At 44.6% G+C, this 144,179-nt stretch overlaps 1 protein-coding gene across 10 annotated transcripts; it reads right to left on the bottom strand.

Moving 5' to 3' along the window:
* Positions 1-43,046: 43,046 nt before the first annotated feature.
* Positions 43,047-143,497, bottom strand: BCL11A (BCL11 transcription factor A). 10 transcript variants are annotated; one of them, XM_086701041.1, is made up of 5 exons: positions 142,742-143,321; positions 135,471-135,800; positions 58,724-58,825; positions 51,522-53,416; positions 43,047-43,556 (listed from the first exon to the last, which is right to left on the bottom strand). In XM_086701041.1, the coding sequence occupies exons 1-5, from the start codon at positions 142,794-142,796 to the stop codon at positions 43,455-43,457; spliced, it is 2,484 nt and encodes an 827-aa protein (XP_086557167.1). In that variant the 5' UTR covers positions 142,797-143,321; the 3' UTR covers positions 43,047-43,454. The 10 variants fall into 10 exon arrangements, with proteins under 10 accessions (XP_086557167.1, XP_086557173.1, XP_086557168.1 ...); XM_086701047.1 differs by having other exon boundaries at positions 53,274-53,416; positions 142,742-143,303; XM_086701042.1 differs by having other exon boundaries at positions 51,674-53,416; positions 142,742-142,811.
* Positions 143,498-144,179: the final 682 nt, after the last annotated feature.

Below are 144,179 nucleotides of genomic sequence, written 5' to 3'. Positions count from 1 at the left end.
TCTGGCTTCCTCCTCCCACCCAATCATTCAGCCCACACACCAGCCACATCTAGTTCCTTCTGCTACCCAAGCCCACCATGCTCTATAATGCCTATGCACCTTGCACACTGTTCCCTCTGCATACAATGCCCTTTCCTCCCTGCTGTGCCTGACAAACCTTCTTGGACCATTCAAGGTACAGCACAAACATCTCCTATTCCTTCCTTTCTCATTCCATAATCCTTTGAATATGCATCCATTAAAACACTTAACACATTGTTCTGTGTCAGGAGTGTCTGTCTCTGATTAGACCAGCAGTTCTCAACCGGAAGTGATTTTGCCCCCCAGGGACAACAGGCAATATCTGGAGACATTTTTGATTGTCACAACTGAGGGTAAGGCAGAGCAGGGAGGGAGTGCCATTGGCATCTAGTGGGTGGAGGCCAGGGATCCTGTTAAACATCTTACAAGGCACAAGACAGCCCCAACAACAAAGAATTACCTGGCCCAAAATGTCAAATAGTGCAGAGGTTGAGAAATCCTGAATTAGACAGCGAGTTCCTCAGGATACGAACATTCCATATTTTCAGAATCACCTTCATAATGTCACAACACTAACAACGCACACAGTAGGCTCACTATAAATGTTAGATAAAAGGAGAGATACATGGATCAACAGCTGAGCAGACCACAAAGACTGAAGAGCAGTGAGGCTGAGCTGATCTCCTGAGACATTGCTGGCACGTAAAGACGTGGAATCTCCAAACCTGGAGCCTTCATGGCCAGACAACAACTGGCTAAACTGCAGGAGCTGCCAAAGAGAAACTCCAGAAGGACAAGCACTCTTCTTAGAGCTTACCTCTAAGTTAGGCATTTAGCTAAATACATTCAACATCATTTCAGCACACAGTTCAAACTTTGGTTTCCCTTTCTTTCTTTCTGCAACTTATATTCCGCTAATTGATTTGTATAAAATCAACTTGCATTCTGAATTTGTCAGTTCTGCTTTGTGCATCTTCACACACTTTAGTCCCTGGAAACTACAAGGGGCAAAGTGTTACATAAACTGGTTAAAAAGCATATTTTCAGTAATGACATATTATTTTTTTTAAGTTTATTTATTTATTTTTGAGAGAGAGACAGAAAGAGAGAGAGAGTGTGTGAGCAGGGTTGGAGGTGAGGAGGGGCAGAGAAAGAGAGAAGAAGAGAGAGAATCCCAAGCAGGCTCCACACTGCCAGCACAGAGCCCGATGCAGGCCTTGAACCCACGAACCATGAGATCATGACCTGAGCCAAAATCAAGAGTTGGACGCTTAACCTGCTGAGTCACCCAAGAGACCCTCAGCAATAACATATTTTTTAAACCAGACTTACTTAACTGAGGTTTGCCTGCGGCTACTCCAGAGCAGACAAGAACTAAGTGACTACTAGACCTAAACTGCTGCACTCCCATGGCGTCCCCTACCCCAAGCCCTGCAGAACTTCCAGTTAGAAAAGAAGTGGCAGTACAGGGGTCATCCCCTCCTTGTCCCATAGACCCCAGGTGTCCCTCTTCTGTTAGTAAATGGGCTGACAACCCCAGCCAAGCCGCGATGTCAGAGGGCAACCCCTACCCACTGGCTACTCCATGACTGTGGCCCAGAAACTCTATAGGTGGCAAGCTCAGAGATCTGCAAAGCTCTCTCCATAGATGCCCCACATACCACCATGCCCAGTGAAATCTTCAGGCTTTTGACAAGCATGTTCAGCTGAGTTCAGCTTGGGCCAATTCCAGGTTTTTACTGAACAAAAGCTCTGTGCCAGGCACGGAGCTCGAAGCTGAAGATTTAAAGAGAAATAAAGAAGAGAACCATTGGAGGGGACAGGGGATGCAGACACGCTGACAACTAATGGCAGGGCTGTGTATAAGTACAGTGATAGCAAGAGGTATGAAGCACCATGTGGACAGACAGGCCCAGTCCTTACCATGCCCCCTCATATCAGAGAATGGCAGCTAGCTCTGAGGGAGAAAGGAAGAGGTGGACAGATGCTGACCTACAGCCTTAACTAAGTCCACAGGCTTAGGTTCCTGACAACTTTGATGACAACCCTCTGCCCAGGCATCCCCTTGGACTTCAGAGGGAACCAAGCTTTCCTTGTACAAACCCCCACAATTCCATTTCATAGGAGAGGCTGGGGGTAGATGACTAAGTCAGGCCTATCAGGAGTTGAGCCCACTGGGACCTGGGGGTCTCATGCAGACTAAACATTTAAAACCCTGAACTCCCACAGATGTCAGCTTGGCTGGACGGCATAGTCAGACACCTCTGAACGGCCATCCACTCCCTGTCTGAGAATAAACAGGACCATGAACTGTTGGGATTTTTTTTTTTTTTGGTGTGTGTCTGTGTGTGTGTGTGTGTGTGTGTGTGTGTGTGTGTGTGTGTGTGTGTGTGGTTTTCTTCTTTAAGGAAAGAAGGAAAACGGCATTGCCGTAACCCAGAGGTCAGAGGCTCAGCCCTTCCCACCTCAGCCCACACACACACCAATTCCCTCAGCCCCACGAGTGACTGCAGGAGACAGACTTTCCCATGACTCTGTCCCTCCTCACCCGGACCCGTCCAGATGCCATCAACGCCTCTGATCCCTCTCTTCCACGAAGACTAACTCTCACAACTCTGGCTGCAGGGCCTCCTCCCTCCAGGAGTTATCATCTCAATGTTTCAGATTTGTTCAAAACCACATAACCTGAGGTATGAACCACAGTATCCTTTGCCGATTGTGCCTAGAGCCGTGGCCTGTCTCCCTGACCTTACACTGGGTGCGTAAGCAGATGGCTCAAAGTTCCCACCTGAGGCTGAAGGAGTGGCCGCTTCAGTCCCTGCTGTGACCCCCACCCCCTGCCTATGGTGGAGCTGTTGTTCCAGAGGAGTCAACTCTGCTTTTACATGGATGTTCCATGTGACCACCCCAGTCCCAAATGAATCACACAGTTTCATTGCATTAGCAATCCTTTATATTCCACATTTCTCTCAGGTAAAGGGTAGAGATCTGATAAATATGGACCCAGAGGACCCAGGATCCAGTAGCTCCAACTTTCTCCCACAAACGTCTGTCTGCCTAGTCTACAGCCTCTCCTTCTTACTGCCAAGGCAGCCACAGCCACCTTAGCCCCTACCCAGGGCCCTCTCTTTCTCCACCTCTCTTTGCCCCAAAGGAGATGCTCAACTGTGACAGCTTGAGAAGTCTATAGGGAAGCTCCTGTGACATCTTCTTCCACTCACTACCACAGAACATCCTTAGTGAGGGTCTTAATCATGATGGAGGGGGAGTCCATTTTCAAACTTCCAGGAATTCAGAGAAGCCAGTGCACACATCTTTAATTTAATTACTATTTCTTATTTATCACCCGTCATAAGCTTGGGAGCTTTGAGCCTTTACAGAATTAGACATGTGTTCTACTAAGGTCTGCAACCCAGAGTACAATAGATTCATCATTGGTCTTCTCCCCCCTTTTTTTTTTAATTTTTAAGAAATGTCTTTACCATTCCTCCTTCCCCTAAAATGCAGTTACCTTGAATTAACCTTATAGAAAAAAATCCCTCCCCCAGGGAGCAAGAAGAGGGCAGGTATATTAACAGTCAACTCAGAGCCAACCTTTAACCCCGAGCCCTTTCATCAGAAGACTGACCATATATTAAGCAAAAGGGCCAGACCAAGGGCAGCTGCAGCTGCCTTTGGCCCTTCGTCCTTATCACAGATCAGATGCCTCTTCTCCCGGGTTGGCTTCCATCCAGAAGCTCAGTTCAGCCAGTGCAGAGAGTTTCCCGTGTCCAGACTCATTCCAGAATCCAGGACTCTTCCACTGCCTTCAAAAACAGAGTCATTGCCAAGACCCTAGATGGCAAAGCCAGCAGGGATAGACAGAGAGGCTGTGGGGGTGGACTGACAGATGTTTATGGGATGAGACTAGAGCTTCTGGATGTTGGGTCCTCCTGGTCTGTACTTATCAGATCTCTACCCCTCACCTGAGAGAAGTGCAGGTATATAAAGGCTTGCCAATGCAGTGAAACTGTGTGATTCATTTGAGACTGGGGTAGTTCCATGGACAATCCTGAACTGCAACAGTTCTGAATTGCTCTTCACACAGGAGACAAGGCAGTTACCCCACAAGGTGATTTTAGGATTCAGGGAAAGTTGTCACATTTTCCTAATCCCCTCCCCCCAAAAACATCTTTTTCATCTTTCAATCTGATGCCTAAAATCCCTCCTGTAAGTTAGAAAAGCCTTGAACTCCACAAATGGAACTGAGGCTATGGAATGCCTCAAGAGGTAACTCATCAGCTTTAGCTCATGCCTACAAGGCATAGATGGTGTCTAGAACTGGCCTCTGAGGAAATTTCACAGGGAGGGCCAGACAGCAAGGAGGAAGCAACCTTTGATGGGAAGAGTCTAATATTTGGAATTAGGCAGGCCTGGATTGAAATTTGGCTTCACTCCATACTAGCTGTGTGATCTTGGCTGAGTTAGTTAACATCTCTGAAGATCAGTTTCTCCATAGGTAAAATATTTAACTGACTGAGTTATGATAAAAAGTAAAGGTGATGGTAAGTAAAGTGGCTGGCACATAGATGGTCAATTTTCTTCCATCTCTACAGGGAGGACACTCCAAAAAAAAAAAAAGGAGAATAAAAGAAAATGATACTGTCCTTGTTTCACTATTGAGCCCAGAAACAGTATTAACCCCTCCTGAGATATAATAGGAATTCATTAGTAAAATAAGCTGAATAACTGGGTAAGCCACACATTTATAGGGGACCTGAGTGACAGCCTACTTTGATCTATATTCTATATTAGGGGTCAGCAGATTTTCCCTGTGAAGGGCCAGGTAGTAAATATTGCTAGCTTTGAGGGCTAGTCTGTCACAACTACTTAAGTCTGCCATTGAAAGCAGTCAGAGAATTAGACAAACATAGATCCATAAAAGAATAAGCATGGCTGTGTTCCAATAAAACGACATTTACAAAAGCAGGTAATACTCTGGATTTGGCCCCTAGGCTATAGTTTGCTGACCCTTGTTTAATATCAACAAGTCCTTCATTTTGTGGCTTCTTCTGAGCCTCAGAGGGCTACTCTGAAGATTCCGCCATACTCCATACTAGAGTCTGGAGGACTATAGTTTCCATACTAGAATTAAGGAGGACAGAACTCTTGGGCACATACACCAGTTTGTCAAGCCCTCCAGACTGCCACTGGGTTGAGTATGTCAACCTTTTTTAGGGTTTTTGGTGACTATTGCTAATACTTGGGGAAAATGTGCTGAGTCCCAACCCCAGGCTAGCTGGTCATGTGAATTGAAGCTGGGTTGACCTTTTCACGAAAGAATCATAGGTAAGGGTGGCAAACAATATGCAGAGCACTTTGTTCCCTTCCCATCTTTTATCTCAGTGCATGTCAAAACAAAGCCATGAGATAACCATCACTCTATTTTACAGATCTAAAAACTGAGGTGGCAGGAACGAGGAGATTTACCTGCCTAAGATCTGATGGCTAGTGGTGGCTAATTAGTGACAGAGCCAGAAATGAAATCCACTTCTTGGCCCCTCTACCACATCACAATATTTCTCCCTGCCCAGTTTTTCTTGCTCTTCCCTTGATTTTAGGACTTTCAAAATTGGCAGCGAGAAGTTATCTCCCATACTGAAAGGGACCAAAGTTTTTAAAGAACAAGTAACAAATTAAGAAGTTCAAGTACATAGGAATTATTGGTTTGCTGTGTGATTTGTGATGTCTCAGCAATACTGTGAAGATTATATCTCTTTTTTTTTTAACGTTTATTTATTTTTGAGAGAGAGAGAGAGGGAGAGACAGAGCAAGAGTGGGGGAGGGGCAGAGAGAGAGAGGGAGACACAGAATTCGTGGCAGGCTCCAGGCTCTGAAGTGTCAACACAGAGCCTGACGCAGGGCTTGAACTCACAGACCAAGAGATCATGACCTGACCCAAATTGGACCCTGAATCGACTGAGCCACCCAAGCACCTCTATATCTCATTTTAAACAGCAATCTTGGTAGCCTAAAAGTGGGGCTTGGGAGATAGGGGAAGGACAAGGCAGTGGCTTTTTTGTACAGTGCTTAGTCTCCCCAAATTGTTCCTGGCATCTTGTTTCTATACCTAAGCAGATCATTATTAAGCAGGTAAACCTGACCTTGATCCATTTAAGAACAACTGTCAAAATGGCGGCAGGTATAAAGTGAGCACTGGGCCTTCAGGCCTGCCCTGCAGGTACTGCCTTGGTTTCTGCAGAGATTCTTCCCACCAGAGTGCACCAAGCAGAGGAGAACACCTCTGAGCTCCCAAAAAAAAAGGGAAATCATGATTTGGTCAGGAGTGTTGGTTGATCAAGGAATTCAAGCCTCATTCCTGAGCATGTTTGTTTTCCCCCTTCCAAATGCCCATTTTAAAACTTTGCCTTTGCCCCATGGATTTATGTATAAATCCAAGCATGTATGCATGCTTCTAACTCTTTGAAATAATGGCTAAATATAAATCTTAAGAAATGATGACTAACATATATTGAGAACCAAATCTATGTCAGGCACTTTGCATGCAATAACTCATACGATATTCACAACAACCTCACAGTCGAGTTATTATTATCCCAATTTTCCAGATGAGAAAGGAAGGATCTCAGAGAAGTCACCATTTCAAGTGACACCTCTGGATTGGAACCAAGGTCTATGTGCCTCCGAAGTCCTCCTCCCTTTGCTGGTTTGTGCTCATTAATAGAGCTCTCTTTCATTAAGCTCAGATAAAGTTTCACTGGGAAACTATTTCTGGTGGCTCATTCTCCCTCTCCCTGGTCTTTAAAACTTGGTGCCAAAAGGTGAAGGAGGAAAGTGACTACAATATCCACCAGTTTTGCCCTCTTTTATAAAGCGTTTTTGGGGAGACCCAAAGACTCTAGACGCAGAAAGGTATGTCACTGCACCATCCCACTCCGGATGCTTGTCCAGAGTAGCAATGCTTACGTGGGGACTGTGGTGATAAGGATAGACGTTCACCAGTGTGTAGGTAAAGATCAAAGCCACAGTGAACTCTGGTCCACAAGGTGAAAGGTAGGCCATTAGCCCATACTACTCTGTTTTTCCCCCACAGAAAGGCCCCAGATGGCCCCAGAACCCAAGAGTCTTCATTGCCACTTTCAAGTCTCAAATGCATCTGATTGCCTGGGGTTTCATTCATCACCTTTGAGGTTTCAGGGGATGACCTGACCCTGGGCTGCAGACCAGAGGCTCACCTTCAAGGCCATGAGTAAGAAATACAATACCACCGCCCCCACCGCAGCCTCCTGTCAATCCCTGAGGCCTCAGACAGCCCACAGGAGCCCAGGAAGGAGAAGCAGACAGCCTGACCAGGGAGGGAAGAGAGCACATAACCCTCCAGGGCTTCTCATGCCACCACATAAAAAAAAAAGTGATAGATCAAATTTCATTCATTTCTTCTAATTTATGGAAAGCAAGTCTGAGAGTTTGGGTGGAAGGCAACACAGAGAAAGGTCCCTTAGGTACAGAAACCCAGACGCTTGTGTGTACAGGGGGGAGGGTGGGTGACACACTGTTTGACAAAGGTGTCATGTGATATTAAACATGGTCTCAGACCTGTGAACACTGACCTTTGCCCCCTTTCAGCCCCACCCCTTTTTCCCCCAGCTTCCCCCCATTTCAAATCTGAAATGTAGATTTGGCTTGAATACAAAATACCTTTCATCCACCAGAACTGAACATTTGCACACCCGACTGCATTGAAATGATACAATGCCGGGGTCAGAGTAACACAAAATACTAGGACCGCTAGACATAACACAGACTCTTTATTTCTAAACACCATCCTAGCACCTCACAGTCCCCAACCCCCTAACCCAAGGCTCAAATGTAAGAGAATTTCACTTTATCTCCTCAGGCTTGTTTTGCCTTCACTTTCATTATTCATTCAGTGCCTTGGTGCTTTCTTTTGGCTTTTATAAAAATATATATATATATATATATGTGTACACACACACACACACACACACACACACACACACACACTTTATTTAGAGAGCTTTGTCCAACATCTTGAAAATAGCCCCAGTGTAGGGGAAGGCACCTTCAGAAAGGGTGTGGAAATCTGCTTGCAACTTTCTGGAGTGTAATTCTAAACCACAAGGAAGAATATCCTTCCGCCCTGTGCAGCTGAAAAATTTAACACAACTGCCTTTTCCACTCAGAGGCAAGACATCCCCTCCAGCTGAAAAACTGGATTTTAAAAAGAAGGACCTATAGTAAGATTAATCACAAAGAGGGTATCTTCTCCTCCAAAACTTTCACCTTTAAGTTCTAAGTGTGTGTGTGTGTTGTGTTTAAGGGTATAGACATGTGTATGCATACATACATATTTGTGCAAATATATATAAATGAATAAGTATTCACAAGTGTGTATACATGACTGCAGGAATTGTGTGTGCAGGTGTCTGTACATACATGTGAGCGTGTGTTGTATGAATGTCTTCATACATACAAGAGCACATATAAGTATATACATATGTGTGTTGGTGTGTGTTCACGCATGTGAGTTATAAGTGACTATGTGAACATGTGAGTGCATGTTCATGCAAATGAGTGTATATATGTATGTGTGAATGTGCTAGTGTGCGTCAATGTGAGTGTATTTGTGTGCATGCATGTGTGCACATGGTAGCATGTGTGTACATGCACGCGTGTGTGTGTGTGTGCCTGAGTTTTTAATGGAGTAACCCAGCATCTAATTAATCAGCTGGACTAGGCTTGTTGGCTCCACCTTGCTCCTTCAGTCAGGGCTACAATGGGGTTGAAGTACCTGAAGGTGTGTGATAAGCCAAGAGCCACAGAAACACAAAGCAGCCAACACTCTAGGGAGCCACTTCTGTTGTTGAAGACATTCTGAAGTTTGTGAACTTGACCTTAAGTCCCTGCAAAAGCCTGCCACGGGACGGAAAGCCTATGGCAAGATGAGGCCACGTCCTAGAACAAAGCAGGGGAGAGAGCAGGATTCAGCATCACTGCTTGCTTGCCCAGCTCCCTACTTGGTCAATCTGCCCCAAGTTTAGTGGATCTCCACAGGAAAAAACCACCCTAAATCAAAGGAAAGATGCCCAGGCACGCAGCCTTCTACATTTCTACATTTGTGGGGTAAGAGACTGACACATCCTGATACATCCAAACTGGCCCAACCCTCCTAAAACCTTCCTCATCCCACCTCTTCCCAAGCATCTCCTCCATCTCGCTTATCCCCAGCATTCGACCCACCAAGTGACAAAAGACTCAGAATTAAATTTTCCTTATTTCCCCCTAAATGTATGCTCTTCACTACCCCCTTATATTTCTAATCTCCTAAACTCATTTAATTATGTCCAGAGTAATTAAACTTGCTATCAGGGGGCATCTGGAAGGAAAGTTAATACATTTTAATTTGACTTATACAATGAATATTCGATCCCACATACAGTGTTGGGGGGAGGTGCTTGTACACACACATTCTTGTATAATACGCTCCTGGGGATCATGGGTTGCAGGAGGTTCTCAGGGTGGGAGCTGGGAGGATTCACCCAGACAAGCTAGGAGACCATGAACACCATGTGGACAAGGCCTCGGGGTGAAAAGGGATTAGTGGGGAGTATTGAAAACCGGGCAGGGTGGGGCTTCCAGAATCTCAAACACCCTTTTGACAAAACAAAGTTCCTAAGATTTAAACCAGACAAAGATCTTCCTCACTGAGAACTGAGGATTTTTATTTCCTTTAAAAGCAGAAGGGGGTAGGGCTTAAAAAAAAAAAGTGTGGCTTGTACTGAGCCTGCCTCTCAAAATGAATTTTCAATGAGGTTTTTTTCCTGAACTAGAACTAGCCTGGCAGGGAAAGGTGAGCACATGCAGAGGTCCTACATTCCCCTCCTGAAAAGGAGTAAGAGGTAAGAGACAGAGTACCTGCCTGCCATAGGTACAACACTGTGTTCCCATCTACACACATGCCAGGCCATGCTCGCATGCTTCATAAACCAAGAGGAATAGGTCTGCATGACTTAGAAAGGACCTTGAGGCCCAAGGCACCAGGTCCTACTCAACACTTAACAGGCTGTGTGACATTGAGCAAGTCCCTTTCCTACTGGGTCCCTGTGACCAGCTAGCCTCAATTTTGTCATCTGTGAAGTGCAGGGTTGAACAGGAAGCTTGCCAAAGTCCCTCTAGCCAGGATTCAGATTCTATCCCTTTTTGCTTCAGACCTCCCCAAGGAGATGTGCCTCCTGGTGAGAAGGGGTTGTAGGCCAAGATCTGCTGGCAGTAGAGTTCCCCAGCAAGGGCCATCAATCCACATGGGGACAGTTAGCATAACTGAAATTTAATCAAATAAATGGCTAAACCGTAATTGTTAAGTGGGAGCCTGCCTATGCTGTCTGGCAGATGGCATACTCCCTAATCCTACAGCTTACTGCACTGCTGGATGCCATCTGAGGGGTAGGGTGGGACCAAAGAGGTTCTTGCTCACCTCCCAGTTGGCCCCCGACCACTCATGCTCACACAACAGTGAGGCCACTTGTCACCAGAAGGCCCCATTATGCTAACGAGCAACCAAGATAAAACGTGTAACTATTTGAAGGGGCAAAAGATCCCTGGTGGGAAAGACTCATGGTAAGAGAACACGCCTTCCTGGAAACAGATGTCCTGATCCTATAACACAAATTGCAGTATCACATCCCCAAAATACAAGCCCTCCCATAAATCATTCAGGGGAGCCTGTTTCGTTTTCCTGTTCTGATGAAAGTGACCCGCGTGTGGGGCTCAAGGCCAAAAGTGCTGCCACACTCGAGCGACCCCACACTTCCCCACAGCTTACTGTAAAGGTGCTGACCAAAACCACCACAGCCGGAACCGCTTCCCCTGCTGCCCTTTAGAGGCTGGCATTCCCCGGGGTTTTGTCCACTGCTAAACCCCTGCCCTTTCCCTCCTCCTGTGCCAACTGGATCAAGCCCTAAGTAAGGCTCATCCACACAAGGCTCCTTTCTCCCCACCTTCCCAGGATCATCCCACATACAGTTGGGAGCTAGGTCTCATCTTTACATGTCCACACTGTGCCTTCTGCCCCTCGTGTTTGGGCATTGTCTCTTACTCTCACCTGGCACTGTTTGTTTCATGCCAACATATTTTCTCTCCCCGTTATATTTTCTATAATCAATTTTACTGAGGTGTGATTTATGTAAATAGAGCTCACCAATTTTCAGTGTGTTTTCACAATTCAGTGAGTTCTGACAAATGTATACAGTCATGGAAACACCACCACAATCATGCATAGAACATCTACATTCTCTCTCATCCCCTGGCAGTCAACCCCTTATCCCGGTGTCCTGACTCTTGGCATCCTGTGATGTTTTCTATCACAATTGTTTTTTTTTATTTTCTAGAATTTCCCTTAAATGGAATCATTCAGCATGTACTCTTGTGTCTGGCTTTTTTGCTCAGCATAATGTCTTTGAGATTCAGCCATATGGTCACAGGCTTCCACACTTTTTATTACTGAGTAGTATTCCACTGCATGGCTAGATCACAATTTGTTTGCCCATTCATTAGCTGATGGATATTCCAGTTGTTTCCAGTTTTTCACCATTACAAATAATGCTGCCATGAACACTTAAGTACAAGTCTTTGTGTGGACATATGTTGTCATTCTCTCGTGAACAGAGAAATCGCTGGGTCCTGTGGTCAGTCTGTCTTTAAAAGAGACTGCCCAGGGGCACCTGCCTGGCTCAGTAGATAGAGCATGCAACTCTTAATCTCAGAGTTGTGGATTTGAGCCCCACGCTGGATGTAGAGATTACTTAAAAATAAAATCTTTAAAAATTAAAAAAAAGGAAAAGACAAGAAAAGAAAAGAAAAGAAAAGAAAAGAAAAGAAAAGAAAAGAAAAGAAAAGAAAACTGCCCAGCTCTCTTCCAGAGTGATTGTACCATCTTGCATTCCTATGAGTGAGTTTCAGTTGCTCCACCAGTGCTTGTTATTTCCTGTCTTTTAAATGTTAATCATTTGATTGTATATATAGTGCTATCTCCTTATGGTTTGAACTTACATTTCCCTAAAGACTAATGATGTTAAGTATCTTTCCATGTGTTTATTTGCCATTTTTAGGTCTCCTTTGGTGAAATGACTGTTGTACAAATCTGTTGCCCATTTTTATTGGTTTGTTGGTTTCCCTTATTATTAAGTTGTGGGAGTTATTTAATCTGGATACAAGTTCTTAATCAGATATATTTTTTGCAAATATTTTTTTCTCAGTCTTTATCTTGTCTTTTCATTTTGTTAAGTGTCTTTTGAAAAGCAATTTTTAATGTTGATAATGCTCAATTTATCAATATTTTATTTTATAGTTTGGTTACGTGTGTGTGTGTCCTATTTAAAAAGTATTTGTCTAACCCAAGATCACAAAATTTTTTCCTATGTTTTCTTTTAGAGTTTTAGCTCCTACATTTAGGTCAATCCAGTTCAAGTTAATTTCTGTGTATGGCATGAAATAAAGGTTGATTTTTTTTTTTTTTTTTTGTATATGGTTTCTAATTGCTCCAGATCATTTGATGAAAAAGTTATCTTTTCCCCATTGTATTGCCTTTGTGTCTTTGTAAAAAATCAGCCAATCATATGTGGGGATCTATTTCTGGACTCTATTCTGATCTACTGATCCATATGTCTATCTGTACACCAACACTACAACATTCTGATCATTCTAATTTTACATTAAGTCTTGAAATAAGGTAGTATAAATCCTCCAACTTTGTTTTTCTCCTTCAAAATTGTTTTGGCTATTTTAGGTATTTACATTTCTATATAGATTTTAGAATCAGTTTGTCAATTTCAACAAAAAAAAACCCTGCCAAGATTTTGATTGAAAATGAATTAAATTTATTGATCAGTTTGTCTTCCAATTATGTTTTAAGGTCCTGAAGGACAGGAAACTATCTTGCATTTCCACGTGGTTCCTGAGTGATGGTCAGATATCCACCTTTCTGTGGAAATGTGGCTATGGTTGGGGCAGGGAAGCCTGAGGGCAGACTGGGAGAAAGCACTACTGAAGGAACACAAGTCAAGAATGGTGTGTAGTCAAATGCAGACATCAGGACAACGAATGGGAACTGTTGCATGGTGCCATTTATCCTGGGACTGGCAGAGGAAGCTGGTGACTAGAAAGAAGCCAGTTTCTCTCATAGCCTGTGTTTACAATCAAGGAAAGTGCCAGGATGTCCAGAACTTAGAAATTCTAAAGGGAGAAACTGGGGTTCCCGGAGGCTGGGATCTAGTAATCAATCAGTAAGAAATGGAATGGAAGTTGATTACATCTCTGTCTGACTCCAGCTTCTCCCTAGTAAGAGTTAGAAAGGGCTTAGATACAACTAGTCCATGTTTTACAACTGAACAAAATAAGAACTAGAGAGATTAAGTTCACACAATTAAATGATGAATTAGTAGCACAAATAGGACTAGAAAACAATACAGGTCTTCGATCTCTGAGGTCAGAGACCTTTCCATCATATCTCAGCCTCTTTTTCTGGCGATGTGTATCCTTTCCTATCTGTTAATTAACAGAGCTATTTACTTCCAGAGCTAAAGCTCTAAGAACTTAATCAGGTGGTTGTTCCAAAAAGTCAGAGGCTGGTCTACAGGTCTCCCCAGATGCTACCTCCCTTTCTGTCTGCCCATTAGCAGAAGACAGTTTCAAGAAAACTTAGTGGTTTCTCTTCAAATTCTCCAATACAACTGAGCTCCCTTTCTCTGCCCTTTGTTTCAAGGCAGGCTTGGCTTTCCCAGGTAATTTGGTGAAATGCGAAGGGCTCCTAGCCAGAAGTTCAAAGGCCTGGTCTCTGGACCACCTATCCCCAGCTCACTGGACAAATCACTGAACTTCTCCAAGCCATAGTTTTTCTCCTCTGAAAATAAGAATGATAATACTCACCCTACTAGTCTAAAGACATAGTGAAGATACAGTGAAAACAGAGCAGAAGTGTCCTCCAATACTTACAAGCTAGCATACAGTAGAAAGTACAGAGATGAAGACCACACACACCAAAAACATGCTTTTTCTGAAGCCTCACTGCCAGAAGCAGTAACTACAAAGGATGTTAGGGGTATGTCCTGCATACACACTCTCTCCCCACATGGAACTTCTCTCTGCTTGTAGGGAAACCTGATTCAGTCCTTTAATTCCCAGTGTCTATAGAAGTTTTGTGTTTATGGATGAGTGGGCACCCCAACTCTCTGCTAACCTCCCCCATCTCCCTCTCTCCATCTGGAAATAAGATCCTCACAGAGATGTTTGAGTGTGTCTTTGCTCTGGTCTTGGAAGGCCCTTCCACTCCCAGATAATTGTGCTGCTCAAGCCCTCAATTTGCAACACCCCTAGTCCACCTCCAAAGTCAGGCCAGTGTCCTGGCCCATCTCTTGAGAGGCCTCTTGTCATGCCCTTGCTTTGCCCCCCCTCAACAGCTGTCTCCAACAACCCAGGGCTATATTCCCCTGTAAGCCTGCTATGCCTAAACTAAGGTTGTCCATTCACTGAATAGAGTTCTCAGCCCACCCAAGTACTATTAAGAGGGAAAGAGCCAATAAGAGTCATCAGTGATCACCTCCTGGATACCAAACACTGTACATAGTAAAAACTCCCAGATAAAATACCATCTCATTCCCAGAGACATGCTCCTTTTGCTTGCCTTTCTCTCCCCACAAAGGACATTCCTCTGTTTCTGTGGAGACTAAATACTGCTCACATGGAATAGCCTTCTTCCTGGTAATGCAGGATTCAACTCCCATTCCTGGAAGGCCCAAAATTCAGTGCAACTGCAACTGACTCTAGGCTTTGCTTATCTCTCCTGCTTGGAGCAATTTAATTACTAAATTAAGGTAATATCATTGTTTTTCTAACCACAAATGGTGTTAAAATGATCAATGTCACTAATGGGTAGCTTGATCTCCTTCATCTCCCCCACCTACCTCCTAAGCCCCCTCCCCCAAGGAGAGCTAGTCTCCTCTCCTAGTGAGAGTGCCACATTTCCATGCAAATTGAGTGTCCAGAGTGAATGGGGTGGGGGCGGTGCCCAGACTTTCTCCATGGCTGAGCTGCTGGAGTATTTGCATAATAAAATGTGTTAACAGCTTGGAATTAATCATCTCTGCTACCCTGGATGGCCTAAAGAACTCTTTTCCAGGCCCTTATCTATGAAAACTCTGGATGGCATTTGTAGGTAATGGAGTCTCTGTATATTTTTTCTAATTATCATTACATTTTTCTATTATCTCCAAAATGTGCCCCCATCCTAGAACATCATAAAATGTTGTAGGTTTCTTAGGATATTTTTATTACATAAAATTCCTTAAGCACTCAATAAATTACACCATGCATGCCTTTATGCACAAGGATTACACTGGAATAGGATGAGTAGAGATTTACATGATAGAGTAGACAGAGTATAGGCTTTGGAACCTAAATGACCCTGGTTTGAGTCTTCCTTCATAGATTTAGGGAAAGTCACACATCCTTACTGAGACTTGGTTTCCTCTGCTGTAAAAAGGGGATGTGGTAGGCTGCCTTCTAAAATGGCCCCCAATTGCAAATTGGTGCAGCCACTCTGGAAAACAGTGTGGAGGTTCCTCAAAAAATTAAAAATAGACCTATCCTATGACCCAGCAATAGCACTGCTAGGAATTTACCCAAGGGATACAGGAGTACTGATGCATAGGGGCACTTGTACCCCAATGTTTATAGCAGCACTCTCAACAATAGCCAAATGATGGAAAGAGCCTAAATGTCCATCAACTGATGAATGGATAAAGAAATTGTGGTTTATATACACAATGGAGTACTACGTGGCAATGAGAAAGAATGAAATATGGCCCTTTGTAGCAACATGGATGGAACTGGAGAGTGTTATGCTAAGTGAAATAAGCCATACAGAGAAAGACAGATACCATATGTTTTCACTCTTATGTAGATCCTGAGAAACTTAACAGAAACCCATGGGGGAGGGGAAGGAAAAAAAAAAAAAGAGGTTAGAGTGGGAGAGAGCCAAAGCATAAGAGACTCTTAAAAACTGAGAACAAACTGAGGGTTGATGGGGGGTGGGAGGGAGGGGAGAGTGGGTGATGGGTATTGAGGAGGGCACCTTTTGGGATGAGCACTGGGTGTTGAATGGAAACCAATTTGACAATAAACTTCATATATTGAAAAAAAAAATGGCCCCCAATGCCCCGCCTTCTGGCATCCGCACCCCTGTATGATCTCCTCTCCTTGAGTGTTGGCTAGATCTAGTGGCTTGCTTCTAATTAAAAAAAATATGGCAAAAGTGATGGGATGTCAATTCCAAAATTAGGTTACAAAAGATTGTGACTCTTCTCTCTCTCAACTCACTATGCTGAAGCTGGCGGCCATGTTGTGAGCTACCTTATAGAAGCCTGCATAGCAAGGAACCCAAGATGGCCTCCAGCCAACAGCCAGTGAGGAACTGAGGTCCTCAGTCCAACAACCCAGAAGGAACTGAATCCTGCCAACAACCACTGAGTGAGCTTGCTCAGTTGAACCTTGAGAAGATTGCAAGTCTGACCTATACTTGATTGCATCCTCATAACAGACCCTCAACCCAGCTAAGCTATACCTAGATTCCTGACCCATAGATACTGTGACATAATAAATGTGTGTTGGTATAAATTTTAAGTTTGGGGGTAATCTGTTATATAGCAATAGATAACTTGTATAGGGTACCTAAGCTTATAAGCTACTTCACTGAAATGTGTTGTCCTGTGAGATAATAGGGTTTAAAATAGTGCAGCACCATACAGATGTACATTATCATTTGTTTTCAACCCAATAAATAACTCATTTTCCTAAATGCTTAATTTGCTTTTTTTGAACAGCCAAAGGAAGTTCTGCTTCCTCCAAATGTCCCCTCCATATAGTTTCCAGAAATTCTCCTCCCTGTATCAATTTTCACTTCAGGGCTCGGGGTTTGTTTTGTCTGGATTATGGGCAGGACCACTTCAGAGAAGATAGTGGGTAGACAACAATGGGAAGTTAGTTGACAGTAACAGGAAGACTGTTCCCACAAAATCATTCTTTCATGAGCTTTGTCATGGACCAACTCTTACCACTAATAAATAATTGTGGTAAGGATCAGAATGATAACAGTTACTACCATTAACTGAGCAACCATTATGTGCAGGAAACTGCAAACATTCTTTCAGATCCTCACCACAACCCTGAAAAAAAATTCAGAGTTTAAGTCATTTGTTCAATGCTAAGCAGTTAGCACGCATCAGAACCGAGGTTAGAACAAAACTCTTCTTATTTATATTTATTCCTTGTGTTTTATGTATGTGTGCCGAAATAAATTGTTTTAAACAAAGTGAGAATTTGTTTTCTATCCTTTTTTTCCTACTTAACACTTTATCTTGAGCATTTCCCCATGTTATCTACTTTTTTAAACACTATTTTTAAAGGCAGCATAATATTCCATTACTGAGCAGATCTCCCCTACCCTTATTATTTGGTATTTAGGCTGTTTCCAGATATTTTGCTTTCATAAATTTTTCTGTGATAAGTGTCTGTGATCATATCTCTGATGATTTTCATAGAATAAAGCCCTAGGAGTGGGACTGCCAGGTCAAGTTTGTAAGCGTTTTTAAGGCTCCTGATGCATGTTGCCAAATTGCTTTCCTGAAAGGTTGTACCAATTCATTTTCCCAGGGAGATAAACACTTAACTTTGAAAGCAAAGGGAATTTAAAAATGTGAGATAATCTGGCACCTTGTTTAAAGGAACAACTCCTTAAGTTCCCTGCAAAGGCCCTCTGAGAACCCCTGTGAACCACTGGCCGAGGAAACATTGTTCCGCCTTCCTGACTGGCTGGTTAAATTCCCAACGTCCCAGATGTCATTTTATTCATGGTTATAGGAGGGGATTGGGTGGGGTAAGAGGGGAAATAGAAGCATTTGCATGATAATAAACCTGAAACTTAATAATCATGCTTTTACAAAACATGTATATGGTCCTTTCTTGAGGCTGCTTTTCCAGAATAGGATGACCTTCTCCAAGGGGATAAGAATATTTTTCTCTGCCAGATCTTAGGCTAGGGCATTGAAATCATTTCTATACACATACACAAAGAGAAGGAAGGAGCTAAGGTACAAATATTTAGTCACCCAAAGAGGAGAAAAGATACCACGATGGCGTTAATTATCTAGATGGTATTTAAGGCCAAAGGAAAATTCAGAAAGAATTTTTTTTAACTGTTAAAATTCTCCATCCCATTTTTTTATGTGGTGACATAGCCAAAGAACCATTGGCCTATTTTAACCTATGAACATTTCCATTTTACTTCTACAGATTGGGAGAAGGGAAAAGAATATTCACAAAGATGGGGAGGTAAGGATGGTTATGGGAGGGAGACAGAGCAGATGAAAAAAGGTTATTCAGGTCTCTGCAGTTACTTGGGTTTTCAAACCACAGGCTGGGTCTTAAGAAATGAAAGTCAACTTTATATACACACGAGGTAAGGCAGGGCCTAGATGGTACGGTTTTAAAAGATCAAAAAGATGTTGGTATTCTGCCATTATTTGCAATGCCCTGCATTGATCAGGGTTGGCCAACTGCTGTAGCAAACAACCCCAATTTTAGTGGCCTAATACAATAAAAGACTACTTCTTGCTTATATCACAGTCTGGTGCAGGTTATGGCAGGGGGAGGGGTGAAGGAGGGCCTATTCCACACAGTCATTCAGGAACAAAGGGAAATGTGAAGTAAACCAAGGACATACCCTTCTTATCCATCAGACTGACAAAATTTGAATTTTTGCAACAAAAATATATTTGTACATAAATTGTGTAATTTGAATAGATTTTAGAAATTATAAAATGGCTGCTTAGTGTTCTATGCCCCCAGAGAAGACAGAGAAGGTAAATAAAGCTAAGAGTAAAAGAAGGGTTAGATGAAAGCAGAGGGACTTGGAGGAACCACCTGCATTGCTTCCTAACTCAAAAGCGGCTTAGAAGAAAGGGGAAAAGGAATCTAAGTCCTGGAAATAAGTTGCTCTATCTTACAAAGAATAGTTATTGGCAACAGGATACAGGCTATGCCCAAACAGACTCTTTTAGACTTTTACGGCCACTCTCAGAACCCTCCCTCCCAGAATAAATCACCCAAATCAGGATATCTTAGATACTGGGCACAAAATATCTAATCTTTTATGGCTCCTGCTCTCTTGTGGCCACACATTTCTAGCCTAGCAGCCCAGTCAGAGCATTAGTTTGGGGAGAGAGGTTATTTATTCCTAGGCCCACAGTGAGAAGTGGGAGGGTATGTGGGAATTGGGGCAAGGCTTGGCCATGGTGCCATCAGATGCATCTGGAGCATCTCTCCTGCCCTGAACAGGTGAGTGAAAAGGTAGTTTCAGAGACATTTGGTGCAAGACCCTAGGATAGGCTGCTGGGATAGGAAGTATCGTGGTTACACAGCCCTCGGACCAAGGGAAGAGAGCACTTCATTTAGATTTTAATACCTGGAGAAAATTTTAGGAAATACAATAATTACCAATAGAAATTGGATATTTTTAGAATTTTTTTTACATTTCTCAGTGATACTTCCACTGGCTCTGGTTGAACAGCACCTTAATGCTAAATTGGTGGGCACTTTCCCTCTTAGGGTGACCAACTTGTCCCAGTTTGTCCAGGATTTTACCAGTTTTAAAAATGAGGGAGTGACACCGGGGTGGCTCAGTAGGTTAAGCATCTAACTTTGGCTCAGGTCATGATCTCATGGTTTGTAAGTTCGAGCCCCACATCAAGCTCTGTGCTGACAGCTCAGAGTCTGGAGCCTGCTTCGGATTCTGTGTCTCCCTCTTTCTCTGCCCTTCCCCGGCTTGAGTGTTCATGCTCTCTCTTTCTCGCTCGCTCTCTCTCAAAAATAAATAAACATTAGCAAAAAAAATTTTTTTAAATGAGGGAAACTCAGGGGCACCTAAGCTCTGAGCTCTGCATATCAGGCTCTGTACTGAACGTGGAATCTGCCTAAGATTCTCTCTCCTTCTGCCCCTCTTCCCCCTCTTCACTAATATAAAAAAATTAAACTTTTTTTTAAAAATTTAAAAATAAGAGAAACTAAAAAAAAAATTTTTTTTAAAGAAGGGAAAGTCCTCCCTAGCAGGCAAAGCAGCATGATTGGTCACCCCAGGCCTTCTACACAATTTTGCTAACAGCGTCAACTGGGAATTGTTTTACCCAAAATAACAAGGGATTTGGGCTGAACCACCAACATTCTCCTCTCTAGAGGAGTCAAGATGAGGGCAAGTCAGGGCTGTTGCCTATGACCCTGGCACAAGGCAGCATTACCTATCCCATGAGGAGACTGAATTTACAACTTGGCTTCAAGTCACAGGTTTAGGAGGGAGCTTGGAGATTACGTAGTGCAACCATAAGGATTATCTAGTGCAACCATAAGGAAATCAAGATGAAGAAATTTTAAGAAACACGCTTCAGGCCACATAGTAGAAACTGTCCAGGGCAAAACCTCTTCTCCAGTCTGGTGTTCTCTCCACTGCACCACACAACTCTGTCACTAGAATGCCCAAGCAACTGAGTTAATGGGCCCTAAGAGATTACCCTGGACATCCCTCCTAAATCCTACGAGAAACGCTCCCAACAGTCACCACCAGTGGCAAAGGAGAGGATGATGGTGACAGTCTTCCCTTGGGGAGATTCAGGGTGGTACCTGAGAGGCCACACCACAGCACCATGAGCTGCCATGTCTTTCTGAGGCTCCACTCCCAGCCTCCAACTTCTCCTGACCAATATCTGGGCCCCAAACCTTCCTGTACTCCCTTTCTATCCCACCATCTCAGGCTTATATGGGGCTGGGAAAGAAGACAAAAGAGGGGCAAGGAGGTGCATGGGATGCAATAAGTCAGAGTCACTACAACAGCCTCATCCAGAATCTCTTTAAAGTTTATTGGCAACTTTTGAGAAGCTGAATGAAATACACCGCTCAACTGATTCTACAAACATGTCACTGCTGTTCTCAAAAACCAAACCAGCAGATACCTGAGTGGGGCTCCTGGGTGGCTCAGTTGGTTAAGTGTCTGGCTCTTGGTTTTGGCTCAGATCATGATCTCATGGTTCCTGGGTTTGAGCCCCACACTGGGCTCTATGCTGACAGTGCAGAGCCTGCCTGGGATTCTTCTCTCTCTCCCTCTCTCTCTGCCCTTCCCCTCCTCTCTCTCTCAAAAATAAACAAACTTTAAAAAAATTTTTTTAATTAAAAAAAAAAAACCCAGCAACCAAACAACTACTTTTTCAATCGGTGAAGCACCTACTTACAAATGTCTTATTTTTAAAGGGAACAAAAAAGGTTTTGATCACACTGAGAAAAGTCTGTGCAGCTGGTAACATATGCCCCTTGGGAACACAGGGCTTTTAAAATCATTACTCTTATGGCTTCTCCCATTATTATTTCAGATTTATTAAGGCTCATCTGTTGTAGATGTACCCATAGAAAAGGTAATTCAGGTTGGATATAGGTTTAGGAAGCATGTGGAAACTGCCATCAAAGAATAATTATTTTATATTCTCACCCCTCCCAGTTCTCTTTTCTGGACTTAGAGATAGTTGCTATTCAGGTAGATGAAAATAATACAGTGCAGGTTACTTTTAGTCTCTCCAACACTTCAGAGATTGGAAGTCAACTTCAGGTAGATACATTTGAACCCAAAATGCTGTGACATTGCAAACGTAAACAATCTGTTCTGGTTTACCTCTGCACCTCAATGTCCCCCAAGACACATCTCATTCTACTGCTCTGTTCTCTATCCCTACAAATATTTTCCATGCTCTGGGACCCAGCTTAAGATCTTCCCAAGACATCTCACCAAGCCTCTACAACCCATATCATTCTCCCTTCTCTGAGTTCATGTAGCTCAAAAAGTAGCACTTAATAACAAACCATTTTCTATTGCACTTTTGTTTCATGATTCAGGTATAAAGAATGACCTATGTAAAGGCAGTATGCTAATGAGAAATGCTCAATTAACATTTGTGAGATGAATAAGCAAATAAGAACTTGGATTTTGGAGTCAGAAAGATCTGACTTTACTTCTTACTAACTAGATGACCTTTAGCAAGTCACTTAACCAGTTCAAACCTCAGTTTCTTTCTCTGAAAAGTGGCAATAATACAACATGGTTCAGGGAGGAATCAATAAAATACACATAACAGGTGATCAAGGACAGAAAGTGCCCTTTACCAAGTGACCAGTGAATCAGCATTCATTTCTTGATTGTCTAAACCAGTCTGTATTCTTCCAGAGTCTTTTTTTTTTTTTTTAAACAGTGTTCATGTTGAGACATGTCTACCATATTTGATTAGGACAAAGTTTGGCCTATCAATTGTGAAACAGTTTTCAGAAACCAAGACCAAGTACTATAGCAAAAGGATACATGAAGGTTGTGGTATAGGTGTGGGTTGATATGCCTTCTTATTTGAAAAGAAAAATTCCCAAAACTTTTTTTTTAATTAAGCTCTATGTCCAACATGGGGCTTGAACCCATGCCCCCAAGATCAAGAGTCTCGTGCTTTACCAACTGAGCCAACCAAGTGCCCCCCAAAACTTATTACAACAAAAAAATGTTTAAGTCTTCTGCCATGCCCTTAGTATCCTTCACTGTTGTTTCCTTCAAAATACCTCAAAATGTGTCCTGCATGTAGCAGGCACTCTATTTGTGTTTATAAACTGGATTATAGCCATGATTCCAAAGTGTTGGGAATTTAACTAGTTGGAGTGGTAGGGAAATATTTTCAAAAGCCATTTAATTCTCTGTGTCCTAAACTATATTTCAAAAAAACAGAATTCCAAAAGATTGTCCAAAGCTGCAGCCAAAACAGCCCTGGGCCAAGGATTGTTGAATGGTATCCTTTAAACCCTGCCCCATAAATATTCTCAGCCTAATGAACCCATGCCCCCAAATAGCCCCTGAACTGGTCTAGTAACCCCAATACATGTTAAATTTATGATTTCTAAACAAGATAAAAGACCTGTTGGATTTATTTCCTTAAAGAAAAAAAAAGAAAGAAAGAAAGCATTCCATTCCTGACAAAGTTGAGACCCTGAGCTGGTTTATTTGCTACCAGCACCTACTTGCCCGTCACTTAGGCAAAACCTCCTTATATAGCTTCCCGGGGGTGTGTTTAAGAGTGGCCTTCCTTCCCTGAGCCTATTCCTCTCGCCACAGATTGCTCATGGTACTGACTCCTCAGTCATTCACTGATTCCTTCTATGGCTGTTCCAGGTGACTTCCTACCTAGCCATCAACGAGCAGCATTCTCCCAGGTTACCCTCCCACATCCTCCCTTCCAAGGAGAGTCACATAGAATCTTAAAATCACAAGTGTTCTTGGAATTCATCTACTCATTTTACAAATGAGAAAACTAAGACCCAGAGAAGAAAATGAATGGAAAGAGCAGAGACTAGAACCCAAGTGTCTTGATTCTGAATATAGTGCTGTGCCACTAGGCTCATGACCTGAAGACATCCTCAGCATCCCCTCCCCCAGCACACATTCCAGGAAGGTCACATATGAAGTCCAGGGAGTTTGCCTTCAGTGCCTCAGCTTGGCCTCCAAAATATCTGCCTGGATAGGCTCCCTGTGGCTGCTATCCTTCCACCCATCACCCCGTAGACTCCAATCTTGTCTTAGGTGACTTTTCTATACCTCATCTTCTCAAGGTCAGACTCTTTGTTTCTGGAATAGTGAGATGTGTAAAATCTGACAAACCAGTCCACCTGAGGAAAGGAGATTAATGACTCCTCCCAGATAATCTGAGAATATTAAAACAAGGGCCTTCTGAAGGTTTTCCTATCCAGACTAACACAGTATCTTTAGAAGAAGTCATTTGAACTCAGAGGGTGATGGAGTAAGCTGTCCTTTTAGGGGTAAGGTGTAGAAGCTGGCCAGGCTCAGAAGTGTTCCAGAGAATACAGGTCATATATGGATCCACCTGTTTTCTTGGCCTGAATGGAATTGCTGAGAACCACCCACTGGTATCGTGAACCCAGCACTCACATTCCTCCCTTCCAGAAAAGTCTGTCCTCAATCCCCATTACCTCACCATGGCAGGGTTAGGCCCAGCTCCAGCCTGAGCTGAGCATGTTAGCATGTTCAAGAGCCACCCCCTATACCCACACTTATCCCACTATCCCCAATACCCTGTCACCTAGACCTAGCATAAGTCCAAACCCAGGAGAGAGCATGTCCAGAAAAGACAAGATTAAAAACCCCATGGAAAGTCTGCAGAATGGGTCACCATGCACGGGTCCTAAGCCCTGCCTACTCTCTTAACCAGTTCTGTGGCCCCCAGTGAACCACTAGACTGCTCTGTGCCTGAGTTTGCTCACTGGAGAAATGAGATTTAATAGCAATACCTTGATAGAATAGGGACAAAATGAGAAAATAAAAACTGCTCGACAAAGGTAGAAATATTTTTCAAAGGGATGATTATCTCATTATGTTATTAGTAATAATACAATCACTTCCTTGTCCTCCTCCAAGACACTTACTCACATTTCTTTAGAATTCTTTCAGAGAACTCCCAGATTTACCAGATAGCTTGTAAGATTTAGCCTCTCCTGTTTAAATTCTCTTGCAGTTAAGCCATCTATACCAACTGCTTTAAAAAAAAAAAAAAAAAAAAAGATAAAAAAGGGAAGGTTTGACGAGGGCTCAGGACTCAGAATTCTAACAAAATCATTTGGTAAAAAATGAATTCTAGTCATTTGCCTCCATCAGCAGCAAATACATGCTGAATGCTTCCTGAAAGCAAGTCACAGAGTTGAAAACTTGGAGTCCTTTGCCCTGATCTCAGAATATAACTTCAAGTCTCTCAAGTTTTGCTTTTGAGGCCAGTTCTTGACCTTTGAGTTCTTAAAGTCCAATAGCAACCAGACAAAACTCTTGCCCACATTCTGTTTTATCTCAGTATTCACATCTTGCCTTCTAGCCTCTTTCTATCCACAGACTTGAACCTCCAGAGTTTGACAAGCAGGGAGTTCTACAGTCAAGGGCTATGATTATATCACTTGTGGCTTGAGGAGAAAAAAGAGGGGGAGGGAATCCTAAACAAAGACTGACCATACAAATTAACAGGCAAGGTGAGATTAGAATCTGTCTTCCCTGATCTAGCTCAAATACATGTTTGAAAGTCAGATCTTCCAACTTTTTTTTGACGGGTAGAATGGACAACAGGAAACTTTTAGAATGATAAAAGCAGATTTCACAAACTAATAGTAGAGTCCACCTGGGGTAGGAAACATCTTACCTGTCTTTGGAATGTTCCAGCAACTTGACGGGGTCCCCCTTCTTGCACTTTCAAAGTGCTCAGAAATTATTCAAAAGTGAGATTATAATTAGAGGGAGCAGCAAGCATGGAATCTGATGACTTTTCCCAGTCCTCCCCAACAGAGACCTTCCATAAAGTAAATGGCTTTGAGGGCACAGTTCACCTGGAATGCACTCATATCAACCACCAGCCTTAAAGTGGACATAAATATCAGATCAGCTTCCCAGCCGTTTATCCTACTCTTGGGATAAAACACATAAATAAACTGGAAATGGACACTTCTCCCACCCCAGGGAGGTGATCCTGCCCCTAGGCTCAAGGCACACTGTCATGTAATAAAAGAAAATCAGCCTTACTCTGGCTGAAACTGGCTGGACAGTTTGCAGGAGCCCCAGGCTCCAGAGAGTGCCTCTGTCCCCCCACAAGATTGCTTTCTTTCTCCCTCTTCATTTCCATGCCAGTCTCTCCCATACCAGCCCCCATCCTTTATCCTTTGCTTTCTCTTACTTGCCTCACCTCCTCTTTTGTTTTTGCTTACTTTGTTGTTGTTTGTTCTTGTCATTTTCTATTTGGGTTTTGTGTATTTGCTTTCATTTTTAACAGGGTTTTTTTTAGTTAGGGTAAAATCTATGTAACATAGCATTTATCATTTTAACCATTTGTAATTATACAATTCATTGGCATCAAGTACGTTCCCAATTCTGTATACCCATCACCACCATGCATTTCCTGAACTTGTACATCATCCCCAACACAAACTCTGGGCCCATTAAACAACAGCTCCCACTTTCCCTCTAGCCCCCAGCCCCTGCTTTCTGTCTCAATGATGTCACCTGTCTGGGTACCTCATATAAGTGGAATCATACAACAGTTGTCCTTCTGTGACTGGCTTATTTCACTAAGCATAATGTTTTCAAGGTCCATCTATGTTGTAGCATGTGTCAAAATCTCATTTCTTCCAATGGCTAAATAGTATTATATTGTGTGTGTATACTACATTTTGTTTACCAGTTCATCTATTGATGGACACTTGGGTTGTTTCCACTTTTTGGCCTCAGTGAGTAATGCTGTTCTGAACACAGATGTACAGATATCTGTTCAAGTTCCTGCTTTCAATGCTTTTGAATATATACCTAGGAGTATATACTTGGAATTCCTGGATCATACAGTAGCTACCTAGCACCAATGAGATCCTTCCAAAGTTTGCCAAGAGAAGCACTGAACCAACTTATTGTCTTGGAAGGAGGGCAATGCAAAGCAGAGGACTTGAACTTGTCAGAGAAACAGTGGTCTACAGATCTCATTTTATGCCATCTTCACACAGTGCTGACACATCTACCCTGGAACCTGAGTTGACTTCTAACTAGCTGTGTGACCTCAGGAGAGCCCACACACTGCTCTGAGCCTTAGCTTCCCCGTCAGTGAAATGGAGGCAGTCGCACCTGTCCTGCTTATATCATTACTACAGTGTTGCTACAAGCATCTAATGAGAGAATGCTTGTGAACTTGTGTATAGGCCAGTAGTTGCACAAATGCAGGGAATAGCAGTCAAGAAAATGGCTGGGAATCTAAACAGAATTAAATCCCTCCATGAACTTCTCATGTCTCCTCCAAAAATCAGGGGCTGATTCCCTAGCAAACCAGAGCTGTCACTTGGACATTTTTCTCTCAGGTGCCCAGGAATTGTTCCTTCTGATCCCACATGGAAGTCAAACACCTAGGACTCTCCCTTTCAAAGAAGCACCTGGAGAGATGGCTTCTCAAAGGTCAAACAAGAAACTGAGGCTAGAGATGGCTTCTCAAAGGTCAAACAAGAAACTAAGCCTAGATCTGAACCACTGGAAAAACACAAGCATTTTAACCCACACATTTGAAAGCATTAATTAACAATACCATCCTCTTCCCACCTCAATCCCCTGCCCATCTGAGAGCATTTAGATCAATCTGATGGTGTCACCTGAACTTTGAGAACCTCATGAAAAATATCCTCTTTGCTTTTAAAAAAATGGAAGAAAAAAAATAAGCAAGTTACTCACTCCAGAGACCTCGCTGTGTGTGGACTGTCCTGGTGAAAACACAGGAGTAAAAGCCATCCTGGGAGGGGAAATTACCACACAAAGTTCTTGTTGGCCCTTAGAAAGGGCCACATGTAGGCATCTGTACAGAGAATTATGTGTGGGTACTGTCCTTGCTCCAAGGAAAGCCACAAAGTGTAGGCCAGGGGCAGATGGAGAGATAAGATATTTAAATATAATGCTCCACGGGCGCCTGGGTGGCTCAGTTGGTTAAGCACCCAACTTTGGCTCAGGTCATGACCTCACGGTTTGTGAGTTCAAGCTCCACATTGTGAGTTCAAGCTGTCAGCTCAGAGCCTGGAGCTTGTTCATATTCTGTGTTTTCCATTCTCTCTCTCTGCCCCTCCCCCACTAGCACTCTATGTCTTAAAAATAAATAAAGTCTGTGTTATTAAAAATAAACATTAAAAATAATAATAACAAATAAATAAATATAATGCCCCAATAATAAAACCTTAGGAGACAAGCTCCTCTACACGAAATAACCTGGGTTTAAAAACAAAAAACAAAAACATTCATTGCATTGAATAATGCAAAGTTGAACTGTAGCCTTTGCAGCCGAGTGACTAAAATACTTCCTTAGATGCTTCCACCTCTCTTGCTCAGTCTGGGCCCTACTCATGGCTGAAAGAATGGAGTCTCCAAACTTCATGTTCTGCACTCAGCCCCCTTCTTGGTTTTAGCTGAGCTGGCCACGTCAGCCTAGCAAAACCAGGACAGGCACATCTCTTTTCCTGTTAAGACTTATGAATTGATTGGCTGGTTATCCTTTAACTCATTCACACTTAGGTATTCCTTCAACCCGGCCTTCACAGTATAAGCATTTTCCTAATTGTGTTCGCTGGCAGACTAGTGGGAGCAGGGTTAGTCCAAGAAACCCCTGAAATCACTGAAGGCTAATCCAACCTGCCTGGAGGCAGCAAGTTTAATCATCTAAGGTTGCCTGGGGTGGGATGGGGTGGGGGGAGGTCCCCGCCCCATCCCCCCCCCCCCCCCCCCCCCGCTCCACCTCCCCCATTCCTTTCCTCCTTGTCCTCCTAACTCCATTCTCAAGGACGTTGTTGGCAACCTATTTTTGGAAAGGGTTAGGCAGTGGCAGACCACCCTTATGTCCATAGCTTCTTCTAGGGCTTTAGTGAACACTATCATAGCAAATGTATCCCTTCAGCAGACCCTCCATGCCCCCATGAGTTACACACCCCTTCCCTCCCCAACCAACATCAAGGTGACCTTGATGTTATCTAAGGTAGCATCTCACAGTGTGTCAAGCTTCTGCCCTGACAACTTCCATTGCATCCCTATGCTTACTATGATACTTTTCCCTCTAATCACAAAGATTTGACTCCCCCTCCCCCAAAAATAGATGTTTGGAGAACCCTCTCTTAATTATATAAACACTGCCAGCCCTAAATGGTAAATGACAAATGAGGGGTTCATGCAATAGTTCAGAGGGTGGGGTTGGCCACACTTGTCAAAGTTAATTCACATTGTTAAAATGCAGATCATGGGGGCACCTGGGTGGCTCAGTCGGTTGAGCATCTGACTCTTGATTTCAGCTCACAATTTGTGAGTTTGAGCTCTGAGTCAGGCTGTGTGCCGACAGCTGGAGCCTGCTTGGGATTCTGTATCCCTCTCTCTCCCCCATTTGCTCTCTATCTCGCTTTCAAAATAAATAAAATAAACTTTTAAAAAATGCAGATCATGACTCAGTCACTCTGGGGAGGGGCTGCGGGCTGTGCTTTTTACTGGGTTCCCAGATGATGCCCATGCTCTGTGGTCCACTGATGGCACTATGGGTCTTGAGGGGAGAGGTCCCTTTCCCAGAGGCCCCATGTGAGGAAGGCTTCTGAAAGGAGGTGACAGCTGGGGAACAGTTCTCTTGTATGCGAAGCCCCACAGGAATGGCCACCTGGGGAGATACAGGGTACAACCTCACCACGTCACCCCATCACCCAGAGAGGGAAGCATAATTCACCTACTCAGGGGTGGAACTGGTGGCAGGAAGTCCAAGCACACCCAGCAGGCTGTTTGTGCCACCAGAGGAAAGAGGAACTGACCTTTTTCTCATGGGGAAGTGTATCTTCTCTTCTCCAAACCACAGGCTCCCAAACATACTAGCTCGAGTGAAGTTCCTGCGATGACCACTGGGCGTTGGCCAGCCTCATGTGGCCCCCACCCCACAGGCTACGTCCCCACGGGCCCCAGGCCAGCCAAGCGGGGCTGCCATTCTGCGGCTCTATGGCAGGACCCCAGCCTCCCCATCCAGGAATGCGGCTGCACTTGCCTTCCCACACCAATGCCACGTCTCTAAGCCCAAGCCAGGGAAGAAAGCTGTGTACACTGACACTTAAATTAGATCCTTGCAATTATCTCTCAATCCTGGCTTGCCCTGTGCTTCTTTATCACTTTTTTTAATAGCTTAAGTTACTCGCCCTCGTTTTAAGTACATTGTGCAAAAGGCATAGGCCAACTTCTGATATATTCCCACAAGCAAAATTAAATACCAGTAACATGTGTTTTAGTGAATTGGGTCCCTCAATTTGCATCTTATAATAAGGATGTTATCATACTGGTTTATAGCTTAGCTCTTTAGTTTTTATCTCTCTGGGGCTAGATTCCCCCTCATGAGTTCAATGTAAGTCTATGAACTAATGCAATTTTTAAAACACTTTTCTTCTGTGTTAACATTAACACCCTTATGAGTGAAGAGATTTTACTCCCCAAAGTGTACAGAATGTTTGCATTCACTGGAGGATGGGGCGGGATATTAGCCCTTAGTGATATCCGTGGCTGCTCTTAAGTGAAAGGAGTTGAGTCAGTAATCCGGTCTGCCACTGCAAAAAAGCCTTTTTCACCTCTTTGCACTGAGACATAATCTCTGGTGTGTTCATTCCCTTACATTTAGATTAATTATAAAACATTGTCACCAGAATATTAAAGTAATGTTTAATACACAGAAGGGAATAAGGTATTCTGGAAAATGCATAATTTCCCTATGATGATTTTGCCAGTTGCATGCAATATGATCTTTTGATTGCCAGCTATAGAAATATTGTGACTAAGCTTTCACTAGCTTTTTATTTTTGCAACCATCCTGTCATAGCACTTTGAAAACTGTAAGCTTGGCCCATCAAAAAAAAAAAAAAAAAGAAAGAAAGAAAAGAAAAAAAAAAAAAAAAAAAACTAAGGGTGCCCATGCTAGAGTTCTCTCAGCTTGGTTCCAAAAGAGGGTGGTGGAAGGAGAGGGTGTGCAGTATACAACAGCACCTTCCGTTCACCAGTCCTACGCGAGTGGGGTGGTGGAGAAAAGGACTGACCCTATCCTTTATACAAGTCCAATATGTGTGTGCACATGCACACACACACACACTCACACATTCCATGTCCCTTGACTAGAGGAAGGTGTCAACATTCCTAAATGGAAATCCCAAGTCCTCTCGCTTGCTTCAGATTTTCCGAGCTCTACTATAGCCACACACCCAGAAGGGATGGTCTAAATCAACACGGAACAGCAGCAAGTAGAATGTTCCTTGTTGGCAGTGGCTGAAATGGGACCAATACTCCTCAGAGGACCACTCCAGGGGATTGGTTACCTCAGCCATCTCCCTCTAGGTCACTGGGCTCAGTCCTTGGCTGTGTTGGTTAACAACCAAGTGTCGTTACCAACAGAGGGCTCCTGTCCTTCGAGGTCTTACTTCAGGTCTCTGCAGGTGGAACTTTTCCCCTTCAATAATGTATACATTTTAATGATGATGATGATGATGATGATGATAGCAGAAGGGGCACTCCAGCCCCCTCTCCTTCCCAAGAGCGCTCTCTCCATTCCCCTGTCACACTACCGAGAATGCTGGTAGAATTCTTTGAGCTTTTTAAAACTGGAATTAATTTTTAAATATGTGTTCTATTTTTCCATGCCACCTAACAGCAATACGTCCAACACCTGTCATCTTGTTTCCATTCTCTTCAAGGCTTCCTATGCCTCTCTGACCCCAACCCTCTGCTCTTCAAAAATATACTAGATGTATATATGAAAAACTAAGCCCTCTCACCCCAAAAGGCTCAGAGTCTGGATGCTTAATTACCTCTCCATTTGCAACACAGAGGCCCCTTGGGTTAAAATTAAATGTGATTTCCAGTAGGAGAGGGGATAGGTTTACTCCAGTCCTGCCCATCCCACATCTGTTCTGTAGACACAATGACTCCTTAGGCCAGGAGAGGATAAATGAACCTTCTCTAGCCCAGCTTTGTAGCCTTTACTTTTAATGCCTGGAGAAGAGTGGGGGCGAGTGAATACAGTTTCTAAAGACAAGACTCTAGAAACTAGGGGGTGGTGAATATCAAATATCAAAGCCCAGTAATGTCCTTGAGATCATCACAATCATTACAGATGAGGCATATTTTCCTATCTGGTTGTGTACATACTGGCAGCATACACAAGACATGAATATGCATATGTTATAAATAGGCGTATACATAAGAAATTAGAAGTGTAACTGTGCATACATACACCCTTCCTGCACATACACCGTAACTCTGTCTCACGGAGAAAATGTAAAGGTTGATCACGTGAAACACCTCCTTATCCACTGGGGATACATTCCAAGACCCCTAGTGGATGCCTGAAACCACAGATAGCACCAAACCCTACATATACCATGTTTTCTCCTACACATATATGCCTATGATAATGTTTAATTTATGAATTAGACACGGTAAGATGTTAACGACAAAAACTAACAATAAAATAAAACAATTATTAAAGGGGCGCCTGGGTGGCGCAGTCGGTTAAGCGGCCGACTTCAGCCAGGTCACGATCTCGCGGTCCGTGAGTTCGAGCCCCGCGTCGGGCTCCGGGCTGATGGCTGGGAGCCTGGAGCCTGTTTCCGATTCTGTGTCTCCCTCTCTCTCTGCCCCTCCCCCGTTCATGCTCTGTCTCTCTCTGTCCCAAAAATAAATAAACGTTGAAAAAAAAATTAAAAAAAAAAAAAACAATTATTAAAATGTACAGGCATACCTCGTTTTATTGTGCTTCGCTCTATTATACTTCACTATGTTTCATCTGTGGTAACCCTGAGCTGAGCACCTCTACCAGTGCCATTTTTCCAACAGCATATGCTCACTTCATGTCGGGGTCACATTTTGGTAATCTTGCAATATTTCAAATTTTTTCATTATTGTTATATTTGTCATGGTGCTCTCTGACCAGTGATTAGGACTCGTGGAAAGCTCCGGTGACGGTTAGCATTATTTAGCGATAAAGCGTTTTTTAATTAAGGCATGTCCTTTTTTAAAAGAATAATGCTACTACACACTAGACTACAGTGTGGTGTAAACATAACTTTTACCTGCCCTGGGAAACCAAAAAATTCATTTGGCGCGCTGTATGGCGGTATTCGCCTTACCACGGCGCTCTGGAACGAAACAATACCTCCGAGGTATGCCTGCACTGTATTAAAGTTATGTGAATGCCATCTCTCTACCTGAAAACCTCCTATGTACTTCTCTGCTTGTGAGGCTGTGAGGTGGTAAAATGTCGGCACCGGGAGATGACGTATGAAGGGCGCAGGCGTTGTGACGTGGCGCTGGGCTGCTATGGACCTTCTGACCCTGAATCAGGAGCACCTGCTTCCTGACCCTGGTTGCGGATGGGCAACTAAAACTGCGGGAAGCGAAACTGCAGATAAGGAGGGGCTCCTACGTGCGACTTTCAGTGATTATCATTTTGCTCGAGTGTGAATCGAGCCCGGTGCTGCCATAGGAGAGGGGGAGCTGAGCTGGAAAAGGGAGCTTTGTCTTGTGCTCCACAGACTTCCTCTCACAGAGGTCTTACTTTCTTCCCTGTCCCCCATCAAGGTCTGTAGGGAATACTTAACTTTTTCAGTTATACTCTATTTCAGTGGGAGGGAAATATGACCCATACCTGTAATGTCAAAGTGTTTTCACACCTCAGGGGAATGTTTCCACATGTGCTGAACCCCTTGGGCAGCTCCCAGCCACTCGCTCATGACTGATATTTAGCTTGTATTTACATCTTTGACAATCCTCCTGAGAAGTGGAGCCAGCACTGGGGCTTGTAGCTATGGACAGGTCACAGGAGCCAGGAGGAGGCTCTGGGAGAAACTCAAGGGTTTCTGAAATGGACAGTTTGCAACCAGTTTGCATTCATTTCAAAAATGAATTCTCTGGATGCCTTAAATGTCCTGATTTATGACACTGGACAGTCATAGACCAATCCTGCTTCCAGGAAGAACAGAATGGTAGCCAGGGGAGAAGGGAGGTGTGGTGGGATACCAGATGATATGACTGCCATACAAAAATACAAAGGTCTCTTTTTTTGAAATTTAAACTCCAAGAGAGTGAAGCCCTAGACTGCTCAGCCTTACTTGGTACAGAGAACATTTCTGATTCCATGTAAACATGCTTGCTTACTTTCACTTCATGCCTTCATTATGAAATTCATCTAATGCTGTGGCCAATGACAATAAAATCATATTACAGTATCTGGCATGTACCAATAAGCATATTGCAAAGGAAAAGACAACATAATTCAACTTTTACAAATAGTGAAAAAAAATTATTTAAAAATCTTAAATCTTTCCCCCTCAAAAAAGGAAATCCTTTGGGGCGCCTGGGTGGCTCAGTCAGTTAAGCGTCTGACTTCAGTTCAGGTCACGATCTCACAGCTTGTGAGTGTGAGCCCTGCTTCGGGCTCTGTGCTGACAGTTCAGAACCTGGAGCCTGCTTCGGATTGTGTCTCTTTCTCCCTCTGCCCTTCCTCCGCTCGCACTCTGTCTCTATCTCTCAAAAATAAATAAACATTAAAAAAAAAAAAAGGAAATCCTTGGAGCCCACTGAACTCCAAAACTCCTGTATTCTTCTGTTTTTTCCAGTTGAGTTTATCATTGTGCTTGAGACTTGTTGCTAAATTGTTAAATGCCTGTTGAGATATGGTATTTTCCCTTTATACTCTAAAAACAGTTCCTCTCTAGGAACTGTTCAGGCTCAAGGTCTTTATCTTTAGGCTCTTCATTGTGTGGACTTCTAACAACAATCAACACATAAGGAAGATCTTTTGTTGGCTTCCATAGTCAGTCTGGGGTGGATCTAGATCAAGGCAAATGGGGAATTTAGATATACCATTGAATAAAGGCGTCATTGTGTGCTTGAATACTGTGAAGATGACTACATAGCTTGACCCAAATGCTATACTCATGGCAGAGCCCTCCCTCCAGGAAATTGCTAACACCCTCAAGGATCAGCCTCCTATTGGCCTCTTGGTCAGCTCTGAGTTCCCCTTCAATCCATTCCATACTCTACTATACTCTTCCTAAAACTTCTCTCTGGACACAATTTTTATTGTGCCCTTTGCCTATCATTAAAGAGCCTCCATAATTGGCTCCAAATTAGTTTCTAACCTTAGCTCCCATTATTTTCATAAACAAACTTTTTTCTGCCACACTGATCTAGCCACTGCCCTCCACATACCACAGCACTGCCTTGAACTGGTTCGCCCTCATCCTTTCTCGTTATGGTTTAAGTCCCAGCGTGCCTTTGATGACCAACAAAAAGCCCAATATCTCTGTGGACCCCAGAGAAATCTTCTTCCTTCGTATTCCTATAGTTTGTATCTCTCACTTCTGAATTACTCATATGTCACCCTTTCATTGTTAATTACCTGCTTTTATGCTTATAATTTTATCCTCCTAATAGGACTAACTATAATCCCTTTGAGAGCAGAGGTTGGGTCTTATACTTCTTTTTTTTTATAGTTTTTTTTTTACATTTATTTATTTTTGAGAGAGAGAGACAGAGAGAGAGTGTGGGGGAGGAGCAGAGAGAGAGGGAGACACAGAATCCAAAGCAGGCTCCAGGCTCTGAGCTCAAACCCACAAACTGTGAGATCATGACCTGAGCCAAAGTTGGACACTCAACCAACTGAGCCACCCAGGTGCCCCTATACTTCTTTATAGTTGCCCACAGTGCCTAGAACACCACCTTGCACACTGTAGGTGGGGAAAACAAACTTGGCTTATACTGACATTCCAAAAGAGATCATCAGACAGCACATAGCAGAAGTAAAGATTTCTTCATCGTGTTTCATTTAGAATGAATTAGCAGCAGGTAATCAGTCACAGGTCAGCTCAGAGGGTGGATATGCATGGACTTATCCCTTATACAGGATATACCCACAGGATATGTAGGATATAGGTATCACTTATCTTTTTTTTTTAATTTTTTTTTCAACGTTTATTTATTTTTGGGACAGAGAGAGACAGAGCATGAACGGGCGAGGGGCAGAGAGAGAGGGAGACACAGAATCGGAAACAGGCTCCAGGCTCTGAGCCATCAGCCCAGAGCCCGACGCGGGGCTCTAACTCACGGACCGTGAGATCGTGACCTGGTTGAAGTCGGATGCTTAACCGACTGCGCCACCCAGGCGCCCCTAACTTATCTTTGATTTACAGGACAAGAAACTGTGTTTCCGTTGCTACTCTCATTCTAAATTTTCTGCTGTTATTATTTACAAGAAGGACTAGACCAAATACATGAGGAAACATCAATGTATAATCATCCCCAGTATTTGAAAAACAACTTTTAAGGGACACATGGGTGGCTCAGTCGCTTAAGTGTCTGACTCTCAATTTCAGCTCAGGTCATGATCTCACAGTTTATGGGTTCAAGCCCCGTGACTGGCTCCATGCTGACAGTGCAGAGTCTGTGCTCTCTCTCTCTCTCTCTCTCTCTCTCTGGGGTTCTCTCTCTCTCTGCCTCTTCCCTACTCTGTCTCTCTCTCAAAATAAATAAATAAACTTTAAAAAAAAAAAGAAAAGGAAAACAACTTTTAAGTATGTCCTACTGATAAGGTATAAAGAATAACATTCCCATTCATTTGGGAGTGCTGAAGCCCCTGGCCTGCTGTCTACCTTGGCAAAGTGAATTATATATTAGCATTTAAAAAGGCCCACTGTTCTCACCACGTCAGCTTAACTAGTTATTCAGTAGGATTCTAATTAATTTAATTTTCCACTGGTGGCAATTTCTGATGGGCAGTAACTGTGTCCTTTACCTCTTTGCCTCCTTTCCTCAGCACTAAGCTCAGTAGGTTGCATATAGCAGGGACCTAATAAATATTTGTTGACTGAACAAATGAACGAATCTTACTGCAGATGGAGAAGATGCATAAGTAAATTTCTCAGATATGCCTCACAAAATCAAACCGGTTCTCCCAATGCCAAAGACAGACAAAAATGCACGCCTCAACCTTGCTCAAGAGTTAACAAGACCAAAACCCTAAAGGCATGGCCCCTTTGAGTATGCTTTCTAATCCGTTTAATTAGCGCTGCACTGTTGTCATTGTTTTTTCATAGGGGACCCTCCACGTTGGCATTATATATGATGACAAAATTCTAGAATGAGACAGAACCTGGAAGTCAATATGTAGAGGTTAAGAGTGAGGATTCTACAGTCATATCATGGCAGTGCCAGTAGTTCAACCGTGGACATGTCATTTAGTCTCTCTAGGCTTTGGTAAAATGGGAATAATGATAGCAGCTACTCCACAAGATGGTTATGAAGAAGAAATAAGAATGGGCATAGAAAGCTCTTATCACTATGCCTGGAACATAGTAAATTCTGAATAAGCATTAGCTAATATTATTATGATGATTTATTTTAAAGTTTATTTATTTTGAGAGAGAGAAAGAGAGAGAGCACATGAGCCAGTGCAGGGGAGGAGCAGGGAGAGAGGGAAAGAGAGAATCCAAAGCTGGCTCCATGCTGTCAGCGAGAAGCCTGACTCAGGGCTCAATCTCACAAACCGTGAGATCATGACATGAGCTGAAAACAAGAGTCAGACAACCAACTGAGCCATCCGGGCACCCCTTATTGTTTTCATTTTAACCTCTATTTTGCTTTCTCCAGCTCCCGGCAGTCTGCCAGCTGAGATGGGTTTGGTGTTCAATAGAGATCATATTTCAGATGTCCTGGCTCTCTATCTTCAGGCAACAGATGTGTGGTGCCTTGCAACCTTCAGTGGGTACACAAGGCCCTCCGTTGCTATCCATTAGCAGGGCAAGGGGTAAAGACCTCCAACCTTCAGGGGTACCCAAGTGATAAAACACACCCTGAGCACTGCAAATGTAACCATTTCAAAAATGCTCACATTTTTGAAAGATGATGACAGCTTTAGATTCCAAACAAAAATTGCTTCAGCTTTTTTTTTTTTAATCTGTGCCATAAAGTTATAAAGAAAATGGCCTTACTAACCAAAAGCAAAGAAAAGCCTGCCTTTAAGATGGACCACAACCCCACTTGCCCATAGTCTTCAAGACCGGATGTCAATACCCCCATTCTTACATGGAGTCTAGAGCATTTGGGTAGTTCATAAAACTGACCGGTGCGTGCTGCTGGGTAGTAGGAGGTAGGAGGCAGGGTGTGCCCTTCCTTTTTCAGAGGGAGGAATAGGCTTTGTATAACATCAAGTGCAGAGAGAGGGGACACCAGGTGGGTGAACACGGCAAAGATAAAGCCGAGATCCCAGCCCAGAGATGCCGACTCAGAGACTGGCACCATTTGCTGGCCTATAACCCCCAGGAGTCCATCCTCAGTACATCATCCCATCAGAGGGAGAAGAAAATGTACTCTCAAAGAAGCTGAAAAATAAAAAGAACTCCACAAATAAGGCGTAGTGGCTACAGGCAAATCCACACAAAGGGGATCGCTGTAAAGGGAAATCGCTCATGTTCAGAGTTCTGAGCTTTGAGTGAATTTCTGAGAAGGAGTATTTGCATTTTGGTTTTTCCCCTTCATGCGGTGAGGTAAGCAACAGGTGAAAAATCGGGCACTCTGAAATAGGGCAGGGCAACTCTGCAAATCTTAGAGCCCAGTGGAAGCTAATCGCCTCGGTCGTCTCAGCAGGCTTTCTATGTGTCTGAGGAAAGAGGACAAGTCAGCCAAGACACAGGCGCAGAAAGGGACGGTGAAGGCAGCAGAAGTTGCCTGTTGGCAGCGCCATTTCAGGAAATCCAGGGAACTATCGCCAGGGGGACACAAAACCAGGCAAATTACTTCATCTCAGACCATCCTCAACAGGGATATTTGATTTGCTGTTGCTCTGTGAAACCTCCCGCCATCCTGCTCCTGTTTCAGAGGTGACTTTGTCCGTGCGGGCTCTAAACAGCTGCTGCACACGACTGCAGCCCGATCAGGCCCAGAGACATTCAAAGTCAACCCATGTCCATTCAAAGGAGTGAACGTGAATCAAAGGGTGGCTGGCAAGAAAAGAAATGGCGGCAGAAGAGCTGAACACGGCAGATCTAATAAAAGGGTGAGGCAGGACTTGTACATCTCTAACAGAGTCAGGAGCCCCTGATCAAAGCGGGGAGTAAGATTTCATCTTTACGGAAAAAGAACGTACGGCCTCAATAGCATAGGAAGGTGATCAGTCCTCACAACCCAGAGCTGTAAACCATCTCGGTCAACCCTCCCTGTAGGTCATTGCTATTTCACCACCTTTGAACTCAAAATTAAATATCCCCAGTAACAAGATTCAGGTCATGCTATTGGCTAGTTGGATTCTCTAACAGGATGTGATGCGGACTTGAAATTCAAATTAAGTGGGTGTTTCTCTTAAATCCTGTCTAGAGAATGGAACAGATTGTGAAATCTATTTAAGTCATTTGAGATGAATTTGGTTTGATGAGTAGCTCTTTTTTATGCCCTTTTAACTTTAAAAGCTGTCTTGCAGCAATTCTTGGTCCCTAAGTTTATTTCTACCATCGGAGGGGTGAAATGAAGAAGGAAGGCTTCCAGGTAGTGACCTAGATGTTCTCTGCCATCGGGATGCTGCTTAGAAACCCTTGAAATATGGGACATGCTCACATGCTCCCCACTAGGACTGGCACCAAAACAAGCTTTCGATTTTATTCTTAAAACCTTCTGTAATGCACACTTTTCTGCCACTCTTGCTTCTGAATTTAGTAGGTCACAAGGGAGAGACTGGCCGCTTGAATTCCTTTTCAAAAGTGCTGGAGACTTGAGTTCCAATTCTGACTCAGCTACTGTGTGGTTTGGAGCTTGGCTCTCAGTTTTGTTTTTTTTTTATTTATTATTATTTATTATTATTTTTCCCCAAGCTGTGTGATCTTAGAGCCATCATTTAATCTTTGGGACTCTCTTGCTCTGATCTGTAAAATGAATGATTGCAGTGGTTCCTTTCAGCTTTAGTCTGTTGGCTTACCTTTCTAGAATCTCTAGGAAAATTGATTCTACCATGTGTATAAAAGTGTTCTATAAACCTTAGGTATTTTCTGGGAGCATTTTTTTAAAATAAAAATCAGGGGAAAGGTAATGTGATTTGACAAGGAAGTATCTTAATTACAGCAAGACAGGAAGGAAAACAATTACGTTTCTGGATTTTTCTGGAATGTGTGAAGTTCGTCATCTTAATGTAAGTGCGAACTGAAGAGTACGGTCTCTGCTAGAGGCTCTGAGAAAAGAAATAGCATTATTGTTTCCCTGTTGGTTAGGAACTCAGACAGGATGGATCCCTGGAGAAGGAAGGTGGGCTTGTAACTTCCAGTTGAACCTCATATTAACTTTACAGCCAGTACGCAAATTCCTCAAATCTGTTTCCTCACGCTATATCCCGAAAGGAGCCATAGCTGTATGGCATGGGAAAAGAGAAACAACAGCCTACAAAATACTTCAATTCTGATCCTCTCTACCACTACTTCCTAGGACATTGATTTGTAAAATAAGAATTCTTGATAGAATAAACATTAACACAGAGGAAAAGTATGTTAATGTTAATAATCATCTTCTTCAATACTAATCTCAACCAGGCCTCAAAAAAAGGAAAATCACGTCAGTGCACACAAAACTTGAAAGACATCCCTCACCTTTTGCAAGACTTGACTCTGATACAAATATTATTGAAAACTCTAAGCAAAAGTGCCCAGGAAACATTCTGCCCAAGTTTGGGGCACTCAGTGAGACCTCAGTAGAAACCACGTTTGCTCTCCTTGCCTAAATTAAACTACCTTTAGTTTAATTTCTTTGAACTACCAACTGTTTTTGATACGATCATTTGTTTCTCCAACACTGCCAGTATTCAAAAGCCTGGGTGCTGTCGTGGGAGCTAAGTCTTGCCATCACGGACTCAGAAGTTGAACCAGACCTTTTTGTTTAGTGTGACAGTCTGGACAGACCACAGAATTAATGTTTATAGACCAGGCTTGGGAGGGTAAGCACAATGTCCCGTATTTGGTCCCCACCCTCCCGAGCACCCGAGACTGTGTCCTCTAATCCGTGCTCAGTACATGCTGGGCAACCAATTAATCTCTCTGCAGTTTGAAGTTTCACTCTCAGGAGAGGGCACAGTGAGGACCCCGATCAGATTTGTCAGTCCTTTCTTCGGCTTCCACCATTCACGGATAACCACGACCTTGACATATCACACAGGGAGATGTCTTCCCAAATCATCAATCCTGTGTGGGTTTTCAAAAGTTCTAGCACTAGCACAACACGGTCATTTCATAATGAATCTCATAAATGAACTCTTATTCTCTTTCAGCTAAAAAAGATAGGGGAGAAAGAGACGGTCTTTTCTTTTTTTAGTGAAGCATCTTGCTTTTCCAAAAGGGGGAGGAAGGAATGATACCCTGTACCCACTCCCTCACTCCTCCCCCACCCCCTCAAAAAAACAAAAATCCCACTCCCAGAAATATCCATTTATTTACAATGGGTCCAGTTATTTCCAATTATCCACAAACTTGCAATTGCCCAGTGGCTCTCTGACTCTGAGAAGAAATAAGAGGCAGAGGTAAAAACATAGACCAGAAATGAGAGTGTAGTGAACACCAACTGCAGTTCCCAAGGCCTAGTTGTCCAAAAAAACACCTGATAGTTCTGTGTCAGTCGGGTGTCCCTTTTGAAGGTGTCACTTTTTCAAGGTATCAGCAAGGAGCTTAGCACATTCAGGGAGGATGCTGTCACAGAACCCCTATTGGTCTCAGGTTTCAGCAACACAAAGGCAGAGCATAGGGCAGGGAGAGTGTTGCGCCATGAAATGACGCTTGTCTGGAAGTCCCATCTCACCTAGGTGGGAGGAACTCTCAAAAACTCATCAAGGCCACCTAGTCAATCAGGGTTATTTATCTGTCATGGAAAAGACACCAGGGAGAGATGGCAAGGAGGGACCCTTGTTCCCAGCCCCTCCTGCAGTGCACACAGCTGTTGGTAGAAAGAGACAACTTTGTGTGCCCTTACCTATGGACATCCTTGATGTGTGTGTGTGTGTGTGTGTGTGTGTGTGTAAGCCATACTTGGGTATGTTCATGAACATCTATGGCTTGTGTGCTAACACAGGGAGAGACACGCTCTTTGATAAGTTATAGAGTTCAGTGAAATCAGTTCTGGACTAGACACCAGAACACCTGGCTTCCCTCCTCTCCTCCCTGATTGTCCTGGCCTCGATCTTCTCACCCACAGAGTGCAAGTTGTGAGGTCTGTCCCAATGAGGATCAGATGAAATAAGGTACATGAAAACACTATATAAAGTATAAGGCAATAGAGTACTGTAAGAAGTCATTATTTATGATGAATAAGCAGGAAAGAATCCAGATGCCAATTATCTTGCTAACTTCTCATGAGGCTAGGCAATCTAGCCAGAGGGTGGTGAGTGGGTAAGATTTTCCTCACTTACATTCACAGCCAATATGTAAATCTATAATACACAGGTGTCTGAGTTCTATTATTTATAAACCTATTTTAATATGCTATATTGTTTCTAGCTCTCTTCTGGTTCTCCAGGCAATAGGAAACACCAAATTGAGAAAAGTTCTTTGCAAATTAACTGGACCAGAAGGGATTTTTATCACCTGTTTGTAGACCTAACTTATTCGTGTCACTAATTTCCAAGCAATGGACGTCACGATTATAATCGTGTGTTCTGATGTGAACCTCTTTCCTCCTACAATTTTCCCCCTTATAAAATTTGCCCCAAATTTCCTGGTGTTAGTTAATGTAAGTAATAAAGAAGTTTTACGTGTGTTTGTTTGTCTGTATTAAGATATATTTGCCAAAGGTTTGGGAACCTAAAATTGGAATATTTAATAAGCCGCTACTGACATTTATCACCTTCTTTGGGATTTACCACTAACCCAGTGACGTTATCTTTCTTGAGCTAAATTAAAAGACAAATTCAAATCCTGCATGGTAGCCACCAAAAGCATATATTTGAAAAACAGAATTCAGCGTGCCATATTATGCATTATTTAATGGTATGCAAATTATAAGTCAGACAGTTAGGAAAACCACACTTCAGCATTAATAAACAGCAGCACTACTACTACATTAATTATGATATTGCTATGATTTATTCCCAAGTTTTGCATGTTGATTCTCCTTGAAAATTTATGCCATCTGATAAGCAGTAACCTCCTTCCCCTCCTACACCTCCTACCCATTCCTCAAATCTGTTCCTCCTACCCACCCCATGGATGTCTGCAGGAAACGGGTACAGAAATACAAAGTCATAAGCAGCTGCATTGTCTTATAAGCATCAATAATTAAAGAACAAGCAAACACCACCTAAAGCTCCAACATTTATTGTGTCAATGTTAAGCACACTTTTTAAAAGACAACATAGAATGTATAGAAACAAGGGGTCGGGGGACTCATGCTCGATTCCACAATACAGGTAATTAGGTTGGCTGGTTTCAAAAGGGCCAGGACGTCACTCAGGACAGCGATGGTCCATGGGCCCTCTATATGGGACTGATTCACTGTTCCAATGTGGGTCTGTTTTTTTGCTTTTACTTTTTTTTAAAAAATATAAATAAAATGGCACTGCAGGCCTGGGCAGGAAGGACTCTGCAGGACTCTGTCTTCGCACAACGGCTTCTTGGAGGCTACTGTCGGAAAACATCACAAACTAGCAGGATGACAGGCCACGCAGATGTCGGCTGGGCAGCACGCGTCCACCCCGCCCCTGGGGACTTCAAATTTTCTCAGAACTTAAGGGCTCTCGAGCTTCCATCCGAAAACTGCCACACATCTTGAGCTCTCTGGGTACTACGCCGAATGGGGGTGTGTGAAGAACCTAGAAGGAGGTTGGAGACAGAGGAAGGGGAAAAAAAAAAAGTACAGGTGTGACTTGGCCCAGTGATTTTCTGTTCTCTAACTAGCTCTTTAAAATTATAACTTAAATCAACCACAGGTTGAGCCACTGGCATCTTTAAACATGATTTCAAACTCTGTCCCCTCCCCCCAAATCTCTGCCCCCTGAGTACCTTTCCCATGCCTCCCTCCCTGCCTTCCCCACAGAGGACCCAGACCCGCTACCCGATCCCAATCGTATGGTAGTCCTAATAAACTTGGGACACACCTGGAAGGAAACACTTTCCCTTATGACTGAGAAAACTGAGTAGGAAACAGTCCTTTGGTTGAGGAGAACAGGGGAGGGAGGAGGGAAGGGGGACATTTCCTTAAAATAATAATAAAATTATAAAGAAACAAAAACTCAAAATTGATGTAAAAGCAGCACAACGAAAACATGAAATGTCATCAAGTTCAACGTCAAAGCAGCCAACGATTTACAAGAGGCGAACACATCCCTGAAGAGGAAACCAGAACCCAAAATAGTTGCTCCCAAATTGCACCAAAAACTGCCTGTAGTTTCTTTCAAACATGCAGTTTTCTTTTCTTTTCTTTTTTTTTTTTTTTCTTTTTGGTAAAGGGGGAAGGCAATGGTGAAGGGAAGAAGGGAGTGGTTATTCTCCTCCGGGGTTCCTCCCTTTGCTGTGTTACATTGACTTGAAGCAGCAGAACTGGGAGTCCGGATGTGCCGAGGAAGAGGGCTACCACTGTGGCATTCCAGGGCTCGTTGCCATGGCGACCCGAAGCAGGGGCCTGGGGCCTCCTCTCCCCCGACTTGGCGCCGCAGGAGGCCCAGGGTCTGGAGCTCAGCTGCTCTCTCGAATGCCCCCTGCGCAGTGGAGACCAGGGCTGAGGGGCCTCCTGTGTCCAGGTGGGCTCTGGGGAACCCCGTTCCCAGTCCAGCCCTGCCACTCTCGTGGAGGCCCCTCTGGCTGATACCCCCATCGAACCCCTTTGTCAGACCTGCTACCAGTATTGAAAGCTCTAACAGACAAAAATACGGCCTGGGCATGTACCACGCTCTACGTTATTGAAAAGCACAGCCCCCTATGGGTTTGGGCGGGGGGGGGGGGGGGGGGGGGGGGATCGGGGGGGGGGGTGTCCTGCATTAGAGGAGAGACATTGGGGAAATCGCTTAATTTGCCCTTTCTGCTGAATCACAAGGACCTAATATATATGCTCCCTTTAAGTAGTCTTTGCCACTTTACAGAAAGGAAAAACAGTATTTGGATCAACCGTTGGAGTTGTTCAGGCAAGTTTAGGATCTTGAGTACAAATGACCCAGGTGAACTGTACTGATCTCCTTTCCCCTTTTGGAAGGGAGGAATTAATCGCTTCCCATGACCACAGATGACACTGGGAAATAGAGAGAGAGAGAGAAACAGACCCATCCCCCCTAAAGGCTGATTCACTGGCCATGTGTTTTACTCAATGAAACAGAGGGCTAATGGGATAACAAGATGACAGCAAGGAAAAGTGCACACCCAACAACCCATGTCTACAATTTGTAGCTAGAGCAGCCCTGGAATAAACGTCCAGAATCCCAATTCTGGCTGTGTGTTCTGATGTCCGTTGCTCTAAACATGGGTTCATTTAGTTTTAATTGGGAAAGCGGCAGGGCCTTAGGAGACACTTAGGAAAATTTGCTAAGTGCCTCGTGCCTGTTAAAAAGTTAACGGTCTTTTAAAAAATAGTTTTCCAAGCAGGTTTAAAGAACACTGCCAATCCCATCCTCACACTGGCAAAATTCCCACATTTCTTTCGTTTCTTTCTCTCTTTTTTTTTTTTTTTTTTTTTTTGTTTCAAATGGGAAGTTGTCTGAAAAAGAAAAGAGAATGGGATGGGTACATTCTTGAACACACCAGGCCCAGGGACGATGGAGTAACAGAATCTTAATGAAGAGAACACGACTACAACACAGTCCTAAGAACTCATGTTAGTGTGTGCACGCGCAGAGCAGGGGAAAGAGGAAGAAAGAAAGAAAGAAAGAAAAAGAAAGAAAACACCGTATTTCCTCCCTCTCACTCTGAAGTGTTCGAAGCAGGACAGGATGGGGCCTGAGGCTCCTCAACTCCTTTTCAGGAAAGCCTGAAATATCCCAGCACCTTTGAACAAACTTTTAGTGTCTGTGAATAAACCTCCTCATTTCCTTATTTCTCCAAATGAAACGGTATCTAACTCCCACTGCCACTGCCTTTCAAATCCTCACTTCCAGCATCATGAACGTATACAGTATGGACTTATTACACACACAAAAATGGTATTTAAATAAACAGTTCTAGCACAGAATGCCCTGGGAAAAACTCAACTACTCCACACTTCCTGCCACGGCTGGTACAAATGAAGAAACAAGTGTTCACCCCACTTCTTAGCCACCTTTGCAATGATTTGGCTTCGGTCCTTTTGTAGGGTCCTAAACAAAGAGAAGATAGGAAATGGTCTCAGGATGGGGAGAGCCCACGCACTGGGAGGGTTTCTAAGTTAAAATCTGTGAGAAATAGTATTTGCTGTACTCCTGTTTATTATGAAGCTGTTCTCAAAATGAAGATAAAAAGGAACATTGACGCGTTAAGAGTTCAGGTGGGTAAAGAACATTGCATCAACACATCTGGGGTGTCGCATAAACTTGAGAATTCTGAAAACTGTTAATATCCTCAGCATTTCCTCATTTTAAAAAAATCTCGAATTCATCCTCTGTTGGAAATGTTTTTTGTTATTTTGCATTAAGATTTTTAATTCGGGGGTTCCAGATACAGATGTCAGTTATAAGTTATATTTTTATTGCCTAGATTTTCATGCTCGTATTGTTCACTCAGCTTCAGAAATCATATTTTATAAGAGGGCTTCAATAAGCCAGGAGACTGAGTACCCTGAAGAACGTGTCTCCCGATAAATTTATTTAACTTTGGGACCATGTAAATCAAACATAATCTGTGATTTATCACCACATGTTTGCACCCCTCCCCATTCCCCATTTGATTTAAGAAATTTGAACATACAAGTAAGTATACAGTATCTACCATTAATTCTGTCTGTCAGGATGCAAAACCTAATTATGCTAAGAGCATCATATACTGAAAAATTAAAATGAACACTGTATATAAAACTTGCACAGCTGCACTCATAGCTCCTAATAAAAGAGTAATAGGGACACACAGTGGTTTTATGGACATTTAATACGGTGGAGCAGAAGTCACCACATCGCAAACTGGCATGGCACTGGAGAATATTTCTATCTTGAATAGCATTCTGGATTCAGTTGTGAAGTAACCTAATTCAAAACACAAATATCTCCTCTCAGGTCACTGCCAATTGTCAAGTTCTGCAAGATACATCCATCTGATCCCAGCCCCTGTACCCAACCCCAAATCTTCTCTCACGGGATTCCTCTCTGCCTCCACTCTCTGCTTCCCACCCAAACTGGCTTTAAAAAAAATACACCTACTTTCTGTGTATTTTAGAAGGATAAAACTATTCCTGTCTCAGATAACAGGCATTACATGAAAAGGCCACCTCACAGGCACCAGGGCATAAGAACTGAGCAACGAAAATGCTACCACAAGAAGACAACAGAACGGCTTTTGTTTTGGTTTTTACAAAAAGAAGAACAACGTTGTATCCATTCATCTACACTGGGAACAGGGAGACAGTATCACAGAAGTATGTGTTTTAATAAAGCAAATAGATGCTGCAGCATGCAGTATTTGTAAAACTGACAACACAGATTTCTAAGGAGGGGTTTTTATAATGGACCTAACTTGCTTTTCAAAGGCTATGTTTCATTCATAAATCTGTTGGTTGGGCAAAAGATCACTGAAGCATATTCCCCCCTCTCATTTGCTACCAGTCAGGAAGACACTATAAAAAGTTCTAAAAGATCTGTCCCATCTCTGGTCCCTAAGATCACAGGATCACAAGGCAAACCACCATATATCTCAGGAAATCAGTGGCTGATTCCACAGATTTGCCACATCTGGCTGAACTACTGGTTACTCCTCTCTCTCTCTCTTTCTCTCGTTAACATGATGCCTTTGTTTCTGGATATTTATGGCGGGGGGAGGGTGATGTTATTTTTGGTATGAAGAAAGACTCATATGGAAATGAAAGAGCTAACTTTTTAAAAAATCTTTTTTTACATTATGTTCTAAGATAGGGCAGGGGAGGGAGAATAGAAAAGAACTTTCAGACAACAAGAACAGCAAAAAATCCAAAGGAAATAAAAGTTTAAGATGCTATTACCAGTCAATTTTTCATTTATATCTGGATGGATTATTGTTAAGACATGAAGGGAAAGTTTTTAACATCAGACTGAAAACACTTTCCATTTCTTGAAAATTATTCTAGAACTATAAAATCTAAAAACTATTTCCATGTTTTGAGATATGTCTATTTTAATATAGTAAGCACTTTATGTTCCTTTAGGGTATAATGCACGCATCAAAATGCCCATAGAAATAATCCTGAAAAAGACTGACTGGCCTTCTCTTAAAACCTGTTATTTTCTTGAAAGTAATTTACAGAGTGTGTCAAATGAGGACACAAGAAGCTTACATTGTGTACTTTAATTTTTTTTATTTTTTTCAATAAAGGGACAAAATGGGTGTATGAACAGGTTAATGCAGACAACTGCCAAAAAAACACAGACAGTGGTTTTTCCAATAGAACTTAACAAAGACCAGAAACAAATACAATAAAAAGCCAGGTTGTAATGACCTTTGGTCATCCAAATAAAAAAAAAATAAAAACAAAGAAAAATAAAAGATCAAATTAAGTGCCTCTGTTTTGAACAGGGCACATAAGCAATAATAAATAGTGACTCCCATAGTAAAAGATAAAATTTCAAGTTACGACAAACAGCTTTCATTACAGGAATAGAAAAGGCCAATAACAAAATATTCTGCATTGCCATTTACAAAAAAGTATTGACTAAAGCGGGCTTTCTCTTTAATATGCTTTGCATATGAAATTCTTTCCAATCTAAATATAAAGCACCATTTAGTTTTTGGCAATGAAAAAAACTGCAAAACATTGTTTTTGTTTTTTTTTTTCCTTTTTTTTTCTTTCTTTCTTTTACTGCATATGAAGGTAAGATGCTGGAATGTAGGGTGATAGAAGGAAAGGGACAAAAAGCACACTACATAACAAACCAACGTTATTAGCTTGCAGTACTGCATACAGTATGGCAGCAGGAAAAAGGAACGAAAAAGGATATGTACAACCCCTATGACAGCCATCCGTGTGACATTCTAGCAGGCTCCCCCAAACCGCCATTATATGGCTTCTCATCTGTACAATGTCACACTTTTTTGTTTGTCTCTCTTTTTTTTTTTTTTGAAGCATACAAATAATTTGCACTATATTATCCTGCCAAATTAAAAAAATATACTGTGGCAGCCTGTCTTTTTTTTTTTTCCACTACCAAAAAAGGTACATTGATACCTTTTAAGAGAACAAGCAACAATTAAAAATACAAGCTTCAATATAAATACTATAGTGCCTAACACTAGATGAACATTTAATTCAAATACCATTCTAGAAATACAGAAAAAAGACCATAAATGTGTTTTAGCATAGGAATCAACATGAGTGTGCATTTTCCTATATTTAAGTACTATATAATCTTAAACCTTTCCCCAATGTATGTTTTTTTTTTTTTACAACCTGAAGAGCGGTGTGTATCCAAGGCATAGAATTTCCACTACCATTTTTAAATGGATAACAAGTCTTGTAACACCACCAAGACAATGGAACCCTAAAATGCAGTTCCCCCCTAAACATAATGAAGTGTTTTTTAAAAAAATTTTTTTTCTTAACATTTATATTTAAAAAAGTTTTGTACAAAAAAATCCTTGCACTGTAGAAGCGAAAGCAATCATTCATTTCTATGTTAAGTGTATTCTGTTTTCCATTCACAGCGCTTGCAATGTTGAGTCCGAGTAAGTAAGCTCATTAGTCAAGTAAATGGCTGGCAAAGTTTTTTTTTTTTTTTAGTTTTTTTTTTTTAAAAATGCTCATCAATGAGATTGTGTTCAATTTTTTTTTTTCGGCATTCTTGCAACTTTTCCCTTAAGTATAGACCTGTAAACTGGGAAAATTGTACAGTGCACTTAATTGTCCTATCTGAGCAGGTTTATTTTATACTCAACCTCTGTATCTCTGATTAGAGAAAAGATACAGATATTACAGGCAGAGTCAAGTGCTATTTGAACACCAACTGGGGCAGATGCTAGCTTAATAAAAAAGAAAAAATTAAAAAAATAAAATAAAAACAATGAATCCTCTTCCATGTTAACACAAATAGCACACAGTGTATGGAAAAGAAATGAAGTACAACTTTTAGGGAGCACAGACATATATACTGCTACTCTTAAAATTCTTTCTCTTCTTTTTTAAGAATGTCACATTTAAACACAAGTCTTAAGAATTCATAGTTAATCATCATTGTATCAATATTAGCTTATACACCTGTTCTAGTTTAAAATGGCAAATAGTACCACGTTGTGCTAAAAGATCACGTATTTTCTTCCTCTGTTACCCTCCTGTCAAACCTTATTGTCAGTCTCTTCTTTTTAATATGGTCTACGAGGTCTTAAAGTTTATCATTTGATTGTCCCTTTGACAACCAAGTAGATCTGGATCTATTTCTTTTGGTGCCAGAATTTTTTGAACAGACATTATTTAAGTTATCTTCATAAAATGAACTCCTTACTAATGTATTTAATTGTATTCCGGGGCTTTTGCACGTTGCACATTCAATTTAATCATCATTTAAAAAAAAAATAAAACTTTGGGCAAAACAGCCCATTTCTTTTAAGCTCTCACCAGGAGCAAAATAGCGTTTATACTGGTATAATCAGTTTTGCTTATAAGATTAAACTAAAGGGAAAATGATGATTAACTAGGACATAGTGGGTCATATTTTTAGGTAGCCATTGTTGTGAGAAATACAATATAGAATTATATGCTAGGTCCTAAGATTTCTTACCTCACCCAATGCTGAATTAAGCTACAAGTTTATAACAAGTAGAAAGAACCATCAACGTGGTTTTAATAGATCCAAGGCACTCATATTTTAAAACCAAATGATAGAATAAACTTGTTTTGTTTTTCTGTTAAAATTTGTCAATTCAAGGCCTTTTTTTTTTCCTCTCCAATTGATACATTTAACCCTCTAGAGACAGACATTTAGCTCATAGAGATTTTCTTTCAGTGCTGTCTATTCTGTCTTTAGAGGGTTAACCCAAAGACTGTTTTTCCTCCTCACGTTATAAAATAAAACTGTACATGATATGTATTACAGAATGTATGCAGCATGGTCTTTTTCTCTCTCTCTCTCTTTTTCTCTCAGAACGGAACTGGAAACAGCAACATGTTTGCTCAGCAACGAATCGGGGACAATTTAAAATAGCCATAACATACCATACATGCTGTCTAAGTTTAAAAAAAAAAAACATACACAACATGTAAATTATTGCACAAGAGAAAGGCTCAAAGTTTGCGTAAAATGCAATAGTATTGCCCCATACAGATCATGCATTCAAACGGTGAGAACATAAAGGAAAAAAAGAAAAAGAAAAAAAGAAAAAGAAAAAAAAAAAACAGGTGTGCTGGTGACAAGCACTCTCATATTCTTAGCTTCCGTTACTTCTGTTTGTTTGTTTGTTTAATCACATGGGACTAGAAAAAAATCCTACAGGGAGTGGGGCTGGAGGGCGATGGGGAAGGGGGGGTGGTGAAAAAAGGAGGTGTCAGGTGGGAGTGAGGGAGGGGTATTAATATACCTCTATTCAGTTTTTATATCATTATTCAACACTCGATCACTGTGCCATTTTTTCATGTGTTTCTCCAGGGTACTGTACACGCTAAAAGGCATCTTACAAATTTCACATTTGTAAACGTCCTTCCCCACCTGGCCATGCGTTTTCATGTGCCTGGTGAGCTTGCTACTCTGGGCACAGGCATAGTTGCACAGCTCGCATTTATAAGGCCTTTCGCCCGTGTGGCTTCTCCTGTGGACAGTGAGATTGCTACAGTTCTTGAAGACTTTCCCACAGTACTCACAAGTGTCGCTGCGTCTGCCCTCTTTTGAGCTGGGCCTGCCCGGGCCCGGACCACTAATATGGGGCGTGCTCCCTCCACTTCCCGTGCCGCTGCGCCCCGAGATCCCTCCGTCCAGCTCCCCGGGCGGCGTGGAGAAGCGCAAGCTCCCGTTCTCCGAGGAGTGCTCCGACGAGGAGGCGAAAGGCGATTGTCTGGAGTCTCCGAAGCTAAGGAAGGGATCTTTGAGCTGCCTGGAGGCCGCGTAGCCAGCGAGCCACTGCGAGTACACGTTCTCCGTGTTGGGCATCGCGGCCGGGGGCAAGTCGAACTCCTTCTCGAGCTTGATGCGCTTGGAGAAGGGGCTCAGCGAGCTGGGGCTGCCCAGCAGCAGCTTTTTGGACAGGCCCCCCGAGGCCGACTCGCCCGGGGAGCAGCCGCGGCCGTTAACAGTGCCATCGTCTATGCGGTCCGACTCGCCGGCCACCGAGTCTTCGTCGCAAGTGTCCCTGTGGCCCTCGGCCTCGGCCAGGTGGCCGCGCTTGTGTTTCTCGCCCAGGACCTGGTGGAAGGCCTCGCTGAAGTGCTGCATGGAGCTGAGCACCATGCCCTGCATGACATCAGGCAGGGCGCGGCCCTCGTCGCCCACGCCCACCACCGCGCCCCGCGAGCTGTTCTCGTGGTGGCGCGCCGCCTCCAGGCTCAGCCCGAAGCCGTAGTCCACCCTCTCGCTCTCCGTCAGCTCCTCCTCCTCCTCTTCCTCCTCTTCTTCCTCTTCCTCGTCGTCCTCCTCTTCCTCCTCGTCCCCATTCTCCGGGATCAGGTTGGGGTCGTTCTCGCTCTTGAACTTGGCCACCACAGACTTGAGCGCGCTGCTGGCGCTGCCCACCAGGTCGCTGGTGCCGGGTTCCGGGGAGCTGGCGGTGGAGAGGCCGTCGTCGGACTTGACCGTCATGGGGGATGACTTGTGCATGTGCGTCTTCATGTGGCGCTTCAGCTTGCTGGCCTGCGTGCACGCGTGGTCGCACAGGTTGCACTTGTAGGGCTTCTCGCCCGTGTGGCTGCGCCGGTGCACCACGAGGTTGCTCTGAAATTTGAACGTCTTGCCGCAGAACTCGCATGACTTGGACTTGACCGGGGGCTGGGAGGGAGGAGGGGCGGATTGCAGAGGAGGGAGGGGGGGCGTCGCCAGGAAGGGTGGCTTGCTACCTGGCTGGAATGGTTGCAGTAACCTTTGCATAGGGCTGGGCCGGCCTGGGGACAGCGGTGGGCTAGACGTGTTCCCTGCCAGCTCTCTAAGTCTCCTAGAGAAATCCATGGCGGGAGGCTCCATAGCCATTGGATTCAACCGCAGCACCCTGTCAAAGGCACTCGGGTGATGGGTGGCCAGGGCCATCTCTTCCGCCCCCAGGCGCTCTATGCGGTGGGGGTCCAAGTGATGTCTCGGTGGTGGACTAAACAGGGGGGGAGTGGGTGGAAAGCGCCCTTCTGCCAGGCCGGAAGCCTCTCTCGATACTGATCCTGGTATTCTTAGCAGGTTAAAGGGGTTATTGTCTGCAATATGAATCCCATGGAGAGGTGGCTGGGAAGGACATTCTGCACCTAGTCCTGAAGGGATACCAACCCGCGGGGTCAGGGGACTTCCGTGTTCGCTTTCTAAGTAGATTCTTAATCCATGAGTGTTCTGTGCGTGTTGCAAGAGAAACCATGCACTGGTGAATGGCTGTTTGCAAGTTGTACATGTGTAGCTGCTGGGCTCATCTTTACCTGCAAAATAATACAACACCAACATCAATGTTTAATCGCGGAGGAGGACGTTAGCAATTGCTTATTTATGGTTCACCTCCAGCCTTCCCTGCCCCCAGCCCTCCACCCCACAGGCCTAAGCCCTCACTGATCTATAATATTCCCTGTGCCTAGAATTGGTGCCTGGTTCATCTGGTGGCTGGTGCCCAATAAATATTTGTCGAATTGGTCTTTCTGCCATTTCATTCGGTTTTAAGAATTTTAAATCCGATCTCCAAAGCAGAGAAATCTGCACCAATTCAAGCTTGAGAATGAGGATCCCTACATTCTAAGGAACCTCAGCAAACCTCTTCTGAACTCTCCAATCTGTCACCAGCTGTGGTTTGGGGCAAGCTATTTCATCTCTGTGCCTCTGTTTCCTCATTTGTTAAGTGAGGGCCTTGGACAAGGTGACCTAAGGGAAACTTTTCTGCTTCCTAAATCCCATCGTTCTATTCTCCCCTGGGTGGCAGGTGAACTTTCTAAACAGGCAATCATTTCATAGGGATATCAAAAAAGAGAAGGTCAACTCATTACAGTTCTCTATGGCCCTGGAGATGCTTTTAATCTTAGCCTGAAACACACTAATTGTTGATATTGTTAAAAATGGGAAGGTACTCCTAAAATAATTCCAAGGAAGAGAGACTAGCAACATTCTCACATCCCAGCCTTGTGTGAGGATCAGTGAGTCCCAGTCCTGGTTCCACAACACCCTATGGGGACTCCCATTTTTATCTCAAGGGATGTTGCAAAAAATCTCAAAAGAGAAATTTAATTTGGATTTAACCAACAGGCCGTATCAAATCTTCAGGAGTTGTTCCCCCAGTCAAACAAATGCAAGTCTGGAGAAGTTAGGAGGAGCGGCTGGTGCCAACTTAAGCAGACACAGCATCCTAGTTTAAGAACAGTTAAAGCAGCCAGCACCATGACGGGCAGCAGGCTGAGAAATGCTACACTATCCTCCTCCTCATTATTTTGAGAGGCTAACAACGAGAACCAAATTATACAACATCCTGCGCCCTCGGCTGAGCCTCAGCTCCAGTTGAGAAAGAAACAGAAAGATACAGTTCAGCTAGTCAACTCTTTGGCCAGTAGCCAAGCCGTCTGGAGAGGGGCCCTGCTTAAGTCACATTATTTCTCTCTCGCTGAAAAGAACCCGAGAGTGGTAAATGCCACTTTGGCAAAGAGGGGGCCAGCTTGACTTCACGATCATTCATTTTTGGAGATAGCTAAATTTAAAAAAATATATATATATATACACCAAGGGACTAACTAACAGTTTACCAGTCAACTACAGCATTAAAAAGGGCCCAAATATTGGTGGCCAAAGGACAAGGTTGAGAAAAAATAGATGAACTTCCCAGGGATTCTCAAAAAGCCAGTGCATAAAGTACAAATGATAAATAAACTTTAGCCAGTCTTTTAAAAGGGGGGACTAGAGGAGTCGCTTAAGGCCCCAGCTAGTATTTGTCAGTAACTTTTTTAAAAGCAAAAAAAAAAAATCCACCATGGAGCTAAAGAGTGGGAATTAATCAATTACGACGATTCCTCCATTTAGCAAGTCAGAAAGAAAAGCTGGCAGGGTCTTCTCAGGAGCCCCAACACTTGCATTCCCAAACAAGCCAGCCTTGCTCAGAGCACTTGTCTGAATAATGGACTCCCTGCCCTGACCTTGTGATTTACTTTACAATGCATTTATAATCTCACTCAATATATCCCACTCCTGGGTAAATCTCTTTAACAAGATTAGATGATAAGATACCAAAATTAGGTTTCCAACATTTGCCTAATGTGGAGGGAGGAAAAAAAAAAAAAGGCAGAAAGATTTTGAAAGAAAACGCTGACATTAGTATCACATTATCTGCCTATTTTTGTTTGCCTCCTTTCTTCAAAGGGAAATAAAAAGCATCATTGAGAGTATTTTCATAAATTTTTTGTTGTTGTTGAACAATGACTTGGGTTCTAAATAGGCAGGGAAAAAACCTATCTGGTTCCAACTAACATGACCCTCTGTGGCTTTCTCCTTTGCCTCTCTAGGACTCTGTGTTATTATCATACATTTAGCCTGACAATCCGGATTGGATAAGTAAAGAGGAGATTTGTCAGCTGAAACAAGTCCTTAACACTTTCATCACTCCAAATGCCTTAAAATCATATTTTCGCTTATGATATCCTACTGAATCCCAGGACTGGACCCATAATTAGCAATCTGGTTTTGCATGCACGTTGACCACGGCTACGGATCAGTGCCAAAATGTGCACAGCCCTGCATCAAGGGTCTCACCTGTATCCTTTCCAAAAGGCTTAAACAAGCAAAGTCCATTTTATTTTGCTGCTCTGAACTTCCTAAAATTTTGTTTTCAGAGCCAGTGATGTGATAGTGTTACACTATGTTCACACTGTGCTGTTACCCTCCCCTCTCAGACATCAGGTCAGAGAAGATAGCATTTTATCTTATAATGAGCATACAACATACAGTTTTCACTATCGCATTTTAGTATTCCTATCAACTAGATATTCTAGATCATGAGGGCAGCTAGTGTAATCATAATGTCAATGAGAAGGGCTGTTACGATTGAGACTAAAGATTACATCAAAAGAGCGGCTTTGAAACTGGTAATTATTACCAGTCCACTAATAGCAAATGATGCATTACAGTTTCACCATATAATCTGTATTTCACTCAGCTCATGCCAGTGCACCATATTATATTACAGTGCGCACAGATTCTCAATTCCTAAACTGCAGTCATCAATAAATGTGTTACTTGCCATAATTTGTGAAATTACTTTGTTCATAACATCTTTGATGGGTTAGAAAGACCAGAATTGATTTCCTGCGTGGCAAAATTAGGGCTACATTGATTTATTGACGTGTAAAATATAATAATATTCTTCATTTACTCTGACGAAAATCAACTTCTCAATTTGAGAGCCTCATTGGGCATTCACGGGAATTGTTTTGATTTAGAGCAATAAACTGAGTCCTGGCCCCAAGCATAGGAACTCCAGGCATCAAATAGTTAAAATCAGCCATTAGTTCACCTACCAGCTTTTATTTTATTTCATTTTGTTGTATGGGAAGGAATAACCCCATTTTTAGTTTGTCACCAATGCTAAAGAGTCATGTGATCTAAGCCTCAGGATTGAGAAAAACAAGGAAGTCTGACACCAGAGGCCTGGCTCTACTATTTGCCAGCTTACGGGCTCTGAGACACTTAATTTCTTTGAGCCTTAGGTTTCCTATCTGTAAAATGAGCACAAAAACAGTACCTTACAGAATTGTGAGGTTCAAATGACAGACGTGTATAAAAGCCATTTGTAAACTACCAGGTCCAAGGTGAATGTGAGTTTTCATTACTCCCAGGCTTGATTAGTTACCTAGCATGATGACTGACCAGGTTGTACACCCAGAAAGGCTTCCAGAAGAAGGCTGGAATCCAGAATCTAGAATCCAGGCCTCAGGCCAAAGGGAGGGAGGTCCTGGCTAGAGGGTGGCAGGAGGGGCCATTTTAAGGCCCATGACTGTGGTCCACCAGCAGGGATGCCACAGGGAAGTGCTAAGTGCTCAGTGCTCTGAAAGCCAAGGGCAGCTGGTTAAGGCAGCTGAGTGGCCTGGGGGTCAGCTCTGCTGAATGCTTTCTGGAACTCCACAACCCATTTCCACATACCTTGTCTGGTCACTCCTAAACTGGTCCTGCCAGCATGGGCACCAGCAAACTAGGTACCCTCCCTTTGCAGGAAGAGGGGGAGAAGACATGGATTCTGCAGCAGGCTCCTAGTTTCCCACCCCTGCCCTCAGGAGGGTCAGCGGAAGAGGCAGAGACCTTGAACTGATTCCCAGGCCAGCAGCCCTTGGCCACTCAGCTCCACCCTCCTCTCTGCTGCCCTACTCCCTTCTCATCCCTTCCCTCCAAGGGGGTGGCTCTGTTCCCACAGCCCAGTGCGGGGGCCCCAGGCACCCCCAGCAAAAGGAGGAGAGCTCTCCCCACCCAGCCAGCATGTAGGGACTCGAAACTGTGAGTCCAACCCCCTAAACTCTGCAATCGGTGACCTAACCCAGTCTTAGGCCCAGCTTCGTGTCGGGGAGGGGATGGCAGAAGAGGTGCTTTTAACCCCTGCACCGCCCAGCCCTCAGGACTTGAGGACTTGTGAAATTCACACAATAACTCTTTGTTACCTAGGATTACCTAGGAGTTAACAAAATAAACAACTGGCTTCAAATTTGGTCTCAGGGCGCATGCCCTGCCCTGCAGGCAGACACCATTCACAAGATGGCTGGGTGTACTTTATCTCTCCCATCTAAAACCAGGTCCCCTGTATGGCTGAACTCCCCACCATTATGCTCTTCTTTATGTTCTTTCTTTTCTTCTTTCCACAACAGGTAACCTTTCACTGACTTTCGAAATAAAAATTAATTCCTTAAATAAAAATGAGGTAGGTGTCACACTTCTTTTTTTTTTTTTTTTTTTTTTTTTTCCTTGAACCTGCTTTTTTGTGTTTGGGGCAGAATCGACCCCTACCCCCACCCAACTTTTTAGCCATGCATGACTCATATCATTTATTACTACACAGAAAAGCAAACTGTATTACCTTCTAGAACAACATCTTTCAAAAACATTTTCATAAACATATAAATCTGAATTTCATAAAAAGATAAAAGTCGGTTTGCACACATAAGCGGATGGTGTTAATGGTGGTGATGGTGGTGGTAGTGGTATCTTTGAATTTAAGCAACAATGCTGTGCATTTTTCTCTAAAACTAGGAGAAAAACACGTAGAAATCGTCTGTGTGTGCACATATATAACGCGCCATGTATATATACAAATATACCATGTTTAAATACACATGTAAATGCATCTATAACATGCATGAGAATAACTGTAGAGTAACTCTAAACTGACCTCTTTTGATTCTGGCCTCTGCTAACAGGTATGCCATGGAATAAACTCAAAGTCCTAAATGAGGCCATGGAAGTGAATGTCCAGCAATAAAATGGGCCCTGGACACACAGAGATCTATGGTCACCAGCTGTGGAGCCAGGTAAGACCCTGGGGAGGAGACCTACAGGGATGAGCTACTGTCAGCTCCATGGGAATGACACAAAAAAGAGGAGGGGGTTGAGTGGAGCAGGGAAAGGGTGCCAAGTGAGTAATGGAATAATACATATGTGGATGCCAATCTATTTTGGAAGTAACTCCTTTCAGTACTTAAAAAGTAAGGGTAATTTCCAGAAACTCTCATCTCTATACACATGGACATTTGTAGAAGAAATAATGCTCAACTTACAAATACCCTGCGGGGTATATTCTGCACTCATCCCGGGCGTGGGGATTAGAGCTCCATGTGCAGAACGAGGGGAGGAGAGGCCCCTCCAGTGCAGAAGTTTATCTGTGAAAGAAACCCAAAATCAAGCACCAAAGCTATAAACAATGTGCATCGTAAACCACAGGATATCACATTTCAATTCCATTAAAATAGATTAACATCATTACAACAGCCTTGCAGATAGTTAACAGGCCCAAGGCCTATATCAAAAAAATAAATAAATAAACAAAACAAAACCCAAAAAAACTGTGATGAAGTTATTTCCACAATTTTGTTTTGTTTTTGATTTTAGTCTTTTTCAACAAAACAGAAGGGGTTTGTTTTTGGCGGGGGTGGGGGAGTCTTTGGTTCATTTGCTTGATTGTTATTGTTTGTTTATTGTCTTATAATAAGAGATATGTAAATAGCAAGGGGGAAATTGGCAATATTATGGGGTAGACTGTAAAATGGAGGGATTTATCTGCAAGGCTGGTTTACATGCATACATTTACTTTACTTGACACGCCCAAGCAAAAAACAATATGTACTTCAAATAGCACCTCCAAAGACAGGGAAATCTTAGACATTCAGGACTTGGTTGGGCCACACTCTAGAATCCCATCAGCGAAATACCCCATATAGACATGGCTTCTTACAACACAAAGTAGTGGAGAATAAATACTAGACTTCTGGGGTTACGATAACTTTGGCCAAGTCCCCGTCTTCAGGGTGAGGAATCCCACTATTAAATAACAAGGATAGACCAGCGTTCTGATAATAGCAGCACCCAGAAAAAGTGGCCCACCTTCTCCCTTCTACTGCATTTTGTTGCACTCTGGTGAGGAGAAATGACTTCTCACACTAATAAACATAATACTAGCAATAAATCAAGCATTTCTAGCTCTGAGACTTTGGTGAAAAAGGAAATGTTTGGTTTGTGCAACCTGGGGATTATATGGTTTGTGTGGTAAATTCCTAGTTTTTCCAAGTCCACCTTGAGCTAACCAAGCATGTAGAGGTCAACCTTGAGACAGAGGGTAGGATAGATGGAGCAGGAGATACCCAGCGTGTTCTAGAGGCCTGGAGTTTGTGATGATTGGGGGAGGAGGGAGAGAAGAAAAACAGACTTTGATGGTGAGTAAACAGAGTATGTTTTCCATTAGCTTAATATTAAGAGCACTTAAAAGTGTTGTTGTTATACTCTAGGATAGCAGGTCCCAAGTGTAAAATACATCCTGTTCTCCTTATATAGATTCACATTGCCAAGAACAGCCAGGGCAGTCAGCACAAGGTTTCCTTTCATGAGAAGCATGGTGGGTAACAATGGCATATTGCTCATGGAAGCTCTTATGCTCTGTTGTTAAGCTATGTTGTTACCAGGCCTGCAAAGGGAGGCTGCTGTGGAGGCCCTGCCTAGCCTGAGTCCATCTACACAGGCATGTCCTTCTCTCCAGCCCCAAACAGAATTAATGACACAAAATGAACCAGCAAAAGTGCAAAGACTGGACTTAAAAAACAAGCATGTCTTCAGTTGACTGTGTATATTATAAACAGGGTATTGAGAGTATAGGGCAAAATTAACTACAGATTTAGTCATTGTGTTTTTCAACAAGAAATCTGAGAATCCATTTTTGCACTTGTTCTCGTCTTAGCCATTTCAGAAGTTGGTTTGTCACCAAGACTGAGATCCTTTTCTTAGAGACCCACACAACTGAGGTAACTCCGTAACCCTAGCAGAAATGCAACAACGTACTTGGACACCTGCACAGGGACAGTCTGATTTTAAATTCCCTGCCATTTAGTCTGAGAGGAGAAGCTGAGGTGCCTTGATAGGCCTCCAGCAAGAAATGAGAGGAATGTTAACCTAACCCAGGCCTGACCACTTGCATTTATGTCTGGTTGGTAACCATGTCTACACATGGCTGAGTTTCCAGGGGCCCTGAACAAGCTGAGTTTCCAGGGGCCCTGTGGGGAAGTGGGCCAGGCCACATGGCAAAGCAAGGGCTCTTCAAGGAGACTATCTGGGTATCTGGTACCATGACCTGTTTTTGGTTTTTGAATTGTGAAAAACTTTCAAGATCATCAGGTCTATGCCTTCATTTTACACATGGAGAAACTGAGGGCTTGTGAAATTAAGTGACTAGCCCACAAGCTATGTTGATAGTTAACCACAAAGTGAAGATCAGAATTACTCTCCTGCTTCCCACCAGTGCTCTTTCCTGGGAGATCCATCTATCTCCTCCCCCTGGTTCCTGCCCAAGGAGTGCCAGTTAAGAGGCACTCATTGACCCATTAGGAGAAACAACTTCTCTCATTGCAACCTCTCAGGAGGGAGTCCAACCCAGGGGTGTTGAGAGGGCCTTTCAAAGGGTCCAAATGAACTGACTTGGTTTCAAAATTGGAAAACAACAACACCTGACCTGCTTCCTGAGCCTCTTGGCTCTCCCCCCCCCCCCCCCCACGGTTTTCACCCTCTACCTCTGCTTCCCCTGCAGAATTTGGCCGGCTGAAGAGGGACACACCCCTTCCTATCAGCTTAACAAGCTATTGACATTGTCTTTCTGAGAGACTCATACTTGAATTTCTCTTCCTCCAGGAAGACTGTCAAAGCACAGGCAATGGGGAACCCCAGCTGATTCTGCAGCCTCTGCACACATTCTCCTTGGTAAGTTGTCGACATTCCCACAGGAACTGGAAATGCTAAGTTGTTAATAGCCTCCTTAGGGTTTAACTTCTTGCGATGATGCTTTCAGTGATTTCATCATGTTTTAGGCAAAGTCTCACAATTAATGCTTTGAAGCATCACACTTAAGGAGCATCTCTACCTGCCTGCCTCCCCCCACCCCTTTGAGGGCCTTTTCTCTCCATTTCCCCCAGGGAGTGGTTGGCTCAGGTAGCTGGCTGGAAAGTGGGAAATCTAGTTCTGCTCTCTTTTGTTTCCTTGGTGGTTCTCTTAGGGCAGCCTCAGGCCCAGCATCAGCACAGCACATCAGCGTGGCTCGGAGCTTGTTGGAAACACAGATTCTCAGACTTACTGAATAAAAACCTGGAGGTGGGAGACATGCAGCAATCTATGTTTAACAAGTCCCCCAGGTGGTTTGAGGACACAGCCCAGTTTAAGACAATGCTGTCTTGGGGTAAGAGGAGGCACGGAAGCTGGAAGCATGTTCCGCTGGCAGAGAGCCAGATTGGCTATGAGACTTTTGTCCCTTCTGAGATTCACCTCTTTCAGGACGAGAACTGTCCAAAACAGAGCAAGCCCAGGACATCCCTAAGAATCTCTTCATGTGGAATTCCAACATCCCTCACTGACAGGGCAGGGAACAGACCCAGGCTTTCTATCAAGTACGGGGCGCTCTTTGCGCTAGACAACATCCAAACCAGTTTATGTCAGACAGATGGTGTCCTCACCACTTTCATAAAAGCTGAAATGTTTGAGGAAGCAGCTGTGGCACACTGCATGGGTGGGGTCAACCTGGACTCTGTTTCCCTGTCTGGGCTCACAAATGTGATGTGTTGCCCTCTTCTGGATCAGTCTTTTCAAATGCCTGTGCTCTTCTGGTGAAAGGTGTTTTAACCTGTTCTGTTTCATAAAGGTCTCTCTAGACCCAGCATCTCCACTTGGGCATCTCCTCAGAAATGCCTTATGCATTATTAGGTTGCAATGTTTCCTGACGCCTGAATGAAAAAGAATGAATCTTATTTTTTCAGGTCTCATTAAAAACCTGCAGTAAATCAGGAATGGTTTTGATTTAAGGTTATACATTGGTCACTTTACATTTCTATATACAGTGGGGTACCGACTTTTGATGCAGAGCTCTCTAAGCCGGGTGGGATGTCCCTGGAATTTAAGGTCCTTGAGTCAAGTTTTAGGCTTCCTCAAGAACATCTCAAAGACTCCTTTATTATTGACATGCTGTTTGTTTCTGAAATTAATCACTGGGTATGTAATGCAGCCACATTAGAGTCTTTCTCATCGACAAGTAATACTGCTGATCTACACATGTGCCGAAACAGCTAAGCACAAAGCATCATTTCCAACACACTTAGAGACTGTTCTGGGTGCCCAACTTTTTTCAGGTATTAAATCCCCAGGCCTCTCTAGAGGAGAACACAGACATATAGGTGTTTGATGTTTCCTGAAATGTATATAGGTGTATATATATTTCCTTTCTTAAACATATGTTTTTAGAAAACTTCCCTGTTTTTCCAATTAGATAGGGCACAAAAGGAGTACAACTGTCCCCAAGTGGAACGGGTCACCCTGGAAAGCCATAACCTCCCATTCACTCTGGGTCTTCAAGAAAAGAATGAGTGATAACCCACCGTAATGGGGAAGGATCTCTATATTGGTGATATAGGCCAAAATAAAGGACCCTGACACTCTTTTCCAGCTCCAAGATCCTCAAATCCCCTCTTCCCCAGGCAGTAGCCAACTTACAGACTACACTTAAAACACATCCTGAAAGTTTGTACAGTTTCCTGAATGAACCAATTCCAATTTTATCACTATTATTGGATCCAAATCACAAAAATAACGAGTGCAGCTAGTCTGGGATACAGGCTTCTTTAACCGGAAAGCAAGTCCACCAAATGCCCTTCTAGCTCTTAACCCTCCCTTTACAATAGATACCAGCGCCTCTCTCTCTGATTCTGTGTCTTAACAAAGTATTATAGAGCAAACATTAGCTATGCCTATGTCTTGAGTCATGTCAATCTAAACTGAAAATGTGCCAGCTTTATCATTGCTAACAGACTTCTTAATTAACCTTCTGATATTGTCAAAATTGCATTCCCTTTTGTTCTAGAAATGAGCATTTAAATAAGCATTTTTTTCCATTTTTTTTTTTTTTTTTTTTTTTTTAGATATGGTTTTACCAAATTGTGATGCTCTTTAAAAAGTGTATTTTGGGGCACCTGGGTGGCTCAGTCGGTTAAGCGTCCGACTTCAGCTCAGGTCATGATCTCACGGTCCGTGAGTTCGAGCCCTGTGTTGGACTCTGTGCTGACAGCTCAGAGCCTGGAGCCTGTTTCGGATTCTGTGTCTCCCTCTCTCTCTGACCCTCCCCCGTTCATGCTCTGTCTCTGTCTCAAAAATAAAATAAACGTTAAAAAAAAATTTAAAAAGTGTATCTTGTACAGATGAAAGCAAGCAAGAATTCTGGAGATATCACACTTAACAAAACTTCTTTGCTGAAATTTGCTCATGATCTCTATATTCCTTAATCCTTCGTCGGTGACTCTAATTTCATCAATCACTCACTTAAAAATTCTTTTTCTTTTTTGACCAATTCTATTCTCTCATAACCTTGATTATCTAAAAACTAATTTCACCTTTTGAGTTCTTCTCCTAGAAATTCACTCTGTAAAGGGAGGAGAGATGACACCTTTCATGCCCCTTTTAGCTATAAAAATGCAAAAAATGCAAGCCACCAATCTGTCAGGCCTAAACAAAATTTTCTGCAATCTGTGTCTTTAACTTAAGCAAAGCATGTAATTCAAAAAGGGAGAGAGAGAGAGAGAGAGCTTAGTTTTCTGAAGAATAACTAAACCAAAGACATTGTGTTCCATCTTTGTGTTGAAATGCAGATTTCCCACTAAAAGGCAAATCCTTCATTTCAAAAAGGTTGAATAGGATGGTACTTTAAAAAAAAGAATTCCAGCTGGTTAAATTTAGGGTGTTGAAAAAAGTGCGCTCCAATAATATTCTTTGGCTCTGGGCCCAAAGTATTTTCACTTGATTGTGAATTAGATAAATTTTTATTACACTTTAAGCTTTTGCCTTAGAATGGTGGAACTAATCAAGGAGACTGGAAGGGCAACTCTATAAAGACAAATTGTCTTAGGACAGATTTTTTTTTTTCTTTGTTTAACTGTGTACCTCACTATGCAAAATGTGTTATTTAGGTTAATGCCATTCATTCACTCTTTCATGTGTTGATTCAACAACTATTTACTGAGGGCCTGTAATGCCCAGAGCAATGGGCCAGCATCTGGGGGTAACACAAAGAAAACCCAGACAGACTTGCCAGTAAAGCCCTCAACGAGGCAGAGAAGAGAAGGCCTGGACAGAAATCGCTCTCCTCCAATGCAGAAAGTGTGTCATGAGAGAGGCACAGATAAGCCGCTATGAAAATTCAAAGGAAGAGAAATTACTTCCACTTGAAAGGCAGGAGAGCAGCTTTCAGGAAGAGGTAACTTATGAACTGCACCTGGAAAGCCAAGAGGAAGGACTTTCCAGACAAAAGCAAAAGCAGGTACAGATGCTCAGAGGAGCAAAGGCCAAGGTGTGCACATAGCAAATGGGGCCCAACAGGTAGTTACATTTAAATCAAAATATTGTACACCGATTCCTTTAGTTGACAACAGAGGATGTGTTCGTCTAAATAAACCCTCTGAGGACGTCTGTGAACTCCTCAGCTTTCATAAGTTCCTATTTTCAAATATCACATTTTCTTAAAATAAGGGACATAGCCATGCGGATGCTTGAGAAACTCTTTATGCAAGTTCATCCGTCCTGTTTTGCTTCTCCCCCACCTCCATTTTTGTGCCCTGATGAATGGTGGGTGGTCTGCTGAAGCAGGATTCAGTGTGTTTTATTCCTCTGAGTCAGACAAACAAGTGTTGATAGCCACATTCTTCTTTGCAATATTGCCTCCCTGGCTTAAATAATCTATTTCAGATGTATCATTGCCAGTTTCAGATGGGCTTGTACTTGCTGACACATTCTCAACAAATGACTGTGCAAGAAATGTGGAGATTTTCCTACACTGCTTTGTCTCTTCAGTCATCAACTTGACCTTCCCTCCAAATTTCCCCCCTTTCTTCTCTTCAAAGCCATGGGTAAGGCGGGGCTACCCTCACCCCTCCTCTGAGTCCTAATGTGAGGATATTGTTTGTGTGTGGTGGGGTGTGCGTGACTGTGAGAGTATATGCGTGAGTATACGAGTGTGTGTGTGTGTGTGTGTGTGTGTGTGTGTGCGTGCGTGCAGGTGCACGTGTGCACCTGCACGCACACACATGCATGTTTGCCTCTACCTGGGGTCTTTTTCAGGTAGAATTTGGGAGAATTTGGGAACAATGCCCATGCCCAATGCATTCCCCTATGAACACCACTGACCCTCACTCTCCAGACTCTTTTCCTTTAGGATGTCAGGGACTCGCGCCTTCGGAGAAGCTGCTGGCACAAAGTCAGGAATCCAGATTCTTCAGTCCCAACTCTGCCACGCACCAGCTGTGCATGACCTTGAGTAAATCCCTTCTCCTTTCTGACCCTAAGTTTTCTCATCCTTAAAAAGAGAAGACTGGATCAGATGCATGATGACTTCTCCCTCCTGTTTCCCATGCCAGTCAAAGTCTCCTTGAGACCAGATATGGAACAGGAGTTTGGGATGCTGTTAAGAGACCTGGTAGGGGCCATCTTAAAAGCCGGCCAGGATGGGCCTGTGCCCCCGTGACCTTGCAGGGACTAAGATGAACCTCCAAGCCAGTGTGGGCTGGGTCCAGCTGCCAGGCTAATTCTTAGACTCAGAAAGTAGGCCCTGGTGGTGGATTTCAACTTCCTGGGGCACAATCTTGCAAATCTCACCTGTCTGAGCTTCAAGGAGGAAACCCAGGCGGGTCCAGAGCCAAAGAGACTGAAGGTCACAGAGGACCAGGAAGAAAGTTTCCACAAACTCAGGCTAAATGTCAAGGGAAAAGGTCTCTGCTGTCTGTGCCAGAAGGCCAGTGGCAAAGCTCCGCCTCATGCCAGAGCCTGGCACCCACGGGGCTCTAAGGAAAGCCGGAGTCCTCTCCAGGCCACCTCAAACCAGGGTGGCAAGGCCCCAGTGTCCTGTGATCCCTGCCCTCAACCAACTTGAAAGGTTCCTGGAAAGCCATGTGTAAAGTGAGTTTCTGTAAACTGAATCACATTTGCTAACCAACATCATTTCAGAGATGTTTCATCACCCTTCCAGGCCTATCGAAAATTGGCAGGGCTTCTAACATTTTACCTTTTAAGTGCTTCTTCCTCCACCCCCTCCCCAACCTCTCTGTCAAGTAGTTAATGATCTGTAAACAAACACTTTAAATTCAGTGGGGGAGCTCACTATTTAAAGGAACCCTGTGGCGAAACCTTTTGAAAAGTTAACAATCTTTCTGTAATGTGAAAAATCACCCTCTAATTTATCAGTTGCCATTGATGAGATTTCGTGCGTTTTGGGGCTTTCTTAAGGTGGGGCTCAACTGCAATACCTTTGTGGTTAGAAGGGGGCAGATAAAAAGAAGCTGTTCTGAGTTTGTTTCCACCACCCCAACTGTCCAGCCTCACGCAAATATATTCACATATACCACTCACGCCCCCCTACCCACAGGAGAAATGAAGAAAAGGGTGGAAAATCACAGTCCCAGACACCCGGAAAGCCTTGAAAACCATGCACTTGAGTTTCTCCTGGCTTAAGTATTAGATGCCTGAGGGGAGGAAAAGGCATCTGGGGTATAAAGATGGATCCAATGAGACTGACCATTTGCTTAGCAAACATTTAATTCTGACGACACCAGCCAGAGCAGAGGACTGGTCTATCAAAGCCAACAGAACACGCAACTCCCAAATTACTCTGAAGAGGCCATCCCGAACCTTTTCATCGGTGTCAGCTCATGACAAATGTGATTTATGCCTCTATACCACCATTTTGTGAGTCTCAAGCAAATACCAGAATAAATTTAAGCAAACCCAAGCTTGGCACTTATAAGGAGATCCCTGACATTTTCAGGTGTTCTTGGGTGTTGCAGGGTGGGGCAGAGGTGCTGCTGGAGAGACAAGGGAGGGGAGAGGCATGGTTGACCACCCAGGGAGCTAGAGAGTCTTCTGGTCTTATCTTCCAGAACTGATCTGTGCAACCATTCAAGGGAAAAGGGCCCCAAAGAACAGGCAGCCCCGGGAAGGCCGTGTTAGGCCTCCAAACCCGGCCCCTTCTTAAGGAAGTATGTCCTGGCCTCTCTGGAGATGTTCCTCTTCTTCCCAGAGCATCCTCCTCACATTCTGGCCCCACAGTGGTCCTGCAGATGAGGGAAGGTGTTATCCTCACCTCCCCAGCGAGGACACAGTAGATGTCAAAAGCATCCCGTTGCAGGTCGTGAAGGCAGGGCTGGGAGTCAGAGTCCAGTCTACCTTCCTGGGCACTAAGTATGGCCCTCATCACCACTCACTTCAGGAACCCTCAAGGTGAGCCAAGGCAGAGTGTGGTGTCTAGACACAAGTCTTTTTTTTTTTTTTTTTTTTAGCATTTATTCATGTTTTGAGAGGCAGAGAGAGACAGTATGAGCCAGGAAAGGACAGAGGGAGAGGGAGACACAGAATCTGAAGCAGGCTCCAGGCTCCCAGCTGTCAGCACAGAGCCCGATGCGGGGCTCGAACTCATGAACAGTGAGATCATGACCTGAGCCGAAGTCGGACACTCAACCAACTGAGCCACCCAGGCGCCCCTAGACACAAATCTTTATGCCATTCACAGGCAATCACTTGCCTTCCTGGGACTATAAAGTGGTGTGTGTGTGCATCTGAGGCAGTGGGGAAGGCAGACTCTGCAGGCCAAACGCTCTGCGACAATCTTGGCCAAGGGATCCTTAGAACCAGAATTGGCCATTCTCCAGAATGAAAACCTGTTATGTCCTATGGTTAATACAGAAGTGCTCAGAAATTGTGAGAACTAATTTAAGACTTCAAAGCTCTACAAACGAAAAAGAAAAAAAAAATGGTCTAGCAGGTCAGGCTCTGACATTTCTTCGGGAACAAAACTAGGCTGCCCTCTCGCCTGAGGTGAGATTGAATCAAGGGTTCTGGTCCTGTGAGGCCAGGCCTCATCCCAAGGCAGCCAGTCCTTTCAGAAACAGGCCTCTGCCCGCCCACAAGCTCTTCCGACTTCTGCTACTGTCTCCCCAGTCCCTCAGCACCTTCCCTCCTTCTGGGCACAGAGCGGCCCAGCTGTAGCCTCAGCCCTAACCTCTCTGACAGAGTTCCACAGAACGAAGGCGAGGCAGACACAGCCTATTTATCTGAGGCCTATTTTCTTGGCTTTATAGTTACTTTCCTGGCTTTTTACCCAATTTCTAATCTTTCATTTATACCACTGACCAACCTGGAAAGAATTTCCTGAATAAAAAAGAGATGCCCACATGTATCATCTGCACTCATTCAAGAGTTCCCAATCCAGCCACAGAGTGGGTGTTGCTGGCTGTTCTTGGGTTTACTAATTCTGTTGATTCAGCAGAGGTAACACCCAAAGTTATCAGACACCTCTGAGCCCTTCAAACCAAGAATGCACCATCTCCTTTCTACCCAGTGGGCAGGTTCACTTGGGAGCTCAGCTTGTGGACGCCTGGCCTCCCTGGGCCAAGGGGCCACAATCCCTGTATCCTTATTCCATAGGGATCAAGAGGGGGATAAAGGGACCCTCCACTTCAGAATCATTTTGCCTTTGGAATCTCTCTAAGACTGCCTAGGAAATATAGGTCTGAGAGGGTTAGCCTTCCCGGCCATGCTCTATTTCCATGCAGTCCCAACCATGAGAATGACCTGGAACCACCAATGTCAAGATCTCTCATGTCTACTAAGAACGGACACACTCCCCTCTCCCTAACAAGCCCCTCAGGCTGAAATCCTTTTACGTCCAGAGCCTCAACTTTCCACTGCTGGGCAGAAAGCCCCCTCTGTCACAGGCCCACAGATCTCCGCCGCCATGGTGCTCAAACGCTGTCAGGAGGTGGGGAGTGTGGACAGCAGGGCTGACACGGTTTCAAAGAGGCCGACCAGGCAAGAACCGTCCTGTACTCCTGCCCCAGCTCTAACGCAATAAAATGTCTTTTATCAGTGTAATTCAAGGCAAAGAGTCAAGGGTCTGTCACCATTTTAAAGAGGCTTATTACATGGCCACAAAAATTTGCCTCAGGCTCAAACCTGGCATGTAAGGTATCAGCGTGGGACAGGTTCTTTTGATTTGATTTTATTTTCTTACAAAATCTGAAAATGAAACGCTTCTGTCCCTCCCTTCCACCAACCGTTTTTTGATTTATGGGGAGGAGGAAAGAAATCTGAAGTTGACAGGTTGGGACAACTCCACTCAGCTTTCTCACTCAAAAGCGGCTTTTGTTCAACCATACTTTGCATTTATGGCCTGAGGCTCTTGGCTGACACAGGCTGGCTCCTCAGTGTGAGAGGGCTGTGGACTTCCCCCGGGAGGAGGCCCCACTGGGATTACTGCCCCCCTTCCCCTAGGGCTGGGGGCACTGAGGCTCACGGAGCTGGGGCACAAAGGCCCCTGGTTAGACAATGGAAGGGAATGCAAAGGATACGCCATTCTTGTGTCTTCAGCTCTACACTACACTTCTCTTGGGTCCAGGGCTCCATGAGATCATCGCGTACCCACCGGCACTGGTTCCTCAACTAAACCCCAGGGTTCTGAGAACCAAGATGGTATTGTCCACCTCTCATGATCCGACACCATTCTGGGCAAAGAAAAGTCCCTCAATAAGCACTCAGAAATTGAGTGCTGTTCAGTGGACTTCCCCATGTTCGAGAGCTCTTTATTCCCAACGACCTGGCTGGAAGGAGCTGCCATGGAGCCAGCAGTGACCAAGGGAACCTTCTCTTCCTGAGGCTGTTGAGGTCTCTCCAGTAAATGATTCATTAACCAAGGAACGTCCAGGTCAGCCTTGACCCACGAGATGATTACAGCCCCTTGAAAGTGGCTGCTGGCCCATCGGTTCACTGTACAATTTTGGCAATCTGTAATTGTATATTTACTCAATGGTTGTTATGGACAATCGGGTTAATAATTCACCTTCCAAATGCTGTGTAATTACACAGTTAGAAGAGTTACAATCGATGTCAACTTTTCTGAAGTCTTCTGGTGAATTGGCCCCAATTACCTAATCTGGGTCCCTTTCCTTTCCCTCTCTAAATTTTTTTTTTTAGTAATCTCCCACACTTCCCTCTATTCTCATCCCCCACCTACACCCCTATCTTTCTGCCCCAAGAGAAAGAACGGTGTGAAGTTCTTCAGTTCAAATAATTCTATTTAGAACCCTTGGTTTTGCTCCACTAAAAGGGATTAAACAAGGCTAGGAAGCTAGCCATGGAAGATGCATTGAAGGCTGGCTGGTCTCGGATGCCTCCCTGCCTCAGATGCAGGAAAACACCTGCAGCCACCCAGACCCTATCACCCAAGTTGCACCATCTCCCGGCACAGCCCAGCGGAGGCCCAGGAAACAAAGAAGGCAAAGCCCTGCCTGTGTTCTATGGGGCCCAGGCTTCCTAGCCAAGGGACTGGCAAGGGCCGTGGAGTGTAAAACCATGGCCATGGGCTTAGGAGACAACCCCGCAGAAATTCCCTTCCTACCCAGATCCCCATGCCCAAGCCCAGGCCCCCACCTCTGCTTGGGACATGCTGGACGGCATGAAGAGAAAAACATACCCCCTAAAAACAAACATAGAACAGGAATCCCAAGAACGGTAAAAACATTTAGAACCTAGGCCCTCTCTCCATCATTCAAGAGCTAAACCAGGCCCTTCACACCTTTGTTGTGTGGTTTTAATACACTACACCTCACCCACCACAAGCAGATAACCCACTTTCAAGGGTCAAAGCAGTATCTGCTCCCCCACCCCCACCCCCACCACAAAAGGGCAGTGTGGTCAGCTGACCTCTGTCACCTCGGGCTGGAACTGAGGCCACCCAGGCCACAAGCTACAGGGCCTGGCAGGGAAACCCAGGTAAAGAGCATAGCCAGTGAAGGAGGAGAAGGGACAAAGATGACAGGACTGTCCACTGCCAGCTCCTGGCTATGAGTGATCACAGCAGGGGCAGTGCTTTTTCTCCATTTCAATGGGTTGTGACTTTTTTAAAGTCATTTTTTTTCCTGATGTTCCACCCCCTACATCTTGTTCTCTCCCACAAGCGCACACAACCCAAGGCTCCAATGTCTTAAAAGGTGCTTTTTCTGTTTTTGCAGACGAGATTAATTTCTTAACAAACCCCCCAGGGCATTTTATATTCAGGTGGGAGAGTCTTTTGACCACCAACGTGTCATGGAATCATAAGAGCTCAGCCTGCACAGTAGGAAGTGAATTGGGAAAAGCCCTGCCAGCCAGCCCACCATGTTCTCTAGCTCACGAAACCCACCTAGACACAGAGAACACCTCTGCAACCTAGAGTCAGGTCTAAGAATGGGGATGAACTAATGTTTCCCAGCTGAAGGCTTGGCTGTCGCTTTCAGACAGAAAATCCTACTCGTCAGGGCACCCCTGGTGCCCCAAAACAGGGTCAGACTATTAAGGAGGAATTTCTATACATTTGGGACATTTGGGACCATTCTGTCTAGAGTTTAGTTTGGTTGGAGCTTTTGTTGTTGTTGCTGTTTGTTCAGGTTGTGTTCTCTCTTCCTCCATCAAAAAAAATAAAATAAAAAATAAATTTGAAGCTGCATTTGTTTCCTGTTGGTGGAGCGGACAGAAGGAGGGTGTGCAGTGGAGGAGGTGTGTGGGGAGAAGGCTGATAGATGGAGCAGGGCCGAGAATATCCGGAATTGGAGAAAAGTGAGAAATGGAGCTTTTTCTTGGCTTCCAAACAGTTGTAATTTCTACTGCCACTGCTTAGATCCTGGGCACCAGGCATAGAGAGTGGGAAAAGGGGCATGTGACAACGTTGCCACAAATCAGGATTTGGCATTTAAATCCACAGGAAGCAAGAAGAATAGAGGGACTTCTTATTTATAGATTTGCAGATGAACTGAATGAGATAACCAAAATGCACTTCTCGTGTATCTGAAGGAGCAATTCCATTTTCGGACTTGGAAAGTTTCCCATAATTGAGTATCACCCGACCCCAGCAGCGCACTGCATCCCAAGGTTAAGATCAGCTTCCTGAAAACCAGGCAGAAGGCGGCTGCTCTGGTGGTAGCTCAACAATCATACTTTGAAGGACAGGTTGGTCCCACACTACATTTAACAGGATTCAGTTCATCTGATTATACAGTGCCTTGCTTTCTGGAATATGTAATCATCTCTTTCTGATGACATTTTAAATATCCAACTAGACAAATAATTGCAGCAATAATTGATAGCAGAGTCAAGCTGGAAGATCACTGATTGGCAGAGTCCCCACCGAAACAAATCTTTCTTTCAAACATTACAGGAATGATGTTTAAATCTAACTTTTGCTGATAAAGGCTCAAAATCTGATTTACTGATAAAGACTCTGCAAGAAAACCTGCACCTCAGCCTGTGATTACTTTGTAAGCTGTTTGAGAAGAATCAGGCAGTGTGATTTACATTATTTTATTGCCCATGAATAATTGCAAGGATAGTGTGGGTGGCTTGGGGGGAGCCACACAAGCAAAAGAAGTGTTGCTCCTAACGCAGCACTTCCTGAACAACTGGGAGCCAACCATCAAGGTTTACGGCCCTCTCCTCCTCTAATGTGTATCCCATGGTAGAGAAAGGGTCTTGCGAGGGAAGCACCCCCAAAGGAAGGCACACAAACGATCAGCTCCATTCAGGCCTCTCAAAGCTGGTTTAAATCAATGCCTCAAACTGGAATTCAAATCCCCCTGCCCTGTGCAAAGAGCACTGGACAGGATCAGGAGGCCTGAGCTCAGATGAGCCCCAAGTGATCTCAGGCAAGTCCCCAGGTCCAGCTGCAGTCCCCTTCAGCCCCTAGTCTGTTTCTCCATCCAAGGTAGAACCCTAATCAGTTGTTGTCTGTATCATGTGTTTTGATTGTAATGTTCAAGTTGTTTAGTTTTGGGGCACTGCTTTCAACAATTCAGACCCCATGGAATGCGCGATGGTCAGAAATAACTCACAGAAGATGCTTGTCTCTGGGAAACCTCAACTGAACGAGCTGGCATATTAGCAGACACAGATTACAGTAAGGAAAAACTAAAACAGAAGATGTATCTGAATGCCTCAACTAGCAACAAAGGCAAGAATTCAGGGATGAGATCTGAGCATTTGCCCAAAGTACCCGCGTGAGACTCTCTTTTCATTCCCCCCTTCCCATTTTCTTTCCTTCTTGTTCTTTCTTCCCTTCTTTCTTTCCTGCTTCCTTTTTGGAGAGGGGGTGCCATTTTTTCCCCTTGAAACTGAACCATTTTAAGTGAGTTCACCTCGTAGCTTCTGTTAAAAATCAGAAGCTTGTTAGATGTAATGATTATCTGCGCCGTGACACTTCCCGCATCTGAGGGGGCTTGTCGAACAGCTTTACTCTAATTTAGAGCTCCTCCGTTAATTAGAAAGCCCTCAGATTTTCTGCAAATGCAGGTCACTATTGACAGCTCATGCTTTTGATGCTTTGCCTGTGACAGTTGTTGGGCTGTCCTTCCAAGAGCTGGCAGGGTTGTCCAAACTCTGACAGTGTCAGAAAATTTAGTCACCATGGCCGCTATGCAGGAAGTTACACACAAGGTGACTGTCCCCACACAGTGTTTCCCCACAGCCAACAAGCCTGAGGAAATCTGCATGCACATTCAGCTAAAAATAGCTCAAATTTCAATCCCCTTTCCTGCCTCCCTCCTTGCCTTCTCTCTTCCCCTTTTCCTTCTCCTTGCAACCTCTTGTCTCTCTTCCTTCCATCCTCTTTCTAGCATCTCCCTTCTGTCACCTTCCCTCCCATTACCCCCACCACACACACACATCAGGGTCCTCTGCTATTGAAAACGGTCACATTCACAGAAAGGGAAGTAGGTTTTACAAATAAACCAGGTTGCTTTTTATTGAAACAGCAGTGATTGTGGAACAGAAACTACCCCCGCCACCCCCCAACCTTCTTTTAAAAAAATATTTCCTATTTTTTGCGCTGGTCAGCAGCTGCACCTGGTGAGGTGGAGGTCAAGCCTGTACTTCCAGCATGGCTCACTTGTTTTTTCTTAAGGAAAGGGGGAACTGGAAGGGGGAGGAGAAAAGGAGGAAGAAGTAAGGAAAGGTTAGCAACTCAGGCAAAAATGCATATGGGGCTAAGGTTTTCTGCCCCTATCACCATTCCAATGGAAGACCTCAAAATTCCGGGAATTCTCACTTAGGAATAGTTCATTTTGGGGTATGTGCTGGGGTGGATAAGGGGATGGGTGAGGAGTCCATGACCATGTGTGTGTAAATTTGTGCTTATTTCATCAAATTCATCTAAATTTCATCAAGTTTAGGCCAAGAAGGAATGCTGTGTGGCACTTGCCTAAGACTTGGCCAAAAAAGAAACCACTATCTAAGTCAAAATAGGATACATAAAAACTATTTGCACACCCCCACCAAGAACAAGGGACAGCCCTGGAAGAACAATATCCCGTGCTGCCATGGTTCCCATGTTGACTCCAAGTTTGACACTGGGCCCAATTCCCTAAGAAGACCCAGTCCTTCCTTGAGGTCCTGCAGACAAACGCAGGCAGCTAAGGATAACAGAAGCCTGGCCCTGCAGTTGCTAGCTTATGAAATGCAACAGAATGGGATGGGGTGGGATGCCATAGGCTAGACTGATGAATTCACACAAACCCAGAATTAGATAATGTCAAAGCAACCAGGCAGGGTGGGGCAAGGCAACCCCAGCAAGATTCCCAAGAACAGCATCCCCAATAGATGCAGCGGGCCTCTAACCCCAACGGGGCCCACGCCCCCACCCACATCCTGTTGTTGTCACTTTGGCCATTGGCTTCCAGACACCAGTCCCAGGAAAACCCTCAGGGCCTTTAAAGCTAACTGACAAAACAGGATCGTGTGAGCCACGGCAGACTCTGTATTCCGTTAGACACTGCCTGTGTGGAAAAAATAAGAAAACACCTAGACCCAGAAAATAACGTGGAAAGTGGCAAAAACCAATCAACTCATTTCAGAAGAAAAACCCTTCATCCAACATCACCAAGCTCCTAGGAAGCTGTCCCAGCAACCTAGATATAAGAAAGGCTTGCTATTCTGAGGTGAGAAGTGCAGTTGCCTTTCACTCGGGACTGTCAAACATGGTCTATAAATACCAGCACTGCCCCTGGTGAACCAAGGGCTGAGCTCAACCCAGAGAAGGCAAGTGTTTCCCTAAGGTCACACAGCAATTCCAGGTCTTCCGGAAAAACTCCACCCCTGCAACAGATGGCTTTGTCTTCTCTCGGAAACAGATACTGATACATCCCAGGAAGGCTACAGAGTAAGACTGCATATCTTATTGTGTCCTCTACTTTCTTTCTCCAACCTTTTGCTCCTGCCCACCCCCAGCAACACACAAAGTCTGTTTAGTGTACTTAGGGATCTAATTCCATATCTACCCAAAGTTTCTAACACTCCTGTCTATCAGCAGGTCAACAGTACAGCACAGAGGCAAGCTGTTCTCCATTCTGAAGTGGTTTGACAAGAAGGCTGCTGAAGGTCAAGACATCCTGGGGAGGCTGGTGCTTGGGCTTTCAGGGTCACTGCTCTGCAGGTGGACCTTGGCTCATTTCCAGGGAATAACTTGTGATTTGTTCTCTCCCCCACCCATCAAATCAAGACACCAACCACAGCTCTACTGGCCCACCCTGGCAACCACGGCTTCTCACACAGCAAGAGAGACAGGGTGGCAAATGCTGTGCTTTACACACACATGTGTAGTTAAGTACTGAAGTAAGAAATTCAAGAAACCTACACTTACTCTACACACGCGCACATGCGTGCACGCACACACACACACACACACACACACACTTTAAGAGATAATTTCTAAAGATTTACCCATTTGCAATACACCTGACCGGCAAAGCCTTGAAATTGTCCCTTTCTACAAACCACAAGCCCAGGTTTTGAAATAAATAATGCACAGAAATGAGAGGCATGATGGATTAGCTGGCAGATTATTATCAGATGCGTGGAGCTTCCAACTCAACATCAGGATTAGGACTGAAATTTCTTTCAGGAAGAATTTTATAACATTAGACGGTTGACCAAGGCATTGTGGCGTGACAGTCAGAGTGATCGCGTCCCTTGACAGAATGTGTCCACTCAATGCCCTGTGAACGCCACTCGTGGGCAGACTGGGAAGAGTGGCCCATCTCTGAAACGTGGCCACTGCTCTGGCCACCACTCACTCTGTCTTTCATGTCTTCGCCCTTTTCCCTGCTAACAGAAATGGAATCAGAATAAATTAATATTTAATTTTGAGAGTCTATTCTATCAGAATCAAAAAGACTCAGGACATTCAAAGCTAAGGCAAACGCCCCTCCTATAAATCTAACGTCTCTATTCGGATGTTTCACATTTCTGTGAACAGTGAGTCTCCCTGCCATCCGTCCGCTACTTGCCACGGGCCTCTGCCACATGGCAGCGGTGGGGGAAGCCAGTGCTGCACCTCTAAGTGTGTGAAGGCCTAACCTTTTACCCATGTAATGATCTACTTAATATAATATTTTGTCTTTAATCAGAGAAAGAGTAAGATAATTTGATATCCCATAAAACTCCCTAACCTATATTTTGCAAGTCAATTAGCCAGTCCTTTCGCGTTAATGTCAGCACATCCCATGCTGCACCTCCAGTCAGGCTTTCGGGTGTCTGCGGCCCACACACCACACACCGAGAGTGTAAGAAGAAGACTCGGGAGGGAGGCCATGGAGTGGGCAGTTACTGTTTCATCATCTGTATGGAAATTGGGAAGTCATCTCCTCAAATGGAGATTATCTTCCCCTGGGATCCTTCTGGAGGGCTATAAATAATAGAACATACTAATCAACATTATATATTAAAAAATGAATACAGAATCAGATTAAGGAAAGACTACATTATACTGTAATAAAATCCAAAGCAAAAAGTAATAATAATAAAGAACAAAAAAAACAAAGAGGCATGAGAAAGAAGTGTTAGCTGGTCCCCTTAAATTTAGCCCTATTCTCTGGCAGCCAAGCTAGCCTGAATAAGGGTGCTTGGGTAACCATTTCTCACTCCCTTATTTATGAGCAATGACATGCAAAAAGCAAGAGGCTTAATTTCAATGCACTCAACTTCCCATCAACCCATTTACCTATGGACACTGCAGAAAGGTGAGTACCGGAAATTTATGAACGTTTTATGGATAAGAATCTGGTCTAAATATATAAGGAAGAACAGGGACACGTGGCACAAATCCAAAACACAAATGTTCCCAACTCCAGCTGTCCAGTAACATCTGCCTCTCAATGTCTTATGACTCAGTTTCCCATCTCTAAAATGGAGTCTCCTACTCAAGTCTGGGAAAACATGATGAGAAACGATTGGATTTTAAATTCTTAGATAGAGCCCTCTCTTTGTTATTACTTTTGACCTGGTTTTGAAAACACAATAATAATACTTATAAGGAGTTCTCATTATGCAGAAACATTAACATTCCCCTTGAAGAGTGAGTGTGTCTCATTAGCTGTTAAAAGAGAATGTTTCTTTCTTTCCTTCTAGGAACATGACGAGTGAATCTGGCTATTTCATCAAAGCTTGTAAAAGACATCTGAGTCATCATTTTAACTAAACAATTTCTCCAAGAATTCAACCTATGGGATAGGAAAGAGCCATCTCTGTGGTGTGTTGGGAAATGCCATTGTGTTCTCTCTGATTCCCCTCCTCTGTCCTTGGCAATCCAGTTACAATCTGACAGCATTTAAAGATGACAGTACTTGGGGTAATAGGACAATGCCATAACAGGATTACAGCAGATGTGAAAGAAAGGACACACGTAGGTACTGTCATTTAGGTAATGTCATCTATGATCAGTTTTTGTTTCATTTTTTGCTGACACAGAAGTCAGTATCACTTATACAATTCATTGTAAACCCTGTTAGGGCTGTAAATAGTTTGCTTCCCCAATGAAAGGAAACACTTATTATACTGCAAGGGGATTCAGTAAAACTTTCTAGCTTTGGTTGATGTAAAAATTAAAAAAAATAAAAAATAAAAAATAAAAGAATTTCAAACCATAGCCAAAGATTCAAAAACAGCCTGAAGTCACTACCACCCAAAATGAATTTATCTTCAAAGAAAGAAGAAAAAATTGCTGTTGGTTATAAACAATAGGTGGCCAAGAAGTTTCTGAAGGATGTCTCAGACCCCAATAACACTGTTGCTTCTGAGAGTTTGGGGAAGATAAAGTGGAAACACCTCACTAAATTCACATTGGGGGAGCGGTCAACACTAGTCTACCAGCCAATAGGGTCCTTGCCAGTCACTTACACTATTTCTCATTCCATTTCCTTTATGTCGTTTTGCCCACAGCACATCCAAATCCACATAATACCAGCCTTTGGAAGTCAGTTCTACTCTACTTTCCAATTAACTTCTGCCACTGTGAGTTTTTCCCCAAAGCCACCAAACTCTCCTAGAAGCTGTTATTCCTTTGCAGTGAAACACACAGCTGCCCTGGCTGCCATTAAAATGATTTCCTCATTGTCCAGGACAAGGAGCCATGCTGCATGCCAAGGGATCAACCATAAACAAAAAATGCTTGTTTGACTAACGCTTGTCTCAAAAGAAAATTTTGCCTCTAGGAAGAAGTACCATGAAGGAGGCTGAAGAGATGTTCTGACCATCTCAAATCTGAACAGAGGCTAGTTTTCCTACAGAATATTCTGGGCTCACTAGCGTTTCTGCTTTTTCCAAGTTGGACTTTCTGTGCTTCCCTGGCTAATCTCCTGAGCCCACAGACCTTCTTTCCTTTCCAAATGCCTATCTACTACCCTTTTTCTCAATTTTCCTCTTACTCTATCCAAAAAAGTTCATTAAATTCAGGCTAGCTTACTAACACCCAAAGTAGGAAGATGCTATTAAAGAGAGTTCAAGGATATGGATTTTGGTGCCTACCTTGCTTCCTCACATCTAAATGATAAATGCCACCATGAAAAATTATCCATGCCCTGAATAATAATATTTCCCCAAAATGGATGGTCTGGAGGAGAGGGACAAGAGAACAATATGGAACCTGATGGGCTTTTGCTTCTAAACTTTATTCCTGTCAAGTCCCTAGCCATAATGTGGGCTCAATGAAAACTTTCCAAGACCTCAAAGTTCCTCTACATTAAGAACAGACCCACTCGCTAGTATCCTACAATGTTTGGTTCTACTCTGCTTGCGAAAGGAAACCCTACAGTCAACCAGCTCCATGCTCTAGAACATATATATCAACACAGGAGAACTCAGGATGAAGAACATTACAGAAAGAATTCCAACAACCTGCCCACCCCACCTCTGGACAGAACCCTCAATTCATGTCTCCTAGAATGCTGCCTTCATCCTCTGCTCAGAACAATTCAATAGTCTCCCATGGTCAACAGGATATGGTCCAGCTCCTTAAGCTACCATTCAAAGCTCCATAATCCGGCCTCACATTTCTATTCTAGGCTTGGTTCCCTCTCTTCCACCAGTGAAAATACTCTGCTCAAGTAAAAATCCTCTCCATTCTCATTTCCTTTCTGGCTTTTCTTCCTCTCTGACTTCCTGGAATCCTGCTCATGTTTCAAGGCCCAGCTAAAGGTCTACTAATCACCTCAGCATAAAAATCAATCTCTTCCTTCTTCAGCCTCATGGAACACTCATTTCCTGCACCACCCTGGCCTCATGTCCAGTCCTTACATTGCTGCTTACCTACGATTCTACTTAACTCCATGTCTCCCCAAAGTGCTTCTTAAGTACAGGGACACTATTCTCTACTTCTTTTAGTTTTATTTCAAAGTACCCAGGATAGCCTGTGACATCTGATAAACATATATCCTAGGAATTCAAAAAATAATGGTTAAATAATTGATTTACCTTCTTAAAAGGGAAGTTATTTTTCCAAATATCATTTCTGGCCATAATGGTAATTTTAACCATCTCTGTGCCCACAAACAGTTCCCTTCTGATATCTGCTTGAACTTCCAGATAAAAAAGGCAAGCTGCAGTAACACGTTATGCTACACAAAGATTAGCATTCATATCCACCCTCTTTAAACAGCCACCCCACACCCTGGAGAAGAGCAGAAGTGAAGTATGTGTGCCAACCAGAGCATGTGCCAGGTCAACCTGAGTCTGGCTGTCAGAGTTAGCAAAAAATAACATCTTTGCAATGTGAAAACCAACTTTAAGGTTGTACAACTCTCTAGCCGTGTTTTGTTGTTGTTGTTTTTTAAGTAAACTCTACCCCCAACGTGGGGCTCAAACCTATGACCCGAGATCAAGAGTTACATGCTCTACCGACTGAGCCAGCTAGGCACCCCACTTTCCAGCTGTATTTTAACCATGGTCATCTGCAAAGAAGTAAGGCTCAGCAGAAGCACATCCTGCATGCAAAAAGCTAAGTTCCAAAAACATACTTTTAATATTATTTTAAATCCAGCATCACTAAAAAGGACTTCATTTTGATGCCAGAGAACAGCAAGCATGGACATTCTTGGCTTCCTTTAGCCATGGGTGTAGTAGAGGGGAGGCCAGGCAAAAAACTAAGGTAGCAACTAATGTAACTATTATTTGTAATGTTGCCCATAATTCTCCAGGCTGGGCAGGCTGTTCGTATCAAAGTACCCTGGGCATCCTCCCTCTATCCTAACAGCCAAGACCCAGAGTCAGGCCATGTGGCCAGGTAGGGCCCAACAGTATGCGTACACGGAGGTATTCCATGTTAAGGACCCAAATCTATGCAGCCTTAGCACCAAGCTGGGTTCAGAAAACACACTCCATACAAGTCTGCCAATAAATAAGTTCAGATATCACATTTATGCTACCTTGGAAACTCTGCATGAGAGACAAATTCGGAGAGAAAGATGGATATCAAAAACAAATAAAAACTCTCACTTTACAAGAATTCCCCAATTACACAGTTAGCATCTCTACCCAAGGAGAAGATCTATCAATGAATAAGACTGACTTGGACACCCTCTCCTCTTTTTATTTATTAAAGCCCAATGGAATTCCATGCAACAAATACCCACCCTTTACTTACTCCTTTCCTCACACACTCACAAGTGCTCATGCATTTCTCACCCAAGTACACATGCTCTGCTCATGGTGGGTAACACCATCTCCGTCTACCTCTGCCTCTCTCCCACTCATTATCAACTCCTATGAAATCTCCCCAGAATCCAAAGAGCATTATGATTTCCATGAAATGTACTTTGGTGCCCCACTCAGAGACAGCTGGAGTCCTGAGAAGACGCAAACAGTTAAAGGCTAGAGATAGACAGACAGCCTTCCATGCTGGTCCAACTCAAATGGAGTTTTTATTTTTTATCTTTATTGAGGCATAATTTACATACAACAAAAGTCACTCATTTTAAGTGTACAGTTGAATGAATTTTGCTCATTGTATACAGTTGTATAACCTCCACCAAAATCAAGATAGAGAACGTTCCCATCACTCTGAAATGTTTCCTCCTTCCCCTTAATCCCCTCCCCTAATTCTGACCCTTATTAATCATTGATCTACTTCTTGTCACTATAATTTTGATTTTTCTAGAATTTCATATAAATGGAATCAACAGTACAACCTTTTGTATTTAATTTTTTCATTGAGCAGAATAATGTGGAGACTGCTTCATGTTGTTGAAATGTATTAGTAGGTCATTCTTATACCTGAGTATTCCATTGTATGGCTGTACTACAATTTATCCATTCACCTACCGATGGACATTTGGGTTGTTACCACTTTTGACTATTATGAACAACGCTACAACGAACATTTATGTGTATGTGTTTATATGAATGCATGTTTCCATTTCTCTTAGGTAAATACCTAGGGCAACTCAGGTTTTGAGAATAGAAATAAGGTTTGGAATTTGAAAGTCCAGGGAGCCCCCATTTTATCACCCTGCAGCCAGCCCCACCTTTACCCCATTCCCCTGGGACTTCAGCTCCAAAGCCTGTATCCCAGCCATCTGTTTGGCTCAATTACCAAATGTCACCTTATTCCAAGCAGAAACCTCTCCATTACCCTAAGGAAGTGATAGAGACCTCAAAACTTCAGAGGCCCCTTCTGAGTCAGGGGCAACAATTAAATGTGGTGTTGAGTGGCCTAAGAGCCCCCCACTAGGTTAGAGAAGGAGGTGGTTGACCTCCCCCATTAACTGTATAGTTGAACAGCAGCCAGTGGTTCTGGAGATAACTTATACCTTGCCAAAAGGCCCTGGGAAGAAAGACAACATCAAGGCCTCTCTCAGACAACAGCCCAGGGGGAAACAGCTGCTGCCCAGTGCTGTGGACAACAGAAAGCCAGAGGAGGAAATGAAGATTCACCCTCTTCGCCCCTCCCCCACGCCCATCAGCTGTAACAGACCAGGGCTGGGGGACAATGGGTGAACGGGAAGCAGAAAGATCCATGAAGGAGCTAGAGCCTCACAACAGGAACCGCATGGCCCCAGGCAGTGGCAGAAGCAGATTAGGGGAAGACATGGGAGTAGGGGGGAAGTGGACAAGAGGGGGAAGCCATCTTAAATAGACAACAACTCAAGAAGAAGAAGCTGAAGAAGACAGAATAAAGACTGCTCCTGGCAATAAACTGAGAAAGAGAAAATGAAGCCCCATGAGTGACCCTTACCTGCGTTGCTTAAGACACCCAAGCAAATCCTTATTCCCGGGGCAATAGAGCCTTTAGCTAAATAGACTAAGGAAGTGTGAGGTGGGGAGACAGTAGTGCTGACAGAGTAGTATGGGATAGTGGAAGACACAGGGCCGGGAGCTGGGAGTCCTGGCTCCTCATCTATGCATTGCCACCACCCAGCCAGGTGACCATGCCTGGCCTCATCACCTCTCTAGAAACCCAATCACCCCACTGTAAACAAGGAGGTTGGAATAAATGATCTCTAATTCCTTAAGGTCTTACAACTCTCACGCTACATTTGCAGAGATACGCAAGAGGAGAGTAAAAACGGCCCTAGCTGAGATGAAATACCAAAAAGGAGAAGTGTTCATTCCAACTACCTAACCTCCATTGGCAAAGCCAAAGCCAGACTTGGGAAGATGGATGCTGGTTCTGTGATGACAAATAATTCCTGGCTCATAGTGGTGTACCACCACACTTCATTTCTTCAGCTAGAATAAAAAATTGACTCATCTGAAAAATGGGAATAATAATGGTATGTGCTTCATAGAGTTTCTATGAAAAGAAAATGAGTTAATATTTGGAAAGTACTTACAACAGAGTAAGTGCTCTGTGAAAGAAAACACATACCTCCTGGTATTTATTACTTACACCTCAGCAGAAATGAGGTCATCAGCCCCTTTCCCAAGAGTAATAGAAAAGGATGAGGGAGGGAGAGAACAGAAGAAACCATGTAAAGCTGGCGAGCAGGGTCATTTGAGAATGCAGAGTAGCTGGAACCTGATAGGTGCCTGTATATGACAGATGGATGGACAGACAGATGAAAACTGAATGGACAGTGACAAAGTGGGGAGGATACAGACAAGGGGGCCTTCACCTCCTTCACAATTTTGGGACGGATGATCTAGTCCACCTGGCAATGCATACAAATCATTTTATTCCCACTGAGAAATAAAACCTAACTGTCCACCACCAAGAGAGTCTTCCGAAAGAGGCCACCTGAGCAAACAGCCACAAACCAGGAGATCTAACCCTCCTCTTCCACCCCACCCTCACTCCCACCCCAATCAGAGGCCAAACCCTTCCTTGGGGCCTTTGATAAAAGCAACTGTTAGTTTGCACCAGACCAATTCTTACAGCGTGTACTTTCTAAGAGTGGATGCCATATCTCTTTTCTGGCCGATGCTGGGTCTCTGCACTGACATCAGCTACCTGTTCTTACTTATGCACCTGGGACACACCAGCTGTGTATCTCCTTTCAGCCCCATCACTCTAGTTAACCTCCAAGTCCTGCCTAGCTTCCTTTCTTCTCATAGCAGTGGCTCATCCATCAGTACCTCAAAGCAGAACCCCCTAGAAATGAGTCTGGTTCAGCTAGTGGAAGCAGTCAGGTTGTCTTCCAGGTTGGGGAGCAGACATTACGTGCCTGATGCGGCCCCCTGTGGTTTGAGAGTCTGGGACTTCCCTGAAGGTCAAAATGTTCAAAAGGGAACTTCAACTGGCACATCTACATAAAAGATGCTTGGCAAACTCCAATTCCCTTCCTGCTCAGGAATGGGCAATTCAGTTCTCTCCCTTCGCCCCAAAGCCCATGCCGCTGTGGGAGCCTGGGGCAGAGGTGGCACACTGCACGCTCCAGGCTCTAAACGGTACTGCCACTTATCTGAGAGTCTCCACATTACAAAGACATTTTCGTTCTTCTTAGAATATTTTTTTTAAATACCTAAGAAACACACTACAGATCCAAGAAAGACTGATAGAAAAGTGAGGAACAAACTGAGAAGGAGGCCAGGGCCACCCTCTGTTGTGAAAACCTGATTGATGATGAAGGCTTTGAGGACCACACAGTGGGGGGTGGGGAATGAATGAACAGTATGCGTATGTGAGGGAATACTTGGGGAACATGCACTTGCTCATGAAATCCCAGAATACTAGGACCAGGGAGGGTCCCTGGAAGCTGAAGAAACAAATTATGACCTCTACAGTGGAGGTCCAATGAACCCATTTACAGAATGCCTTGCCCAGCAAGGTGGTGCCGCCTGCCACAGATGGGGGAAAGGGAGAAAGTGGACTATCCCGAAGGCTAGCCCTGTGAGGCAGGTGTCCAGGCCACAACCAGGAGCTTTTGGAAACCATTTCCCAGGCAGAGATAGAGCTGTTGCTGACCATCTGATGAGAAATCTGCTGTTGTCCCCTGGTCCACACTGCACACACAGCCAAAGTGAGCTCAGGGTAGCAGCAGGCAGAATAGGAAGAGAGAAATAGAACGGCCCCCTTCCACTTTGCCACCGGTTCGAGACACAGATCTGAGCCAGCTACCACTTCTGGAAGAGCCTGCTGAGTCCATCTCTCCCCTCTCGTACAAACCTCTCTCCTCACCACCTTCTCTCTCCCACCATCCATCAGGGGCCTGGGCCATTGCTGGAGTGCCAACTCTGAATTAAAGTCCAGGACGGCCAACCTTCTGCATTCCATCGTGAGCTCTCTCCATGCTCCCAGGAGGAGTCCTAGGCCAAGTCCTTCCTCAAACCTCCCTCACTGTATGCAATAGCAGGAGTCCTGAAAAGCAGTATGTAAATGGAATTTTTGGAAAGCACGGCCCATTTTCCTATCAACAGTGATTAAGAGGTGAGTGAACACAACTTAGCACTTAATTTCTGTCTTCATCATAGTGTCTCTATAGTTACTTCACCAGAAGTCTTTGCTTCCAAAGGGACTCTAAGTTCTCAGAGGGAAGGAAGCATGCTCTCTACTTCTCTCCCAATACAGCACGCACATCTATCTGCTCTGCAGACACCTGTTGGCCAGCACATTCTAATTCTCTTGAATCATCATCTCTAAGCTAGAGCTATGAGTCAATTTCCTTGCAGCCTTCCTTTTCCCTACCAAAGTCCTTCCATGGAGTAGTTAATGACCTGTAAACACTTACTCAGCTAGAGAAACATTGCCCTGGAAAGGAACACCACTGTGGATCCTTTTGTAAATTGAAAAAAAAAAATCTTTCGTAAAATGAAGTATCACCTTTTTACTGCTCTATTATATACATTCAGATTTTTCACACTATAGACAACTAGTATTCAAGGATATAAAAACTATCTTCAAGTCAAACCCTAGAAACTAGCCCTCAGTTTTGTAAGTCAGGGGAATATCAGAGAGTTTGGACATCTAGACTCAAATGCCAGCTCTTGAATTGAATTGGAATGTTCCAAGTAAACAAATACATGGCCTCTAAAATCAGGCATCAGCTAGAGACTTGGTCAGTTACCACCTACCTCCTCGGCATGGTAATGATAATGACCATGATGATGATAATGATGCTGCTGCTGCTGCTGCTGCTGCTGCTGCTGCTGCTGCTGATGATGATGATGTTGATAGCTTGCCCTGAATGGCTCTTTGCAGCTTAAGGAGCAATTTAACAAACTTTACTTCCTTTGAAGGCCTTCCAGACCAGTCTTCTACTCCCCCTTTCCTTGTGCTACGCCCTTACCTTCACCACACATTTCCCCCAGAGGACCCCATGACCTCTTTTGTTCCATTTGTCCCTTTGCTGATGATGGGACAATCATCTGCTAGAAAATGCTCAAAAGGGTCCTGTGCACAGTCCTAATGAAACTACTGCATCAGCTGAGGGCCATCATGAGAACCCACAAAGGTTTGGGCATTGTAGATTGCTGTACACAAAACCTGACAAGCCCAAAGAGGTGAGGGACTGGGACCCACAGAGCAACCCTAGAGAGTCAGGTCTGGTCCTTTGGGAAAAGACATTGCTCGGAGAAAGGCCGGGGTGAGTCAGAAGTCCTTGAAGGAGGGGGTGAGGGGAGTTGAGTCAGATTCTAAGCAAGAAGGGCCCCTGGGTAGATGGGTGTGTGGTTCTTCAAGGGGACACCGCAGCCCTGAGTGCAGAGGTGGTGAGTGGAGATAATGCCCACAGTGATAACCAGCAGGGCCCTGGAAGAAGAGACCCTGGACACTGGGCACAGCCTCAGGGACAGCTCACAGGACATGTGGCAGTGTGCTCCAAGGAGATCTCCTCCCCACGGCGACCCCCTATCAGTGCCGACCAAGCACACAAGATGCACACCCAGGCTGGGCTGGACACAGGGGTCCCTACCAGGTTGCAGGGTGTGCACTGAGGACATGGGCAGGGACAGCCTGAAGCATTGCACCATCCTGATAGCGGGAAGGCACCACAAAGCACTGGGTTCCCCTCTACCTCCTTCCCTTCCTAGACGTGGCCTGGGACATTCATAACATAGCTGCCTCTGACACCTGCATGTTTTTGAATTTTTATAGCAGATAGGTTGAGTATGCTAAAGAGAAATGAGCAGAGGCAATCTGACCTACCCATCTATTCCCCTATGTGTATGAACAGGAAAGAGACCGGAGCAGGCTGATGGGGACAAGGAGGCCAGAAGCCAGCGCGCTGCAGAGGTCATCTCTAGGACCGAGGTTGTGCCGGGCCCACCCTATTGTTGTCCAGGCTGCTGATTCTCTGAAGAGCCTCTGAAGAGCAACTTTGTTGCTAAGGGAGTCCTCTCAAATTTATGTACTAATACATATGTATCATACACATATATCAATATCAATAAACCTTGATCAAACTCAGATGATTGTCCAACTCATGCAGAAACTACATTTCTCTAATAGAACAGGAAGCAGGTAGGGTGAGGGGCGTGAGGCAGGAGCAGCGTCTCTTCCCCATTTTCCCTTCCTTCAACTCTCTCCAAAAATGGGCACTGAAAGGGAAGAACACCATAGCAACAAACCCATTTATCTTTGCCTTTTCTGGGAGATGACCCTGTGGCCTGTCCCCTGGGACTCAGTTTCCCGGGGCTGCCATCACCCTCTCCCATCTGTGGGCCCGAACCAACGACCTAGAGACAGTGTCTGGTCACAGAGTCTGAGGGAGGAGGGGGAACTCCAGCCAGATGCCACGCAGCACATGGTCAGCGGACAGTGCCCTCCAGTGCTGAAGCTGAAGTCAAAAGACTGCCATGCCTCGTGCCTTCCAGAACACTACCCTCGGGGGAAGACACACATTCTTTAACACCTCGGAGAGAGTCGAGCGGAACATTTCTTCCCAGTGGACAGGAAAGCTAATTATCCCCATTTTACAGATAAGGAGCCTGAGGCTGAACAGAGTTGATCAACTTGTTTCAGGCCACCCCACCAGCAGCTGAACGAGCTCAGATATACCTGGCTTTAGAGCGTAAACTCCTTCAAAGTGTGGCCTTCTCAAGACATCATTTGCTAACCACTCTGCACCTACTCACAGGTGTCAGTGAACCCCAGGGACTGTGAGATCCCTAAGACCAAAGCATGGACTGTAGTAAGGAAAACCGCTCCACTTCAAAGGGGGTAGCTGCTGTGAAACAGCTCTGGGCCCACACCTGGGCCCCAGCGTGTGGCGGGGAAGGGGACGTATCTCAGTTCTGCCATCTCAGTTCTCTCTCTCCGCCTCTTCCCAACCCCTAACCTTCAAGACTCCAAGACCCTGTGTCGGCCGCCCACACACGGCTCCAGCAGCTGGCCAGCAGCCAGCAGGCCTGAGACTCAGAGAGAGCAGGCGCCAACCTGACTCCTCCCAGGGCAGGCCAGCCCGGGCCAGCCCTCCAGCCAGGGCACCCACCTCACTGCCAGGCAGTTTGCGCTTGAGCTGGCTTTTGTCTCTTCTCTGGTCTGCTGCGGCTCCTTCTCCTTTCGGCCCTCTGCCCAGGCCTGCCTGAGGCTGCTTGCCAGAGCGATTGCATGTCAGGGCTATACCCAGGGCACTGAGGGCTGGGACTCCCACAGTCCTGCTTCTCTCCCCAGGATGGAAAACCCAGAGGCCGGGGAAGGTCTGGGGGTACCCCTGGGTGGCAGAGGGACTGGTGTGGGAGAGGTGACCCTGACAGTCAAACTCCCAAGTCCAGCCAGGGCAGGGAGGAGGAGGAGGAGGAGGAGGAGGAGGAGGGCAGATGAGGCTCCCTGGGACCAGTTCCTTCAGGCAGAGTGCCTCCGACTTCTGGCCTGTGAACCGCACCCCTGTGGGCTGACAGACATGCCTTCAGAGCAGGGTGGGGGAGCAGCCGCGGCCTGGCCAGGGCACTAATCCCTGGCAGGAGTGCACATCGGAACAGGCAGCCTACCCAAGAGCCAGGCAGCCAGTCTCTGTGGTAGGAAGAGAAGGAAAGGGAGGCCCTGTGAAGGATGTAGGAACAGCAGGAAGGACCAAGGGTACCCCAGTACTCCCCACCCCCAGGACCAAGTCCAGAGGCAGGCTGGTGACGCCACCTATAGAGGTCTAAGGCTGCTGGGCCTGGAACGTCAACCCGGAGCTCAGAGTGGGGCACGTGGGTCCAAGCTCCTAGGGTGGGGGGGGGTGCGGGGCAGGGTGGGCACTCAGGATCCCAGAACTAGGTAGATGAAGGCTGCAGAATCATCACCTCCAATCACTTCCTGGCTGTGTAATCCAGAGCAGCTCTTTTAGGTCCCTGAGCCTCAGTCTCTCCATCGGTAAAATGTGCATGACAACACTACTGCCAGCCTCATGGGGTTGCTGCGTATTCTCACCATAAGCCCCATGCTAGCAAACATTTTCACCCCATAGCTAATTGGCCGTAAGGCAGATCTTGCCATAAAAGACAAAATCACAAAAAATAAAAAAGGGACATTCATTTAGAAGGACATAATGAAACATGAAAATGAATAATAAAATTAAAAAGACTTTATTGCAATGTACAAAATAGTTGAATACATTCAAAATGTATAGTGTTGATTCACGGCAATACTGTGCAAGTAACTGATTTTATTTTGTGGGTTGTACCTAAACATTTCTCTTCAATGTCTTTCATTCATAGCATTATACATATTTTTGCTTGTTGATTCATCTCATGTACCATCCCATCTTTTTCTTTTCTTGCTAAAATTTCTTCCTTCACTAAGAGAGGCACCAGTATCCAAATAGTAGGATGCTTATGTATAACTGGGCTTTGTATTGCATTGTGAAAGCCTTCTACACTGCTGTTTGTTCTTGGCATATTGTCACTTGTCTGTTGATGACATTCCAAAGTTCTATGGGAAATGTGGGTTCAAAACTCTGTGCCACCATATAGACCATTATGGGAGCTAAGATTTATATCGTGTAAAAATGTGAGGACTGTCTCAATGGAGAAATGAAACCAAACTGTCAACCAGTTTTGTTTTGTTTTGTTTTGTTTTACCTTTTATGGCAAAGTTGCCTTAGGGCCAATTAGTTACTGCAGCAAAAATGCTTGCAGCAACAATGATGTCTAGGCAAAGATGTTTATGGTGAAATTGCCTAGAAAAAAACCAGTGTCTGGAGCTCAGGAGCTTCTGGAGCTTGATAACCTAGCAGAGGGGGTCACGAGCACTTCTGGGGCTCGACATCCTTGTGTGAGCCACGGGGAAAACCTGGACTGCTTGGCCCAATCACAGCTGACTCAATCAACAGTAGTGGTCTCCAGCCACCACGTAAGCCTCTCCCATACAAGATGCCTTTGGTACACAACTTCCAAACCTAGACCTGTTTCTGGAAAAGTGTCAGGAACTATCCAGTTTTGTACTTATTCACATCATTGTTCTGAAAATGCTACATTCATTCTGCTTGAGAGTGAAGGGCAGCCAATTTCATTCATTTGTTCCACACATGTGTTGTCAATGGTAGGGAGAACAAAAGGAAAATAGCTGCCTTTTTTGCCCTCAAAGAGCTCACAGTCTAGCGGCTCTAATCCTCAATGATCTGTAAACAGACATTCAAGTGTCCCAAGAAGCCATGGATACTTCAGGGAAATGGATGCTTTTGTAATAGAATTAGTCACTTCCAAATGGTCTATAAGTTCTTTTTCAGGTGCTCACCTGGGTGGCCAGAGCTAAAGGCCTTCCAAAATATTATATTGCTTCCTTAATTCCAGCAACGGGCTCCTCGCACCTGAAAGTTTAAGCAAGGGAGCAGGAAGACAGAACTCTGAGATGTTACACCAGCCTCTCTGCATCCCAGAATGGCCTCTTCTGGTTATTTTACCAGTGAATGATGGAAGGGGGTAATGTCACATTTCTTTCCACAAACTCGTGTTGCACTCACTAGGTGAGATCTCAGGCTACCAGGGTTTTAGGGAGGAAAGGCCAGATCAAAAATAAGCCTCGCTCCACAGAGAAGCTTTACCACCAGAGGTCCTGGAAACCTGACAGCTTTGCATGTTGTAACAACACAACTCAAGACTACCAGAATCATATAAATATTTGTATAGATATTTATCAAGGCAACAATCAGCTATCAGGTCCATCCAAGTGAGCTGATGTGCTTACAGTCTATTATTGTCCTGATCTGTGAAAGTCGGTGCAACAAAGCAACACACAGCAGATCTGCAGAGTTCCAAAGTCAGGGCGTCGGTAAATAGTGCAAGCGCACTGGCTTCCCTCCCTGGCTCTCCTCTATGGACTGTGAGCAAACGGAAAAATAAACCACTGGAAAAAGTCTCAGCCTAATAAAATTACAGACAGAATAACTTCTTCGTGGAATTCAGAAGAGTAGCACAGTGGGTTCCTGCTAGCACATATTCACGCTTGGCCATCACACACTTTGTACACACAACTCCCAGATCTCAGGTATTGCTCTGGAATTGTCCCCAGTCCGCTTCCTCCCCTTATTCTCCACCTACATCAAAAAATTATTATTCACATCCAATCCCGTGCTTTCTTATATTAAAATAGGTGTTTAAGAAATACCAATTTAAAAAAATTTGGCTCTGCTCATGGTAATACAATAGAGCAGAAAAAGCATTCAACTGACAACCAAAGGACATAAATTCTAGTCCTGTCACTAAGAAGCTATGTGACCAGGAGGAGGCACTTAATCTCTAAGAGAGTCAAGTTTCTCATGGGTAAAATGAGCTGGGGGGTACGGGGGGAGGGGGGTTGGCGTGTAGGGGGAGGCAGGGTGAGAAAGACACAGAGAGAACACTAGTCCGTCCGGGGCTCTGAGAACGGTGAGACCTGTTGCTTACTCTCTTCCAAACCCACCTGTCTTTAAGGGCCCGGGCCCATCTAGGGAAGCCTGCTACTTGCTTGGAGCAAAACCAATGTGTCTGTCATGTTAATATGCATGGAATGTGTTTAAATAAGGATCAAAGCTAGTCATGAAGGTATCTGTAGGGAAGGGAGCAGACCCAGATCTACTCACTGCATTTGCCTCAGGGGTGGGGGCCACCTCCTCCAAACGAGGTTTGGGAGGGGCCCCAGCACCCTCATCACGTTGGCCCCATTCTGAATTCTCGGCAGTCTCCACGCAAATGGAAGCACAGACTGAAGTTCAACCAGGAGAACCAAGAGAGAAAAGGGGGGCAGCTGCAAAGGAACCCCAATCCTCCAGGGATTCTGACTCTCACCATCCACCCCAGCCTGGGCAGCCATTCGAGGGCCCAGACTTCTCCTTGGAGACAGCCAGCTCTTGCTTCCTTTAAGTGCTATTAACAACTTCCTGTATACCTTCTCCTCCGTCTGTTCCCAGGACAGGGCAAAAGCCTCCTGTCTACTGGTTAGACTTCTCATGCACTGCCCAAGGCGGGAAAGGAATGTGTGGCGCTCAGGCCTGCTTGCCATCCACGCTCCCACACCCGTGGCTTTTCAGGGTTTATGGTTGGTTTCCACACCCAGGAATTCCGACCTAGCTCTGAAAAACTTCATCAAACACCCAGGTGGCTCTGCCGGGGAAAACTGACATTTTGTAAGGACTCATTTATCCTGCCAGAAGATCTGGGAGATAAGATACAAACCCAACACCCACTGAGAGGGACAGTATTCTGGATCTTTCATCAGAGTTTAATTCTTTTTGCAACGTTTTTAAACATTTTTTCAAATGTTTATTTGTTTTTGAGAGAGACGGAGACAGAATGCAAATGGGGAAGGGGCAGAGAGAGAGGGAGACACAGAAACACAAGCAGGCCCCAGGCTCCACGCTGTCAGCACAGAACCTGACACACGGCTGTGAGATCATGACCTGAGCCAAAGTCAGACGCTTAACTGACTGAGCCACCCAGGTGCCCCTCTTTTTGCAAAGTTTTTTAAATTAAACAATAATTTGCATTTATCTAAACCTTCTGAATATTGACTATCAACTGTTTATCGATTTAAGAAAGAAAGAAGAAGACAGGGCACCTGAGTGACTCAAGTCAGTTGAGCGGCTGACTTCAGCTCAGGTCACGATCTCAACAGCTCGTGAGTTTGAGCCCCGCGTCGGGCTCTGTGCTGACAGCTAGGAGCCTGGATCCTGCTTCAGATCTGTGTCTCCCTCTCTCTCTGCCCCTAATCCACTCGCATTCTGTCTCCGTCTCTCTCAAAAGTAAATAAACATTAAAAAAAAAATTTTTTTAAAAGAAGAAGAAAGGAGAGAGGAAAGAAGGAAGGAAATGAAAGACACTGAATGAAAGGCCCAACCAGACCAAAACCCCACATTTGCCACTGCCTACTGGAAGCATTCACGGCTTTAGGTGGCACATTCTAAGAACTCTGAAAAAGCATCATTCAGCCTACACCACCCCTGTACCACAGGGTTCCGGTCTCCTTTTTGACTTACACTTGCTTAGCAGGACAAGACAGACATGCCCACTGAACCTTCACACAAGCAAACAGGACCCAGGGCTCACACCGCACAGCAGCTTCCCCGACATCACGCACAGCTACCGGCTGGCATACATGCAGGAGTGATGAAGAACGCACACAGCCTTCCAGAGATTTGTCTGGCCCACCCTTCCCTTCCTAAGTTGCTTCAGGGTTCACCCAACCCAGCCACCCACGGCAAAGGGAGACGAGGCCACCGATCTGAATGCCAGAGTATTACACACACTTGAACCTTCCACCTTGCCAGCCCACTTTCCCAAAGAGGAAGGTACAATAAAACAAACAAGTCAACCTCTAACTACCTGTGGTTTTCATATTTACACTAATGTTCTCCTTGCAACGGGAGCTCAGCATCCTGGAACCCAGGGAAAGTCAAGTCAATAGAAAATGCAAACGGAAGACCAAGTCTGCTAAAACGACCAGGTTCATGTCTGTCTTCCCCAAACCCTCCTCTTCAGAGCCTTCTCTCGCCATTGCAGAGAGGCAGGTGTGAGCCCAACAAACAGGTACTGCTGCTCACCAGGAACTGTACCAGAGGTATTTGCTGAGAAGCTCCTCCAAGTTAACATTTCCCCTGGTGCTTAGGGGCTATGGCAATAAATTCTTGAAAGTATATAGAAAGGCTGAATGTCAGGCACATTTCTGCCCCTGCAAACCCTCAAATATCATACTAATTCCCATCACCTGCCTCCCCGAGCAGTGAGCACTCCCACTGACGTCCCTGCTCCCAACTGTTCCAACAGATCTTCCACCAAAGAGCAGCCTTCTGCAAGCCCCGACCGTCTGCCCTGTGGGCGGGCTGTGGAACGGATGGAGAGCCGGGAGGGGGGACACCTGGGTCTGAACCCTAAGTCCATCCTGTAGCTGTGTGAGATCAGACAGGCTCTTTAACCTCTCTGGGCTTCACATACCACCTCTCCTGCCTCTTCACAAGGTCACTCATGAGGTTAGGCTCATATCCGACAATGCTCCTCAAAGGGCTTTTCCAGAACCATAAAAACATACTGTGATTTAATTTCTATTCACATTATTAATAGCACAGTGTATGTTTAAAAGGGATGGGTCCGGTTTTTCATAAACCAAACAAAAAAGCTACAGGGTTGGCAAGAAGAGAAGGAACAGATACTCAGAAACTGCTTCAAGGTCGTCCCTTGGAACCCCATTCTTCCAGATTCTTCCAAATGCCTACTGCAGTAATAACAGCCCCAAAAGAGCACACCACTTTGTCAGGACTTGCAGGTGAAATGTGTTGGAGCAGCTGTCAACTTGGGGAAAATCACTCATCGGGTAGTCAACCAAGTGGGGCTGCTTTCAGCTGGACAAACACTGCATCTGCAACCAGGAATGAGAGCTTTTCTGTCCTTCCCTTGGGGGCCAGATCAACCCTCCTTTACCTTCTTGTCCCAACCAGCAGACCTCCTTCTCCTCAAAGGCACACCTGCCCACCCTTCCTCCCAGCTCCCTCAGCTCTCTTTCAGTGGACTGAGACCTTCCGGCCACCAAAGCAAGAGTATTTTGAAACTACAACGTGTCCCATCCACCCCTCCCTCCCAGAGGCAAGGCCCCAACATGGCCAGTCTGTGATGAGGAGGGTAATCCTCCATCTGGGTCTTTAATTTTAGATGAAGTCATTCGTGGCTGCCTCCCAAGGGGAAGGGCGGGCTACAGATACAGCCAGGAACAATTCCACCTGAGGGAGGGGGCCGGTGTCCCCCAAAACAACGGTGAGCAGAGAAAGTTCACATCCAGAGAACACCCGGGAGCAATGGCAGGCCCACCTGATTTATCTGCCAGACACTGTGAGGGAGGCAGGGTGGCATTCGGTAAATATAACCCACAAAGGGTGCTGCGGGGCATACGGGCCACCACACTAGTCTCTGCAGCTGGGGTAAAAGCAGATGGTGTCAGAGGACAATGAATTACTCAGAGGTTAAGAATCTGTTGTTAGCACACCTAAAAATCCCTTTTTGCTAGCCACCATTTGACACCCACCACACGAAATCAGAGAGGTGGGAGGGGACACCTGGGCCCCCAAACAGCTTGTCATATTACCCAAATGCCAATGCTCCCATTCTGTCCAAGGGCATGGAGGGAAGGCAGCTGACCACGGACTGGGGCTCTGGCCCCCTCATTTAATTAACTCCCTTTGCGTCATAGGAAGCCACCCTCACGGGCAAGAGCTGTGGGCTGACTTGCCACATCTCATGCCCCAGGGCTCTCTCTGTCAGTGGCTTCCATTCCAGTCTGTTAAAATCCCCTGGAACCCTCAGACAGCCTTCCTCAGATCCCGGACGGAGCCGGCTGGGAGTGCCACAGAGATAAAGCCAAATGTGCCAAGCCTCGACCCTCCAAGGTGACAAAGACCTCACTAGACTGTGTCTTGTCTTTTCAGGCTCAGTGAGCCAGCCCAAGCTGGCATGCTGCCTCCCAGGAAAGCCCTGGCTATACAAACACACCCAAGTGCCTTTGTGTGTCTCTGCTCAGAAGACTAATGATAAAGGCAGCTCACGAAGGAAACGAAGGAAATGGCCGTGCCCAGCAGCCTCCGAAATTGCGAAGGCAGCATTCACCACCGCTGATAGAGCCCCCTCACGTTTCCTCCTAAACGCCCGATATATATCCATTTTTCTGTCAGCAACCTCAAATCATGTCTATAATGCTGAGATTTATACATGGGTACTTATAAATGTTATTTCATTATAGCCTCTGCAAAACTACCTTTCCGCCTAAACGTTCAATTAATGTAATTAAATTGCTACCTGATAGCATTATCTAATTTAACTTGGGATCCAAACTATTGAAAAGCATGTGCCTTTTAACACCCTGACTGGTAAGGCATGTGATGAACAGAGCAATAAACATGTTGGCATAACTGAGCGGTTTAAAAATAAATTAGCAAACTATAAAAATAAACAGTTACATACATATGTACTCAATTATGAACTAACTCTAATTTTTGTTCTGAAATACTGTCTTTGACCTTAGTCATAAACAAGCACTATTAAAAAAACATAATATCTCAACAGACAGGAGGCCAAGGATTAAACACTCTTCCAGTTCAGCAGAATGCAAAACAAGGCACCAAGAAAAAGGAGAGGAGAGGAGAGGAGAGGAGAGGAGAGGAGAGGAGAGGAGAGGAGGGAAGGTAGAAAGGCAGAAAGGAAGGGAAGGAAAGGAGGATGCAAAGAAAGGAAGAAAAGAGAGGGCCTGTTTTGCTTAAGAAGCTCAAAAAATGTCTACAAAATATACAAAGACTGCTATGCTCTTGTTGATTTGAAGCTGCTTCTGTTTGAGCCAGAAAAGTTAAAACCTGGTGAAGTGCTTTTGCATTTTCAGATGTTTGGGGGTCTCTCAAGAAAGAGGGCAGGGAAGGGGAAGCACTATTTCCAAATGCAGCTGTTTGAAAAGCTCTCTGTCTGCATAACAGTCTCTGCCATACAGGGCTGCCTCCCCACCTGAACTAAGCTCGCTGTCCTAAGTCTGCTACTGCCTCTTAGTCCTTAGCTTTTCTAAGACATATGGCAGAAATGTGGAAATTGTCTTCCAAATAGCACAAGACAGAAAAGGGAGGGGGGTGGAAGGGGGAAGGAAGAAGCAAAATCAAGCTGTTGAAACTGTATACAGGACACGTTTTCACACTAATCCAGTGCTCCTGTAACAAAGGACAGCATACTATGGGATAATTATTATGGATTATTATTACACTTTCTAAAGCTAAAGAACAACAAAAAAAATCGCAGAAGACATATTACACACGCAGATTTCTAAAGCTTTAAAATCAAATAAAATCATATGGCCTTCGGTGTTAGTTCCTATAGGGTTACGGGTAATACCCTAACTGAGCAGGGCATATACAAACACAAAAAAGAAATCACAATAAACCTAAGATTCTCTCAGGTCGTGGTGCTTGCTGCCCTTTATTTCACAAACAAAAGTAATTGAGCAACAGCTAAGTAGTTATTCATCTCAAAGAGCCAACCTAACATGCTAACTACCCTAGGGTCATCTACCAACCCCCCATCCAAACAACGACTACCAAAAATTACATAAATAAAAAATAGGATGGAACTCAAACTCAGCCACACTTGTTTTAGAATGTGGCAGACAAGGCTTGATGTGAAAGAGGAGCCAGAGAGAAGCTTCTTGGGGGACACAGAATTATGCCTCAGGCCATTCTCCCTGCAGTAGCAAAAGGGGCCAACAGGGCAGCCTAGCCACTGAGTCTGACATTGTCAAAAACTAGGCAGTTGCCAGCTGCTGTGAGACAAACATCCCCAAGACACATTTGTAAAGGAATGCAGTTGTAAGTTTATGGAACAGTGAATGTGGAACTGTGTTGGACTTTTCCCTTTCTAAAGGGGACACTGTTTTCCTCCAGGATGGGAAGGATATATTCGGTAGGCAAAGGATCTCAAGCACTTCAGCAAAGTGGTCAAGAAGGGGCATAGCTATGAGGAGGGAGATGTCAGGAACCCATCTCCACTTGATTCAGGAAGAGGCTGGTGCTTCCATATCTAGGACCATGGGAAAGGCTGGAGACCTTTGGATTTCCCCTAGAGCCTCTTTGACAACAGGCTGGACCTTTAAGTTGGCAGACTAGACTCTTCTGTGGGTTCTCCCTTGAGCCACCTAGTATTCCAGAATGAGCTGTGCTACATGTAGCAAAGCCAGCACCTTGGAAGAGATAAAGAGAAAACTAAGGCTAACTTGACAGACATTAAACTCATTGCTCAAAACGCTGCTACTTGAGGCCTTTTGATACTTGAGGGCAAAGGAGCACCACCTATGATAAGGAACCTATTGCTGGCAAAAGATGTTCACCTCTGAGCCCTAAAGCCTAGAAGATGCCCTCAACACAAAAGTGACTCAGAAAAAAACGTTCACTCTTGTTTCTCACTGAACTCTTAACGTTGCCAGCTTTTGCTCTAAAGAATCAAGCTGAGGTCAGTGCAAGAAAGCAATTTGTTTGATTCAGGCCCTTGCAAATTACCTCCAAATAATTTACTTGGTCTCAGCTTTGGCTAGCTTGGGTGTAATAAGAATTCCAAGAATTATTTTACTTTTCCATTAGAGGGCTCTCCTCTCTCCTTTCAAGGAAAAACACTCTATCTGCCAGCCAACTTCTTTCCAGGAATGGGGAAAGGGAGGAGGAGGACCTATGGAAAGGAGGACAACAGATTTCCATAAGAAATTCCAAAGCCGGGGCGGAATGGCAGATCTGGGCACAGCAGAGCCACGGAGACATCTTCAGAAAAGGACTCTTTAGAGGTGCTGATAATCCTCCAGCACCTGGAGAGGGTGAAGTCCAGGGAAAGATGCAGCTTATATACCCATTTCCAAATCCCATGGTTCACCAGCAGCCCCTGGTGATTGACCTGAGCTCTGAGAAAACAAGCTACAGGAAAGAAATGCAAGACACAAAGCACATATTTCTGAGTCAAAAGATCAAGTTGTCTCTGGTAGCTAATGAACAATAGAGAAAGAAACTGAATAAAACAGTTCAAAAAAAGCACCTTTTCTAAACAACTACAAGTCAGAGCTTGGCCTAAGTCATCTCAGCTACAAGCAATCTACTGGAGGTCTCCCAACTGCCCCATGAGGGCCACACTCCCTTCCCTCCCAACGCTTCCTGAGCAGGACAGTCTAACAGCCACCTGTGGCCCTAAGTGGAAGAGGAAGGGGAGCCCCACAGTTTGGACCAAGCACCTCCATCCTCTCAGACACCTCCCAGTGCCTTCCCTATCCCAGTAAACAGCAATTCCATCCTTTCAGTCACCAAGCCAAACATCTTAGGGTCCACCTTGACTCCTCTAACCCTCACACCCCACGTCCAATCTGTCAGTGAATCCTGTTAGTTTCACCTTCAAAATGTGTCCAGAATCCAGCCCCTTCTCACATGCCCATCCCCATGGCCCAAACTGCCATCATATGGCCAGGATTCGGGCAACAGCCTCCTGAATGCTTCTGCCTCACCTCCCCCTACACAAGTCTCAAAAGGCAGCCAAAGTGACCTTCTAGAAACCTAAGTCACATGATGCCACTCCTCCAGTGGCTTCCATCTCCCTTGGAGTCAAAGCCAAACTCCTCACGATGGCCAACAAGGCACTGGTCTCTTGTCCCTTGGACTTCAGCTCCCACCCACCTCCTTTACACCTTCCACTCAGACCGCAAGGGCCCCTTGCTCCTCCTCCAACAACCAGGCAGACTATGCACAAGGTCTTTGCATTTGTTATTTGTTTGGCTCAAAATTCTCTTCCCCCAGAAATCCACATGGCCGATTGTCTCATTCCTTGGAGCCTTTCTTCTCGGTGGGGCCATCCCTAACCATCCTATTTAAAGTGTGCCCACCACACATTCCCCATCCCTCATCCCCGCCTTACTTTTCTCCAAAGCAGTTTGATCACATTCTGACACACTATATAATTCACATTTTTATTCATTTACTATCTGTCTCCCCAGCTAAAATGGGGGCACCCCAAGGTCAGGGATTTTTGAATGCTTTGATCATTGCTATGTGCTCAACACCAAGAACAGTTCCTGGCACATGGCAAGTTTGCAAAAAAGTGTGTTGAAAAATGAAGGAGGGAACCTCCAGAATCCCTAACTGCCAGGAGGCCACTCAACGCCATATCTATAAAACCATCAGGCAGCCAGACCTGGGGTCACTTGGGCTTTGGAGTTTGAGTTTCTGCCAAATTCCATTTTTCCCCACAGGCCCTGAGGCCCAGAGGGAACAGCATTTTGCATTATAACATAGAGGGGTCCAGCTGGTTTGGGAAAGGGAAAAGAATGGGGAAGAGGGGGCTCTTGAGAGAGGCCAGTCAAGACCAAAGTGGAGTCTTTTCCCTAAGGCTTAAAAGGAGCCTCCGGAAGGAGAAGCTAAGAGCCCACCACCAGCAGCTCTTCCGAGCACCCCCAGCTCAGTGATCCACACACACACCTCGTGGCAGCCAGCCACTTGCCTGGGCACACTGAGATGCATATGGCCACATACTTACATAGCACTGGACCACTTCCTCCATAGCATCACTCATCACCTTTTGCGCTTTCAGACTCACCCTCCTGCTGGTGGGGAGGGTTGCTGGAGTGGGGGGGAGGCATGGTAAAGGGACAAATCCCTTACACCTGAGAGCCCGGGATCAGCCAGAACAGCTAAAGTACCTTTTCCCACCCTGGTGTACATTTTGACAGGTGAATAAATGCTCCCCAGTAGGCAATAACAAGGAGAAGTCTGAATTAAAAGAACTTGCCAATTTGAAAAGTAATGCCATTCTATGTGACTCCACTCTATTCTGTTACCAATAAAACACTTAAAGATGCTATTCATGCAGACATAAAGTGCTAATGGCCACTTGTTAACATGTTTCATAATGCTAATATTTCCCTCTGATTTCCGACAGTTCTTTTTTTCTTCTTTCTTCTTTTTTGGGGCTATTTTAAGTTAACAGAGCGCTAATCTGATTTGAAACTGAAGGCTTAAAGAGCTACTCTCTACATAACTGCACTATTAATGACAACCATTGCTTTACAAGTTGCACTGTTTCATGAAAACAATCATCACTCAGTCAACGAATTTTCCAAGCCACAGAAAAGCTGTAATAAGTTGAAAATGCAGTAGGCACAGAAGAAGCTCGTAATATAAGACACTGGTGGGGAGGAGTGTCACTAATTCTCTTCCAAGCTTTGTGCACTTTGTTTCCATGGAGGCAAAAGAACAGGAAGAACGGTAAAGGGAGTGAGAATTTTCTTTCAAAACAAACAAATAAATAAGAATATGAGGTGCTTCACTCACTGCCCCCAACTCACCAAGCTGGCCTGCCAGTAACTGGGACAGGCATTCAAATGCCTTAGAAAGGATATGGCTCAGTGCTTAGTACTAACTGGGCCAAAGATACAGTAAGTCTTCCCAGGATACACAAGTGTCTCAGGGCCTTCCAAATGAATATGTGTGCAGCGACCTGGGGCCACAACTCTATCCAGACAACTTGGAAGGCTAAGAAACACTTGAAGTGGGAGCTGCAAAGGAAGCTTTATGCTCAACCTTTCCTGGGGAGCTGTGAGAAGAGGAAGCCTACTTACGCAGGATGCTTTAAAGGGGGCAATTCAGAGGCACCTAGATCCCCGCCTATAAATGTTGAGTAGCCAAAGGCAGCCCCTTGACGTGCTAGAAAAACTATGGGTTGGGGACTCGGGAAAACCTAATCTGGATGGTGGCTAAGCTGTGCTAAGTAGTTAGGTGGCCCGGACCAGTCCCTTGTCCTCTCCTGGCCTGTGGGCTTTCCATTTTGGGGCTGCATGTCTGTGTCTGACCCTCAGGCAGAAAGAATTTGTCCCCCATGCCTACACACACACTCATCTTCCAAATGAGAACCCTTCATGAGAGGAAACTTGCCTAGTCTTGCTCACCTCTGCAGGTCTAGCACCTGATACAGTGCTGGGCACAGAGCAAGTGTTCAATAAACACATGTTGAATTACAAAATGAGATTAGATGGTATCTGCCTCTCCCCTCAGCTCTAATTCTTTGGCCCTGTGAAAACAAAAGCCCTGAAGAACTCCATGTTGTTTATCTAATTTAAGAGGCTTCAGTGAGGTAGGCATCAGGGCATCCCCATCACTTGAGATTGGTTCAGTGCCTGGAGAGGTTCACAGTCTGGTGAAGATGGCTTATTTTCTTTCAGCTTCTCAACTATGAGTCACCTTGAAGGAGGGGTAGGAGAACAGGCAGGTTTTACTGCAACACACATCTAAAGTGAAGGAGTACACTTGACCACATTGCCCACCCACATGATGTCCTTTCGGATGACACAGGAGGAAGGCGTTTTACCACTTAGCCACCGCAGAGATGAATTTTACCCAAAAACAGACACCTCAGGGCACAGCTCACAAGTCACATCTGACCACACCACCACCTCTAGTTACCCCTGAGAGAGGCAACATATGGGCGGCCCACCGGACAGTCACCGTTTAAGAAGAGTTTCAGGGATAGCGAGGACCTGCCCCACCAGCACCAAACTCCACGGGCCACCAAGCCTTGAGGGGTGGTGAATTTGTCTTTCCCACCCAACACAACTCTTTGAAACGCTCTCCCCTGGAAGGAGGATGGTGAGAGTAAGGGACTCACAAGCTAATTAGGTTTGAGGCACCCCCTATCATGCTCCAGTCCCCAGTCTATGCAGTCGACACCATGACAAGATGGTGGAATGTGGGACAAGGAATTTCATGCTAGGGGTGGCACTAAATGGAGTTCCTGCCCCCCTGGGCTCAGTCCCCAGGAGCGTTCAAGGCCAGGTGGTAAGGGACATGCTGCTTCCATGCCCCCCTTGAGGCTACACTGAAGAAGCCACAGTCCAGGTGCCCTAAGGCCAAGCACCCATAGGGGCACCTTCACCAGAGATGGGTGTTGGCTCTGTCTCTAGCAAGAACTCCTGCTTCTTCTCTCTTGTTGGAGCTTATCTTCAATTTCTGCCAGGACCTTCCCTATCCTGCCTTCTCCCTTCTAGATCCCACCTCCCTCTAAGGGCTGGCTGCCTGCTCCCATCCACGATGGAACCAACTCATCCCTGGCCACTGCGGAGGAAAACAAAAAGAAAAAGCCCCCTGCCACAACTAATAATCCCATCATACCAGTATCTGGGAAACAGAAGTAAGACCCAGCTTTAGAAGAGAGCGCAGCTGGGTCAACACTGACAAAGGGGTCCTGTGTTATAAACACCTTGGAGTTCAATGAGCAGGAGACCCATTATCTCAACAGGCCAGAGACTCAATGCCTTCCACAGACAGGCACCTCTATGGAAAAGAAGATTTCTGGCCTGTGGTGAAGACTTGGATTTTAGATCCACTATCTTGAATTCTCCTAAATGCCCAAAGAAAGATCAGGGGAGGGGAAGGAGCAGGAGGGGAGGAGGGTGGGTGGGGAGAAGAGAGTTAGGAAGGCAGCCTGGCCTGAGAAAGACAGGCAGGCAGGTGGGCAGAGGCAGAGCACAGGGACTCCTGGCCACACAAGCCATTTCCTCCTAGACTTCCCCAAGAGCACTTCCAGCCAGCAGTGCTCCCGAAGGTTCTCAAGAGGAGTGCTCTCATGCTGGACCACCTCCAGTACCATGAGAGGTCACAGGCACCCTGGCCACTGATGGGACAGCAGTGCTGAGCCTGGCCCTGCTGAGCAGTCCACTTCTGGACAGCCCTGAGACTCAGAGAACAGGCCATCTAAACATAAACGTAAATTGGAATTTTTTTCTTATGAAAGAAATCAAAGTTGTACAAATAAATCTAGTTGGTCTGGATGACTCTCTTCACAACACACTGAAAAGGGTAACACACTGCCGGAGTCTGTGAATTCCATGCATTAGAGAGGATTTCCCTACTCAAATATCAAAGGTCTTGCATACACATACACAAAAAGAAAGAAAGAAGATCACCATTTAAACCCAACCCAGCATCAGCCAGAGCTACCAGAAGAAAAGCAGGACTCACTCCCTTCTGAACACAGGCTATGCTCCCAGCTACCCACACTCCCAGGGTAGCCCTAGCTGCCCTTCTCAGGGTTGGCCCAGCCCTGAGGAGCCTCCCCCACACCGAAGTCCAGGTAAGAAGGGGCAGAGCTACAAAGAGCTCGCGGTTCCGTCAAGAGAAAATGCGCCTGCAGGTGAAGGCCGCGAAGGCATCGTACCCATCCCAACCCCTTCTCAGCTTGTCCACAGAGAGAAAGAAGAAGGTAAACTCACCTAGCCTCTGCACCTTTCCTCAACAGGGAGCCAAGGAATCCAATCGAAATGCTGGCCTTTCAATTTTCAATTAATCAGCCAGAACAAAGTACGAACTAAATGCCATCTATAGACCAGCATTATGTGAGACATGAAAATACAAAAAATAAAACCCGATCCCTGCCTTAGAAATGGTTATGGTTTTGGCAGTAGAAAATACCAACCCCCAGGAGGCCATATGAATACTACCGATGTCCTCTCACTAATCCCAGGGCGATACCTCCACCAAAGGGAGCAGAGGGGCTGCAGCCACTTCCTGATGGGGGTCAGGCCTTTGCTGGGTCCCCACTCACACATTTCTTAGTTAGCTGGGGAAGTGGCCTTGGAGCCACCCAGCTCAGGGAAAGGCAAACACAGCAGCAAGCACTCGGCATGTGTGTGGGACCAGGCTACCTCCTTATTCCTCGAAGCACAGCCCAGTGCTTTCAGGCAAGGAGAATGTGGCGGTGAAGAGAGGGGCACCTGGGAGCAGGGTCTGAAATGGATGCAGGACTTGCCGACCGACTCTTGATCACTCAACTTCCCAGCTTCCTTATTTGTGCTCCTGACTTGAGACTGAAGGCTAAAGTTCCCAAGCCACTTAACCCACTGTGAGGTCATACCGTGGGGATTACCGAATCACCTCTGGGCTAGGCGGAGCGGGAAGTGAACAAGTCAGTCTGAGAAAGATCCAGACAGAGGCTGTTCTCTGGGCTCTGCCGGGCCTACACCCACGAAACGGTCCTGTGCTACAAATGCCCTGCAGTCTGAAGGGCAGGCGACCCCTCTTCTCACCACTCCATATACGTCCTGATTGAACTAGGGTACATAAAAGGGAGGCAGGGCTGAAAATCTAGCCTCGTGGCTATAAGCCTGCCATTACTCATGCCATGTTTGTGTGCTCTGAAATGCTTTCCCATGTCCGTAATGCTTTTCATATCATCCTACACACTCGCTGTCACCTCTCCTCACCCCAGCACACAGAAGGGATGTGCTTTTTGTGTGCACTTAGGTTTTGTTTTACTATTAAACACAATGACCAATTCCTATTACTGTAACACGGATTGTGCTGGAAACTCAAAAAAGACTTGGCTTTGCTGGCTCCCAGGGAATCTGGGCTCTGCTCCCCAAAGCCTACGTTCTCCAGATGTCAGCGGAAAGTTATGAACAGCTCTCACCAGCAGCAAGTGAGGCAAGAAAGGCCACTCACTGTATTTCTCAGCCTCCATGAAGTTGTCACTGGGAGAGGAGCCAAGAGGCAGGATCATAACCCCCTGTCACCAGGTGAAGCAGAGAGGTGGCCACGGGGCTTGGGACACCAGGGGAGAACTAAGTTCAGTAGGGACAAGGACAGAGAGGAGAGTCTGGAAAAGGAGAGATGTGGCTTCAATACAGTTGGCAGTGAAAGTTTAATTGCACTCAAAGATGGCTGAAGAAGATCTAGAACTCCTCCTGGACACCAGGCTGAACATGAATGCTCGCTCTTTTTTAAAAAGTAAGCAAGATACCGGAGTGCAGGTCTCAGAGTAAGGAATGTGCAAAACACTAAAGTATCTGGCCAGTGCACTGCACAGTAATCAGACCAGTGTTTGAGTAAAAGATCCAGGAAGGTTAGAACCAGGAGGTTCTAAAGAGAAGTACAGAAATGATAAACAGGTTAAAAGACGATAGATCCATGAATTCAAGTTCAGGGAACAGAGGTTATTCAGGAATATTCAGGAAGGAGAAGTGGCAAGGAACAGAGCAAAGAACTGTAAAACATGAGGGGTTTCAGCCCAAAGCTGGTGATGAGATACTCTGTCTTCTTTGGAATGAAGAGGAAATGGGTTTAAACTGAAGCATAAGAGATTTAAGGTAGACAAAAGGAAGGATTTCCTGCTATTGAGAGATGTCTTTAAAAATAGAACACATGTGGAGGAGGAAGAGGTTGAGCTGGTCAATTCTCGAGACCCGTCTAACACTGACAAGGTACAGGTTCCCCCACCACCCCAGCTCCACCCTCCCACCCCATGTCCAGTGATCTGGATAAAAATGCCAAGCTACCCCATTTGCACACTGTGCAAACCTCAGAACTACCACACTGTGTGAGTCCCATCAGGAAACATGGCAGGCAAGCCTGCCCAAAACAGGGCAGGGAAAGAAGGAGGCCGTGAGGAAAGGGCAAAGCACAGGACCGTTCTCTGGAGTCTTTCTCAGCAAAGCTCCAGTTCTGGAAAGCATTCTAGCCATCACACATAAAAGCACCAGAAGCAGCACGAGTCTCTCGGCAGAAGCACAGGAGGGTCACCCTGGGTCCCGCTGGGTGAGGAGAGGCTGTATGAGTTGGTAGAGCGAGCCAGGGTGAGGGTGTGAGGCCTGGGCTCTGTGCCAATTCTATCACTGCCTAGTGAGTGGCCTCAGGCCCATCATCGCCCCTCCTCAGCCTCAACCTTCTTCGTCTGTATAATGAGAGGGTAGATGCTAGGACTTCATGACTCTATGTCTACAAAGAAGATGCTCAGTAAATATTTACTTCCCTCTTTCATGAAGGAAATTAGACTCAAAAACCTGTACTTTATTCTCTGATTGCTCAGATACTCTGGTCAGCAAGGAACGAGAGCTTTGCCCTAAGACTCAATTTTAGGGAAAGGGAGGCATTTTTTAAAAAACACTTTAAAAATATTAGCTATCTTAATGTGAAAAAGCAAAATTAGGCCTACGTTTTCTCTCTCCAGACTTCCTCCAAAAAGGCTGGGCCTCAACTCTTGTCTGGTTCCCTCCATCAAGGTCCGCAGAGCTCCCCAACTGTATAAGGAAGGCAGTGGATCAGACCTTTACTTCCACATGGGTGTGCTGCAGCCCAGCATGAAGCGAGTCCCAATAATTTTGTTATTACTTAGTATTAATAAAATGTATTTATGTTGTAAAGTGTCTGCGTTAGAGTAGACTCAAGATGATTCCTGTAAAACGACATCCTGATTCACCTGAATTTCAATATGCTTACTCAAGTGGAGACTAGGAGGTGGGGCCAGCCAGAAACAGCACATGGGAGGCCATCGCACATGAGAATGTCAGTTTCTCACACACACAGACTTGGGGGTGGGGGGGCAAGGCGAGAAGCATCACACTCAATCTGAGAATCACCACCCACCAGGGGCGGGTGAGAGACGACACAGAAACCCATCAGAGAACGCTGAGGAGATTTTAAGAGCCCACTTATCATTACCCAGTTCCTTTAAAAGTCCCTCCAGAACCAGAATGTAAAAGGAGGTGCCATGGGGCATGCCGAGGACCCAGCAGTTACTATTCATGCTCCAGTCAAGCTGGACGGACCCATCAACATGCCGCTGCTCGATGGGCAAAGATCAGGATGCGGTTGTTCACGGCGGTAGTTCACGGGGTTACTTGTCCCTGGCCTTCCATCATTTGAGTTCAGACCCGCAGCCACAGTACCACCAAATCTGTCTCCCTATGACCCACAACAAAAGGAGAGTTCGTTCTTTGAAAGAGCTACAGGACATATCTCTCAGCCCTTGAGAAAAAAATGAGGAGAAGTGGGATTTCTCAGTCCTGACCCTCTGGTAGGTAACACGAAACCAAGAAATTTCTTGTCTCCCACGTACACCAAGAGCCCCTTTCAAATACAGGCTACAAAAAAAAATGTAGGTGTGAAAGTGGGGCAAGAAAGAACCTAAGGACCATGAGAGTTTGGCATACGGATATCAACATCTTTAAAGCATTTCGCAGAGTTTTTGATTCTATAACCTCCATATTGAGAGACATAAAACAAAACATTACACCTGTCAGGTGCTGTGCCCTGAACTATCTGCAGGCAGCTGAAAGTCAGTACATCAGACTTTTAACGACGTGAAAGTTAAAGATTAAAAACATGTTGGAACGCTTACTTTATGTGGTGCCAAAAATGTGTCTGTAACCTGTTAGGGGAGATGGGTGTGGAGCATCGTTTGAGAAAGATGACGGCACTCAGACCACAGAGAAAAGGCAAGGTCCCCTCCCGCCTGCCTGCTTCCCTTCCTGCCATCCTTCCTTCCTTCTGAGGGAAATTCCTCCTGAAATCTGACAGGCTTTGCAACAGCAGTAGGTTAACCGCCCCAGAGAGTGAGGCTGGAACCACTGGAATCCTGGGCAGATTTCTGACGCCAATTCTGTTCTGACACATGAGGTCAAAGCCACTGGTTTAGACATTCACGTGGGCATTGGGAATGTGCTTCTAAAGACAAGGCCTCGAGGTCACATCCTGTATTCCCCTGAATTACTCCAATGACAATAAAAACCCACTGAAAGCAGAGATACTTTTGCAGGGCCTTGCCATTTGCCAATCTGGAACTGAAGCATTCATGGCTATGCTTAGTTAACTCTCTCTTGACAAGAGTTATCAAAAGTTTTCATCTCCCTCCTCTCCCCTTTCTCTAGCAGCAAAACCATGTCACTGGTAAGCAATTTTTGTATCTCCTTCAATTTCCTCCACTTAACTTTTCACTTATGGCTGTATGTACATATGCACAAATATGGATCTGATGTAGCCACTGCTTTTTTCTGAACATTGAAAAATTCAGGAAGCCAAAGATAACATCATATACCTTGAATGGCACGTCCTATGCATAGCAGCCAAAAAAGAAGGAAAAAAAAAAACTTTGCAAGATTATGTATGCACAAGTATTAGAATCTTCCTCAAAAGTTCCCAGGCAAATGGGTGCCTCTCTAATTTTCACCCTTACAATAAACTCTTCTGCAGGTTTTGTTTATTTTGAGGAAAATTTCACTTTTTTTTTCAAGACATGAGGTGTGAATGATGCAAAACAGTATTTGGATATGTAAACTGAATTATTTGCATAATGCATTTCTAATCAGTGAGTATAAATTCTGGAGTCTGAGGAAATCGAGTGCCGCAGAGTTTTTTAAAATCCAGATTATAAAAATAAAGAGCATCGCCCTTCAGTGCAACAACGTACACATTTGTGTTCTGTTTATAAGGAGAAATTATCCACACAGTTTTCTGAAGAATCTTAAATAAGTGATGTTGACGTACACGATTTTGCTCTGACTCAATAGTAGAAGCACAAAGGTCCCAAATTCACAGGAACAAGCACACCAAGTGCCAAGGAAAGCAAAGACATTTGCCTCTGGAAGAGAAGACTTCCCCGCAACCTGCTGGACCTACAGGAGTCTGAGGTATAAGGCAGGACAGGGGAGCAGCCAGACTTTCTGCCTATACCAGCCATCACATCAACTCGGTCACCATGTTGGAATGAGCCCAAAATCACCTACACCCTTCCGTTGGTTCCCATTGGTGTTTTCATGCAAACTTAACCCCTTTGCAGAAAAACAGTGACATGGATGTGCAAACAGCAGAAAGATTATTCCAGCTTCATACACTCCCTTCTGTCAACAAGCACAATGAAACCAAGATGGAGAAACAATCTGTCTGAACAAACAGTTTTTTGGGAAGGGATGAAATGCGGAGAAGAGAAAATGGAGGTGTACCCAGTGGTCAACCCCATTCCCTCTCCCCATTCCCACAATGGTGGCTTGTCAGGTCCTTAATTGCCCAAGAGCCACCTGCATGCTCAGAACTCCCACAGGTGCATGCGTTGAGCGCCTGCGCACTCACATAGTTTCTTGAGGGTGCCAGGTTACATTTCTACAACAGCTGGTCCCATTGTCTACTGCCAGTGAAGCCAAACCAGCCTAAAATTTAATTTAATCTGCTGTAAACCCAAGTGTCAGGCACTTCGATGGCAGCTAAAAGCGCCACTCTCAGATAACCGAGTGACACTTGCTAAGAATAGCCTCTGCATGAAGTGAGCAGGAGCGGACATTTTGTGAAAGCAGAGGGGGCTGTGCCTGAGAATGGCTCTGTGAGGCTGCTCTCAGCTTCCAGGCGGCAGACGCGCCAGAGACCGGGCCCACCCCGGCTCCAATGTGTGTCCAGCCGCACGAAGCCCACCAGTGACCTTGCTTTCAAGCTGAGCTGAGACAGCCCTGGCTTTTGCTAAACAGAACAAATGCCCCTTTACAGCGGTTCCACCATTGCCCTGCGCCCTCCCATCTTCCAGAGGCTGTGCCCCAGCACTCTCTCCACTGGGCTTCGGTCCCCTTCTCCCTTAGAGCACGGCCAGCCTCCTCTCAGGCAAACCATCTTTCTCAAATAGCCAGAGCTTGATGGCCACAGGAAGGCCCAAGAGCCTTATCTTCCTCGGCACTACCAGGTAAATGGGCACTTCCCACCTGCTCTTCCCAACACCCACCAAGAAAGGAGGCACTGGTGCCAGAATTCAATTCAACTCCAGCTCCAACTCCTCTTCACATGCCAAAACAAATTTGGGAAGTCCTTTGCTTCCAGAAGAATGAAGCACGGTGCACAGCGAAGACTCTACGAGGATCCCCTTAACGATGAACTTTCCAGATACAAGACTTGAGCTCACAAGCACTTTCTTCCCTAAAGGCTACCTGCCTCCATCACTACCTCTGAGCTGAATCCTTAGTGAACAAACAACATCCATTGGGCAAGGCCATTTTGCTCTTGACCAGTCAGGCAGCACCTTTATTTTCAGGAAGATCTCACATACATACAGACGTACAGAGAACGGTATAAATCATCTACCAAGTGTGCGTCATTCGACTTCAATCACTAGCAACTCATGGCCAAACTTGTTTTATCTATAACCCTATTGCCAACCCTACCCACTTGATTATTTACATTGATTCCAGACATCCTATCATTTCATCACCAAATACTTCAGTATGTATTTTTAAAAGATAAAGACCTCTTTTTTAACCACAAAACCATTATCACACCCAAAAAATTAAAGTGACAATAATTCCTTATCATTAAATAGGGGAGTTACTTTAAACTCCGAAATACTTCTTTGCATCTAGGTCCTGCTTTGGAGGATCCCTTCTACCGTGGTTCAAGACAAAAGGTGCCGAGGAAAGCATTCAGGGAATCACTCTCTATAAAAAGGGTCACGGACCTTGTTCAAAGCCACCTGGCACTTCAGCTCAAACTCCTCCTGTTCCTTTGCAGTCCCCTGCCCTATTGGGGACCAGATGCACCCTCTGAGAGTCCTCTGTGAGGGTTCTCACCCCTCTCAACAGCTCCCTAGGTCCTGAGTCTTCCTCACTCCCCACTGTGTGGCCCATCACCTCTCTAGGCAAGCAGGTACACTCCCAGTGTTCAGAACTGGTATTTATTTTTCTTCAAAGAAAGTGTTCTCCCGGACAGTTCTGCACAGAATTCATTCACAGAGCATGTCTTGGATATACAGCTGACTAGATATGTCAGTTATGTTCCAAATGGGTTTTCACAGGTCAAGGTTCTGCAGGCAAGAGCAAATACTATTTTTAGACAGGATAAGGTCACAATGCTTTTAGAGGCAGTGAGGTCTACAATAAAACCTATTGATCAGCCTCTGGAACTAGTGCTCCAGAGAGACACGGAGATTGAAACAAAAATTGCCTGGCCGTTTTCTCTGTAGACTCAGTGGGTAAAAGCTTGTTGGACTTAATATCTTTCAGGATATAAAATAAGTAAGAAGTAACTGCACAGATTACTGAAGTCCATTTAACCAGATGCAGAGGCGGGTCAGGAAATATACTTGCAGCAGAACTGTGAAGAAGAGGACTTCAAGGCAACAAGTGTTACTGCCACCAAGAGAAAGACTAGCCTCCTAAACTCAATGAAGGCCAAGGGTGCAGGCTGCCATCCCTGATTTCAGCTTGAAACTGTTGTCCCTAAACTTGAAACTCTGCCCCTCAATCCAGGGCTATGTGAATAGCAGACCCTCAGAGACAAACAGTGTGAAACGGATTTGCCTAAGTCAGAATTTGATGAAAAGAAGTATTCATATGGATGACTTTTTAAAACTTTTATATTAACTTAATGGAATCATGGTAAATCTGAAGATCTTCCTACTCTCTCTCAATCTCTCTCTATGTATAGAGACAGAGAGAGTATGCAAATATATATTCACACACACACACTATGTATACAAGCACTAGATATATTTACACACACACACACACATTATATGTATGTATATATGCATATATGTATGGTACATACCTATAAGCATGTGTGTGTGTGTGGGGGTATATCTTATGATGATAGTTTCACTGTATTTGGGGTTTTTTTTCCAAAAGAGAAAAGTCTTTTATAGGTGTACCTCACCAGTAAGAAATCATTCATTGCCACTGAAACTTGAGAAAGAAATTTAGAAGTCATACAAACACACAGGAAGGAGCCCAAGCAAATGAATCGTGAAGGTACAGAAAAGCCACTGGAAAGTTATTTAACTAGCCTGAAGGTTCATGAGTTTACCAAGGTGCTGGCAATAAACCCTAAATAATTCATTTAAGTCAAATAGGAGCTTTAAGTAAAGACATTAACTTAATGGACTATCACATCCTAAACTTCAGCCAGAGATCTAAAACTTTGAAGTCAATTATGTCCCCACAAATACCTCTCCATTATCAGCAGTGCTTGATTGTTTTGGAGACTTCGGACCACAGGACCTAGTGTGAAAACTGTAGGTATCTTCATTTATCATCTGCTCCCATCTCACAGCCCAGCTCACAAACAAAATATGCCACGGTAAACATAATCCATATATCACGTTGTGACACAGCTGACCCCATTAGTGAGCCCAGACTGTCCCAGCAGTAGCATCCTATCACACATTAACAATACACCACTGATACATTTGCACAATACAATGCAGGGTAGGGGGAGAAGAGAGACTATCGGGCTATGAAATCCTAAACATCATATCTGAATACATATTTTGTCGCCTATCTCTTTGGCATGTGAATGCTATCGTGCTTTCTCTTCAGGTAATAACCGAAGGGGGGAAAGTAATGCTTCTGGGTGGCTACCATTCACTCAGTCTGCCCATTATCTTCCTTTGGGTTGAGTCAGGGCTAAACTTTTTCCCTTTCCCTGTTTGTTTTTTTTAGCATTTGGTTCTATTTTGTTTTTCTGCCTGAGACAGAAGAGTATGCAAAATTTGAAACAGCTGATTATCAGTGCCCTAATAGAGCACTCCTAATAAAAATCCCCAAAACATTATAAATTAAAGAGGCAGTAATTTAAATAAATTGCTTTTTTATTGAAGCTATAGATCTCAAGAGTGCCTGTGTCCTACACGTTATTTCACAACTGGTTCATTTCCCCCTTATTCTTAGCATGTGGGATAATAAAAGAAAGTTTTAAATAATCATTATCCAAAGGGTAAGTCTGAATGTTGTTTATCAGCATGCTTCTGAAAACATCATTCTATACCTAATTTAATGCCACGCATAAATGGTATTTGCTGGACAGTTGGAAAACAGAAACATCCGTGCTAAAAGTCAGTGGTAAACACCAAGTTTAGAAAATGGATTGCAAAGATCACATGTCCCAGAACAGGCCATATGCTTTTACCTACATGATGAATAAAAAAAGAACATTTTCCCTCAATTTATGCTGTCTTCAACACTAACAGAGGGAGAGTTCTTCTAAACATGTTGCATCGGATGCCTTTAACAAGCAAGAATTTGTAACTCCAAGAACTCAGCATATGTAGGCTATGTCCATACAGAGAAACCAGCTTTTGGGGGAGGAAGAAGCAAAATATCACTGAATTCAGTCGGTTAATTGAATTTAAAATACCTGGTTGTTTAAATTCAACTGATTTCTTTGTCAAACGTATTTCTATTTTGACACAGCTACAGTTGCCCAAAAAAGCAAGCTTGGAGAAAATACACATTACACTCCTTAGAGTTTATATTAAAAAAAAAAAAAAAAAAAAAAAACAGCTTGCAACAATTAAAAGACAGAGAAATCTTGTAAGGCTGGAAACTTCTGTGAATTATCACCATTCCATTATACCATGCTTCAATTTTGCTTCCAGCAATTTGAAAGTTACTCTTAAGCTTTCTGTGAAGGGATCACGAGCCCAAGACTTAATCTCCACCATAGCTCCTATCTTTGAGGCAAATAAAGAAAATATTCTGCCCTATCTGCAGGCGAGCCCCCTTCACCAACTAGATTCCAAAAAGAGCAGCTAGAAGAGGAAGCAGGGAATCTGCCTGTGGTGTTTAGAGGATGCTAGTACAGGACAGGGGCTTAGAGGCCCACCAGTTCCAAACTACTCTTTCTACAGACACGGAAACTACAATGAAAGGAACCCTATGAAGGGGGAAGGGAACCCAAAGTTTCACAGTTCAGAGTTAGAATCCAGGCATACTGGTTCCCAGACCAGTGTCTTTCCATTATCATTAAAAGTCAAAATTTGGTGGGATGCCTGGATGGCTCAGTTGGTTAAGCGTCCGACTTCAGCTCAGGCCAGGATCTCATGGGTCGTGAGTTCAAGCCCACTTTGGATCATCTGTCTCCTTCTCTCTCTGCCCCTCCCCCACTCTCATGTGTATGCTCTCTCTCTCTCTCTCTCTCTCTCAAAAATAAATAATTTTTAAGTCAAAATTTAGCTCTAGAAAAATGAAAAATCCCAAGAGACCTCAATCCTTACTCCCTCAAACCTGTTTTGGTAATTTTCCCACTGCCTTCATGGAAGGGTAAGCATCTAGTTATAAGGCCTTTACAAATTTTTATTTCATCTCTCTTCTTCTTTTACTTTATTGTTTGGTAATCAAAAATAGTTTATCATAATGCTCTCAAATGGACTGTCATCCTATTACAGGCAGATAATGTTATTTCCTAGCAGAAAATGGCAACAGGGATGGAAAGGATGACTTTTTTTTTTTTTAACGTTACAGTTTTTTCTGTAACAATTTCATATTCTAGGTGCAAAACAGTTAGGAGTTCTCTCACCCTTAACTTCTACAAAATCTAGATTGATTCAAATTCAGAATTTGATAAAATCCCATAGTTTAGGATGATGTATTCTAGCAGAAAGCTCTTGGTTGGCTCTATTTCGTTTTTTCTTCCCTGAAAGACTTTTCAATAGTTTTCACTTTTAAAAAGATTTCAACTTTGGATTGTGCCGATGCCAAAGTCTCTATACATCTAATCAATCAATAAATACGCCAAACAAAGCAGCATATGTTTATCCTTTACATTTGGGACGTGTACATTAATTACTGCAGATTGTCTCCTATGCATCTCCCCCCTCCCCCCCCCCCCCCCCCCGCAGACAGCAGTGCTCAAAAGGGTCCGCAAAATAAAAATGTATGGGGTAATTAAATGGATATTTATAATTAGAACTTAATAATTTGCATCAGGGACAAATGAGCTCTGATTTTAATCTGCAGCGCATTTAGATTAGCCCGAAGATAGTGTAATTTGATGGTTTATAGGCCTCCTCTCGGATTATGAAATAATACCAAGCCTTCCAAGACAGCGCGTCGGTGTCAGGAGTGTGTTAAAGAAGAAGATGCAATGAAAATGTTTGACAACGTGAAAGCAGCCATAAATTACATGACAACTGTGTAAAAGTCATGATGAAACAAATAAAGGGCTGACCTATAATGCGTCTGATTCATTGTGACACACACAACTCCCTGCACTAATCTCTGCCCAGCCAACGCATTCTTAAGCGGGGAACTACTTAGCACCGGGAACGTTGTAAATTATCACTAGTCAACAGCATTGATTTTTAGTCGACATTTCAATCAGGTTGAAGTAGAAATACTACCCAGCTCATCCGACAGCCTCTTAACCAGTCCGCTGCCCCTCTGCGGTCTCCTCAGTTATGGCTTTGTTAAATTTCCATTGCTCTCACCATTCAATATTTATTATAGCGTTGCCACATCCAGGCACTTGGCCTGAAGGGTCGCCGGCCTGCCTCTTGGGGCATTAAATTCATGCTTACCTTAATGAAGGCAGAACCAAAAAAGAAAACGAAATGAAAGGCCACCATCAGAGAGCTGGCCTGATTTTCAAGAGAATGGGGAGAAAACTGGAGGGGAAAAATAGGACCTCTAGAGCAATGGTACTCCTTTTATCATCTCTGCTTTTCAATCTAGGAGTCCCAGGAACAAAATTCAGAACTTCTCTTTTGGGGTGATCAGGAATACTGCTACGGTCCTGAACCTGGGGCAGGTAGAGACAATGTGGAGAACCAGGGGAAAAGGCAAGGGGCAAGGAAGCAAGGATCCAGTAGTTCCAGGGCAGCATGAGAATTGAAACGTAAGGCTTGGAGTTCTTTACCCACATGTATTCTCAGCAGCCACCTCCATCCCTACCCCCAACTCAGAAGACGGCCTGAATCCATGCCGATGACAACCCCTTGGTTGAACAACTTCCCTCGGTTCAAATAGAATAGAAGAGCATACCAGGTGAGCAGAACTCCCAGCCAACCCTTGTCACTGCGGAAGCCAACTCTTCAGTTCCCCCATGGGACCTCTGCACACAGTAGGCGCCTCCAAACTACCCAATGGACTCTGAAACTATATAAATGGTGGTTGATGGTGGCCCAGCCAATTCAAAAGGATGGGTAATTAAAGGAAAACCCTGACATTTGGTTTCGGAATACATTATGTAATCCCTCTGCAATGAACCTCAGGTCTTGCTTCAGCAAATATTAATGGTGTCAGAGCAGCCTGCGGAGTGACTGGGGGAGGCCACCATGCACTTGAAAACTTGCCTCAGGGAAAGCCACATGTGGATCATATGGAGTTGTTGACTGTAGTTTCCATTCAAAAATTTTCTCAGGTCCCCTAGCATGCTTTCCAGACTTGCCTTACCACAGCACTTGCTCAGCTAGAAATGAAAACCTCATAGAAGCAGATTATTAACCCCCCAGCACTCCCTACATACACATATTCACACACACACACACACACACACACACACACACACACACACACACACTCCCATACTCTCCCCGTCAGAGTGTAATTCTGATTATCCCCCTCCCCCCTTTAAGGTGTGGTCAGTGAAGCGAACGTCAGAGAGACAAGAGAACAGAAATGCTGAAAGCCAGAGGGTTCACCAGCCCTTAAAAGTCCTAGCTTGGTTTCTTGGTCAGCCTACTGCCATCTCCTAACCAAGTCACACACAAATAGGAAACCTTCTTCCTGTTCTTCACAGGACCCTCGCCCCATTTCTGGCTTACTCTGGACAGATGGAGAAGTGACTACTTGCAAAGCAGAATTCCTCACATTACAACTCTTTCCAACAGCTCCAAGGCTCCGCCAATACGCCCAGGACAGCCGCCCAGGAACTGGATGAGAACATTCTTCTCTTTCCCAGAAGACTAAAAAACTTGACCACAGAACCCACAGGAGGGCCAGCCGTCCAACACCAGCGCTTCCCACCCAACTGGTGCCCAGCTCCACTACGGAAAGCTGCAAATATTTTGAGGAGGTGACAGAGGATGATGACTAGAAGCCAAAGGATTAAACCCTTCATAACTGTGAACCCTCAGGGAAGTTATCTAGCCCTTGGTTAGCCCCAATTTCCTCATCTACCAAATGGGGCTAATAAGATCTCCTTTCTGGGGCTTCTGTGGATGGAATAACAAGGCGTCAGATACATAGTATAGCAATGGCAACTCTGCCAGCGTGTCCTGGGTGGCAAGTAATGTATGTGCTTTCTCTCATTTACTCGTCTCATGGACCCTACATAAGGGAGGTGCCCTGGGTTATCTCCATTTCCCAGAGGTTAAACGTTTTGCCCCAACACTCCCAGCCAGTCAGTGGTGAAGCAGGAACTGGAACCCAGAGTGACTATGTCACATACCCAGGTACCCTCCCTTGGAAATGCAGCACACGCCATCCCTCTCTGTAGGGAGACAGGCCAAGCACTGAGGGAGCTGCCAGTCGCCCCACCTCACCAGTCCCACAAGGGCTACTCTCAGCCGTTTCCACCCAACAGCCCCTTTCCCACAGGTTCCCACAGGAGCCCACCCTGAGGCAGAAAGAGGCTCTGAGCCCATTAGAACTCTCCCTGCCCGGCTCACCTCTCTTCCCAACCTGCTACCCCCACACTGTGAGGAACTAGGTTGAGACCCCAGTTCTTATAGGAGAAAAAGTGCTCAGCCATGAGTCAGAATCATAATAGTAACTGGCTTTTCTCAAGTGCTTACCTGGTACCAGGCAAGTGTTTTCCTGCAATGCTAACGAGGTCCCCAGTGTGGTGGGTCCTGCGGCTCCCCCCATGTTACAGATGAAGAAATGGAAGCTTAGAGGATGAAGAAATCTGCCCAAGCTCACACACCTAGAAATGGCAGCGCTTCTTCACCATTTTAGTTCATGTACTCACAGAGGCTGAAGATGGGGGGAAAAGGAGATGAAAGGAGATGAATGTATTTTTAAGGGCTTATTTCCCCTCTTTCAGCCTGCAGGTTACAAAGACACATAGGTGGGAGTGAAAAAAGCATCTAAGGGCTTTGTTGAATGTTTGGGGTTATCTGTGAGATGAGCCCAGAGGCCTCCAAAGTTTCCCAGTTTCTATTTGCTACAGGAGAAGGAGAAGAAAAGCCCATCTCCCTGCTGAGGCTTCAGCCTGGGGAAGTAAACACGATTTTATCCTATTTTATATGGCCGTTCACCCTGGGGCCTTTTCAAGTCTGTGATGGGAAAAACACATCTATTCTTGTGTGGACTGCATTTCGGACAGGCCCCCAAACCACTCGGAAGCCCCCGTATCCCCTAGGCAGAATTCTATGAACCCAGCTTTAGTGCCAGCAGCTCCTCTGGTGGGAACCAGAACATGCCTCCCGCCAGTAAGTAACAGGGAAATTCAATTACCTTGCCACTTGTGGCAGGAGGGCAAAGATTGCACATTAAAAGAGCTAAAAATGTCAGGAAGTTATTGGGCTGATGACTCTTGCTTGCCAACACTCATAAGTGAATGCATAATGTCATAATAAACTAAAAAACACAGAAACAGACCAAAGAGATAAGATAATTGAGAATAAAACAAGCCCCAGACGCATGGGTTTGCCACCAGCCCTGCACGGCAAGTGCTGTGCTTCCGATGGGGGCGCTTTTTTCCCCCATCCCTGGCCTTTCCTGGGTCTTGCTTGGGTGTTATTTTCTTTCCCAGCCACCAACAGACTAGTTCACAGGTCTTTCCCAGCAAGGAGTTTAACTTCTTTAAAAAAAAAAAAAGGTCGGGGCGAGGCGGGTGTGGGGGTGGTGGGTACGCAGGAGACTGGGGACGCCTGAGTGGCTCAGTCAGTCGGTTAAGCGAAGGACTCCGGCTCAGGTCCAGATCTCCCTTCTGGTGAGTGCCAGCCCCCAATCAAGCTCCGTGCTGACAGTTCAGAGCCTGGAACCTGCTACGGATATGGTGTCTCCCTCTCTCTACCCCTCCCCCACTCACTCTCTGTCTCTGTCTCTCAAAAATAAATACACATTAGAAAAAATTAAAAAATGAAAGGAATTAGTTGGCACCGACTTCCTACCTGTACGCCGGCCCACACGCCCCGCCCCGGCTCCGCACACACGTTAGCCGCAGCGCACGCGCTCACACACGCTGGTCTCTTGAACACACCGAACCCTTCCTGTCCCAGGCCCTCGGGTTACTGGCGTTATCATAACTCTTTTTTTCCCAATGGCAAGCCAGGAAAGATGATAGAACCTGTGTGTGTAGCCAAAAGACTGGCCTCAACTGGTTCAGAGGGGAAAAAATTGAGCTGTGTCTTTTTTTTTTTTTTCTTGCCTTTAGCCAAAAACCTGGGAGCATTTGATGTACAGTCAGCAGGTATTTTCTTTCTTTTTTTTTTTTTTTTTAAGAAAGAAAGAAGAAAGAAAGAAAGAAAGAAAGAAAGAAAGAAAGAAAGAAAGAAAGAAAGGAAGAAAGAAAGAAAGAAAGAAAGAGGAAGAAAAAAAAAACACTGAAAAGGCTTGGCTGCACTGGGGCCCTGACATGCTCTCATCTAAAGCTTGGCCCTCGGCCAAGTTCATCTGTTAATGGACAGCCACAACCAAGGGCTGCACCTCCCCCCACCTCCCCGGCTCCTCTCTGTTCTCCTACCTCTTTCGAGCTCCTAAAAACTAGACATCGATTATGTCTGTTCTTTTCCCTTTCTATTCAAGATAAACAAAGTGCTTCAAGTTCAGGGCACACCCTGGGACCCTTGACAAAACAATCTATCATTCTGTCTGCTAAACCAGTCTGTCTACACCACGGCCGCGAGAGCAACGTTCCCAATGTACAATTTTCCCTTTGTGCTTCTTCCCTCTTGCCACTAACCTCCTTTCTTTACCACCTTCCCTGGAGCAGATGGACTTGACCACTTTGCTTAAGCCCCTCCTGGTAACCTCAGAAATTAAAGAAAAGATGGGAGCTCCCGGCTGCCCCTCCCCCTGCCCAGGTTTTACTCCTCCCCCTTGCGTGGCCCCCATGTCTCTCGGACACACACACCGGATTCCTGTTAGACCCACACAATCCTTTCAAGCCTCTTACCACAGACACCCAGAAACAAATTTAATGCAAGGACTGTCCCTTCTTTTGCTCCCTGCAAGAATATTTTAAGTGAGTTTTGTTTTAAATCATATCCATTAATTTAGCCTGACTTGCAATTAAATGCAAATACACTTTTTACAACCAGTACGGAATGTATTAATTATAACTACAAATGGTCAAATGAGAGCACAGTCCCTCCTAAAAATATTAATAAAATACATAATAAATAATATTAATGAAACAAAAATAGATTCATAAGCCTTGGCCAGGGCTTTTATTATTTCACGCAAGGGGAAATCCAGCCAGTGAAACTTGCTGCACATACTTTGGCGGGACTCTGGCCAACCACCACCAGTGGACTCTAAAGAGTGCGTTTGGAGGGCGGCCGGTCAGGGGTGCTCTGGTGTTGGGGGTTCTGTGCAGATGCCCCCTTAAGAGGCTGAGTGATGGCCACAGAGCCCAAGGCAGAGCCCATAACGTCTCACACAGCTTTCCCTTGTGGTCGGGGAAAGTAACCCACAGGCTGCTTCCCCTTCCTAAGGCAGCCTAGCTGTTATTTCAGTACCCACCCCTCCCCCCCATGAATCCCCTAGACCCAAGGGAAATGAGCCCAGCTAAATTAAGGGGTCAGTATTCTAGCCCCATCAGCACACCGTTTACTGGTTTACTGCACCAGCGTCGGAAGCCACCTTTCCTCCTGCCACACCACCAGGCCCCTGTTAACCTGTCTCCACATCACACAGCCCCTCGCCTCAACCCCCACCACAGCCTCCCCCGCTCTCTGCCCCCGCCTCTCCCCCCAAATCCAACACACCCACCGCACAATCGAATCTAATTAAGATCAGGAAGAAATTTGCATTTTCTTTTCACTGTACCCCCAGTAATCACAGAAGTTCTTCAAATTTTGAGAATTTTGTTCCTCTGCTAATTATTTCCCTCATTTTGCATTTCAAGGCACAAAGACAGTCTATCTCACTGGTGGTCTATTAATAGTTTGAAGTTTTGAGCATCAGAAGGTAGGGTGGGTTTTTTTTTTCTTTTTTAAAACTATTCTGTCATTTCCAGTTTTGTTAAAAGGTTTTTTTGTTATTGTTAGTGGTGGTGAATTTAATGTTTCTTCCAAAAGACAGCTTAGCTGTGCCATTCTGTATATTACGTGTATTAAGATATGATCTCCCCCTACTTTACTGATTTTCAGAACCTTGGTATGTGAATGGTGGGAGGAAGGAAGGAAGGAAGGAAGGAAGGAAGGAAGGAAGGAAGGAAGGAAGGAAGGAAGGAAGGAAGGAGGGAAGGGAGGAAAAGGAAGAAAAGAAAGAAAGAAAGAAAGAAAGAAAGAAAGAAAGAAAGAAAGAAAGAAAGGAAGAAAATTCCTTGGCATAAGTACATGTTTGCTGATCAAATTTCAGATCATGTGTTGTTCATTATTATGACTTTACTTGAAAAACAGTTTGCCACAGTGAGATGGATTCACTTTATATGCTTACTACCCTTCCACTCCCTTTAAGTACTTTAAAAAAAAAAATAGTACAATTTTTTTAAGGTACATTTAAAGCATGAACTGGTTTGGATTAAAACAATGTTTCAATGTCCGTAAATCCCCTCAAAATACATTTTTAAAAGACTTATGCAAAGCCACACATGATTTTGAGGCACCCAATGAGACTGTCCCACCAACAAAATTTAATGGTGATTTAAGAAATTCTAATACTTCTCATTTACTTCCTGTAGAATTATTTGTGTACTTGACATTTATACACTTTCTCCATTATATAACAATCTACTCTGGGTACATGAGATTATGCCAATCTATTAGAATGAAATTTGTACTCCATATAAGCACAAGTTTCCAGTCGGTTTTGACTTACCACTATGTTTCAATGTAAAGTGTTATTATAGCTGAGTATAAAGCACAGCTCCTCCATGCTCACGGTTTTTAACTCTAATACTGTAATCTTTCTTGCTGCTTCTAGGGCTGTGTCAGTGTTTACATTCCTGGAAGTTAAATAAACCGACATGGCAAAACTCCTGGATAGACTGAATAATAAGGCTGGTGATGACTAAATTGTTTACTTTTTACCTTGTTAGGATCCCTTGCTTGTAAAGTTTGGGGGAGAGACAGAGAAAGAAGGAATGAAGGAGGGTGATATGAGATAGAAAGAGATTTACACACTGGCTTCCATATGTCACAAAGACCTTCCTACCCAAACCAACGTGATTGAAGCAGAGTGCATAAGTTCGTTTTGCCGGTTTCGTTTTGTTTTGTATTCTTAAATACCAGGTCATCCGAATTCCCCCTTCTCTCTTGCCCTCCCCCCAATAAAAAGTATGAACATTTTTTTGCCCATTTTCAAATAGCAAATTATCCATTAGATTTCATCATATCTTAGTAAAGCAATTACATCAAGAAAATGATAGTGCGTGTGGAATCAATTATGCATGCAGTTGGCCGGAGACCAAAGGCTGTGAAGTCGGAGAGGGCAGAATCGCTCGACACACACAAATAAAAAGCCCCTGGATCTCACAGATGGACCCCATCAGTTCATCTTACTGCCTAAAAAGTTCATGCACTTAATAATTTATTTGTGTTCTGGATACTGTTTCCCAGCTGAATATTAACAACTTTGAACTGAAGCATGCTTTTAGCATGGTATGGATGGAAGTCACGGTAGGGCAGTGCTAGGGTCCCTCGGAGGTTAAAATTGTAGTTACGTTTCTTACACACTGTTCATTTTCCATCACAATTTATTTTCTTTCATTAAACATTCCTTTTAATCAGAATATCAGTTTCAGTGTTCTGATTCTGCTTGTTAACCAGTGATAAACTCATAGACCAAAGATGAGCATCAATAATACAGCACAGGCTATTCAACAGCAAAGGCAAATACCAAAATCACAGGCTCTCAAAAATCGGAAACCGTTAGTTAGCACCTTGTTTTCACAACCAGGGCACTTGTGTACCTTGAGGGAGGCACCCAGGAGCCCAGAGACCATGATTGACTTTCGTGACTAGGGGAGGACACAGACCGAGCAGCTGAGAACAGAAGCTGGAGGAGGCCACAGGAAGACTTCCTCGAGCTCAAAGGTAAATAAGTCAGCCAAGCCCAGGCCCAAGACGCATAGGTGCTAGGCACATATTTAAAGAAGAAACCCAAAGCATTGTAGCACAGGTCTGTACTTTGTAGCCCTCTCTCTTCCAAAGGAGAAGCCTGATGTCTTAATACGCTGGAAAATTCAAGTCTCCCAGCCACCAAGCCGCTTAACAATGCAACTGCCCGACAACTTTCATGGGGGGAACAGGGACAGGCAGTGCATATTTCTGTACAGATCGGGATGTGCCTCAATCACACACTTAAATTTTACAGCCTTCTCCCCAAATGAGAACGACTTCCAGCCAACACTTCCACAAACTGTACTTAACGTTAAAAGAAAACGGATAAAACATATGTAATTACTCAAGGTTAGACTTCTAATTCCTCAATTCACTAAAGGAAACTTGGCAAGAAGATGCATCATTTTGCTCCTTTCTACTGGGGCATCCGAGGAGGAGAGCCACTGAGGCAGCTAATACACAAAACATGATCAAAAGTGATTAACAACAGCTTCATATGCAAATTGCATTAATGAAGGAGTGCAAAGTCATCATGTAAATTAAATATGTCAAATCTCTTGGTGAACTTTCAATCTTGAGAAGAAAAAACACTGCTTTAATTTTTTTACATCATCAATTTTGCAAGATTGAAAATCTAAGAATCTTGGTGCTATAAACAATTTTCACCTTTTTTTTCTCCTTCAGCAGGCTGACAGGCCAGCCTGATGTGCACCGAATGTACATGTTAATAGGCCAATCAAAAATGCAAAACAATTCGCAATTACTGGAAGGACCTAATGGTCATTAGAATTTACAACTAGGTAATGAACTGAAGTCTGCCCACACCATGCATATTCATAAAGCAATTTAGCCTTTGAAGATTAAAGAAGTGCTTAAAATTCAAATGAGCTTTAGCAAATTATCAGTAAGATTCATCCAAAAAGCAAAGGGTTTTTCTTCCTATGATTTCCTCATTTTTTTAATGCAAAATTGTTATATCTTCCAGACTGAGCTTAAACTAAACATTGAGCTTCTAGTGAAGCCAAAGGGGGCTAAGAGACAAACAGAGGATGCAAACATCGTTACGGACTTTGTTCATAAAACTAAGCCCTTAAGAGCCAAACCTATCTCTAAACATGGTAATTTATCAAAAACAGCCCAGAGTTGCTCACAGGCAATATACTGCACAGTCCTCCAACAAAACAGATTAACACGAGTCCCACCACCCTCCCAAAAAGCCTTTTTCCCCTCAAGTTGAGTCTCCTGTGTAAACATCCACTGTGGTATAAAAACAGCTTTTTCGTCGCCTTGGAGTGGCATTCATTTTAGAAGTTTCTGCTTCCAAAAGGGAAAGAACAAGAAAGGAGAGGATATGAGGCAGGGGAGTGAGATCTGCTTTACTTCTGGGGAGTGAAAAGCCTGTCGTTGGGGAGTTCTCTTCCTGGGGGTCCCCCCTTCGATCCTGCACTGGCAGCATTTAATTCAGGAGGAACAGGTCATGCAGACATCAGCTGACATTCAGAAAGTTGTGATGTCCACCCACCGCCACCCCCCCCCCCCCGAGTTACTACAGAGCCTAGTGGGAATTTGGATTCTCATGCTTCCCTGTGACAAGTATGGAGGAGAATCTATCTCACACCTTGAATGTTAACTCACACCTTATTCACCTCATGGTATTTAAGAAATTCTTGTGAGAGAATTCCCAGTGAATGCCTCCTAGGGCCCCATCCCATACACCCAGCCCCGGGAAAAGCCCATGTTAAGTCCCAGCTCGGCTGGCATACAAGTCTGACTGGGAACAAACAGCTCTGAAAAGCCCACGTGCCTGTGCATACTGCTCCGCTCCTGGACCCAGAAGACTCTGCTTTGGTGACTGTGTTTGAACCCGTACTGAAAATATGCGAGTAACTTCTTTCTGCCACTCTCCCCCCATCCCCACCCCACAACCCCCAGCCTCAGACGTTTTCCTAAAGTTGATCTTACTACCTGAAATGCAGGTATCCCAAGGAAGTGGGAAAGAGAAGGGAGAAGGGGGTGAAAAAAAAAATCCAGGTACTATCCCTCATTCCTTGGCTCTCTTATCCACGGCCCGTGCTCAGAAATGTGCCCCCTTTTGACGCTTATTAGAAAGAAAACGACGCAGAGCTGTGTGTAACTCACATCCACAACCATCTGTATGAGCCACAGGTCCACAGTCCTGACCAATTCCCTTTGACACTAATGTTACTCTACATGAGTAGAGTTCAATGAGGGTTGATATGGGATGTGACAGAGTAAATCAGAATTAGATTAAAAACAAAAGTTTAGAAACTGATGCTACACTGCAGAGCAAATGGGACCTGAAGGCCAAATTTCCCTTAACTGCTTCAAGTCATTTTCCCTATTAGAGCGTTTGCCTGCCACCCTCTTGCTGGCGGTACTGCAATCACATCAGAAAGTAGAGTGGAATGCATATAGGAAGGCTCAAGATATTCCTCTTTAGATACAATACCTATACATTTAATGTATAGCAATTAACTTCTGGTCAGGAGTCTATACGCAGCAAGCTGTCCCAAGCAGATAGAGGGGGAGAGGGGGCCCAGAGCTGGGACAGGCACAAAAGACAGGTCCAACAACAATGCCTGCTGTCAGCAGCTGAATTATTTTTATACAGGAATTTTTATCTCTATTGTACAAACAAGTACGTGTCTGTGCAGACTTGTTAAGCAATCCACTTGTATGTAGAATAAGATTTTTTTTTCTTTCTTGCTACCAGTCACACAGCTCCAAGATCAGAAGAAATACATAGTCTTTGAAGCTGCTCAAATGTTTTAGTTAAAAGGACAGCAGTTGTTTTCAAAGATCCAAGAGTATCTTTATCAGAATTAAATTTTTCCTTATTGATTTTTTCCCCTTAACATAACAAAAACATAACATGAGAAGGTTACGATTTATTATTAAAAATTTTCTCAGTCTTTAAATCATTCTTCAGTAGCCAATGTTCACTTTTAAATGTAAAAGAATAGTTGTGTTGTTGTTTTTTTTTTTTTTAATCTTAGGATGGGATGGAGTAGGAGAGAGAAACTCATGAGATTTAAAATTTAACATTGGTTAATGTATTGTTTTAACTGTGAACTCAAAGACTTGTGGAGGAGGGGGCTAAGATGAGCAGTAAATGGCTCATTGTGAGCTGCCCCCTAAATGTAAATAAATCATGAAATCACGGTATCCCCTGAGTCGGTAAAGGGAAATGCTTCAGGTTTTTTTTTTTTTTTTTTTTTTTTGGCCCAAAAAGAGAAACTCCATATTTAAAATGTAAGAGATCAGACGTGGCATGTAGAGCCTTGTACTCCAGCTAAGTTAAGAAGAACCCAAGCTACACCTTATTTCTCTAAAAATTAACAGATGTGATTTTTTTGCAGCTTTTTTTATACATCATTACATATCAAGAAAATGAACAACTGATGAATATAAATTTAAATGCCCTGATGGTTAGCATGGGGCTTCCTTGTGTTATTTGGTTTTTGGTTTTTTGGGGTTTTTTTTAGAAAATTCAAAAAGAAAACAGAAACCAGAGAGCGTTGTGGGGGGGGGGGGGGACACAACAGCACCTGTGTTTGTTTTGAAAGCACCTTCGTGGGCTTCACAATTATTCCATTCTTCATTTTAATGGGAGTTTTTAATCAGCGGACTCACCTGTATCTAAAACTAAGATCAAATTGTAGATGTAATTGTTCATCGCCAAGGCTAACAAGAGTGAAGATACAAACAGAAACTCATTGTGAGTGACCAGAGGTCCCCAGGTATCCCCTTCATCAACATGCCTGCTCCAGGGTCCCACTGGGAATTTCCTGGCGGGGCCGATTCAATTCTGCATAACATGCTGCCAACCCTATCTGGAAAAGTGCGTGTTAGGCACCTTCTTGCTTCTTTTACAGGAAGTTTAAATCTGATCATCTCACCTTTAGTGGATATAATTTGTTGTGTAGCACTCTATGAACTTGGTATTTTATCTATGTGGAGAGATCAAAAAGAAAAAAGGAGGGCAGAATAGGGAGCAACTCGCAGCCCCGTCCAGCCCTCCTGCCCGGTGCATTGCCTCAAAGCAGGCACCTGGTCAGGTAAACCTTCCAGGGCATTGCATCAGATCCGCTCACATCAGTCTCCAGGGTGAACCAAGAGATGAAACACTCCGGCTCCCTGTCTGCAGACTTCTCATTCGCCAGTTCTTGGCAGCTTGTTTTTCCAAGTGTTTTGTTTCAGGAAACGTGTGTATTTTCTTTGTACGTTTTGTGGATTTACCACAACTGGTTCTGACAGCTGTTGATTCTGTTAAATGAACACATTATAAAAATCCTCTTTAAAACCTCAAGCAACAGTGGACTCAAAAATAATGGCAAAATGTTTTAATGGAGTTCCAGTTGAGAGTTGATTTTTTTTTTAAGTACAAATGAAGGTACAGAAGCCTTTTAAGTCAGCACTACATCTAAACTGAATGTCTGTGTGTGTGTGTGTGTGCACGTGTGTGTGTGTGTGTGTGTGTGTTTAATAGGGAAAGAGGGGTGTTGCAAATCACCACAAATATTTACACTGTATTCCCTTTGTTCAAATCACATACTTTTAACAGGAAAAGCTGGAACAGCGGCTATTTAAAATTTTAAATATTCAAACGCCTGTAATTAACCATACGAAACAAATTATGTAGCATTTCTCCATACCACACATGCAAAAAATTCTGGTGGTGGATTGGGAGGTGGCAGAGTTGGGGAGACAACTCCAAGAGGAGGAAAGGATGATGTTTTCATTTTGCCATAGATCAAAGGAGAACAAGAATGGAAACTGTAGCATATCGAGCATTTTTACATCGCTGTCTTTCACACTGGGCTACCTAAGTTTACACAATTCCCCAGACTAGCTGCATATTAAGCTTGCTGTGTACAGCTTTATTATGGTGCGGTGGTGGAAGAGGCATTAATATTCCGGCTCCGCATCTGACAGGGCATTTACATGCGCCCATCTGAGCGGCACCTGAGAGCTCCTCCAAGGTGCAGTAACTGTGCGTCTATTGTAAAGGCAAATGAAGCTCACCTATTCCCTGCTGGGGTCAGAAGTGACCTCACCACCCCCCATGCTTCAAATCCTTCCCTTGCCAACCTAACTCAATGCCATCGCAGAATGACGAATGAGCTCAGAAATAGACCCCAAGTTACTAACCCTGCTAAGAACAGCAAAAGCCTTTGCTGAAATGTTTTAAAAATGCATAGGGAGTGCAGCTGGCCAGTAAAAAGCAGAAAGGCAGATTCCAGTGAACCCAATATGGAATACGTTACATTCTAAAACTGATTAGAAATACAGTCTGATGTTTACTGGCTTCAAAGTGAGTTTGGCATCAAGCATACTGGCTTTAATAATGCTGGCATTTATTATTATTATTATTATTATTATTATTATTATTATTATTTTAAATCTGCCTTTGGTCTCTAGGAGACCTAAAGCATTCTAGGAGAGCTAAAGCATTCTTATTCGTCAGGTTACATTTCCTGGAAATTAAGTTTGTGACAGAAAATGACTCTAGTAGCAATAATATGGTTCGTGCTCAAATTAATTAGGTCATTGTTGTAAAAACTACATGGCAAATTACAAAGGTAAATTTACTGATATTGGCCAGAGCCTCTATACCCTGGAAGTAAAGGAGAGAAGCAGTTTAAGGATGCTTATTTACCTGGGGAGGAGGAAAGGACAGAGGAGGGAGGGATACAATGGCCAATTTTCTATTTGTATTACAAATAACAATACTGGTTATTATCCATTAAATTATATAGTCTGAACATATTTATGAACTTTATTAATGTCCTCCAAATTGACACACAAAATAAAAACCTGCTTGATTTGAGACAATGTTAAAAATGAGCACTAAGTTAAAATCTTTTTTTCTTTTTTAATCCTTGTAATAACAACACTGCTGACATAACCATGACCCAAATGAAATCTGAACAAGCAGAAAGGTACTAAAGATCCTTGGTGATTAAATCTCTTGCTAAAAAAGTGGCAAGGTGCCAGGCTGGGTCCAGTTTGATGCTAAGTGCTTTTTACTGCATGAAGCTGGTACTACGGTATGTAAAAACAGACTTGGGCTAGGGGTAAATTTTGTCAAATGATTCCTTTGTGCAGTAAAGGGTGTGAACAGACCAACCAAAGTCCATTAAATTAAGTTAACACTGAATGCCGTGATCTCGGTGCATCTCCCTAGCTGTGCTACTTTGGTTCAATTTCATGTTTTCCCCCAAGGAAAGCCAAACTTTCTTCCTTTCTCCCTGACTAGTGTTGAAAAGCCACCATTCATCCATTCTCCTTTATTAAACACTTTCACTTAAGAAATCACAAAATTGTGAAAAATGCTTCCCTAGGATTTGCACGTTAGTTATATGCTCCAATTTAGTCCTCCCACATTAGCCAAACTACATGGGGGCTGTGGTGTGAAATTAATGATTTTCCAGGACTTGAAAATGTGCCATTAATATGCATCCAACTCTCCTCTTCCCTGAGCTTAAGGTTCGCTGTCCTGACATTGCCTGCACGTTTCTACACCCAGTTGCATTTTCCAGCCCATGGGCAGCTCCACAATTAAATGCCACATGCACGAGGAGAAAGGTGTGCAAAACAGATTTCAGATCCTTTAACGTAAAAGGCACAACTTGCAATACAAGGATGGAGTGATTTAAGAAATTACAGCACTGTTTTTTTTAAGATCTCACAGAATGAACACAGAGAATGGGAGGGAAACTTTCCCCCTCTGCTCCTGTTCTTGAAGTGAATACATATTTGTGTTTCCAATAAAAGGCCATTTTTACATTAACTGTCTGTAACAGCAGGAGACAGAAAAACTAACACAATCTCCACATCACACACAGGATGATCTTCATATCACGTGGCCCTATTCTCAAAACTATTATTTATAAAAGACAACTAGGAAAATGCACAATGCATCTTTTCTGTGTCACCGGAAGGGTAATGTCTGAAGAACTTTGAGATCTTTGGGAATCTTCCACATTTTAGACTTTTTTTTTTCCTTTTTGGCTTTCCGAAGTAAATTTAGCAGCCATGCGGGCCACTGTGTTTAATTAAGCTTTCAAAAGTCCTCTGACAATGCCAACAATTGTAAGACACTTCTGTGGCTCAATCATGCAATCACTGTGACAGTTCTATTTACAATTTGTCTTAGAGAGAGTTTCTCTGACATTGTACTTTGACAAAACATCCAAGCTGCCAGTTCACAACCTTTCTTGGTCTTATTTACAAATACAGCTTGTATATAGGACTCCCAGACTCATGAACATGAGTCTTTGGGTAGTGGCCTCACAAACACAGGCTCCCAGTGAAAATCCTAGATATATATAAGGAAACAATATTCTCTATTCTCTGCATACTGAAGGTAAATAAAATGTTCACCAGTATATTGGGGTTTTGTTTGTTTGTTTGTTGTTTTCTTTTTCAGCTGCCATGCTAAAAATTCACTTCAGAAGTCAGTGGTTTTTATTCAGAATCACACAAATAAAGAGAAATTAAAAATAAGTAGTCATATTAGGATACTATAATTTATAGTCTCATTTACAATTATACCATGAAGTACACAAATACATCCCCAATTCATGCTGAGTTAGGAAAGAATTAGAATGGGTACAAAAAGAAAAGGCAAGTTGATTTGCTAAGTTCCGAAAAGCGTTAAGTATATTATACTTGATTTACCTTTAAGTAACATGCTGACATGTTTGTTTTTGAATTAGTATTTCCCCCTCCATTAGAGTAACTGTCTTATATATTTTTATCTAGTTACGAAGTACATTGCCTAAGCAAATTAATTTTTAAATATCCTGATATGGACGTCTATGTTCACGATTTTAAGGAGAAAAAATATTATGTATCAATAGTAGTAGATCTGAGTACATTTTATAAGACTGGTCCTATTCTCCCCCATTCTCTTAAAAAGCTAACTTCACGACAGCCCAACCCTAATTTAAAGATTTCCATGTGTCATAAGCCAAAATCTCAAATCTGACATTGTGGGATAATATTTTTGGCCTTTTCTGTAAGTGAACAGCAGTTTCACATTCACTAATCTCTGATGAATATTTCCCCCATCATAAAAGATGAGACTACAAAACACAGCAACAGCCCTGTTAAAAACCCTGACTGCCAGTCACAGGCTGCTGACATCTGATGGTGAGTATCTGACATAGAAATAGATGCACTGGGCCCCACACAATATGACCTGCTCATTTCCAGTTAAATTCGTACTATGTCAATGGTTTCACTGGATCACAGCCACACAGTATTTTGAATATGTGAATGAAATGAAAAAAGCAACCTGATCAACACACACATGTACATGGGTGAAGTGCTGAAGCTCGTAACCATCTATACGCCAGGTAAAAAGAATCACCCTTTCCAAACCACACTCCTCTTCGTGTGGCCTATGTCCAGCCAAAATGCAGATCACTTTACTGAAGACTTAAAGAACGCTACCTTATTCTCCTATTTGAAAGCCCCCAATGCTAAGCTTTATTTATCTCAAGAAAATCTGTCACTGTTTTATTCCTGCTTCCTGCCTATAAAATGGCACAGAACACACAGGGAGCTCAAATCCAACTTACATCACTTTAATAAAGCCTTTCCTACACAGTGCACTTAAATGACTACCTTTTATGTGGTTGCCAAACATATTCTTCTAGAGATTCATCAATAGATCTCTCTACTAATATGGAGCATTGCTTCGCCTTTCTTTTTGTGACACCACAATTCAAATATCTACTGGATGATTATTCTTTTTGTTTCCTTCCTCGCCATAAAAAGAAAAGCAGACTTGGAATTGTAAAGGCGTGCTTGAGAGAAATGGGCTGGTAGTGTGCACAGCCGTCTTCCAGAACTTCCCTTCAGAGACACCTGAGGGCCAGGGCATCTTAATTTATGTGCGATGGTAGAATGTTAATTTCACCATAGGAAACTCTTAATTCATTACTGTGAATTATGAGAAGTCATGATTCTAGTTACTGACATCTCGCTTTGAGATGTGACCACGCTATTTATGTCCAGCCAATTCCAGGGTGGGAACAGGTGATTAAACACAATGAAATGAATCAAGGCTTTGTAATTATTTGTGCATGAAAGGTTTACCTCACCTGGGTTGCTACATTTGTGCACCCATTGAATATCTTAGATACCTTATAACGCTTTTCATCTCAGTGAAATTATTTAGTATTAGCCCTATAAAACATCTTTTAAATTTGCTTTCTTTTCTTTTTTCTTTCTTTTGTGTTTTGTTTTTGGCAGGGCCGGGAGGGGGTGCTTCTCTGGGCTCTGCTATTATACTGGGTCTTAGAAACAAAAAACCTTTATGACAACCAGAAGTTAAGGAAAATATCTTTTCTTTCTCTATGTACATTCACAACTATAATAGTAAAAAGCTATCACTATAGTGCCTTCCCCCCCCACCCCCCTAGCTTTTAGATTCCTCTTCTAAGTACAGAAGCACAGAATTTTGGAGCTGGTTAATCCGAGAGTGAATAACCTATTTGGGACCTCAGTAAGAAGTGTGGTTTTAATTCCTGCTTGACAGACACTGTGTTTTGTCTTTTAAACGAGCGGCCCGATATGTAAATACGATGTTACATCACGCAAGTGTTACTCCATATTTGGTGATTTAGAAAGGCTTTGGATCTCCGAAGACGACAAATCCCCTTCCGCTTGCTCTTGCTTCATTAATCATGCCTTACATTTTCCTTCCAGTCACAAGACAGCACATGGAAATGGTCACTGCCATTGCCCACTTGTGTGTGTGGTGGGGGGGATAAAATGTTAACCTACATGTCACATAAGCTAAATGCGGTGAATTCTAGAAAAATATTTTGTAAATGCAGCTTCCCTGGTACAGATTTCTCTTTTCACTAAAGGAAAAGTATCTGAGTGTTATTGCAGGAAGCATGGGGGAAAAAAAAGAAAGAAAGAAAGAAAATGCCACGTTTGATTTTAATGATCAAATTCCAGAGGGGGCGGGAAGAAAAAATAATACGACATTTAATTCCCTCTGGACCACTGACCTACTACAGTTCAACTTTGTGGTCAAACGAGGTCAGAAAGACAAGTTCCAGTGAATCAATTGATTATATGCACTATCTTTCCTAAAACTGAATAAACCTTCTGCCTTTTGGGGGAGGGGGCAGGGGGAAATAGAAGAAAGGGAACCACCAGCAGGCTTAGCATTTTTGTCACCATAGACTCTGCATTCACTTTGTCTTGTGTGTTAAATCACTCTGGTTTCACAAAAAAATGTCTTAAGGGTCACTATATAGTGTTGCTGCTTATCACTTAGGGTAAGGATTTAAGTCCCTCTGCTAGCCGTTAATTCCTTTTCCCATGAGCTGCTGAGAAACCCACACACCTAACTACCTCTCTGCTAAAATTAACCAAAGGAAGGAGAGCTGTTGAATATGTGTGTGTATTTTTCCAAGAGAATTTTTACATTGTGTTATAGCTGAAACAGTGGAAGTCTGGACTGGACATTTGTAAGGGTGACATGTGGTTGTGTAAACCACAAACAAAATCAAGATACATCTGTCAAAACCACATCAGAGACAAGAGAGAGCACAGAGAAGCATTTATCATTTAGCTGAGGAGGCAGGCTGCAGGGAGCAGCCGTTCCTGTCAAACCAACCTTTTGAAATTTCCAACATGCCCTTAAACTTTTCGAGTAAGCATGTCTGTGCGCTTCAGCAACTGCCCTCTCTACTCTGGCCTGGCCAGTCGAAAATGGCATCTTAAAGTCAAGGTCACGGTGTCATCCCACCACGGGGCTGTGTTTAATTACAGCCCCATACGGGCTGACAGCCAATATGGATCCAAGGCGAGCCCTGAAGCTCAGTTAACTCTTTCTACCCAGTCCCAAACGCCCTGTCAGCCCACCCTCCTTCGCAGAAGCCTTGAGAACTAACAGCACCCCTAGGGAGGTCTGACCAGGTATTCTGACTCAAACAGGTCATTGGCCAAACTACAAAATGCCTGTATGGCCACTTCGCCTCTGACTTGTCACCATGGCTGGAAATGGACATTGGAAACAGGGCCAGGTATAGTAAGGTTCAACACTTAAAAATGAGAAGGGGAGAAAAAAAGGAAAGAAATTCAGCATCAACAGATCCAGAGAGAGGGTATCAGGTGTGTGTACCTATTCCACCTATATCTGACTCAGTGAAGTGGAAAATATTTATTTTTTTTGTGTTCTGGACGTAAGCAATAGGAATGATTGTTTTAACATTACAGGGCTGTCGTGGACAGTCACATGGAGAAATACAGAAAGCTCTTCACCACTCCTGAGTGCTTGGCTACAGCACCTCTGAAAATGAAAAGAAAACATGCAAACAGCTTTTCTCCTTGCTTCTCATTTACCTGCTATGTGTTCCTGTTTGGGGCAAATTCCTCTAGATGACGTTGATAAACAATCGTCATCCTCTGGCGTGACCTGGATGCCAACCTCCACGGGATTGGATGCTTTTTTCATCTCGATTGGTGAAGGGGAAGGTGGCTTATCCACAGCTTTTTCTAAGCAGAGGCTGCCATTGCATTGTTTCCGTTTGTGCTCGATAAAAATAAGAATGTCCCCCAATGGGAAGTTCATCTGGCACTGCCCACACGTGAGGAGGTCATGGTCCCCTTCTGGAGCTCCCAAAGGGCCGTGGTCTGGTTCATCATCTGTAAGAATGGCTTCAAGAGGTTCGGCTGTGGTTGGAGAAACAAAAGCACAATTATTAGAGCACCAGAGAAGAGAGAAAGGGGAAATACATTCTCAACCCCACCCCATCCCACCACATTATATAAAGTGTTTCTAGCCTCCTTCATATAATACCCAGAAAATGTGAGCACCTAAAACATCTAAGGATATGGAGGTTATCAACAAGAAAGCAAATTTATCAATGAGGCAAATCATCATATATTTAAGGAAAACTATCTGACTCGCATTAACTCCTGAGAAACCACACACACACACACACACACACACACACACACTATAAATTCTGTCTGGTTTTCGAGTATAGAAACAATGTTGACTGTTAAGTAAATAGTTAACACAAGTGACATAAAGAAAGCTTAAATAATAACTACCCCCAAAACTGGTAAAAACATGGATTGAAACCAAATTTCTTTCTTTTTTCCTACAAAGTTGTCTATTGTGCCAAAGAATAAAAGAAGAGGTAAATAAACACACACACCCTTTGTGTCAGTGTATATACTTCGAAGTATACAGAGACTTAGCTTCGTAAATTAGAAAGCTACTATATCACACACAAAATGTGCCACATTTACACCGCCATAATAAGCAAACGACTGCATTCACCTGTGAAACGGATCTAAATAATAATCATAACGTAGCATAATTCATACTGCCAAAAACCTTTCTGATCTCACTCTCAGTAGTGCCACAAAATCAAAGAAATACCAAATTCACTGGCAATTCTTCCCAGACACATTAGCTAAATGGGATACTTTTGAGTACTTAAGAAAATAAGCCAATTAGTCATTTTTTCATTCTGAAGAAAGGAATGCCTAAAATATTCTAAACATGTTTGCACTTGGTGGCTCCCATCACATAAAAATCAGAATGGTCAAGCAAATGCCACATCTCAGAACAAGGCTGAGAAGTCCTTTCTTTAGACTTGAAATACTTTGCCTAATGTTGTCAAAGTTGACTAATTTTCTGAATGAGCTCCAAAACGCTTCATTATGGGACTATTTCTACACACATAATCACCAGCGGATGGTATAACAAGGTAGATATGTCTTTCATTCCCGTTTCCTTTTTTTTTTTTTAACTTTGTACCAAAATACTCTAGCGTCTCATTTGAACAGCTTCTATGATTTTTTAACCTTCCAAAGGGGAAAAAAGAGTTGGTAAGTATCTGCTCCTGAAACTGTATGCTTACCCTATCAAAAAAAAAAAAAATCACAAAATACAAAACACATCCAGGATGCTGCCAGTTAATAAAACTGAAGCAGAAAATGTACAAGTCTTAAACAGTTAATCAGTCTGACCTTCTTTAGCAAGCTGCCAATTTCACATTTAATGAACTTAAAGCCACAGAGAATCAAAAAATAGATTTTAATTTGAGTGTAGAATATTGGAACCGATTTTGATAAAGTGCAAAAATCCAGTGAACTCAGGTTAAATTTATTTCAACCCTACCCAGGCTGAATATTGAGGGGGAAGATCTGGAGTAACTCCCAGATGTGCTGGGTGAAATAATATTGAGAGAGCCCTGCCTAGCTGCACCTGTGCTCAAGTAGGACATGTCATAATTTCTAGCCTCTGGTACTCCTCCTAATTTAACATAAGGTCACCACAGGAATATGAAGGTTATATTCCCACTAATAAAGACAGCAAGGTAAGCACTTATGTTTCTTTGCCCAACATACTGACCAAAAGATAAATACAAAAAACACATGCATGCTTTTCAAATAAAATGACACAAATGGAAGTGCTTTTGCATTATGCCTCTGTGTCATTTTTCTCCTACATTTGCTTTCATTTTGACCAAGTGAGGCACTGAATAGGGAAGTCATTCTCCAAGATCCCTGCTATTTGAATTAAGGATTTTTAAGGATACATTGACAAATGTGGCTTTTTGTTGTTGTTGTTCAGCATTAACTGCAAGTTCTGAGGGTTACAGATTAAAGAAAGATTCAGGAATAATATTTTGTTTCATTAAAGTTAGTACTACGTAGAACCTTTGCAAAAAAAAAAAAAAAAAAAAAACCAAAAAACATTTTTTAAACTCCACCATTAAGATTCATTTTTTTTGTTTGTTTGTTTTTTCATCCCCAAGGCCTGACATATTCTGAAAGTGGAAATATTAGTTAGGAGCAAAAGGAAATATTCTTCTAGGTAGCAAATAGTTAAAGGTAATGCGGTACAAAACAGACTTGGTTAAAGTCTTCTAAATGTAGTGACTGAACTGATTTACAATCAAAACCAGGAAATGAAGTGGTAATTCAGAGGTTGCTGATTACACCTCCACATTTCACCTAATTAATTTTATAGGAGGCAAAGTTCTTGAAAATAACAAGATGATCAAATGTACAGATATAAAACCTGTAACCTCAACATTTTCTATGCTCTTAACGTAAATTATTGCTAATTAACAAGAATTATATCCTAATGTATGAAATACGTCTAACATCGGGCTTCTTGCAAAACATTTGGCTAGTAATGTTCAGAGAAATATCAAAACGTGTTTATTATTGCTGCTATATTATTAAAAATAAGACGAAGTGGGGCACAAAGAAAATATGAAAATACAATTCTCTTGGTGTAGTCTACTGATTTGCATTGACATCTTTTCTCAGTGCTAATCAACATTTCCTTTCTGGGCATCTGTTAATTTCTCTGTATTTTAATGCAAATTCCTCTTTCCCTAAAAACATTCCTAACCTCAGCCATTTTACCCCCTCCCTCAATTCAACTCCATCCTCCTTCGCCCCCACAATACCAGCGTTTCTAAGCTCCGGCCTAAACCTCCCGCTACAAAGCGGGGAGTCCAGGATTGAAGTGGAAGGGAGTGGGCAAATAATCATAATAATTAGCCACGAATTCTCTACAAGAGGAGAAAAATAGAAAATAAAATGCTTCTGCGTTCAAACAGCAAGACAGACTGGAACGTCTCAATGCCCCAGCGGCTGACTGAGATCTCCTTCCTCTCTGCAGTTGCAAAGGAATAAATTTAAAGAAGAAAAAAAAAGCTCAAGAAGAAATGTAGGGAAGAAGCGAGGGAAAGGAAGGCTGTTGGGGGAGGGGAAAAGGAGCTATGCCTTCAACTTTGCTTTCCAAGTCCTTCCTTTTGATTGTCTTAACAGGGTAAGGAAGCAAACCGAGTCAGAAACGCAGAGAGGAAAAGCAAAGAAACAAAAGCGAAGGCTAAGGCTACAGGCCCGGGGCCCGGGGCCCGGTGGGGGCGGGCTTTGCAGAAAGTGAAGTTGGGCGCCGGGACTCAGGCACAAAGCGAGCAGCTCGCTGGCTGCAGCCTCCGGCCGCGCTTGCTGCAAACACGTGCAGCGGCGACTGCCGGGCCGTGGGGCCCGGGCCAGGCCGGGAGGCAACGGGCAGCCAGGGGCCCCGACTGCCGCCTCCACCCGCGGTCCAGCCCGGCCTCAAGGTGACAACCGTTCCCTGGCCCCGCCAGTTGGAGAAATGGGAAGTGAGGCTGGGAAAACTCGGTTGGTTAACCTGGTGCAGTCTCGGTATCCTCACACACACCTCAAGCGCGGGCCCTGAAATTCATTCTGTGTCCCCAGGCTCACACTTTTTACTTTGGGGGATCTCTGCAAATGCGTTTCCCCCGCAATTCCGGGCACGAGTGTGCGCAGCGTCGCGGCGGCTGCGGTTATTCATTATTAATGACGCTGCTAGCCCGCATCATTATGATGATAACTATTACTATTGTTGTGATTTCGGGCTCCGAGGCGAGAGCTGCGGGAGGCGGGGGAGCCAGGGGTCGGGCTGTAGAGCCGCTGTGCAAGCCCAACATAGCCGCCGTTGTCCGTGCTTTGCGCTGGGGTGTGGGGGTGGAAGAAGTGAACCCGAAGACCAAGTGCAAACTTGCTGGATCCCGCCCTTTGGCCTTGCCTCGAAGGCGGAGAGTGCGTACCCCCCTTTTCCCCCTACCAAAAATGCCCGCCCCGAAAGAAAGCGAAAACTGCACCCCACTCCGCGCCCGGCGCACGGGATTGTCGGCCGCGCTCCCGAGCGCTTCTCCGCAGCCCCGGCCAGAAGCATTTTTAAAGTCAAAATGAAGAACAAAGACATAAGGGGTGATGGGGGGAGAAAGGGAATTCTGCCTAACCGTCCGTTTCCCCCACCCCCACCCTCGCAAAGCTCGTCCCTCCCCGGCCGAGAAACGCAAAGCAGGGAGTGGGGGAGGCTCTGGTACAGGTTCAAGTTCGCTGAGCTTTCTTGATCTTGTTCTGCCTCCTAGCGACCGAATGGCTCATTCAGCCTAAGAAGCGGAGGATTGGGGGGGAGGGGGGGTCCTGAACACCGGAATGGCTCCCGCCCCCTCTGCGCACCCAGAAAATGAGAAAGAACTGGCCCTTGAACCCCCTCCATACTACTCCCTTAACCCAAAGCCCGCACTGAAACTGGGATAGAGGCCAGCTAAACCCACCCAGCCTGGAACGTCCCGAGGTGGACCCGGGGTGGGTGGGGGATAGGGGAGCAGCCTGGACTGCACGCCTCAGTCCGTCCTTTGAGCCCCCACTGCATCCTTCCGAAGAAGGTTCCGGCTTTCCCGAGTCCTGCGAACACTGCCCTTCCTTCCCGCCGGTACCTGGCCGGGCTGTAACTTCACACCGCCGCACGCCGCGTCTGCTCCGCATCCGGCGCGGCCGGGGGAGTGGGGGGCGGGGGAGAGCGGCGAGGGAGGGATCCGCGGGGGTGGGGAGAGGGAGGGCCCCGCAACGTGCCGGGGCGGGGGGAGCTTCCGAAGTGTGTGACAAGTTCCAGAGCCCAGTGAAAAATTCAACTCCTTATGCGCACCCCCCCAACCCTTTAATAAATACAGAACTGGGTATAGACGGTGTTTTAAAATTACATCAAAATTTAAAATAAGGGTCACGAATGAGGAGGGGAAGGGATGTGGGCCCTCTCACGCCTTTCTTTCCCTTGCTGCCAAACTTTCCTAAGTGCCCACCGCCCGCCTTCCCAGACGCACTCGGTTAGCCAGGACACAGTAACCCACCCACCACCTCATAAAGATTCAAAAGGACCACCGCCCCCCCCCCCGACCCCCGACCGAGCCAGACCCGGGTTAGAGGGCAGAAACTCAAGGGTGGGGTGCAAAGAGTACCAGGATCCAGCACTCCCAAAACACACAGTCGCACATACTGCTCCCTTGCTCACCTCCCCACCCCACCCCCACCCCTCCCAGTTCACCCCCCACCTGGCCTGGCAAGGCTCGGGAGGCGGGGGATAGTGGCCAGACCGGGTGGGAGGGGGGTCAAGGAAAGCACGTGGTGACCTCCCCAAGGTCCGGCGCGGTGGACAAGAATGTCGGGGGGGGGGTGCGGGGGAGGGGGAAACAGACGCGCTTTTTCAGTTGCTTTACAAAATAAAAATGCTTCGCAAAGCTGAGTTTCTCCCCAGCCGATTTCGAAGTCTGGTGGGCTGGGAGGAGGTCTGGGTATTGTGCTGGGGGCGAAAATGGACTGTGGACCCGGCTGGCGCGGAGTCGCGGCACGGCCTGCCGCTGTGCCGGCGGGCAGGCGGCTGGCGCGGGGTGGGCGATCCTGGGCAGGGCGGGGGCGCGGCGAGGCCCGGCGAGGCCCCGGCGAGGCCCGGCCGCCGCCGCCGCCCGCTCCCGGGCTGCCGCGCCGCGCTCGGTCCTCTGTCTGTTTGTTGGCAGGAGGCTCCCGCACACGCGGTGCTTGTAAACATTCAGACACGAGATTTTTCCCAATCAAAATCCACTTCCACTTTTTTTGAAAATCTTCCAAAAAATAGTAAGAGGAGGGAGTTCCTCGCTCCCTCTCCATGCCGCCGGCGCTCTAAGTTTGCAACTAAAGAGGTTTTGGGGAAGGGGGTAATTGTATTTTTCCTCCTCTAATAGAGATTGAGATTTTTGCAGGGGGGGTGGGGGAGTCAAAGAGGAGAGCGTTGCAGAAAACGGCTGGCCGAGCGTTCGGCTTCTGTTCTGGGGCAAGAAAATTTTTACATCCTCTTGCCTTTATTTTTATTTTTTATTTTATTTTATTTTTCACGTCTTCTCGCCGCCACTTGAGGTTCGGCTGGGAGGGGCGGGCAGCGGGAACCCAGGCGACGGCGGCCCGAGCGCCCTCCCTCCATCTCCCGCTCGCCCCGGGCCCTTGCTCCTGCCCTTCGGCGGCGGCGGCGCGGAAGGGCAAGCGCGAGGAGCCGGCACAAAAGGCAGCGGGACAAACACCCACCTCGGGCCGGAACAAAAGGCAACAGCGCCGGCGGAGGCTCTGGTCCTTCGCGGTCGCCAGGCTCTCCCAGGCGCCGCGGCCCCTCTCCACACTCTGCAGACTCCAGAGCGCCGGGGGGCCCCCTCCCACAATCCCACTTTCTCACTATTGTGGAGATGACTACTTTCTTCCTAGTGCACACTTGACCGTGAGCGCGCCGCTGTCCGAGGGCCATTCTCACCTCTTTTTTCCCTGGGAATTGTTTTTTTGGTTTGGGCTCCCTCCTCCCGCCCCGTTTTCCTTCCTTCGGTGAGTGGAAGCAACCCCCCTTTTCCCCTCCAGTTCCCTCCCCTAGGTTTGCAAGAGAGTTGTTCGCATCCATAGCATTGTTCATTATTTTGCAAAATTGGAGGGGAAATCATTGCGTTCCTTTTCTAAAAGCGAAATAAAGCAGCGGAAAGCATGAAAGAGGAGGAGTCAAATTTTTGTAAATTAAATAAAAATAAAAGGTGCGTGCTATCCCAAAAGTGAACGTACGGCTGTGGTTCGGGATAGGATGAGGTTTGTTTTTTGTTTGTTTGTTTGTTTTTTCTCCCTTTTAGCTCTTTTCTCCCGACTCTCGGAGGTTCATCTCGTGAAAAAATTAAAAAATGCATGCACACACCCCTCTCTCCCCCTCGCTCTTACTTCTCGTCCTGCGCGCTCTCGTGATTATTAATAATTATTATTACTATTATTGGGTTACTTACGCGAGAATTCCCGTTTGCTTAAGTGCTGGGGTTTGCCTTGCTTACGGCGAGACATGGTGGGCTGCGGGGCGGGCGGGCGGCGGCGGCGGCGGCGGCGGCGGGCGGACGACGGCTCGGTTCACATCGGGAGAGCCGGGTTAGAAAGAAGGAGACTCCAGAGAAAATATCTTCATCAGTGCCTTTTGACATCCAAAATAAATTAGAAATAATACAAAGATGGCGCAGGGAAGATGAATTGTGGGAGAGCCGTCATGGCTTTTTTTTTTTTTAAGCAAAAAAAAAAAAAGAGAGAGAGAGAGAGAGGAGAGAGAGATAGAGGGGGAGAGAGAGAGAGAGAGAGAGAGAGATGAAAAAAATGGCAAAAGCCCCCCTGAGCTGCAAGTTCAAGTGCGGACGTGACGTCCCTGCGAACTTGAACGTCAGGAGTCTGGATGGACAGAGACACACAAAACATGGGCAGGGCGAGCAGGAGAGAAGGGGAGGAGGGAAGGGGAAGCTCACACCAATGGACACACATCAGGGGCTGGACATGAAAAAGAGACCAGGACAAGCCAATGGCCAGTGCGGGGCGGGGGAGGTGCGGGGCGGGGGGCTCCGCAGACGCCAGACGCGGCCCCCGGGGGAGGGGCGGGCGGAGGGGAGGGGGCGCTGGGGCCGCAGGCTCACCAGTGGCCGCAGCGAGCGCCGTGGCGGCAGCGTGGCCGGGAGAAGAAAGGGGTGGCGGGGGTGGGGGGAGCAAGACGTGCGCCCTGCTCCCCCCCGGACGCGGACCCTAAAATGAAAGATTACTTAAAAAAAAAAAAAAAAAAAGACAAGAGTGTACAGCGAGACTGCAGCCCGGGTCCGGGGAAGCGCGGGCGGAGGGAAGCCAGGTAGAGTTGCTCCCGGACACCCTCCTCCGTGCGCACACCCACTTCCCCTCACCGCCGCGCCACGGCCGCGCTCGCTCTCCGCGTGCGGATGCCCGGGGCCGTAGTGAAAGCCCTGAGCCCACGGCTGCGCTCGGGAAACTTTGCCTAAGGAGAAGATAGCAAAGAAAAATCACCCGAAGTTGAGAGCTGAGCCTCCAAGTTACAGCTCCGCAGCCGGAGAGGGGAGGCGGGAGGGAGCGCGCGGCAAAACGGAGTCCAGCCCAAGTTTGGAGGGTTACGGGTCCGGAAAGGCAGCTCTGGGGCCTCCCGCGGCCGGGGTAGCCTGGAGAGAGGGAGCAAGGGCGAGGGAAGAGGCTCCGGCCAGAGGGCACCCCTAAGGCCGAGCGGGGGCGGAGGGGTGGGTGCTGGGATCTGAGCACCCTGGCAAGTGATTGCCAACTGGAAGCACAGAGTCTAGGCCCCCCAGGGTGGCGGAGACAGAGGCCAAGGAATAAAGAACGAGGAGCCAGACTCGGGGACGTTCCAGTCCCCAGAGGGGAGTACCGGGGCCCGGGGCGAGGAAGGCG

Source organism: Puma concolor, chromosome A3 (genome assembly GCF_028749965.1).
Source record: "Puma concolor isolate L17-30 chromosome A3, mPumCon1.1.hap2, whole genome shotgun sequence".
Taxonomy (NCBI): domain Eukaryota; kingdom Metazoa; phylum Chordata; class Mammalia; order Carnivora; family Felidae; genus Puma; species Puma concolor.
This window is presented reverse-complemented; position numbering and strand designations above follow the sequence as displayed.

Bases quoted from the DNA above. Each gene is read 5' to 3' on its own strand.
- BCL11A (XM_086701039.1), bottom strand. From the start codon at position 142,796: ATGTCTCGCCGTAAGCAAGGCAAACCCCAGCACTTAAGCAAACGGGAA. The intron at 135,801-142,741 runs GTAAGTAACCCA...CTCCAACCACAG, and splicing joins AAGCAAACGGGAATTCTCGC to CCGAACCTCTTGAAGCCATT. The intron at 58,826-135,470 runs GTAAATGAGAAG...TTTCTTTCACAG, and splicing joins CAAACAGGAACACATAGCAG to ATAAACTTCTGCACTGGAGG.